Source organism: Sorex fumeus, unplaced genomic scaffold, assembly GCF_029834395.1.
Source record: "Sorex fumeus unplaced genomic scaffold, SorFum_2.1 ptg000019l, whole genome shotgun sequence".
Classification (NCBI taxonomy): Eukaryota; Metazoa; Chordata; class Mammalia; order Eulipotyphla; family Soricidae; genus Sorex; species Sorex fumeus.
Window position 1 is genome coordinate 307,501 of NW_026606076.1, and position 121,042 is coordinate 428,542.

Below are 121,042 nucleotides of genomic sequence, written 5' to 3' on the forward strand. Positions count from 1 at the left end.
CCTCTCCTTATGTCTTTTAAACAGTTTATTTTAAAGCAATGTCCTTTTTGTATAGATACAGGAAGACCGTTAATATTATGCTTTGTAACTTAGGATTTAATTGGCTTTGAATATTATTCACTCCCGGGCATCTGCTTTCTCGACTTAAGCCTCAGTTGCCCTTAGTTCCTAACACCCCAAAAGCAGGGTCCCGACGAGGGACTGAATGGACTCAGGGCAAGCGGTGAGCTACCCTGGCATCAAAATGGGCCAGGTCAAAGTGCCATGATTCTTAACTAAAAGGTAAGAGTTTGATCATAGACAAATGCTGTCATGATCCAAAAGTAACGACGAGACTAGGATCCTGCTAGGGGTGGGAAAGACTATCTGGCCTGAGCACTGTAGTCCGAGATTGAGATGGCCCTAGGAGAGCAATTCTATAAGTTTAAGGTATTTCTTACTGTATCCATACAAAATGATTTATATTATTATGTTATGCTTATATGCTTGTCGGACAAGGAGAGGAGAAACACACCCATGGGATTCCTCTCTAGGGTGGGTCTTCCTGCTGAGAGAGAGGACCTGTCCTAGAAGCGGCTTTCCCCGAGGGAAAGAATTCTACCCCTGTTGATTGTGACCACACCTATGTGTAATTGTTACCCCAACCCCTCATGCTTTGGGATTTAACTAAACTGTAAGAGTGGGCTGGACCAGGAGGATTACTCCATAACTTAGAGGCCAGCCGGGTATCCTAGAGGAAAGGGCAGTTCAGATAGAGAAGGGAGCACCAAATAAAGGATGTTTGGAGGATCCTCCCAGGAGGGGAGATGCATGTCGAAAGTAGACTATGGACTGAACATGTTTGCCACTCAATGCCCCTTTTGCAGACCACAACACCCAAAAGGAGAGAGAGAACACAGGGGATTGCCCTGCCACAGAGACAGGGGGGATGGGGGGATGGGGGTGGGAGGGATATTATCCATGGTGGTGGAAAATGGGCACTGGTGGAGGGATGGGTATCTGATCATTGTATAATTGAAACCAAAGCACAAAAAAATTGTAAATTTACAACTGTAAAAAAAAAAATAAAATAAAGGGAAAAAAAAAAAGAGTGGGCTGGGGGATCAGAATCGAGACTCCAGAGAAGGAGAAAGGGAATCAGTATCCAGATCCCAGAGCGAGAAGGCGGATGAAGGGGGGTCGAGAAGGAGAATGAAGTAGCCTGGGGGAGGAAGAAGCAGGAGGAGAATCAGAGGAGAATGGAGATGGGATTGGAATAAACTGCAACTAAGACCAACCAGCCTGGCCCTTGTTCCTTCCCTTGCCTGCCCATCGCCATCGACCTCCTTGGAGTGGGGAAACGGCCTGAGACCACCGAACGCAGGCGGCGGGAGAGATAGAGCCTCCGCTGCTGTTCTTTTTTGAGTTTACACACTCCAGGAGTAATTTCTTTCTTTCTTTCTTTCTTTCTTTCTTTCTTTCTTTCTTTCTTTCTGACATATCTTTAATGAGTTCTTTGTTGTATTCTAATTTTAAGGTACTTATTTTTCTTTTTAATTTTTATGAGTGAAACATCATGAGGTCCAGTTGTAGACTTACAAATTTTTGTGCTTGGGTTTCAGTTATACAATGATCGAGCACCCATCCCTCCACCAGTGCCCATTCTCCACCACCACGGATCCCAGTAGCCCTCCCACCCCCCAACCCCCTATCCCATCCTTGTGGCAGGGCATTCCCTTTTATTCTCTCTCTCCAGGAGTAATCCCTGAGTGCAGAGCCAGGAGTAACCCCTGAGCATCGCCGGGTGCAACCCAAAAAGCAAAAACAACAACAAAAAACAGAAACTAAAAAAAAATAAATAAAGGCAAAAACCAGAGGCAAGAGTGATGGTCCAGCAGGGAGGGCACTTTTCTTACACATGGCTGACCTGGGTTTGATCCCTTGTTCCCAAAGGGTCCCCCGAGCACCGCCAGAAGTAATTTCTGAGTGCAGAGCCAGGAGTCAGCCCTGAGCAATGCCGGGTGTGGCCGCAAAACAAAATAAAAATGGTTTGATAACCAGGTTTGGGCCAGAAATTCTCCACTGATGGAGAAAACTATTTTCCATCAGAAAATAGTTTTTTAAAAATTTTATTTTTAAAGAAAAGGGGCTGGAGTGATAGCAGCGGGGAGGGCATTTTCCTTGTACGCGGCTGATCCGGATTCGATTCCCAGCATCCCATTGGGTCAGCATCGCTTAGGAGTGATTCCTGAGCACAGTGCCAGGAGTAACCCCTGAACATTGCTGGGTGGGACCCAATAAACAAAGAAAAAACATTAAAGTTCCATCTATAATTATACAAAAGTTGCCATAGGTAGCATTTTGATATGTATCATGCATATAATATTAAGTATATAAAATTAAATAATCTAGGGATGACATGTGCACGTATAATGTACAATTCCATAGCTAACATGTATATAATACAGGTATGTTCCATCATGTAATCTCTCTTTTTTTTTTTTGCTTTTTGGGTCACACCCGGCGAAGCACAGGGGTTACTCCTGGCTCTGCACTGAGGAATTACTCCTGGCGGTGCTCAGGGGACCCTATGGGATGCTGGGAATCGAACCCGGGTCGGCCGTGTGCAAGGCAAACGCCCTACCCGCTGTGCTATCTCTCCAGCCCCATGTAATCTCTTTTATTGATTTACTGTTTTGGTTAGGGGGCCATACCCAGCGATGCTCAGGGCTCAGGGAACCCTACAGGGTGCTGGGGATCAAACACAGGTTGACTGCGTGTGAGGCCAGCACCCTCGCTCTGTTTTATCTCTCCAGCCACCCACTTTATATTTTTGGGGAGTCAAATTGCCCCTGGATGTGCTTGAAGGGACTATGGGGGGGCAGGGATGGAGCTGGGGTTCCTGTACTCTCAGCCTGTGTCCAGCTGTTTGAGCCTCTCGACACTGTCACTCACAGCTGCCACGCACACACCTGTGGACCCCGTGGGCAGGGATATAGCCCGGGAGCAGAGGAGGTTTATGCCACTGTTGTTTGCACAATAACGGAATCACCTTGACCACAGTTTCCCAGATTGACTCTCTGCCAATGAAGCAACGCCTGGCTGTATTGTTGGGTCTAGAATGACAATAGTTGGAAAGGCCAGGGAGGGAACTCAAGGCCAATACAATCCCTAGTGTGCAAGAGGCCCAGAGTGGGATCCCCCACTGCGGTTCCTAGAGCATTGCCAGATTTAACCAGGGAAGATGAAGGAGAAGGAGAAGGAGAAGATGGAAAAGAGGAGAAGGAGAAAGAAGAGTGATGGAGGAGAAGGAAGAGGTAGAAGAGGAAGAGGAAGAAGAAGAGGAAGAGAAAGAAGAGGAAGAGGAAGAAGAAGAAGAAGAAGAAGGAGGAGGAGGAGGAGAAGGAGAAGATGGAAAAGAGGAGGAGAAAGAAGAGGAGATGGAAGAGAAGAAGGAAGAGGTAGAGGAGGAGGGGGAGGAGAAGAAGAAGAGGAAGAAGAAGGAGGAGGAGGAGGAGGAGGAGTAGAAGGAGAAGAAGAAGGAGGGGAAGGAGAAGGAGAAGGAGAAGGAGAGGAAGAAGAAGGAGGAGGAGGAGAAGGAGAAGGAGGAGGAGTAGAAGGAGAAGAAGAAGGAAGGGAAGGAGAAGGAGAAGGAGAAGGAGGAGGAGGAGGAGAAGAAGATGGAAAAGAGGAGAAGGAGAAAGAAGAAATGGAGAAGGAAGAGGTAGAGGAGGAGGAAGAGAAGAAGAAGAAGAAGAAGAAGAAGAAGAAGAAGAAGAAGAAGAAGAAGAAGAAGGAGGAGGAGGAGGAGGAGGAGGAGTAGAAGAAGGAGAAAAAAGGAGAAAGAGAAGGAGAAAGAGAAGGAGAGGAGGAGGAGGAGGAGGAAGAGAAAGAAGAGGAAGAAGAGGAAGAGGAAGGAGAACCCTCAGCACCTCATAGAGTCCCCTGAGCCCAGCCAGGAGTGATACCTGAGCACAGAGCCAGGAGTCAACCCTGAGCACTACTGGATATGACCCCCAAACTAGAAACAAAACTGGTGATAATACATCGAAAGCAATCTTGATGTTCAAAAACAGGGTAATGGTTGAATACATCGAGCTGACTATTATTAATGGAACACTGTAAGAGGATTAAAAAAAAGGTGAGGGGCGCATGGAGGGATGGTACGGTGCGGATGGCGCCTGCCTTGCAAGCAGGTCACCTGGGTTCCATCCTTAGCACCCCAGAGGGTCCCCCAAGCCCTGCTGAGAGGGAATCCCTGAGTGCAGAGCCAGGAGTCAGCCCTGAGCACCGCCAGGTGTGACCCCAAAACAACAACAAAAGTCAATTGAAGGGCTGGAGGGATAGCACAGCGGGTAGGGCATTTGCCTTGCACGCGGCCGACCCGGGTTCGATTCCCAGCATCCCATATGGTCCCCTGAGCACCACCAGGAGTGATTCCTGAGTGCAGAGCCAGGAGTAACCCCTGTGCATCGCTGGGTGTGACCCCAAAAAACAAAAAAAAAAGCCAATTGAGGGGCCAGAGCGATAGTACAGCAAGAAGGATGCTTGCCTTGACGTGGTTGGACCGGGTTTCATCCCTGGCACCCCAGAGTTCCCAAGTCTCACCAGGACTGATCTCTCTCTACATGCAGAGCCAGGAGTCAATCCTGAGCACAACCCCAAGACAATAAAAAAGGAAAACAATGACAATTAAAGCAAAAGTCCGGAGTGTTAATCCAGCTGGGAAGATGCTTGCCTCGCACGTGGTTCAATCCCAGGCTCCCCGCGTGGCCCCCCGAACCCACCAGGAGGGATCCCTGAGCACAGAGCCAGGAGTCAGTCCTGAGCACTGTGAGGTGTGGTCCAATATCTAAGTCACTGTCACTGTCCTCCCGTTGTTCATCGATTTGCTTGAGCGGGTACCAGTAACGTCTCCATCGTGAGACTTGTTGTTACTGTGTTTGGCATATCGAAGACGTTACGGGGAGCTTGCCAGGCTCTGCCGTGCGGGCGAGATACTCTCGGTAGCTTGCCGGGCTCTCCGAGAGGGGCGGAGGAATCGAACTCAGGTCGGCCGTGTTGGCTGCGTGCGAGGCAAACGCCCTACCCGCTGTGCTATCGCTACATCTAAAAAAATATTTTTTTGAAATGACAATATCAAAGTGCCAAGAGGAACTGGGGAATAGAGCTCAGAATCTCTTACTTTGCATATGCCTACGCTTGAGTTCAATCCCTGGCACCATTTGCTCTGTATCCTCGGGGGGTGGGTGAGAGGGAGCCTCCGAGTCTCCCAAGCGTTGTTGTGTTTAAACATTGAACCATCTGGTCCAGAAGTGCCACACCCCCCACAGCCCTGACCTCTGCTTAGTGTATCATCATCCTCTTCCCCAGAAAACAGCACTAGAAGGAGAGACAAAAAGACAGTGACAGAGACAGAGGCAGAGAGACAGACACAGAGAGAAAAATGTTCCAGGGGTAAGTCCTGACATGGCATCTAACCCTGGTTCGACTCACATCTCCACTCTGGTTTGATACTCCCCCCCACCCATCCAATTATGCCTCTGAGCACTGATTGGAGAGCCCTGTCCTCACGAAATAGAAATAGACATCAGCTATCCTGTGCCACTTTAACCAGCCTTGTTTATTTTTGCTTTTTTTTTTTTTTTGCTTTATTTTGGGTCGACCCGAGTTCGATTCCTCCGCCCCTCTCGGAGAGCCCGGCAAGCTACCGAGAGTATTCGATATGCCAGACACAGTAACAACAAAGTCTCCAGTGGAGACGTTACTGGGCCCGCTCGAGCAAATCGACGATCAACGGGAGGGCCTTTACCTTTACCTTTACCTATTTTGGGTCACACCTGGTGATGCACAGGTGTTAATCCTGGCTCTGCATTCAGGAATTACTCCTAGCGGTGCTCAGGGGACCATATGGGATGCTGGGAATCGAACCCGGGTCGGCCGCATACAAGGCAAACACCCTCCCCACTGTGCTATCCACTCCAGCCTTTGGGGGTGCCCACCCAGAGATGCTCGGGGCTGACTTCTGGCTCTGGGCTCAGTGGTCACCTGACGCTAGGGGATGCCGGCAGGTGCTGGGCGCTGGCTCTGGTCCCACTTGAACCAGCTTCCAAGTATACAACCCCGCGGCACGGAGCACCCAGACAGTTGTGCAATGTCCCCCACTATTTCCAACTGGTGCTCCTCCCAGGCAGAGCTGTTCTCCTTACGCACCAACGCCCGACCGTCGCCCCCGCCAGCTCCCGCTCACCTCTGCTCTCCTTCCTGCTTCTGTTAGGGCTGGTGCTGAGTTGGTCATGGGGGGAGAGGGGTGGGAGCTGGGGCCCCGCGTTACAGCCTTCCTGGGTGCTCCCTGCCCTACAAACAGCGCCACCTGCTGGGAAAGACTTTCTACCCCGAGCGACATGTGGTCCTTGGTCAGAGAACTCTGGGCTGGGGCCCTAGCACAGAGGGAAGGGTGCTGACCTGCAAGGTAGCTGACCTGGGTTTGGTCCCTGGCATCCCATATAGGCCCCTGAGCCCACCGGGAGTGCTCCCTGAGCACCCCAGGGTGTGCCCGCCCCACAAAGCAGGGAACTCAATTCGGGGTGATTCCATTTCTGACCTATATGTCTAGACTGCCAACATCAAGGCAATGTCCCTCACTATTTTTTTTTGTTTGCTTTTTGGATTACACCCAGCGATGCTCAAGGGTTACTCCTGGTTCTGCACTCAGGAATCACTCCTGGTGATGCTTGGGGGACTATATGGGATGCTGGGAATTGAACCCGGGTCAGCCGCGTGCAAGGCAAACGCTCTACCCGCTGTACTATCACTTTGGCCCCTATTTCCAGAACTTTTTTTTTCTTTTTGGGTCACACCCGGCAATGCACAGGGGTTACTCCTGGCTCTGCGCTCAGGAATTACCCCTGGCGGTGCTCAGGGGACCATATGGGATGCTGGGAATCGAACCCGGGTTGGCCGCATGCAAGGCAAACGCCCTACCCACTGTGCTATTGCTCCAGCCCCTATTTCCAGAACTTTTAATCCTTCCAAGCAGAGCTTATTTTAGACATCAATACCTCTCCTCCGCCAGCTCCTGGTCACCTCTGTTCTTCCTGCTTTCGTAAACTTTCACAAACTTCCTGCTTTCACAGACTTGGGTTTTTTTCTGTTTTTTTTTCTGTTGTTTTGTTTTGTTTTGTTTTGTTTTGTTTTGGTCACACCCAGTGATACTCAGGAATTACTCTTGGCTCTGCATTCAGGAATCATTTTTGGCTCAGGGGACCCTATGGGATGCCAGGGATCGAACCCGGGTTAGCTGCGTGCAAGGCAAATGCCCTACCTACTCGCTGTACTATTGCTCTGGCCCTTTCTGGAGTCTAAAGAGTTTTTTTTTCCCGTTTGTGGCCACACCAGACAGTCCTCAAGGCTTTTTTTCTGAGTCAGCAGAGTGTAAAGAGAACACTTAACCCACTGTGCAGTCTCTGCAGCCCTACTAGACCTTCTTTGGTTTGTTTTGATTTGTGTCCTTTGGCTCTTTGAGCCACACCAGGGTGGAGGCAGTGCTTTGGGGTTACTCGTTATCTCAGTGCTTGGGGAACCGTGAAATGTTGGGATTCAAACCAGGAGCCCCTGCATGCAAAGCCTGGATTCCAGCCGAGTCAGAAATTACTAGAACATTATGGAAAGTCTTGACGCGGGTCTCTGTCCATCCTCCAGCTTTGTTTTCATTTGGGGCCACATCTGACAGTGCTCAGGGCTGACTCCTGGCTCTGCACTCAAGAATTACATCTGAGGGGCTGGAGCAATAGCACAGTGGGTAGGGCGTTTGCCTTGCACGCGGTCGACCCGGGTTCGATTCCCAGCATCCCATATGGTCCCCTGAGCACCGCCAGGAGTAAGTCCTGAGTGCAGAGCCAGGAGTAACCCCTGTGCATTGCCGGGTGTGACCCAAAAAGCAAAAAAAAAAAAAAACGAATTACATCTGGTGGTGCTCAGGGGACCCTATGGGGTGCCAAGGATCAAACTTGGATTGGCTGCGTGCAAGGTGAAAGCCCAGATGTACTATTGCTCACTGCATCTTGAACTTGATTTGCAATGAGGTCCCAACCTTTTAGAATCCATTTCAGGGGGGCTGGAGCGATAGCACAGCAGGTAGGGCATTTGCCTTGCACGTGACTGACCCGGGTTCAATTCCCAGCATCCCATACGGTCCCCCGAGCACCGCCAGGAGTAACTCCTGAGTGCAGAGCCAGGAGTAACCCCTGTGCATCGCTGGGTGTGACCCCCCCCCAAAAAAGAATCCATTTCATGCATGCGTGTCCACCTGTCCAAATTTATTCAAAGGCAACTGCTCTCTCAGAAATCTTTCTCTTTGGAATACCCACCCCTGCATTTCGTGACCTAGACTCACCCAATGCACCTGCACTATACAACTAGATTTAACCAGTGCACCTGCATTTAGGGACCTACCAAACTAATGGATTGCACTTAGGGACCTAGACCCAACTAATTTCTTTCACATAGAGACCCAGACTTAACTAACAGACTGCAGAAGCATTTCATTTTCTTCTGCTTAGCCAGGAGGACAGGGCTCGGGGAAGAAACCTGTAAACTAATAGGAGGACCTGGGAGAGAGCTCAAAGGGCTCAGGAACACAGGCTTTGCCAGCGGGGATCCTGGGTTCGATCCCCAGTACCACATGCTCCCTTAGCACCTCCAGGTGTGGCCCCCCCAAAACAAAATGAAGCAAAAATCATTAAAAAAAAATTCAGTGAGAATGTGGTTGAATAAATGAGGGTTCTTCTCTGCCCTGGAAGATGGACAAAAATCCGTTTGAGCAGGACAATTCCCTAAGGGCTTCTGATGAAAGAGTGAATTCCCTACAAGTCTATGTGTATTTCGTTTTGCTACCTTGGAGCTGTTGGCCAACCCGGGTTCGATTCCTCCGCCCCTCTCGGGGAACCTGGCAAGCTACCGAGAGTATCTCTCCCGCACGGCAAAGCCTGGCAAGCTCCCCGTGACGGATTTGGTATGCCAAAAGCAGTAACAACAAGTCTCACAATTTGTTGTGAGACGTTGCTGGTGCCCTCTTGAGCAAATCAATGAACAGTGGGAGGACAGCGCTACAGTGCTCCAACCTTGGAGTTGGGTGGCTGGGGGTCTTAGCAGGATTAGCTCACACATGCCTGGCGGTTGGTGACCACCAGGGGTCGCCACGTCCTGATTGTCGTGTTTGTGCATCTTTGCGTGGCGGTGCTGACCTTCACACCGAGGTTGCAGGACTTGTCCTCACCAGCAGGGGGCGGCACAGCCAGAAATCCCTTGCCCACTGGGCATCATAGAGTAGAGCGACCACTTGGGCCACAGAACATCCCAGATACACCTGGAAACTCCAGCAGCTTCCCGGGATTAAAGCCTGGACACCAGCTACTTGCAGTGCAGGTTCTCTGGGGCAAGAATTTCTCAAACATTTCACACTCGCAACCCCCTTTTCACTGGAGAGATGCAACCAGGGAGAACGCATTTTTTTTGTTGTTTTTGTTTGGGGACCACACCTGGCGATGTTCAAGGGTTACGCCTGGCTCTGTGCTCCTGGCACACTCCTGGCAGTGCCAGTAGACCACATTCCATGCCGGGGCTCGAACCTGGGTTTGCTGCGTGCAAGACAAGCGCCCTACCCGCTGTACTATCTCTCCAGCCCCCAGGCACAATTTTTGCAACCTCCAGATTCAGTGTCCTGTGACCCCCCGGGTGGAGAGGAGACCTTAAAGTCTAAGAAGCTGGCTTTAAGCCACGGCGCTATTCCCAAGGAGCCCTGATCCCATATTTATAAAGCCATGACCCCGCCCCTTCCACCCTCATCTTGCTCCTTTGGGTGTCTGACTTGAGGGTGTTGTACTTTTATTCGCCGGGGGGCATGGCAAGGAATCTGGCAGGAAATGCTGACAGAGAATCTGAAAGGGGGCCAAAGTTCGAGAAAACAAGAGAAAAACAAGGGAATTAATAGTTTCTGTCCCCTGACAACTTTGGAAATAGTAACTTCTCTCTAAACTGGTGCTCTCGGGAAGAGGGATCAATGCAACCCATTATGTGCACGACTTAACCACATTACAAAAGGGAAGCAGATGAAATCCTGAGCATTTAATTGACGCAGCCCCATGGGGCCCCGAATTCCAACGTTTCAGCAAGTCATTGACAGCTTTGAGGAGCGTGGATGTGGCGTAAGTCGCATTCTTGGTCACTGATGAAGCTCTTGGAATTCGGGGTGTTTTTCACACTTACATCTCCATAGGGACAAGACAAGGTTCAAGTTCACAAATGCTCCAAGCGGCAGGGCGGGACTCCTGCCCCAGCCTCCGCCCCCCAAGCTTCCAAACCGGGTCTACAGCGCCTCACCCCAGGCCAGGCAAATGGCATGAAGGCGTGAGTGCCCCTTAGTGGCGGGTTGAGTTAACTGCATCCTTTGGGGCGTCTAGATTCATCAAGAGATGCAAGCCTGCAGAGCTCACTCCCAACTTGTAGGCATCAAGGCCCTTCTCGGTAACGTTTTGTTTACTTTTCGAGGTGTTTTTTTGGGGGGCCACACCAGGATTTGCTCTGGGAATATTCCTGGCTCTCTGCTCAGAAGTGATTCCCCAGGGATTGAACAGGGATTGAACGGGGGTGGGTTCCATCAAGGCAAATGCCCAACTCTGAACTGGCTCCCAGACCTTAAGGTTCTTCTCAGCCCACGTCTTGTGAGCAGGAGACTTCCCCTCCTTTCCAGTGATTTTCTTCCTCGGCCGACACAGGTTCGATTCCCAGCACCCCATATGGTCCCCTGAGCACCGCCAGGAGCAATTCCTGAGTGCATGAGCCAGGAGTAACCCCTGGGCATCGCCGGGTGTGACCCAAAAAGCAAAAGAAAAAAAAAGACAAGTCTTCTAATTGCCTTGCTATAACACCAGCACCTCTTTCTTTCTTTTTTTTTCTTTCTTTCTTTCTTCTTTATTTTAATTTATTTCTTTCTTTTTTCTTCATTTCTTTCCTCTATTCCTTCTCCATTTCCATCTTTTCTTTTCTTCCTCATACCAGCCTCTTTTAATTTTTAGAGAAACACACCCAGACGTTCTTAGCAACTACTCCCAGCTCTGTGCTTGGAGAATCACAAAGTGCTGGGGATTGGACCCCAGTCTCCTGCATGACAGCTCTGAGTCAGTTGAATTATATCTCTGGCCTGCCTGCCTCCCTCCCTCCCTCCCTTCATTCCTTCCTTCTTTCCTTCCTTTGTCCCTCCCTCCTTCCCTCCCTTCTTTTTTTCCTTTCTTCCTCCCACCACACTGATGCCCAGGGTTTCTGTTTGGAGTCGGGGAACCTTCATATCCCCCTGAATATTAGCCTTAGCATATCAAGAACACGAAGGGTGGAGAGTTGAAGACACAGTGCCAAATATGAGGCACTTGCCTTGCACACAGTTCTACCTGGTTTCAATTCTCCAGCACTCCATGGGTTCCCCTGAACTCTGCCACGAGTGATCCCTGAGCACAGGTCCAGGAATAACCCCTGAGCACCATCAGGTGTCGCACAAGAAAACAAAACTAAATTAACAAATATAGAAGGTTTGGGGGAGGGTAGAGGCTGTTATCTTCAGAGGCGGAGCAGGGAACCCCAGGGGTGAAGCTGCTCTCTGTCCCCTCCCTAGCCCCTGGCTGACCTTGGCAGGGTGTGGGGGGGCTTCCTGGACCGTCCAGGACCAACCCCCGCCTCCCAGCCTCCTTCCAGGCATCCGGCCAAACTCCCCGCCCGAGCACTTAATCTTCCTTAGCGCAGCTGCTCCTGAGCTCAGACAAAGAGCCTCTGTCCCCAGCCCACCCCGGGAGCTGGCCCTGTGCACACCAGAAATCAGCCAGTCTCCCCACCCCCGCCCCCTTTCCCCATCCCCAGCCCTGCCCTGTGACCCCTGGGGTACAGTCTGCTTCCACAACTTTCTGTCTCTCCCCTCAGGCTGGCACCTGGGGCCACTTGGATGGTTTCCAAGCCTGCAGCGTCTAATCCTGTTTATACATGGGGTCTACACAGCAGATCCAGGAAGCGTGAGTGTGTGTGTGTGTGTGTGTGTGTGGAGGAGGGGATGGCAGAGGTGCAAGGAGTCCCCATAATAGGAAAACCCACAGGGAGGGATAACATGAAGGGACATGGTGAAAATGAAGAGACAGGGGTGACATAGTCAGATGGGGCCAGAGTCACAGTGCTAGAATTTAGGCACTGGGCACCCGCATAGGGCCCCCACCACCACCAGGGGCCGTTCTCAGCGCAGAGTGGGGAATGGTTCCCAAGTACCACCAGGGGTCGCTCCTGAGCACAAAGCCAGGCAACCCCCCCTTGCACCACCAGGGGTCGCTCCTGAGCAGAGAACCAGGTATACCCCCTGTGCACCACCAGGGGTCACTCCTGAGCACAGAGCAGGTATACCCACGTGCACCACCAGGGGTCGCTCCTGAGCAGAGAACCAGGTATACCCCCTGTGCACCACCAGGGGTCACTCCTGAGCAGAGCCAGGTATTCCCCCTGTGCACCACCAGGGGTCGCTCCTGAGCAGAGAACCAGGTATACCCCCTGTGCACCACCAGGGGTCGCTCCTGAGCAGAGAACCAGGTATACCCCCTGTGCACCACCAGGGGTCGCTCCTGAGCACAGAGCAGGTATACCCCCGTGCACCACCAGGGGTCGCTCCTGAGCACAGAGCCGGGTATACCCTCTGTGCACCACCAGGGGTCGCTCCTGAGCAGAGAACCAGGTATACCCACCTGTGCACCAACAGGGGTCGCTCCTGAGCATAGAGCCAGGAATAGCCCCCAGCCCTGCCAGGTGTACCCCATCCTCAAATAGAACCTAAAAAACCCTCGCAAGGTTGGGGTTGATGAAACAAAGTGTTGGAGCGTGTATTTTGCAGGTAGGAGGCCTCGAGTTAGACCCTGGTGCACCGAGCACGCCGCAAAGGTCTCTCCGACACAGGGTAACTCCTGAACACTGCTGGACGTGGACCCCAAAAATACAAAACCAGGGGCTGGAGCAATAGCACAGCGGGTAGGGCTTTTGCCTTGCACACGGCTGACCTGGGTTCGATTCCCAGCGTCCCATGTGGTCCCCCGAGCACCGCCAGGAGTGATTCCTGAGTGCATGGACCAGGATAACCCCTGTGTATCGCCAGGTGTGACCCCTCAAAAAAAGCAAAAAAAAAAATACAAAACCAGGGGTCGAGAAGGTATCTGGAGCCCCAAGTTTCAGCCCTGGCATTGCAGGAGAGAGTTCAAGCCCCAAAGACAACCCTATTAAAGGGGTGCATGGTGGGGGGGACCAAGGATAATAAGGGGGGGTGCATGGGAATGGTGCCTGACTGGGGACATGTAGCAGGGGGAGGAGGCAGAGGAGGGCGGGTGACAGGGTGACACAGCAGGATGGTCAGTGCCCAGGGGACCCCGTCTCAAAGTCTGAAAAGTCGTTGTGTCCAGTAGCAGATGTTCTTGGGAGAACCTCACTGCTCCATCTTCTCAAGTCCTCCCTTTTTTGGGGGTGGGGAGGTTCCCTAAGCAGTGCTCAGCACTCCCAGGGGGTCACTCTCAGTGAGACTCAGTTATGCTGGAGGATTCAATGTTGGGGTGTGGGTAGGCGATGATACCCCGGGGGGCATTTGTATTGGGGATCCAGTAACTGTCCTCCCGTTGTTCATCGATTTGCTCGAGTGGCCCGAGTAACGTCTCCATTGTGAGACTTGTTGTTTACTGTGTCTGGCATATCGAATACGTCACGGGGAGCTTGCCAGGCTCTGCCGTGTGGGCGAGATACTCTCAGTAGCTTGCCGGGCTCTCCGAGAGGGGCGGAGGAATCGAACCTGGGCCGACCGGGTCAGCCGCATACAAGGCAAACGCCCTAACCGCTGTGCTATCGCTCCAGCATTGGGGATCTTACTCTTTTTTTTTTAAATAACCTTATAAACCTTTTATAACTTTATAGTATTTTGTATTTTTTTTTCTTTTCGGGTCACACCCGACGATGCTTAGGGGTTCCTCCTGGCTCATGCACTCAAGAATTACTCCTGGTGGTGCTTGGGGGACCATATGGGATGCTGGGAATCGAACCCGGGTCGGTCGCATGCAAGGCAAAAGCCCTACCCGCTGTGCTATGGCTCCAGCCCCTCCCCACTCGGTTCTGAGTATACCAGCATGTGTCCCTGACCCAGAAACTGTTTCCCCTGACCCCACAACTCCTCCCTCTCCAGGAAAAGGTATGAGAAATGCATGTTTTGTTTTTTGGGATCACACCCAGCAGTGCTCAGGGGTTACTCCTGGCTCTGCACTTAGGAATTACCCCTGGCGGTGCTCAGGGGACCCTATGGGACGTTGGGAATCGAACCCGGGTCTGCCGCATGCAAGGCAAACGCCCTACCCGCTGTGCTATTGCTCTGGCCCCTGCAAATGCCTGTTTTTGAGTCCAGCAGAATTGGGGGGGGGGTCACCGGGGCCATATCTGGCGGGGATCGAACCCAGAGCCCCATGAGTCCTTTAGGTCAGCTCCTGCACCACTACCCCAGGCTTCGTGGGCGGAGACAGAGAGGGCGGGAACTGTGGCTAATGGGGTGGGGAGACCCCGGCACGTTTCGACCCCGGCATGTTTCCTATGAGCCTCTGACCGTCCTGCGTGGTGCTGGGATGGGGGAGGGGAAAGGCCATGCCGCCCACGGACGATGGAAGGCAACAGGGTGACTGTCCCCAGGGGCTTCTCTGGATGAGAACAACCCGTCCCCACCCCCACGCACAGACGAGGCAACTCTGAGACTCCCCATGCCCGGGCATGTTGTGGGTGCAGTTTGGCGGTCACCCGTGGAGGCGGCACTCCGGGCTGACTCCTGCCAGGGCTCAGGGACCCTCCGGGTGCCGGGGATGGGACCCAGGTTGGCGGCGTGCAAGGCAAGTTCCTTGCCTGCTAGACGATCGCCCTGGTCCCACTTTTTTTTTTCTTTTTGGGTCACACCCGGCGATGCTCAGGGTTACTCCTGGCTCTGCCCTCAGGAGTTACTCCTGGCGGTGCTCCAGGGACCATATGGGATGCTGGGGATCGAACCCGGGTCAGCCGCGTGCAACGCAAATGCCCTCCCCGCTGTACTATTGCTCCGGCCCCCTGGCCCCCCCTTTCTGGCCTTTTGAAATTTTCTTTATTTGGGTCCTCCCCAGCAGTGCTCAGGGATCACTCCTGGCAAGGCTCTGAGCACCCTATGGGATGTTGGGTATTGAACCCAGGTCAGCCACTTGCAAGGAGAGTGCCCTCCCCACGGTGCTCTCATCAGCCCTGATGCTCCTGTTTCTGGTTGGCCATGTGTATGTAGTCTGAGGGGTCCACACTGGGACAGTTAGTCTCTCTGCTGGGACTTTTATTGTGAGGGCCTGGGAGGGGACAGGCGGGCACTCTTGATGGTACTTAGTCAGGGTTCTCCAGGGCTGTACTTGGTGGTGCTTGGGGAGTCCCATCCCCTGCCCTATTCAAAAGAACTTTTCTTTGTTTTTCTTTTTGGGTCATGCTCAAGGGTTACTCAAGCGTTACTCCAGGCTTGTGCACTCAGGAATTATTTGTGCCGGTGCTTGAGGGACCATTTGTGATGCTGGGAATTGAACCCAGGTCGGCTGCGTGCAAGGCGAACGCCCTACCCACTGTGCTATCACTCCAGCCCCTTTTTATTTCTTTCGGAGTCATCAAGAGATGTGAGTGAAACTTTTAACTCCCAGCCAGGCATGCAAGCACCCAGTGAACATGAACTCATCATATCGATCAGTCACAGAGGCAAGAGCAATCAGTGCAAACAGCTTTGGGAAACCGATAAAATCAATGAACACTTTGGGGGTGAGGAGGCGCTGTTTGTACTGGGGCTTTGTAGAATGCATAGGAGCTTGCTGAGTGACTACACACACATCTTCCAGGACCGTCTAGGTGTGTGTGTGTGTGTGTGTGTGTGTGTGTGTGTGTGACAGAGAGAGAGAGAGAGAGAGAGAGAGAGAGAGAGAGAGAGATCCCCTCCTTTGAGGGCTAACAGGTGGTGTTAATTTTCCAAGGTGGACAACAGGGGTTAGGGTGGGATTCGGAACCTAGACATGTTCTCTGGGTCTGCAAACTCCAGAAGGTGGGTTGCAAATTCTGCAGACAAGCCCGGTCGCCAGGTAAGAGAATCCGCAGCTGCGGAGAGCCAGGCCCTTCTGGGTCCTGACCATCAGATGGAAAGTGTGAACTAGCCCCCAGCAAATGCATCTTTGCTCAAATATTTTGCCTGCGGGTTTGGAAGACCTCCGGGTCTTCGTTTAACGAGAAAAAAATAAAATCCAGACCAGACGCCAGAGGCCAGGTGTGCTTCCTGCGTCACCCCGGGAATTCTCTCTCCTAGTCCCAGGGATGGGGGTGGGGGTTGGGGGGCTGTCAAAGGGCCTCCCAGGTGAGCCCCGGGACCCTTCCCGCCCAGACTCTTCCAGAAGGGCCCAATTCAGGGGCGCCCTCGGGCTCCCTCCGCGGCTCCCGAGTGCAGGAGAGAAATCGCGCCCCCCAAGCGTCACCCCGCGCCTCGGCTCTGAGCTGGCCCCCCTCCGCCCACCGCTCCGCGCCCCTCGGAGCTTCCCCGGGAGCCCCAGGCCCTCCCCCAGCAGCGGCCCCTCCCCCAGCCCCCGAGCTCGAGGTGCGGGACGCGCCCTCCACCCCCCACCCCCGGGCTCCTCCCGCCCCCCAACTCCCCCCAGAGTGGCAGCTCTGGCCTGGGAAGGCGGCGGGGCTCGGCGACTCGGCGATCCCGCCCCGGGGGCCGCTCCGGGGGTCCCCTCCGACCCCCCACCCGCCCCCGCGGAGCCCCGCGCGCGGCCGCAGGCAGGTCGGTGAAAGGCGGGGCGCGCGGCGCGGGGTGGGCGCGGGGACTCGCGGGGAGGAGCGTGGGGGGAGGGGAGCCCTTTGTTTGCAGCCAGCAGCCCCGGGCCCAGCCCCCCGCCCGCTCCCGGGTCGGAGGGGGGACGCGGGGCGCCGCGCCCGGGCGGGAGGCGGGTCCCACGCGGGGCGCGCGCGGGTCACCCCGGGCCCCGCGCGCACAGGTGAGGGCGGACCCGCGAGCGTGGGGCGGCCCCGGGGGTGGGGGGTTGGGGGGCGCGCGTTCCCCCCGTCGCCCGGCCCACCCCACCCCACCCCAGCCCACCCCTCGCTCCCCGCCCCCCACCCCGCCCCGCGGCCGCCCGCGCCGAGCGCGCCAGCCCCAGCCCCGCTCATTCATTCGACAGATTCCCGGGCGCGGTGGGCCGGGCCGGAGACCACCCCCCGCCCCCACCTGGCCCCGAGACCACCCCCTTCCCCAACCCTCCACACCCCACCCCCGCGGTGGGCTCTGAGGACGCGCGCGCTCTTGCAACTGCCTGGAGCGCGCGCAGACGCGCCGCGGGGTGGGGGGATCCTTTGGAAGCGAATGGGGGGGTGGGGGTGTCACTCTCGAGCCGGGCTCGCTGACACCCCCCGCCCCGCCCGTCTGCAGGGAGGCGAGACTTTCCCTTCTCTGGAGAGCCTCGCCTGGCGCTGCTTGCTGCCTTCCCACGGCCCAGAGACGGTGCGCCGAGAGCCCGAGGGCGCACAGCATCCTGCTGCCCCCTCCCCACCCCCGCGGCTCTCGGGAGGGGCTTCTCTTCATTCTCGGTTCTCCGGTGCTGGAGAGAAGCAGCCATCCCCCGGGTGGTGTCTGTGGGGGTCACGCTTCCCCTATCCGCCGCCTCCCACCCCCCCAGGAAGGGCCTTGGCTTGCACACCTGAGCAATGGGCACGAAGGTCAGCCCCTCCCCACGCCCTGGCCCTGGCCCTATTCTGGGGAGTCCCCTTAACGCCTCCCCCATCTGTCTTCTGGTGTCCAGTGCCTGTGGGAGCCCTGGACCCTGCCTCAGTCTCCTCAGTGGCTTCCTTTGGGATGCGCCCAGCCAGCCTTGCGACCTTGTTGCCTAGCGACAGGACAGCGGGGAGGGCGGTTGCCTCGCACGACCCCCACCCCGGTTCCATCCTCTGCATCCCTCAGGCTCCCCGAAGTGATTCCTGAGCGCACAGCCAGGAGTCAGCCCTGAGCGCCGCAGGGTGTGGCCCAGAAATCAAATAATTCCAAGTTCTCTGATAGACTTGACATGCCGGAAGCCCTGGAGAGCGTTTCCAAGTACCAAATAATTTGGAAAATAAAGGGCGGGGCTGGAGTCTTGGGCAGGGGGTCGCGCTTGCCTTGCACGCAGTCAACTCGGGTTTGAAACCCAGCCCCGCAGGGGCTGTCCTGGAGCACCTCCAGGAATGATCCCTGAGCACCGAACCAGGAGTCAGCCCTGAGCACTGCCGGGTGTGTGGCCCTTAAACAAACAAATTGCGGGGGCCAGAGCGATAGGACAGCAGGGAGGGCACTTGCCTTGGACACGGCCAATCCAGATTCGATCCCTGGCACCCCATTGGGTCCCCCCAAGCCCCGCCAGGAGCAACTCCTGAGTGCAGAGCCAGGAATGAATCTTGGCATCATAGGAGGCGGCTCAAATCACCCCCACCCCCGCTGCCAATTAAAAATAAGGAACTTGAAACTGGGGGTGCAGAGCAGGAAGCCCTGAGTTCTGTTCCAGAACTTCTAGGGTGTGCCAAACACCAGTAAGACACCAATAAAATAGGGACACTCCATCACTCTTGACCTTCAAGCCAAAGTTCTGCCTCTGGTTCTTCGGCCCACTCTGCTTTCTTTTCTTTCTTTCTTTTTTTTTTTTTTGCCTTTTGGGTCACACCCGGCGATGAACAAGGGTTCCTCCTGGCTCTGCACTCGGGAATCACTCCCGGCAGTGCTCAGGGGACCATATGGGATGCTAGGAATCGAACCCGGGTCGGTTGTGTGCAAGGCAAACACCCTACCCGCTGTGCTATCGGTCCAGCCCCCTCCTGATTCACTCTTTTTTTTTTTTTTTTGCTTTTTGGATCACACTCAACGATGCACGGGGGTTACTCCTGGCTCATGCACTCAGGAATTACTCCTGGCGGTGCTCGGGGGACCCTATGGGATGCTGGGAATCGAACCCGGGTCGGCCGCGTGCAAGGCAAATGCCCTACCCGCTGTGCTGTCGCTCCAGCCACCCCCCCACTCTGCTTTCTACGGCCCCGGCTGACTAATTCCGTCTCTGTGCCATCTCACCTCCTCCAGGAAGCCCCCCCTGACGTCTCCTTGCTTCCCAGCCAACCCTGGCCTGATTCTCTGGAGAGCGTCTGCTGGAGTTCCCCGCCGTCCAAGGTCTTGCTTCTCAAAGGACAGTGCTTGGCGAGGACTGGTGGCCCCCACCCCTACCCCGCCATGGCCCGGGGTCCTCCGGCTCAGCTCCTGCTGGCCTGGATGGGCCTGGGGTGCATGGTGGGTGTGCAAGGACTCTGGGACGGGGCCCTGGAGCCTGCGGGTCCCGGACGTGTGCTCAGGCGTGGTGGTGGCCCAGGCCTCCTGCAGGGGTGCGTGGTACCCTGGGGTGTGAGCAGGGGTGTGAGCAGGGCCGGGGGGAAGGGGGTGGTCGTATCTCAGCAGTCCAGGGGATGCCCAGCCCGGCCCGGAGCTCACCAGCCCTGTTCCTGCCCCCAAGGCCCAACGTGTGTGGCTCACGGGTCCACCCCTACTGCTGTCCTGGCTGGAGGACGCGCCCAGGAGGGCACCAGTGCGTCGTGCGTGAGTGCTGCCACCTACAGGGCGCGGGAGGTGGTGCAGGCGGGGAGCGCGGGGCTCAGCCTTGAGGTGGGGGGTGGGGGGGCACTTAGGGGTGCGGGATACAGATGGACCCATCTGGGGATGAGGGGGTCGGGACCTCAGGCCCTGGTCCAACCTACTAACTCCATTTCCTTTGTCTTCCAAGCTGGCTGGTTCTGACTGGCCTTGGATGATCCAACTATGCCTCTGCGTGTGTGTGTGTGTGTGTGTGTGTGTGTGTGTGTGTATGTGTGTGTGTGTGTGTGTTTGGGCCACATCCAGCAGTGCTCAGGGGTAACTCCTGGCTTTGCACTCAGGAACGGCTCCTGGCGGGGCTCAGGAAACCCTATAGAATGCCGGGGAGGGGCTGGAGCCCATAGCACAGCGGGGAGGGCGTTCGCCTTGCACGCGGCCGACCCGGGTTCGATTCCCAGCATCCCATAGGGTCCCCTGAGCTACCGCCAGGAGTGATTCCTGAGTGCAGAGCCAGGAGGAACCCCTGTGCATTGCCAGGTGTGATCCCAAAATTTAAAAAAAAAATAGAATGCCGGGGATCGAATCGGGTCTGCCGTGTGTGTGCCAAGCAGGTGCCCTCCCCAAAGGTGTCTGATCTATCCTGTCTGTCTGTCTCTCCATCTGTTCCTCTGACTCAGTCTCTCTGCATTTCCCACTCTGCTCTCTCACTCCATTCTCTAGGGGAACCCTCACCCCCCCAACACACACACAGCCAACACCCCCCTAAAGGTATCTCCAGCTTCTACCCACCATGACGCGGCTCTGACCCAGAGACCCCCTTCTTCTGGGTGGGTGCCAACCGTCGAGTCGGGGCGGCCCCGGCATTGTCGGGGTTCCTGGCTCTGACAGTCACGCCCTGTGCCCATGCCAGCCGTCTGCAGACACGCCTGCGGCCCGGGTTTCTGCTCCCGCCCCAACCTCTGCGTCTGCGCCAGTGGGCAGCTGGCCCCCAGCTGCGGGCTGAGCCCAGGTGAGTGGCTGGAAGAGGTGAGGGGGGGCGAGAGGGGAAGGTTGGAGGTGACAGGGAGTCCAGGCTGGTTCTGCTGAGAAACCAGAAGCCTGGGACTGGAGAGGGAGAACAGCGGGGAGGGCGCTGGCCTTGCACGCGGCCGTCGGGGGTTCGATCCCCGGCATCCCATAGGCTCCCCTGAACCCCGCCGGGAGTCATTCCTGAGTGCAGAGCCAGGAATAACCCCTGAGCACTTTTTGGGTTTGACCCCCACACACACAACTGAAAATAACCGGGAGCTGAGGGGACTGTGTGTGGGCGTCTGGAGGTGTCCGCAGCCCATCGTGCTCCCTTCTCCCTCCTCCCTAGGGTTGGGGTGCAGGATGAGCTGCATGAACGGAGGCAGCTGCAGAGGAGACGCCTGCCTGTGCCCGAGGGGCTACACGGGCACCGCCTGTGGGCAGCGTGAGTACCCGACTCCTGGCGCCTCTGAACCAAGCATAGAAAGTGTGTGTGTGTGTGTGTGCGTGCGCGTGCGTCCACGTGCATGTGGGTGTGCATGCGTGTGCATGTGGGTTGCGCGTGCGTGCATGTGGGGCACACGTGAATGTGGGGTGTGAGCGCGCGTGCATGTGGGGGGTGTGTGCGTGTGCATGCATGTGGGGCACACGTGAATGTGGGGTGTGCGCGCGCGTGCATGTGGGGCGTGCGCGCGCATGTGGGGTGTGCGTGTGCGTGCGTGTGGGGTTTGCGCGCGCGTGCATGTGGGGTGCGCGCGCTTGCATGTGGGGTGTGCGCACGCGTGCATGTGGGGTGTGCATGCATGTGGGGGGTGCGTGCGTGCACGAGTTTGGGTGTGTGCATATGTGCGTGCGTGTTTGTACATATGCCTGTGTGCGTGTGCATGCGTGTGTATACATGTACGTACGCATGCATGTGTGTGCGTGTGTCTGGGAGGGGGTCTCTGCTGCCAGTCCCCCACCGAAGGGCTCAGCGTCTCCAGCTCGGGGATTAGAGCGATTCCTTCATCGCCCCGTCCCTGCCCACCTCTCTGCGTCTTGGCCAGAGTATGGGGTTTCTGGGACTCCAGCAGGGAGGAGGGCGTTAGCTTTGCACGCGGCTGACCCAGGGTTGATTCCTGGCACCACGTAGAATCCCCCGAGCACCGTGAGGAATGACTCCTGAGTGTCGAGCCGGGGATCCAAAAAAAAAAACCCCAAGGGGCTGGAGCGATAGCACAGCGGGGAGGGCGTTTGCCTTGCATGCGACCGACCCGAGTTCGATACCCAGCATCCCATATGGTCCCCTGAGCACTGCCATGGGTAACTCCTGAGTGTAGAGACAGGAGTAACCTCAGTGCATTGCCGGGTGTGACCCAAAAAGCAAAAAAAAAAAAAAAACAAACAAACAAAAACAAAATTGCTGGGGCCAGAATAATAGTCCAGTGTGGAGGTCGCTTGCCTTGCATGCAGCCAACCCAGGTTCAATCCTCGGCATCCCGTGGGATTTCCTGAGCACTGCCAGGAGTAATTCCTGAGTGCAGAGCCTGGAGTCAGCCCTGAGCATCTCTGGGTGTGGATTAAAATGGCTGGTGTCATCCCCCCCGCCCCAGTTCCCTCAATGGCTGGAGGGACCCCAGAGTCATCTTCTCTCTCTTCACAGCCGTGTGTGACCGTGGCTGCCACAACGGGGGTCGCTGCATCGGACCCGGCCTCTGTGCCTGTGTATATGGCTTCATGGGGCCACAGTGTGAGAGAGGTCAGGAGGCCCTGGGGGGGTGGGAATGGGTGCCAGGGGAGGGAAGGGAGCGGGGCACAGAGGGGCGGCCAGGCTCTCCCAGGTTCCCTTGCCTCCTTTCTGTTGCTGTGAAGGGCAGAAAAGCCAGCTGCGTCAGGGAAGGCATCAGGGAGGGCCTCCTGGAGGAAGGGGTAAGGGGAGGTTCATGAGCTGGATGACCACACACACACGACAAATGATCCCGGGTAGTAAAACCCCCAGACTGAGGTGGAGCTGAGTACTAAGGCAGGTTCTGTGGAGAATCGGGTCAGATTCTGGGAACCCCGCATTGACTTAGGAAGACGGTGCCATCTGGGGGTGCGCTGGGGTTTTAAGGGAGTCCCGCCTCCAACCAAGATCCAGTTCCTGGGGCAGTGGGGTTGTGGGGGGGACCCATCTTTGGCTTCTGCTTCCAGGAGGGGCTTCACTTGGCCCAGGGCCAAACCCTTGATTAGACCCAGCTGGAGCGTGGAACCCAGAAGTCTCTGATCAGACAGTCTCGATCAGGGTCTCGCATGACAGAGTGTGCGGCACTGGAAATGGGACGAGGGTGGGACCCCAGGTGTTCAGGGAACACACAGTGGATGGTCCCATGTGTCCGATCAGACAGTGGATGGCAGTGGGTGTGGGTATGGGGGCTGACTCGGTTACTCTGGGCTGAAGGAAGGGGGTGGGGGCGGGTGGTTCCAGAGTATTTGGAAAGATGCCGGGGCCCTCACTCAACGTCTCGGACACTTTCCAGGGTCACGTGTGTGCTCAGTCTGAGGCAAACTCCTCAGCTGGGCGTTTATGTCCATGGGTGGGTCCCCTGCTTTGGCCAGAAGAGATGGAGGGGCTGGGGCAGTGGGGAAGGGGAAGGGGAGGGGAAGGTCTTGTGATCTGCTCCCTTTGTGGACTTGGAGATCCTGACCTTTCTCTTGGAAGTGGGTTGGGGAATGGGTCGGAGGGAAAGGGTTTTGAAGGGTGAGTAGGAGTTCGTTGAGGTCGAGCAGGGAAATGGCATAAACATAAGACTTGTTGGCGGAGGAGGGTGGCTGAGAAAGGGAACAGGACGAGTCCCAAGCTGAGGCTGTGGGCAGGGACTTGTAGGAGATGCTAGTTTAGGGGCAGCCTTGGGGATCAGTTACCTTATGGACCTACCTCTGTTCCCCCCCCCCCCGACCCCCGCCCCAGACTACCGGACGGGACCCTGCTTTAGCCAGATGGGCCCCCAGGGCTGCCAGCACCAGCTGCCCGGCCTCATGTACACCAAAGCCCTCTGCTGTGCCACCGTGGGGCGCGCCTGGGGCCTGTCCTGCGAGCGGTGCCCCGCGCAACCGCACCCCTGCCGCCGGGGATTCATTCCCAACACCCACACGGGTGCCTGCCAGGGTGAGTGGGGCATGGGGGGAGGGGGTGGCCCGCCGCCGTGGCCCGCCCCCCACTGACGGGACCCTCGCGTCCAGCAGATGTGGATGAGTGTGCCGGGGTGCCCGGCCTCTGCTCGGGAGGCCGATGCATCAACACGGTGGGCAGTTACATGTGCTCCTGCCCGCCGGGGTTCGCCACCAGCCAGGACGGAACCCGCTGCCTGGGTGAGCTGGGGGACCCCCCGGGGGGTCGTGGAGGGGGGGCTAGGGGGTAAAGGGTGTGCAACTTGCGGTCCCGTGCAACCCTCTGCAACCCTCCCATTTGGGGGCTCTCTTGAACTTTTTTCTTTCTTTCTTTCTTTCTTTCTTTCTTTCTTTCTTTCTTTTTTTGGTTTTTGGGTCACACCTGGCGATGCTCAGGGGTTACTCCTGGCTTTGCACTCAGGAAATACTCCTGGCAGTGCTCAGGGGACCCTATGGGATGCTGGGAATCGAACCCGGGTCGGCCGCGTGCAAGGCAAACCCCCTACCCGCTGTGCTATTGCTCCAGCCCCCCCTTTTTTTTTGCTTTTTGGGTCACACCCGGCAATGCACAGCGGTTACTCCTGGCTTTGCACTCAGGAGTTACTCCTGGCGGTGCTCAGGGGACCATATGGGATGCTGGGAATCGAACCCGGGTCGGCTGCTTGCAAGGCAAACGCCCTACCCGCTGTGCTATCACTCCAGCCCCCTCTTTCTTTCTTTTGGGGTTTTTTTTTGTTTTAGGGTCCAAACCCCGGCTTAGCTCTGCGCTCACGGATCACTCCTAGTGATCTCTGACTCAGGGGACCACGTGGGGTGCCTGGGATCGAACCCGTGTCCACCGCATGCAAGGCAAACACCCACCCCTCCCCGCTGTCCTATGGCTCTGGCCCGGCTCTCGGGCTTTCGCCTTCTACCCATAAGCTTTTGTGCTCCCTGGCGCCGCTCTAGCACTCCGCCTCGATTCCCCTTTGGAAGGGTGGGCACTCTAGTCCCCTTGCCTGAACTCGATGTCCTCCTGGTCCACTCTGGACCTCTCTAGATCCTTCTTTCCCTTCCCCCAGGTTCAGTTGCCCCTGGGTTGTGGTTGCAGTGCGCACACACATCATTGCCTCACACTCCTTCCATGGAGCTCCCCGATGTACATTCTGGATGGAAGGGGTGAGGGAGGGGGAGGGATGGGCTCGCCCACCTGGGCACTGGGGTGTCCGGCTTGGGGTGCGGGTACATGAGGGTCTCGCATGACAGAGTGTGCAGCACTGGAAATGGGACGAGGGGGTCCCATGTGTTCAAAGAAGGTACTTCTGGCCACTCTACCATCTCAGGTCCCCCAAAGATTTTTTTGGGTGGGGTGAGGTTAGGGTCACACCCAGTGGTTCGCAGGGGCCATCCCTGGTGCTGTGCTCAAGAGTGACCCTTGGCGGTGCTCCCAGGGGCATATGCAGTGCCCTGGATTGACGCTGGGGCTGACCGCACTCTAGACAAGTGTCTTAAAATCATCTCTACACACACACACACACACACACACACACACACACACACACCTGCCCCAAAGGCTCATATTCTTCGGTGCTGGGGATGGAACTCAGACCAAACACATACAAGTCAGGCACTTTGCCACTGAGTCACGTCCCTGGGGTCCCCCAAAGATTTTAAATTTTTTTAAATTTTTTTTTAATTTTGGGTCACACCCGGCAATGCACAGGGGTTACTCCTGTCTCTGCACTCAGGAATTACCCCTGGTGGTGCTCAGGGGACCCTATGGGATGCTGGGAATCGAACCCAGGTCAGCCACGTGCAAGGCAAACGCCCTACCCGCTGTGCTATCGCTCCAGCCCCCCCTCAAAGATTTTTTTAAGATCACACACAAACACACACACACACACACACACACACACACCACCAACACCCTGTGTTTGAGAGAAGGAAATGGAAAGCCAGGCCAGGACGCTGTGAGCTGGTTCAACACATTCAGAGCATATCTGGAAGTGCTCTGAACAACCACCCCCCCTCCCGCATTTTGTTCCTGGGGAAACTGAGGCGCGGGGCAGCCAGGGGACCTGGCTTGCCAGAAGGGTAGGAGGACCTGGGATGAGAACCCGAGTCTGGAACTGGCCCTCCTCACCCCTCCCTCCCTCCCACCACCACACCACCTCCATGCAGACCACCGTTCGGGCCCCTGCTACTTGGCGCTGGTCAGGGGTCAGTGCATGGGAGCCACCACCGAGCACTACAGCCGCGGGGGCTGCTGCTGTGAGCGGGGCAGGTGCTGGGCGGCCGAATCCCGCCCTGAGTTGTGTCCTGCCGCAGGTTCTGGTGAGTGGCCTGGGCTGCCTCCCCTCCCACCCTCTAACCCTGCCCGCCCTGCCGTTGGGGCTCAGCCTCGAACCCTGCTTCCTCCCTCTCCCAGCCGAGTCCCTGAGACTGTGTGCCCAGGGGCCCCTCCCTGGCTTCGCACCCGGTGCTGCGGGTCCTGGCCTCAGGTCTCCACCGCAGGAATTGCCAGGCGCCGAGCGAGCGGTTCCTAGCCTGGGCCTGGATGGGACGCACGTAGGTGAGACGGGGGTTTGAGAGGAGAGTCCCCAAGGATTTTCGCCGGGGGTGAAAGTCTTGAGCTCATTCTTGGGGGCCCGGGGGGTACGGATGTTGGGGATGCCCAGGATCTGGGCTCTAAGTAGGGGGTTCTAACACCGGGGTACCAGCTCCGTGAATCTGACCTGTGATAGGGATCTGAACTCAGCACAGGGGTTTTATTATCATTTTTTTTTGGCTTTTTGGGTCTCATCCAGCGATGCTCAGGGGTTACTCCTGGCTCTGCACTCAGGAGTTACTCCTAGCGGTGCTCAGGGGACCCTATGGGATGCTGGGAATCGAACCCAGGTCGGCCGCGTGCAAGGCAAACGCCCTACCCGCTGTGCTGTCACTCCAGCCCCCAGTGTTTTTTTTCTTTTTTTGCTTTTTGGGTCACACCCGGCAATACACAGGGGTTACTTCTGGCTCTGCACTCAGGAGTTACTCCTGGCGGTGCTCAGGGGACCCTATGGGATGCTGGGAATCGAACCCGGGTCGGCCGCGTGCAAGGCAAATGCCTTCTCCACTGTGCTATCACTCTGCCCCCTATTATCATTATTTTTTTATTCTGGGGCCACACCTGGTGGGCTGACTCCTGGCTCTGTGCTCAGGGATCACTCCTGGTGGGGCTCCTGGGGACCCTGTGGGGTGGCAGGGACCAAAACCTACGTTGGCACACCCTGCCCACTATACCATCCGGCCCCCAGGGCAGGGGCTTAGAGCTGGGTTGGGGTGTGTGTGTGTGTGGAGGGTGGGAGGATGAGGGGAGTCTCACCCAGACTAAGCAGCTCAGAATTAGAAACAGATCCCAGGGGCTGGAGCGATAGCACAGTGGGTAGGGCGTTTGCCTTGCACGCGGCTGACCCGGGTTCGAATCCCAGCATCCCATAGGGTCCCCTGAGCACCGCCAGGGGTAATTCCTGAGCGCAGAGCCAGGAGGAACCCCTGGGCATCGCCGAGTGTGACCCAAAAAGAAAAAAAGAAAAGAAACAGATCCCGGAGTTGAAGCATGAGAACCTGCCGGGCCAAGAGCACTGGGACAGCAGGGAGGGCACACGGCTGACCCGGGTTCAATCCCCGGTGCCCCGTAGGGTCCCCAGAGCACTGCCAGGAGTGATCCTGGCTGCTGGAGGCGGAGGCGGCGGGTCCCAGCCTCAGAGAGGTGCTGAGAGAAGGGAGAGATAGGCAGGGGGTGCCACGCGGGCTACACGCAGGGCATCCGGGGCCAGTGCACAGGTGAGTTGGGGGAGGATGGGGTGGTCCACAGTGGGGCGGGGCAGGGAGGGCGCCCCCTGGCGGGCAGGTGTCAAGGGCCTCCGCTGATGCAGCGCGCGAGCACCCCCTACCGCCAGGAAGCCGCATGACACCCGCTGGTTCCTAACACAAGCTCACCAACGCCCCCCACCCAGCTCCACACAGTGCTGGGGTCCTAAGGGTCGCGGGTGCGGGAGTTGGAGCCTGCCTCTGGGGTCTGTCTGTGAGCCTCGTAGTACAGCAGGGAGGGCCTTTGTCCTGCCCATACCCAGCCCAGATTCCATCCCCGGCATCCCAGAGGGTCCCCCCCAAACCCGCTCGCAGGAATTCCTGAGCACAGAGCCAAGAGTCAGCCTTGAGCATCGCCCCCCTCCGGGAATAGTGCAGCGGAGAGCGCACCACCTTGCATAAGGCTGCCCCAGTTCGATCCCCGGCACCCCATATGTCTCTAGACGTGGAGGCCAGGCCCTGCACCCCCCTTCTCTCCGCAGACGTTGATGAATGCCGCATCTCCCCTGAGCTCTGCAGCCCGGGCGCCTGTCGCAACATCCCCGGGAGCTTTGAGTGCCAATGTCCACCCGGCTACGAGAGCAGCTTGGCACTGGAGAACCGCTGTGTGGGTGGGTGAACCCCACCAAGGTCGGGGAGGGGGCGTGGTGGAGAGCGGCAAAGGTCCTGCGGTAGGGGGTGTGAGAGGAGATTGCTGGGCACAGAGGCCGAAGCCCTGGGATGAACCAGGTCCGGGGGAAGCCTTGAACGTGGAGTGTTGGGGGGCTACAGATCTGCTCCCCACCTGTTGGCCTGGCACCTGGCCTTCCTGCTCAGTCCCTAGACATGCGGAGGGTGGGGGGCTTTCTCAGGCCTTGAGGGGCCCTGATTCACCTGAACTCAGCACTTTGGGTCATTGGGACCCCGAGACTCAGGATCTCCTGGCTTTGGGGGGATGTGAGGAAGGGGTGCTGGAGACATGGACTTTCCCTCAGCCCCCTTCCTCCGTCTCTCCTTCCCTCCTCTTTTCTCTCTCTCTCTCTCCCTCTTTCTTTTTCCCTCACTCTCTCTCCTGCCCTGAACAACCCCCTCCCTCCGCCCCCCCGGCACACACCCAGATGTGGATGAGTGTGCCCGAGACCCCCAGCTGTGCCGGGACGGCTCTTGCCTGAACACGGCGGGGAGTTTCTCCTGCCTGTGCCCTCCAGGACACTCGCTGCCGCCGGGGCGCTCTGCCTGTCAGGGTGAGTGGGAGAGGGAAAGGTCCGGGTGGGCACATGGGGGTGGGAGGCGCGTGATTGCGTTTGGCCTGGCAGCGCCCGAGGGCGCGTGCATCTGAGCACGTAGAGCGGAGGTAGGCACCCAGGTCTTGGGGTGTCCGTGTGCAGACGCGCTCTGCAGGGACGTGTGAACAGAAGGGGTGGGTGCACGTGCGTATGTATGCCCACGCGCGTGCCAGGGTGCACCCGTGAATGGGTGTGTGAGTGCATTAGGTGGCTGGTTGCGGCGCCCGTGAATGGGTGCACGCGGGCATGGGTGGGTGCGCCCGTGAATGGGTGGGTGCACTTGGAAACGGGTCTGCCGTGAATGGCTGTGCGCATGTGTGCGTGCGCCCGTGGATGGGTGCGCGCGCGCGCGCATGTGGGTGCGTGCGTCCTAGTGCATGCGGCTTCCCCCACCCCACGCGTGTTGGGACGGGCCACGCGGCAGATGCGGGCCCCGCCCTTCCCCCCCCCGCACCCTCACCCCTGCAGCCTTGTGCCCCCCTATTCCAGACCTGGACGAGTGCGCCGAGAACTCGGACCTGTGTCCCCAGGGCCACTGTGTCAACGTCGTTGGCACCTTTCACTGCGCGTGCCCCGCGGGCTTCCGGAGCACCCGCGACCGCCAGGGCTGCGTGGGTGAGATGGATCTAGGCCCCCCAAAGCCCCCTCAGAGCCCCGTCCCCCGCACCCCTGCCCTCATGCACCCACCCCCACACATCACCCTCCTCCTCCTGGGTCCCTCCGCGCTCCAGCCCTCCACCAGCCCCAGCTGGGCCTTGGGGGGTGGCCTCGGGAGAAGGGAGCCCCCTCCCCGCCTGCAGCCCGGCCCCCTCGCTGCTGTCTCTCGCCGCTAGACGTGGACGAGTGTGCGGAGACCCCCGGGATCTGCAATGGGGGTCAGTGTGCCAACTCGCCGGGCGCCCACCGCTGCCTGTGCTCAGCGGGGTTCAGGGCCATGCCAGACGCCAGATCCTGTGTGGGTGAGGATGAGGGGAACCCCTGGGGAGGATGGTGGGGCTGGGGTGAGTGTCTTTTGTGCCCCACCCAAAAGTGAAAAAAAGAAATCAGCCCACAGCAGCTGAACGTGCCATTTTCTTACTTCCTTTCTTGGATTTTTGGGGGGCGACTTTGGCGGACACCCAGCAGTGCTCAGAGCTGACTCCTGACTCTGTGCTCAGGGGTCACTCCTGGTGGGGCTCAGGGGGACCTTATGTGATGCCGGGGAATTAAAATGTATTGACAGGGACGAGAGAGATAGTAGAGGGGAGGGCACTTTCCTTGCACGGGGCCGACCTGGGTTCGATCCCCAGCACCCCATAGGGTCCCCCAACAATTACTAGGAGTAGTTCCTGAATGCAGAGCCAGAAGGAATCCCAGAGCTTCCACCACCCCTCCCCCCAAAAATAAAACAGACAAAAAGAAATAAGCTAATTGGGCAGCTTGCAAGACAAATGCCTTCAGCCCTGTCTTACCTTGGCCCCAAATCGGGGCTTACAACGGGTGTAGCCCAGGGCAGTGCCCATGGAGCAAGGGGTGTTGCCACAGAGCCCCGAATAAAAGTTGGCATTGCGGCTCCCCCAAAGAAAAGTTCTAGGAGCTGGAGTGATAGCACAGCGGGTAGGGCGTTTGCCTTGCACGCGGCCGACCTGGGTTCAATCCCCAGCATCCCATAGGGTCCCCCGAGCACCTCCAGGGGTAATTCCTGAGTGCAGAGCCAGGAAGAACCCCTGTGCATCACCAGGTGTGACCCAAAAAGCAAAAAAAAAAAAAAAAGACAAAAAGTTCTAGATTTGCACTCCTTGCACGTGGTCGATCCCAATTCAGACCGACCTCGGCACCTCATAGGGGCCTCCATGATTGATCCCAGAGCACGGAGCCGGCCAAGAGCCGGGAATTGGCTCTGAGCACCGTCAGGGGTGGCCCCAAATCCAAATAAACAAAGGCGGCAGGATCTCCCGAACCTTCTGGTTTAAATTACCCCAGAAGCAAACAAGACGTTGGCATGACGGACTTCTGCCAGCCCCTCACCCTCAGGAATGCCCTATTTCGGGGGGGCGGGGTGCAGGCCTGGTGAGGCCCGTCTGGAGCCAGCCAAGGCTGAATTCACAGCCCTCAGCTGCCAGCTTGAGGTTGGGTGGGGGGAAGCTGAGGGGAGCCCCACATTGTGAGCTGAACCCCCATAATTGCCTCCAGGGGGCCCATGCGAACACAAAGGGGTCCTTTGTCTGCCACTGCCCGCTGGGTTACAGCGTCAGGCACGGGTCTGCTGTGGGCTGCAGCGGTGTGCTTGAGGGTCCCCGGCACGGAGAGCTGGGGGGGGTGTTTCTGGGTCTCTGTCCCATCTTGGGGTTCGCGACAAGCACATACTTGTTGGGGATCCATGGAGACCCCCGGTTACTCGCAGCAGTATGCAAGCTTGGTGATTTTTCTTTTTTTTTCCTTCTTCTTTGTCTCCTTCTCTTTCTTCTTTTTTGGTGGGTCTCACACCTGGCAGTGCTCAGGGCTGACTCCTGGGTCCGAACTTAGGAATCACTCCTGGCAGCGCTTTGGGGGGGCCCCCTCTCTGGTGCCAGGGATCGAAATCGAGCCAGACATGTACAAAGCTAACATCCTCCCTGCTGGGCTATTGCTTGGCCCATTTAATGATGCTTCAGAGAGTTTTTGGTTTTTTTTTTGCTTTTTGGGTCACACCCGGCGATGCACAGGGGTTACTCCCGGCTCTGCGCTCAGGAGTTAGTCCTGGCGGTGCTCAGGGGACCCTATGGGATGCTGGGAATCGAACCCGGGTCGGCCGCGTGCAAGGCAAAAACGCCCTCCCCGCTGTGCTATCGCTCCAGCCCCTTCAGAGAGACTTTCTGTCTTTCTCTTCTTCCTTCCTTCCTTCCTTCCTTCCTTCCTTCCTTCCTTCCTTCCTCTCTCTCTTGCTTTCTTCCTCTATTTTTTTCTCTCTCTCTCTATCCCTTTTTTGGTGCCCCTCGGCAGTGCTCAGAGCTGCCTCCTGGCTCTGCACTCAGAGATCTCTGTCGCAGAGCCTGGGGGGACTTTTATAAGGGGCCGAGGATCGAACCTGCGTCAGCCACATGCAAGGCAAACGCTCTTCCTGCCATCCTACACCTCTGGCCCCAGCGTTGACTTACTTCTACTTAATAGTTGGGTGGGTCACACCAACCAGTGCTCAGGCGCCCCATAATTCGGGGGCTGAAACCTGGGGCTCCCGCCTGCACTGCGCCCTCTCAGCCGCTTTCGGGGCCTTCCACTCCCTCTTTACCTAGTTTGGTTTGGTTTGGGGCCACATTCAGCGGTGCTCAGAGGTTACTCCTGACTCTGTGCTCAAGAATCCTTCCTGGCAGTGCCTGGAGGACCCTCTGGGATGCTGGAGAGCAAACCTGGTCAGCCACGTACAAGGCAAACTCCCCGCTGCAACTCTTGCTCTGGCCCCACTTTTTTTTTCCCACTGTGGGGGTCTTCCCAAGCCATGCTCAGGAGGGCGGGGACTCCCCCCGTACCTATTAGCCAACAGGGCCATGGTTTCAATGCTTCACCCATTGACGTGTTGCTCGAGGGCTTGGCGGTGCTCCAGTGCCCCCAAGGTCACACCCAGCAGTGCTTACAGGCAGGGGGTCATGCCAGGCCAGGGAGAGAATTCAGGTCCCTATGCATGGAAGGCAAGTGGCCCTAACCACTGAACCATCTTTTTGGCCCCCGGCATAGTTGCTTGGAACACCGCTCCTGTTATTTCAGTCCGTTCCGGTGTGCTGCTGGGTTTCGTGTCTGTGGGGTTTGGGGGGTAGGGAGGGCATCTCCTCTTGGGCCCTGAGAGAGGCAAATGCTCGTTTCTGGGCCCTCTGGGGATCCTCACTCCTTCCAAGTTGCCCCCACGCTACCCCAGAAACCCAATTTCTGTTGCCTTGATGGGTTGGGGGCGGGCGGTTGCTGCCTCGTCACCTCTCTCTGGGCCCCGCCACTGTGGTCACTGAGTCCCCACCTTCCAGACGTGGATGAATGTGAGCGTGGAGGACCCCGCTGTGGCCCCCATGCATCCTGCCTCAATGTCCCCGGGAGCTTCCGCTGCCGCTGCCCGCCAGGCTGGAGGGGAGATGGTCACAAGTGCCACGGTGAGTGCTGGACACGGGCGGCTGCGGCGGGGGGTGGGGGTGGGTCCCTGTCCCCATGGGGGCTGGTTCGGGGTGATGTCGGGGGCTCGGCCGCCCCCACGGTTCTGGCTCTGCGCCCCCCACAGATCTGGACGAGTGTGCTGACCCCGTGCCCCGGTGCAGTCCGCATGCTCGATGCTTCAACACCCCTGGATCTTACCGCTGCGCCTGCCGGCCTGGCTTCCTGGGGAACGGCCTCTCCTGCCAAGGTGCGCCCCGTTGGGGAGGTGGCGCGGAGCTGGGGGCCAGGGGGTGCCTGTGGTGGCGTCTGTGGCCTTCCAGGTTCAAGGTGACCCTCTGCCGATCCCCTTCTGCCTGTCCGTGGGCTGAGCTGCCCGGCCCCCCTGCCCCATCCCCCGCCATTCCTCAGACACGCCTCCGCCCCTCCGCTTGGAACCGTGTGATTTAGTTTTTGGGTTTTGGGGGGTTTTGGAGATACACCCAGCTGTGCTCAGCGCCGACTCCTGGCTCGGTGCTCAGGGTTGACTCCTGGCTCTGTGCTCAGGGATGACTCCCAGCTCTGTGTTCAGGGTTGACTCCTGGCTCTGTGCTCAGGGTTGACTCCTGGCTCTGTGCTCAGGGTTGACTCCCGGCTCTGCGCTCAGGGATGACTCCCAGCTCTGTGTTCAGGGTTGACTCCTGGCTCTGTGCTCAGGGTTGACTCCTGGCTCTGTGCTCAGGGTTGACTCCCGGCTCTGCGTTCAGTGCTGACTCCCGGCTCTGTGCTCAGGGTTGATTCCTGGCTCTGTGCTCAGGGTTGACTCCTGGCTCTGCGCTCAGTGCTGACTCCCGGCTCTGTGCTCAGGGATGACTCCTGGCTCTGCGCTCAGGGATGACTCCCGGCTCTGTGCTCAGGGTTGACTCCTAACAGAACCTTTGGGTGCCCTGTTGAGTGCCTGCCAGCAATTGAACTTGAATCAGACACGTGCAAAGCAGTCTCCCCGCCCCTGTACTGTGTCTCCAGCCCCCCTTGGGAGGATTTTGGGGCCACACCCAGCAGTGCTCAAAGGACCCTATGGGGTGCCATGGATTGAACCTGGGTCGGCCCTGTGCAAGACCAGTGCACTCCCCACAGTGCTCTCACCCCTGACCCGGTGTCTGGGTTCTTAGCACTTCTTGCCTGTGACCCTGGGTGTCTGGGACGTTCTGGGGGTTCCACCTGCCCCCCCGTGGTCCTGACCCTCTGGCCCCAGCCCTCTGCCCCCCGGGGACCCTCAGACAGGGATGAATGTGCCGAGAACGCGGACATCTGCACCCACGGGCGGTGCCTTAACGTGCCCGGTGGCTTCCGCTGCGAGTGTGATCCGGGGTTTGAGCGCACGGAGGACCAGCGGGCCTGTCGGGGTGAGACGGGGCTTCACCCTCGGGTGGGCGGTGGAGAGCAGAGGCGGCAGTGGGTGGGCGTGGGGCTGACCTGGGGTTCTGCACCCCACAGAGGTGGACGAGTGTGCGCCCACATGTCCATCGACATGCGTACACATGTTCATGAACACACATGTCTGTGGACACACATGCACACATGCCCATGAATATACGTATGCACGTGGCACGAACACTTGTACACACGTCTGTGGACACATATCTGTGAACACGCGTGTGCACCCACGAACATACAAATGCCCATGCATGGACACACATCACACACGCACACTGACATGTGCAGTCCGTGCACATCTCTGAACACATCACACGTATGTGTATGCACACGTGTTGCAGACGCTTGCAAACATACACACATGCCCAGGAACCCACAAGCACAAAAAGAGACACACAGACACAGGCATGCTCACGGACACACCCTGACACTCGTATGCAGGCATGTCCACACATGCAGACACTCGAACACACGCGCCCTCACGGTCCCACACAGACGCTGAGTGGGGAGTTGCATAGTTTTCCAGGCAGTGCACGCGTGCATGCGGCCCACACAGCTGTCCCCTACACACAGAGATGCACGGTCAGTCACTCCCCGAGGCATGTGTGCACACACGCACGTGCACACACCCGTTTACACACTCACATACACACGCCCACCCCCACACACTCAAACCACACTCACAAAGACCCACACATTCACATACTCATACACACTCACCCTCACACCCACACACACTCACAAACACCCACACACTCACATACACACACTCACCCTCACATACACACACTCACACTCACAAACACCCACACACTCACATACACACTCACATACACACACACTCACACACCCACATACTCACACACACTCACACTCACACTCAAACCATGCTCACACAGACCCACACATTCAGATACTCATACACACACTCACTCTCACACTCACACACACTCACAAACACCCACACACTCACATACACACACACCCTCACACCCATACAAACTCTTACATACTCACATATTCACAAACACCCACACACTCACTCACACACTCACCCTCACATACACACACACTCACACCCACACACATTCATACACACTCACAAACACCCACACACTCACACACACTCACCCTCACACTCAAACCACACTCACAAAGACCCACACATTCACATACTCATACACACACTCACCCTCACACTCACACACTCACAAACACCCACACACTCACACACACTCACACTCACATACACACTCACACACCCACACACTCACATACACACACCCTCACACACTCATACACACTCACATACACACACACCCTCACACCCATACAAACTCTTACACACTCACATACTCACAAACACCCACACGCTCACATATACACACACCCTCACACCTATACAAACTCATACACACTCGCACACTCACACACACAAACACCCACACACTCACATACACACACTCACCCTCACATACACACACTCACACACCCACACACTCACATACACACACCCTCACACTCACACACACTCATACACACGCTCACACACTCAAACACCCACACACTCACCCTCACACCCACACACACTCATACACACACTCACAAACACCCATACACTCACATACACACACTCAAACTCACTCACCCCCATACACACACGCAGCCAATCACACACACACTCACATGTTCACACCCACACTCGCACCCGTGCCGACCCGCCGCCTGCTGACCATTGTCCATTTCTGCCCGTGCAGATGCCCGGCTGGGAACCTGTTTCCTGGACCTGCAGCCCCGAGGGGACGGGGACTGGTCCTGCGGCGCTGAGCTCGGGGCCGCTGTCCCCCGGGGGACCTGCTGCTGCTCCCTGGGCGGGGCCTGGGGCAGCCCCTGTGAGCCGTGCCCGATGGCCAACACCAGTGAGTCTGGGCGTTGGGGTGCGGGGTGGGGAGGGCACTGAGCCTGGGTCAGGCCAGCTGGAGCTGGGACCGAGGAGTCAGTGCTCCCGGGACTGGGGGAGTAAGCTCGCTGTCCACGGGTCTAAGAGGCAGGGGGCCGGCTCAGGAGAAAGCCATGGGGAGGAAAAGGTTCCCAGAGTGAAACATTTGAATGGTGTTTTGAAGGATGAATAGGAGTTTTCCAGGCAAAGCAAGGGAAGGGATGTCTGTCATGAGGGAACAGCGGGGACAAAGGCTTGAGACAGGTGGGGGCCGGAGCAATAGGACAGGCGGGAAGGCGTTTGCCTTGCACACAGCTGACCTGGGTTTGACCTCCGGCACCCCGTCGGGTCTCCTGAGCACCACCAGGAGTAATTCCTGAGTTCAGAGTCAGGAGTATTCCGTGAACACTGCTGAGTGTAGCACAAAAACAAGAACAAGAGGTTTGAGAAAGACTCCTGCCCACTTCCTTAGTGAGGTGTGTGTGTGTGTGTGTGTGTGTGTGTGTGTCTGGGTGGGGTTTTGAAGGATGAATAGGAGTTTTCCAGGTTGCGTTAAGGGGAATGATGAATGACAAAGGGGAACAGTGGGTGCAAACCCCAGGAGTGGTCCGCCTCTCCTGGCCCTATGAAGGCAAGGGTGCAAGGATATAGTGGTGGGAGAGGGAGACAGGACCCTCTTCTTGAGGACCCCTGAGCCCTGAGCCCCTCACGGTACCTGCCTCTCTTGCAGCTGAGCACCGGACCCTGTGTCCCGGCGGAATGGGCTTCCGGCCCCACCCTGTCACGTTCATTCTGGAAGGTGAGTCCCCCACGGAGCCCCTGATCGGTTCCCTGTCTCTGAGTTACACACACACACACACACACACACACACACACCTGGAAGCCGAGTGTCAGATCCCAAGTGTGCCTCTGGCTTATGATGAAGTTTTCCACACCACTCCCCGCCTTTATTTTTGTCTCTCTCTTTTTTTCACCCGCCTTTATTTTTGTCTCTCTCTTTTTTTTCACCTACTACTTTGTTAATCTAGCTCAGTGTTCCCCCAAAACAGGCCACAGCGACCCCAGGGAGCCCCTGGGACAATCCAGGAGGGTTGGGGGTGCCCTTGGGTTCCAGGGGTGGGGCTTTCTATCTCTTCTCTCTTTTTATTATTATTTTGGCTTTTTTATTGGGGGGGGTCACACCTGGCGATGCTCAGGGCTTCCTCCTGGATCTGCACTCAGGAATTACTCCTGGAGGTCTGGGAGACCTTATGGGATGCCGAAAATCGAACCCAAGTCAGCTGCATGCAAGGCAGACACCTTCCTCTTTGTACTATCACTTCTCTCTCTCTCTTTTTTTTTAATTTTTATTAGTGAGACACCATGAGGTACAGTTGTAGACTTACACATTTTGTGCTTGGGTTTCAATTATACAATGACCAAGTACCCATCCCTCCACCAGTGCCCATTTCCCACCACCACGGATCCCAGTATCCCTCCCACCCCCCATTCCCCCCCCATCCCACCCTGCCTCTGTGACAGGGCATTCCCCTCTGTTCTCTCTCTCCTTTTGGGTGTTGTGGTTCGCAAAAGAGTCAAGCCTGATTTTCAGGGAGAAATGTTGGATGATTTACTTTCCATCGATCACTTTGCATGTAAGGAAATGTTGCGTGGCCGCTTATGTGGCCGCGCGGTCTGGAAAAAATGTCCTGGTACCCACATGCCAGAGCCATGCTTGTAGAAGCTCATGGTCACTGGGGTTCCATCTGGAGAAGGCGGGACAGCAGCACCTACCCCATCTGGGACCTCCCGGTGATATCGGCTCTGTTTGGGACCTGGAGCATTCTCTGGGAGCTGTGGGGCCCTCCAGCCGGTTTTCTTCTTTGTTGCTGTGTGCTGTAAGATGGCGCTGGCGGGCGCGTTGTGGGCATGACTTCTGGAATCAGAAGTTGCCTGGGAGCCGGGCGGCCCCATTGCAGTTCGGAAAAAATGTCCTGGTACCCGCATGCCAGAGCCATGCTTGCAGAAGCTCATGGTCACCAGGGTTCCATCTGGAGAAGGCGACATCGCTTCTCTTAAAGAAAGATTTCCAAGAAGGAGCTGTGGGAGTTCTTTCTTTTTTTGGCTTTTGTTTGGGGGCCACACCTGGCAATACTCAGGGCTTCCTCCTGGCTCTGCACTCAGGAATGACTCCTAACGGTGCTCGGGGGTCCCTGTGGGATGCCGGGGATGCAACCTGGGTCAGCTGCATGCCAGGCAAATGCCCTCCCCACTGGCCTATCGTTCTGGCCTGACCCCTGGATTCATTGATCCATCCATAGCATCCTCCGATTCTTGGGGGCAATGAGAGTAGGGAAGGATTTCACCCTGAGGGTCTCTGTGATGGATGGAGGGATGGGAGATGGATTTGTAGTTTAAGGATGAAGGGAGAGTGTAACATTGACCCAGGAGAGTCCGGCTAGAGCTTCTGAGAGATCCTGGACGAACCCACAGAATATTCAGTGCTTGATGATGATGATAACTATTATTATTATTTTTTTTTTTTGGTTTTGGAGCCAACCTGGTGGTACTCAGGGCTGACTCCTGCCTCTGCACTCAGGGATCACTCCTGGCAGTGCTCAGAGTTGGGGAGGAGTCATGTGAGGTACTGGAGATCAACCCTGGATCACCTGCATGCCAGGCCACCACCCTCCCCACTGTCCTATTGTGCCAGCCCCTAGTGCTTGATTACTCTATTTTGGGGGGGACAGTCACATCCGGTGATGCTCAGGGGTTACTCCTGGTTCTGCACCCAGGAATTACTCCTGGCGGTGCTCGGGGGACCCTATGGGATGCTGGGAATCGAACCCGGGTCGGCCGCGTGCAAGGCAAACGCCCTACCCGCTGTGCTATCGCTCCAGCCCAGTGTTTGATTATTCTTACCCAGGCAGGACTTGGGGCTGAAGAGAGAGGACAGTGGGGAGGGCGTTTGCCCTGCATGCGACTGACCCGGGTCTGGCACCCCCATAGAGTGCCCAAGCCCACCAGGAGTGATCCCTGAGTGCAGAGCCAGGAGGGAGCCTGGGGGGGGTGACTCAAAAAAAAACAATAAAAAGAAAAACTGGCTTTTCCAGACCCCCCCCAACAAGAGCCCAGGGTGGGTGTGGGGGACCCCTGAGTCTTCTGTTTGCTTTGACTTTTCCTAATGCCTCCACTTCCTGGCAGACATTGACGAGTGCCAGGAGCTGCCGGAGCTGTGCCGAGGAGGTGACTGTGCCAACACCTTTGGCAGCTTCCGGTGCAAGTGCCCGCCCGGCTACCACCTTTCGGAGGACACGCGTGTTTGTGCGGGTGAGCACGGGCCCTCCCTCCCCTCTTCTCCTCCTCTGTTTTCTGGGCCTGAAATGCACCCAGGAACCAGTTTCCCTCCAGTCCCCTGCTCTGTGCTGCCGTCCCTCAACTCCCAGCCTGGTCAGACTCTAGCATCACCGTCCTCTGTGGCAGAGGTTCTGGGCTAAGAACGGGACACAGAAGGCACCCCACGTTTCCTTGCTTTACTTCTCATTTCTCTTCTTTTTTTTTCTTTTTGGGTCACACCCGGCGATGCTCAGGGGTTCCTCCTGGCCCTGCACTCAGGAATTACTCCTGGCGGTGCTCAGGGGATCCTATGGGATGCTGGGATTCGAACCTGGGTTGGCCGCGTGCAAGGCAAACGCCCTACCCGCTGTGCTATTACTCCAGCTCCTCTCGTTTCTCTTCTTTTCGGGGGTGAGCAGTGCTCAGGGCTGACTCCTGGCTCTGCGCTCAGGGATCACTCCACGCAGGAGCTCGGGGGACCCTATGGGGTGCCGGGGATCGAACCCGGGTCAGCTGCGTGCAGGGCAAACGTCTTCCCCGCTGTGCTATGGCTCCAACCTCTCACTCCGTGTCTCTTTGCCATTCTTACTATTCTCCTTTGCATACTGCAAGAATCTAACTCAGAGATCCTGTTTTCCCCATAGATGGGAGGTCAGAATTAGCTCTTTCCCACCCCCGAGCCCTGCTTCATTCCCTATCCTAGCTTTTTCTGTCACTGTGCATGTTTTGTTTTTGTCCTTGGGCCATCCCCCTGGGATGATGCTCAGAAGCTACTCCCAGTTCAGTGCTTAAGGACCATGCGATGCTGGGGATTGAACCCAGACCTCCCCCATGCAACGCCTGAACTCCCATCTTTTCCCTTTTTCCCTGATCTCTGTTTTAAGTCTTTGTTGGGGTGGGGGGGTGTGCGTGTCCGGCAGTGCTCCGGGCTAACTCATGACTCTGTGCTCAGGGATCATTCCTGGTGGGGTTTAGGGCACCATATTCAGTGCCAGGGACCGAACCCAGGTTGACTACTTGCAAGGCAAGTGTCCTGCCCGCTGTATTCTCTCTCCAGCCTCTACTTGGTTCTTCTGAAATGAATCATATTTCTCCATGGATGAGAAATCTTAGACATCATTTGTGATCAGTGTCTAACTCCCTCCCCGAATGCAGTTACACCAGATGGTCACTGCTATTTTGCTAGCATTTCTCTCGAATCAGGGATGGTCTGCATAGTCTTCTCTTTGGAGCAGGGGTTGTGTTGTCCTAAGTCATGTTTGGTCGAAGAGCACTGGACTCTTATTTCAGATATATTTCGGTTGGTTTGGGTTTGGGGACCGCATCCGGTAGTGCCCAGGACTGACTCCTGGCTCTGTGCTCAGGGCTGACGCCTGGCTCTGCGCTCAGGGATGACTCCTGGCGGTGCTCGAGGGACACTCTGGGGTTCCGGTAATTGAACTTTAGTGCTGAGGGACCTCCCTGCTGTGCTGTACCTTTTTTTTTTTTGCTTTTTGGGTCACACCTGGCGATGCACAGGGGTTACTCCTGGCTCTGCACTCAGGAGTTACTCCTGGCGGTGCTCAGGGGACCATATGGGATGCTGGGAATCGAACCTGGGTCGGCCGCGTGCAAGGCAAACGCCCTACCCGCTGTGCTGTCTCTCCAGCCCTGTGCTGTAGCTTTGACCTCGTTATTTCATAGGTTTTGTATCATCTATTCTACTTCTCTGTTTTGTTTTTTTTTTTACTTCCTTGGGTAGCGGATGGGGAATGTTGGCTTTGGATTTCTTTCTTTTCAGATTTTAATACTGTTAGATGCCTCTTGGGTTCAAATTCCTGCTTAGTTCTCCCTGGGAGTGTGCCGACACCAGTCTGGACCATTCACAATATTTAGGCAAGGGGCTATAGCCATAGTGCGGCAGAGAGGGGACTTTCCTTGCATGTGGCTGACCTGTGTTCGATCCCTAGCACCCCATAGGGTACCCTGAGCCCGTCAGGAGTGACACCTGAGCACAGAGCCAGGAGCGTGCCCTGAGTACTGCCGGATATAGACACCCCACAAAAAAGGGGTCTGCAAGCAAGTGGAAATTATTGACTGCTATTCCCTTCTGATAACCCTGGACACCTCCTATAGTCTGATCAGCATCCCAGATGATGTCCTTCTCTGGACGTCCCTGAATCTCTGCCCTGTTGCTGGACCCAAGATTCTGCCCCCCTCAGCCATCACATGGGGCCCTCCTTCTCTTCTCCTTAGACATCAACGAATGTCTCCACCTGGTGGGGATCTGCTGGCCAGGGACCTGCCAGAATGTCCAAGGCTCCTTCCACTGTATCTGCCCATCTGGCTTCCGGGAGCAGAGTGACCGCTGCCTCGGTGAGGCTCCCCCTCTCAGCTCAAGAGCCACCAAGGTGCTCTTCCCCCATCTGTAAAATGGGGATGTTGGCAGGTCCCATAGGAAGGTCGAGATGTATTTACACAGAGCCCATGGAAGCTCCAGGCACTATTGCGGATTTTTTTTTTCAGTTTTGCCTTTGGAGCTGGGGGTGCACGCCCAGGGAAGCTCAGGGGTTAGTCCTAGCTGTCTGTTCCACCCCTGGAAGTCTTGGGGAACCCAATGTGGTGCCAGAGATTTGAATCAAGTTTGTGATTGGTGCTTTAATTCCTGTATTACTTTTTCCAGCCGTCAGACACTATTGTTTATGGAGTGACCTATTTATTTTGCTTTGGGAGTTTGACCCCGCAGTGCTCAGGGGTTATTCCTGACTCAAGGATTACTGCTGGTGGAGCTTGGGTGACCTTATGAGATGCTGGGAATCAAACCCAGGTCGACTGCATGCAAGACAGGTGCCCTCCCTGCTGTCTTATCACTCCAGAAAACTCCTTTTGGTACAGTTGGTACAGTTTTTTTTTTGGGGGGGGGGGGGCAAATAGCCTTAGTCTGTGTCTAACCTGCACCAGCCTGGTATGATCTCTGTGCTGTTCCCTCTGGGGGATTGTAGGTTAAGTCCAGTCTCAGAGAATGTTATTCACATTTAATCTCCAAGGATAAACGTGGCTTGACCGGGCCCCCTACTCTGCAGATCACCTTCTACAAAAGATCCCTCTCATATTCAGCCTCTGGGGTCCCAGGGGCCCCTACCCTTCCCCTTCCTGATGGCCCAGGCCATCGTCCTCCAGCTTGTGGGGTTCTTGCTTGCACCCCTATGCAACTTGTATTCCTGCCCCTACAGACATTGATGAGTGCTCAGAAGAGCCCAGTCCTTGTCTCTTTGGAACCTGCACCAACAGCCGGGGCAGTTTCCAGTGTCTCTGTCCACCGGGCTTTGTCCTCTCTGATAACGGACGTCATTGTTTGGGTGAGTCTGAGCACAAGAGGCTTGAAGGAAGAGCTGGAAGATGGGGCAAGAACAAGCTACACTACCTCCCCCCCCCAGGAAAAGAGGGGTGGAGTTGCCTTGGACCAACCAACTTCTTGACCAGACAAGTTCCTTCTGCAGAGAGCTAGCCTGGTCCTCTGTGGGCCAGTCTGCACCCTTGGGCTCCGGTTGCCTTCACATGGTCCCAGTTGCTGTATGTGCGCTGACTTCCAGCAGCGTGGGGGGCAGGCTTCATCCATCTGGACTAGCCTTACCCAGTCTGATCCAGCCCTTTCTCATATCTGGTCCAGGAGGGCAGAGGGTGAAGAAAATCAATCAATATTGATCTTTGGGGGCTGGAGCAATAGCACCGCAGGTAGGGCGTTTGCCTTGCATGCAGCAACATGGCCGACACAGGTTCGATTCCCAGCATCCCATATGGTCCCCCGAGCACCGCCAGGAGCAATTCCTGAGTGCATGAGCCAGGAGTAACCCCTGAGCATCACTGGGTGTGACCCAAAAAGCAAAATATATATATATATATATATTGATCTTTGGCGAGCTGGTAGGGAGTCAACCCCCACCACCTGCCCGTAAGGAGGCGGCTGAGGATGGGATTCTGTGAAAATAATTTGGAGTTTGAGGTCTGGGGTCCTGGAGTTCTCTGAAATGAACCTCCTTGTCACTATGGCAAGGGCAAGGGGATTTTTCTTTTTCTTTCTCTCTTTTTTTTTTTTATGAGATCACGGAAGGACATAAATCTTGCCAAGGGAATTCTACCCCTAGGGTTCTCTGGCTGAGTTTGACCCTTTGCTGTGGCACAGGGAACACCCCTGATGCATTGTGTGGACGGGAGAGGGAAGATATTATTCATAGATGCAGCAAAAGTCCGAGGGTCAAACCTCATTGGCCCAGGATGAGTCACATGCCCTTCCTAACGGCCAATCAACATGGTCAGAGACCAAGCGTATTCTGATTGGCTGCTAGCAAGATCCAGGCCATCCGATTGGTCAGAAACAAAGCCAAGGCAGCTCGCGCCACACCCCTTCCGGCATTCTCTCCTGGGCGGAGTTTTTGCTTCACCCGTGTCTGATTGGCTGCTGGGAGGGCCCAGGGCATTCGATTGGTCAGAAATGGAGCCAAAGCGGCTGACGCCCCGCCCCTTCCGGCCTTTTTCTCCTGGGCACCGCCTCATAGACACGAGGTTGAGTTTCTGCTTCGCCCGATTCGAGGCTGGCAAGTGCTTGGCGCCCCGAGCTTTGAACACCACCAAGGCTGGGTGCTGCTGCAGCAAGAGGCCAGGCGAGGGCTGGAACGACCCCTGCGAGCTGTGTCCTCAGGAGGGCAGTGGTGAGTGCCCCCCTCTGCCCTTAGAGCCCCCCCATGTTCTTGCCCCAATCTTCACCACGTTCTGGGGGGAGTGGGGGTCTGGGACCACCTTAGGCTTGATCCCTAAGACTGAGCACCCACCCTTTTCGCCTCCGAGTCCAGCTGCCTTTCAAGAGCTCTGCCCCTTTGGCCATGGGGTGGTCCCAGGCCCAGATGACTCTCAAGAAGGTGAGCACCCCCCCTCTCCGCGGACCCCCATTTTCCTCCCATCCAAGGTTCCCATCTGGGCACTGCCCAGTTTTGGGACCCTCAAGGCTTCCTCAGTGCCCGGGCGAGGATGGGCGCCGGCCTCTCGGGCAAGGAGAGATCACGATCACGACCATCCTGTTATTCGTCGATTGCCTCGAGCAGGCCCCAGTAACGTCTCCTTTGTCCTAGCCCTGAGAATTTTTTTTAAAAAAGTGCCATATTCAAGACTCTTTCAGGGTTAGGAGAATGAGACCCATCATTGTTACTGGTGTTTGGCATATTGGGTACGGCCACGGGGAGTTTGCCAGACTCTGCCGTGAGGGCAGGTGACATTCGGTAGCAAGGAGAGGAGGAAGAGACTTGGGAGCCACGAGTGACGGGTGCCCTGCGTGACACCCCCACCCCCCGTGCCCTGCTGCTCCCAGACGTGAACGAGTGTGTGGAGAAGCCTGACCTCTGCAGCGGCGGCCTCTGCATCAACACTGATGGCTCCTTCCGCTGCGAATGTCCCCCCGGCTCCCACCTGGACGTGACGGGCTTCAACTGCGTGGGTGAGCGATCAGGAGTTGGGGACATGGGGTGGGGGCGGGCAGGGCAGACCCCCACCGAGGCTGGGTCCTGGCCTCGCTCCCTGCCCGCTCGTCCCTTGTCTCCCTTCACTTCCGACACAGTGCTCTTGCCTTCAAGCACACAACATCGCCTCCTGCATGCACACCTTCATCTGCTCACTCAGGCACTCACTCATTCCCGAGTGGGCCAATTCACTCATTCATTTGCCTGCACACGCGTCCCATTTCCATATTTGCACATGTGCATTGATTTCATTCACGTGCCTACACACACTCATTCAATTCACTCATTTGCTCGTTCATTCTCTCACGCGTTTTCTCCTAGTTACTGGTTTTTTTTGGGGGGGTGCGGAAAGGAGCTTTTTTGGGTCACTCCCAGCGAGACTTCGGGGTTACTCTGTGACTCAGGAATCGCTCCTGGTGGTGCTCGAGGGACCCTATGGGATGCTGGAGATCGAACCTGGGTCAGCTGCGTGCAAAGCAAAGGCCCTCCCCCGCTGGACTGTGCTTCTGTTTATTCTTTTATTTACACGTTCGTGTATTCATTTGTTTGTATTCATTTGCACACATGTATTCACTGTCATTTCTCCATTCCCTTGCTCATTGATTTTCGCATGCCTGCACTCACATAATTACTTGTTCAGCTACACACATTCCTGTACTCCTTTTTTTTGTGCATTTTCATGCTCGTCGATTGATTCATTGGCCCACTGACCTGCCATTGATTCATTTCACACACTCTTTCGCTTTCATTCATTCACTCCTTTCCTCACGCATTTTTTCTCGTGCATGCATTCAACCGGGAACTCCTAAATATTCCTTTCTTTTCCACTTTTCTATACACATTATTAGTCATTGACTGCTGGCTTTTTCAGCAACTCATCCACTTTTTCACTCATTCACCTACTCAGACTTGCATTCTCAGACTTTTTTTTGGGGGGGGTGAAGGGGGCGCCCACACCTGGCTATGCTCCAGGGTTACTCCTGGTTCTGGCTCTGCACTCAGGCATCACTCCTGGTGGTGCTCGGGGGACCCTATGGGATGCCGGGGATTGAACCTGGGTTGGCCACGTGCCAGGCCAACTCCCTCCCCTCGGTGCTATCACTCCGGCCATTGCCTTCCCAGACTGGCGGACTCTCATGGATTCCTTCAGTGGCACATCCACACTCTCACTGGTTCATTCACTGATCGGTTAACTCGTCCTTTTTGGTGTTGGCCATTGGCGACTTCCCTCCTCCTCCATGCCTTCATGGGCTGGAGCGGTAGTACAGTGGATAGGGCTTTTGCCTTGCATGCGGCCGACCTGGGTTCGATTCCTCCATCCCTCTCGGAGAGCCCGGCAAGCTACCGAGAGCATCCCACAGTGGCAAGCTCCCTGTGGCGTATTCTATATGCCAAAAACAGTAACAAGTCTCACAATGGAGACGTTACTGGTGCCCGCTCAAGCAAATCGATGAACAACGGGAGGACAGTGCTACAGTGCATACCTTCACGGGCTTGCTCATACACCTTCATTCACTCCTCTGGAACCCTGTTCCCTCATTTGCTCCGTCTCTCCCGCCTTCCCTTCTTCCCGTCCCCCTTCTCACGCCCACACCTGTCCCCCTCTCCTGCATCCTGCCCAGAAGGCCCTGTGGGGTCGGGTGCCATCCGCACACAGATCACTAGGACACGGCTGCGGCCGGGGGTGGGGGTGGGGAGGAGGGGGGTCTCTGCAGGCGCTCAACAGCCCCTCACCCCCACCCAGACACAGACGAGTGCTCCGTCGGGCAGCCCTGCGGGGAAGGGACCTGCACGAACGTCGTGGGAGGCTTCGAGTGTGCCTGCGCTGATGGCTTTGAGCCGGGACCCCTGATGACGTGCGAGGGTACAAACCTGCCTGCCACCCCCTCGCACATGGCAACAGGGGGTGCCCCAGGCTGACTCCATGGCCTCCGCAGACATCGACGAGTGTTCTCGAAACCCGCTGCTCTGCGCCTTCCGCTGCATCAACACGGAGGGGTCCTACGTGTGCATCTGCCCGGCAGGGTACTCCCTGCGGGAGGACGGCGCCATGTGCCGAGGTGGGGACCGCGCGGGCTCCGGCGAGCATGACCCCTGGCTCAGGGTGGGCAGGAAGAGTGAGGGGGCGCTTGCTGGGCTGAGGGTGCCAGTGCGGGGCGCTGACCCAGCTGCTGCTGCTTTCATGAATGTTGCTGGCAGGAAAACGGGGTGTTGGCCTCTCTTGCCGGGACCCAAGGCTCAAAGACGAGTGTGGGTGCAGATGCCCCTGCAGAAGTGCCCGGACAGTGTTTTGTGGTGTTTGCTTCATTTGTTTTGATTGTGGGGTCCCACCCAGTGGTGCTCAGGGATGTCTCCTGGTGGGGCGGGGATCGGGGAGATGCTTGGGATTGAACCCGGGTCGCCTGCATACAAGACAAGGGTGCTCCCTGCTGTGCTGTCGCTCAGACCCCAAGAACAGAAAAGCCCCACCACTGCCGCCACCACAAGGAATTTTCTGACCCCGGAGTCCCCAGCCCATCCCCCCAGTAAGAGGGTGCAAGCGATGATCCCTATAGCTGCCACTTGTTAGTTTGGTTTCGTGTTTTGTTTTTGCTTTTTGGGCCTCACCCAGTGATGCTCAGGGGTTACTCCTGGCTCTGCACTCAGGAATTACTCCTGGCGTTGCTCGGGGGACCGTATGGGATGCTGAGAATCGAACCCGGGTCAGCCTCGTGCAAGGCAAACGCCCTCCCCACTGTAGTATGTCTCTGGCCTCAAGGCTGCCCCTTGTTCCCCAGCAGCAACCGTGCTGCAGTGACAGACACCCCTCCCGGGAAATGGGGTGTTTGGGGCCACCCTTGACGTTTTGGGACACCTCAGCGGGGCCGGGAGGGTTGGCCCTGTGCGAGGCCATCCAGGGCCCACTGCCCCTGGCCAACTGCCCTGCCCTTGACCTACCCCGGCCATCTTTCCTCCCCTGCCCCCTCATCCATCATGCATCCCTTACCCTTTGACCTTTGACCCACCCCGACCATCCAATCCCCCCATCCCCTGACCCACCGCGACCATGCAATCCCCCCAAACTCTGACTCACCCCTTCCCCTAACTGCAACGCCCCCAACCCCTGATCATCCATCCCCACCCTTCGACCCAATGGCCGCCCTTTTCTGCCCCCTCCCACCCCCTTGACCTGCCCCTACCCCTATCACGGCCCCACCTACCGCCCCCCTCCCCATCCTGGTCTGCGCACTGCCACGCCCTACCCATCTTGGCCCCGCCCATCCCTCCTGGCCCCACCCTCTTATGGCCCCGCCTACTCCTCCACCGCCCCTCCGTGGCCCCGCCTACCGTCCCGCCTTCCCCATCCTGGTCTGCTCACTGCCACGCCCTCCTCGTCCTGGCTCCGCCCATTCCTCCTGGCTCCACTCTCTTCTGGCCCCGCCTACTTTCCCCACTCCTCCGTGGCCCCGCCTACCGTCCCACTCTTCCCATTCTGGTCTCACTGCCACGCCTTCCTCGTTCTGGCTCCGCCCATCCCTCCTGGCTCCACCCTCTCGTGACCCCGCCTACTTCCACCCGCCCCTTTGTGGCACCGCCCACCGTCCCACCCTCCCTATCCTGGTCTGCTCACTGCCACGCCCTCCTCGTCCTGGCTCCACCCATCCCTCCTGGCTCCACTCTCTTCTGGCCCCGCCTACTTCCCCCGCCCCTCCGTGGCCCCGCCTACCGACCCTCCCTCCCCATCCTGGTCTGCTCACTGCCATGCCCTCCTCGTCCTGGCTCCGCCCATTCCTCCTGGCTCCACCCTCTTATGGCCCCGCCTACTCCCCCGTCCCTCCGTGGCCCCGCCTACCGTCCCGCCCTCCGCATCCTGGTCCGCTCACTGCCACGCCCTCCTCGTCCTGGATCCGCCCATCCCTCCTGGCTCCACCCTCTTATGGCCCCGCCTACTCCCCCATCCCTCCGTGGCCCCGCCTACCGTCCCACCCTCCCCATCCTGGTCCGCTCACTGCCACGCCCTCCTCGTTCTGGCTCCGCCCATCCCTCCTGGCTCCACTCTCTTCTGGCCCCGCCTACTTCCCCCGCCCCTCCGTGGCCCCGCCTACCGACCTCCCTCCCCATCCTGGTCCGCTCACTGCCACGCCCTCCTCGTTCTGGCTCCGCCCATCCCTCCTGGCTCCACTCTCTTCTGGCCCCGCCTACTTCCCCCGCCCCTCCGTGGCCCCGCCTACCGACCTCCCTCCCCATCCTGATCTGCTCACTGCCACGCCCTCCTCGTCCTGGCTCCGCCCATCCCTCCTGGCTCCACTCTCGTGGCCCCGCCTACCGCCCCGCCCTCTTTTCGTGGCCCCGCCCCCATCCCTCTTGCAGACGTGGACGAGTGCGCTGCGGGGCAGCAGGACTGTCACGCCCGGGGCATGCTTTGCAAGAATCTCATCGGCACCTTCACCTGCGTCTGTCCCCCGGGCCTGCGACCCCAGCCCGGTGCTGGGGAAGGCTGCACAGGTAACTGCGGCTTCCGAGTGCAGGGGTGTCCCCCTAGCCCCCCCACGGAGGGCAGAAGAGGTCGCAGGCCACGGGGAGCCGGCCCTGGAGGCGGCCCTGGACGGGCGACGCCCTCCAGGCGGTCGGGGAGGCCGACGCGGGCGTCTCGGGCCTCCCCCTTCCTCCCCGGCCGGCCTGCCTGCAACCTCCTGCCTCAGATGAGGATGAATGTGGCGCCGAGCCCCGCCCCTGCGCCCATGGCCACTGCATCAACACGGTGGGCAGCTTCCGCTGCCACTGCGACCCCGGCTTCCGGCCCAGTCCTGCCCTCAACAGGTGCCACGGTGAGTGCAACCGGGCCCGCACCCCCACGCCTGGCGGGGGGTGCTCAGCCCATGGACCTTCACCCACTGGCTCTGCTCAGTCGAGTGCTGTTCCCGTTGGGAAACTTCTGGGAATCTGCAGAGCCACCCAGCAAGGAAGACTTGGGGGCAGGCGAGGTGGTGCAGTGGGTAGCGCACCCGCCTTGCATGCAACCAACCCCAGATTCCATCTCGGGCGCCACGTCAGGTCCCCTGAGCACAGAGGCAGGGGTAGCTGCTGAGCACTGCGGGGTGTGACTTCAATGACCCCCCGCCAAAAGAGAAAGACTTGGGGTCGGGGGGACCAGTAAGACAGGGGGAGCCCTTGCCTGGCGTGCAGACCCACGCGGCTCGACCCCCCCCCCCCCCAGCATCCCACATGGTCCCCTGAGCACTGCCAGGAGTAATTCCTGAGCCAGAGCCAGGAGGAGCCCCTGAGCATCGCCTGGCCTGGCCCTCAAACAAAACAAAAGCTTGGAAGAAGGCGCCGTGTGCTGTCGCCCAGGTGCCTGGGAGCACGTGCCGAGGCGCCCACCCCGCGAGGCGCTGGGGGGGGCCCTGTACCTGCCCCCCCACGTGCCCCCGTTCTCCGCAGATTTCCGGCAGGGCCCCTGCTTCTCCGAGGTGCTGCCAGCGGCGTGCCAGTCCGGGTGGAGCGGCGGGGAGCCGGTCACCCACGCCGAGTGCTGCTGTGGGGGAGGCCGGGGCTGGGGGCCCCGCTGCGAGCTCTGTCCCCTGCCGGGCACCCCCGCCCACAGGACGCTGTGCCCCCACGGCCCGGGCTACACGGCCGAGGGCCGAGGTGCGTGTGTGCATGCGTGCGTGCGTGTGTCCTCCCTGCCCGCGCGTGTGTGGGGTTGTGCGAGGGGCGGGAGCCTGGAGGGTGGAGGCTTGTGCCTGGCTGGAGTGAATTCTTGGGCTGGGTGCAGTGCACAGATCTGGTGGGTGCAGTGCATGAGTCCGGTGGGTGCAGTGCGCGGATCCAGTGGGCGCAGTGCATGAATCTAGTGGGCGCAGTGTGTGGATCTAGTGGGCGCAGTGTGTGGATCCAGGGGGTGGGAGCTAGCCTGGGTGCCGTGTGTCCTGTGTCTGTGTCTGGGTGTCACGCAAGTCTTGTGCTCTGTGCACATGCATGAGTATGAGGCGGTGTGTTTGTGTTATGTGTGTCTGCGGGTGTGACTGTACTGTGAGTGTATGTGTGAACATGTACGTGAGTCAGTGTGCATGTTTCTGTGTATATGTGTGTGTACATGTGAGTTTGTGAGTGTGTATGCATGTGAGGTCATATATGAGTGTGAGTGTGTGTGTATATTGAGGGTGTTTATGTGTGAGTTCGTGTGGATGTATGTGTGTGTATACATATGTGTATGTGAGTGTATGAGTGTGTGTATGTGTGTGTGTGTGTGTGTGTGTGATCTGGGGGAGGCCAGGGCCCGGGAGGGGGGCGTGCAGGGGGTCCCAGGGTGCCGGCAGTGCTGTCCACAGCGCTCGAGTGTCCCTGAGCCCCGTGCCCTGCAGTGCGGAGGACCCAGGTGGCAGGGGACCTGGGGCTTGTCCCGGGGGCCAGCGGGCAGGGACCCGGAATCCCCCCGGCCCCCACTAGCTGAGCCCTGTGCTTCCAGATGTGGACGAGTGTCGCATGCTGGCGTCCCTGTGTCCCCACGGCGAGTGCGTCAACAGCCTGGGCTCCTTCCACTGCCGCTGTCAGGCCGGCTTCACCGCCGATGCCTCCGCCACCACCTGCCTGGGTGAGCCTCGCCCCCACAACTCCCAGACCCCTCCATCCCCCTCCATCCCCTTCCCATAAGGAAAATGACAAGCAGTTGGGGGGGACGGCTCCAAGGGCACCGTGGGGGAGACCTGGGGTCCATCCCAGTCCTGCCCTGAGCACTGCCAAGTGCATCGCCCCCCCGGCACCACTGGGGGTGACCCACAAACCTAAGCAAAGAGATAAACAAGGGGCCAGGGGTGTATCCACGCCCAGTGAGTGTGAGGGCCGAGCGTTCTCCCTGGCACCAGCGTCACCACTAGCACCTGTGCAGCCGTGGCAGAAAGTGCCAACTGGAATTCCGCAGAGCATCGGGGCTCTGTCCCCGCCACCCCCGCTCGGGCCACTTCCTGTTCCTCTGCACGTCCTAAAATGTCCTGTTATGTGGTGTCGCAGGTATATCCACTGAAGACAGGGCTTGGCAAACTCCGGCCCCTTGCTTGTGGTTTGTTGATAAAGTTTTATTGGCACCTGGGAATGGCCACGGGGGCTCCTGACCCCTTTGTGGCTGCATTCCTGCTACCAGGGGAGAGTTGAGTCTTTGGAACTGGGCCCGCATGACCCACCAAAAATCAAACATTTTCTCTGACGTGTGTATGTGTGTGTGTGTGGGGGGGAGTGGTCATATCTGGTGGTGCTCAGGACCACTCAGTGCCAGGCAACCCACCTGCAAAGCGTGCGTGCCAGGGGCTGGAGCAATAGCACAGCAGGTAGGGCGTTTGCCTTGCACGCGGCTGACCCGGGTTCAATTCCCAGCATCCCATATGGCCCCCTGAGCACCGCCAGGAGTAATTCCTGAGTGCATGAGCCGGGAGTGACCCCTGTGCATCGCCGGGTGTGACCCAAAAAGCAAAAAAAAAAAAAAAATAAAAATAAAAAGCATGCGTGCCAGCCTCTTAACCTATCTCCCACCCCCCTCGATGGCATTTTCCAGAGAAAAGAGAAAAAGGGGAATGTGCCAATTCCTGATATGCCGCAGTTTTATGTGTGTGTGTGTGTGTGTGTGTGTGTTTTGGGTCACCCCCAGAGGTGTGTGATGCCCGGGATGGAACCCAGGCTGACGCCCTCTCACTGCTGTCCCATATCACGTTGGGCCCCCAGGACACAGAGCCTTGGTGGAGCCCCTCCAACACGGTCCGCCTGACTCTCCTTGTGCCCTCCAGACGTGGACGAGTGTAGCCAGACCCCCAAGCCATGCGCTTTCTTCTGCCACAACACCGAGGGCAGCTTCCTGTGTGCCTGTCCCCGGGGCTACCTGCCGGAGGAGGGAGGCAGACGCTGCGGAGGTGACATCCCCCCTCCATCGGGCCCCCTCGGGCTTCCTTGCGTACTCTGGGGGTACCAGCTCGAGGGGCACCCCCCCCGCCCCGCACCAAGCCCCGGTCCCCGGTGCCGCCCTGAGCACCCTGGGGACATCTGTGCGCAGACATCGACGAATGTTCTTCCCGGCGTCACAACTGCCAGTTTTTCTGTGCCAACACCATCGGGGCCTTTGTCTGTCGCTGTCCCCCGGGCTTCACCCAGCACCGCCAGGCCTGCTTTGGTGAGCCCCCCAGTTGCACTGCCGGGTGGGTGACAGAAGTAGCCGCCAGCCCGTCCCGTGCGTGCTGGACCTAGGGGACACCGCGGGTTCCACGTGCGCGTGCGTCCTGGTGGCATCTGGAACATCAGGGTCCCTAGTTCTCCTTGGGGACCCAGGGGGGCCCACCCAGCCGCCCGCCCATGCACGGTGGGGTGTCTGGCCTGACCCCCACCCTCTGTCCCCTGCAGACAGTGACGAGTGTCTGAACCAACCGGGTCCCTGCGGGCCACATGCGCGCTGCCGCAACACCCCGGGCAGCTTCAGCTGCGAGTGCCCGAAGGGCTTCACCCTGGACGGATCAGGCCGTGGCTGCCAAGGTAGCGTCGCGCTTTGGGGGGTCTCAACCCAGTGGGAACGATTGCCGGGGCCCGGAGGGGCACCCTGTGTTTGTGTCACTGTGTCTGACATGATGTGCCGCCCTCCCTTTTTTCTCTCGCAGACGTGGATGAGTGCGACGGGCCCCACGGCTGCCGGCACGGCTGTCAGAACGAGCCCGGGGGCTACCGCTGCCACTGCCCCCCAGGCTTCACTGAGCACGCTCAATGGAGCCAGTGTGTGGGTGAGTGGGGGTCGGCGGGGAGCCCAGAGCCCCGTCTGATCCGGGTGGCGGTGGGGATTGTGAGGAGCACGGCCGCCCACGGGTGCCAGGGGCCGGCCTGTGTAGCACTGAGCTCCCTCACTGCTGGGGAGTGGGGAGGGTGTGCCCAGGGGTGGGGTGGGGTGGGGGGATCGTCCCTGGGGGACCTGGAGAAGGGATCCAAGATCGACCTGTAGTGGCTGCAAGCCTGCTGTGATTGATCATGTCTGTAGTCACCGGGACGACAACAAGGGATGCCCTGCGAGAGGGCTGTGGTTGGTGATGACTGACATCAGCGACGTCTCCAGGGGCCGGGGGGGCCAGTGCAGTGGCTGGTGGTGTTGTCGTGGCTGGAATAAATACTGTGGGCCAGTGAGGTCTGTGGCGGCTGGGAAGAGTGCCGTGATTGGTCGGTGACATCTGGGACCCCTGCTGTGAGCGATGACATCTCTAGTGGCTGGGATGAGTGCCGTGGTTGGTGATGTCTTTGGTGGCAGGGCCACTACTGCAGTGGCTGGGACAAAAGCGGTGGTTGCTGGTATCAGTGGTGATTGGGATGAGTGATATAATTGATCGGTGAGGTCTGCAATGAATGTTGTAATTGATTGGTGATGTCTACGGTGGCTGGAATGAGTGCCGTATTCACTGATGATGTCTGTGATCGGTGCTGTAATGGGTGATGTCTGTGGTGGCTGGGGTGAGTGCTGTAATTGGTGGGTCACGTCTGTGATGAGTGTCATAATTGATAATGTCACTGTTCTCCCGTTGTTCATCGATTTGCTCGAGCGGGCCCAGTAACGTCTCCATTGGAGACTTTGTTGTTACTGTGTCTGGCATATCGAATACGTCGCGGGGAGCTTGCCAGGCTTTGCCGTGTGGGCGAGATACTCTCGGTATGCTTGCCGGGCTCTCCGAGAAGGCCGGAGGAATCGAACCCGGCTTGGCCGGGCTGGCTGAGTGCAAGGCAAACGCCCTACCGCTATGCTATGGCTCCAGCCCAATGTCTATAACGGGTGCTCTAATCGGGGTCTGTGGTGGGGCTGTGATTGATTGGTGATGTCTGACGGTGCTGTAGTTGATTGGTAATGTCTGTGGTGGTGACTGGTGATTTTTTTGGTGGTGCTGTGGTTGATTGGTGATGTCTGATGGTGCTGTGGTTGATTGGTGATGTCTGTGATGGTGCAGTGATCGATTGGTGATACCTCTAATGTGTGCTGTTAATTGGTGATGTCTGTGGTTGCTGGGTCCAGTGCTGTTGATTGGTGATGTCTGCCATGGGCAGAGTTAGGCCATGGTTGTGGGAAGGTGCTTCTGTCTCACGGCCATGGCTGTAGCAGAAAGCCCTAAACTTGTGCCTCACCCTGACCAGCACATGCTTCTCTGCTGCCCCAGGGCCCCCTCATCTTTGGTCTCATCCCCTCTCCTGCCACCACCCTGGCAGAACCCACCCCCCCCCCCATCCCCTTCCCTCAGTGTCCACCTTCCCTGTCCTGCGCACCACTGCTTGACCCTCCTGGCCACTCCCTTCAGGCCTGGTCTCTGTGACCTGGCTGTCCCCACGCACCTGCCACCTCAGGGGTCAGCCTTCACTCCACTTCCCACTATGCCCTCGGGGCCTCTTCCGACCCATTTCCTCCAGCCATGAGCTGCCTGGCCCCGGCCCTACATCAGATCCTGAGGCTGCCACAAGTGAGTCAGGAACCCATTCCTGGCTGTGCCCTCAAGCGTCCTGCCTAGTAGCAGGGACTGGGATCCGCTGGACCAGTAGCTCCCGGCTCGTGGCCCTGTCACTCCCACCTTGCAACCGGGGGCACTTTGTAACTTGGAGACGGTTCTGCTGCCATCTGGGGGCGGGGGGAGGGCGGGATAGCGGCCAGCCTGGGCTGTGCCTGGTATGCCCTTGGCTGTGATGTGTGGCCTGAACTAGTCGCCCTCATCATCCGCCTCACCACCAGAAGGTGCAGAATCTACTTCTAGATCAGCTCAAAAGGGACAATAGTCCAGCGGGGAGGGCGCTGGCCTTGCACGTGGCCAACTCAGCTTCGATCTTTGGCAACCCAGAAGGTCCCCTGAGCAGCACCAGGAGTGATCCCCGAATGCAACAGAGCCAGGAGTCAGCCCTGAGCATCCCCTCCAAAACATATTTAGAGATCCAAACCAATTTCTATATATGGACCTCCGACAGTTTTAAGAAACTGATCCCAGGGGCTGTGGCCATAGCACAGTGGGTCGGGCGTTTGCCTTGCACGCGGCCGACCCGGGTTCGATTCCCAGCATCCCATAGGGTCCCCCGAGCACCGCCAGGAGTCATTCCTGAGTGCAAAGCCAGGAGGAACCCCTGTGCATCGCCAGGTGTGACAAGGGAAGGGAGGGAGGGAGAAAGAGAGGAAGGAAGGAAGGAAGGAAGGAAGGAAGGAAGGAAGGAAGGAAGGAAGGAAGGAAGGGAAATAAAGAAATTGATCCCAGAGTGCCCATGATTGGGGCTTGGTGCTGACCACCCCACCAGGGGCTCCTAAGGCGGAGACAGACTAGCCAAGTGGGGCTCCAGCCTCCGGGGCCCCCACCCCCCCACCCCCTCCCACGCCCTCTCTTGTCCCCCTTGCGTGTCCCTCCCGCCCCCAGATGAGAACGAGTGTGCCCTGTCCCCCGAGGCCTGCGGCAGCGCCGTCTGTCACAACACGCTGGGCAGCTTCCGCTGTGTCTGCCCCTCGGGCTTCGACTTCGACCAGGCGCTGGCCAGCTGCCGGGACGTGGACGAGTGCGCGTCGCCGGGGGTCCCCTGCAGCTACGGCTGTGCCAACGCGCCAGGTGGCTTCCTGTGTGGCTGCCCCCCAGGCTTCTTCCGGGCTGGGCAAGGGTGAGTGAGGCCAACCCCGACCCCTCTTCAAAAAAAAAAAACATTCCCAGCTTGCAGCCACGTGGGCACAGGGAAGCGACCCCCGGGGACCAGAGAAAGGGGCGCCTGAGTGGACCCAGCTGTGGCCGGCCAGTTGCACAGCACCCCCTGGCGGCCGTCACGCGCACTGCCTCCGCGGTCCGGCAGCAGCAAAGCGCCCACTGCCTGCCTCCCGGGAATGGGTTCTGGCAAGGCTCGCACCCCGGGGTGCACGTGGCTTTGCCTATGCAGACCCCCCTCTGCAGGGGCACGCAGGAAAGTAGCCCCCAAGTGCACCCACGTGTCACCTCGGTGCCAGGGCTCACTCATAAGTGAGCTGAGACGCGCGTGCCCGGGGACACCTGTGCCCGCTAACATCACTGTCGGCCCCTGGGGTGTCAGGGGAGCCCCCACCCGGGGCCTGAAGTCCTGCCCCTTCTCTGCTTCCTCATCCAGGCACTGCGTCTCCAGCCCAGCCTTCAGCCCGGGCCCCCAGGACCCCCCAGAAGAAGGGGACCAGCAACCCCCAGAAGCCTGCTACGAATGCAGAATCAATGGGCCCCCCACTCTGGACCGGGCCCGGCGCAGCGCGCCTGGTGGGGACCATCAGGTGCTGCAAGGAGGCGTGGAAGTGGGGGATCGAGGGGTGAGAGATGGGCCGGGGGACAGTAGTTAAGGTAGAAAGGCCACACACACCCCAACTTGCCCTGTGGTTTTTTTTTTTTTTTGCTTTTTGGGTCACACCTGGCGATGCTCAGGGGTCACTCCTGGCTCATGCACTCAGGAATTTCTCCTGGCGGTGTTCAGGGGACCATATGGGATGCTGGGAATCGAACCTGTGTTGGCCATGTTGGCTGTGTGCAAGGCAAACGCCCTACCCGCTGTGCTATCGCTCCAGCCCCTTTCTTTCTTTTTAATGAGGATTTGGGGTCACACCCAGCAGTGCTCAGAGCTTAGTCCCTGTTCTGTGCTCAGAATTACCCCTGGTTGGGATTCGGGGAAATACATGAGGTGTCAGGAATCAAACCCAGGTTACCTGCATGCAAAGCAAGTGCCCTTCCCACCATGCTGTCGTTCCAGCCCTGTGTTAACCCATTGTTATTTTCTGTCAGAGTCCCAAGGGCAGAACCCTGTGGCCGCCCAGTGTGGGGTTAGCGCTTGTCCTGGAATTGGGCTTGGGCAGGGCTTGGGCAGAGAACCAGGTGCCTGACTCTGCCTGCAATACACACAGTCAGCCAGCAGGGGTCAGTCAAAGCACGTGCCTGAAGAGTGTCCATCAGACTGCAGGGACAGCACCCTCCCACCCACCCCCAAGGCACACATGCACACGTATACATGTGCACACACAAACAATACACAAGATACACACATGCACACAAACATACAACACATTGACATACACAGACACACAAACACATAAGCACCCATACACAAAATTCACAAAAGCACACAAATACACATAGACGCGAACACACACACATATAGATACACACATACACCTACAGTAGACACACACAAACACATATACAAACACACACGTACACACATGCATGCACACAGCCTCCAGCAGCATGTTGTCTGAGCTGAGGGGTGACAGTACACATGATCACCCCTGGGCTGGCTCGTGGGCCCTGGGAGACCCCCGGCCCCAGCTCACTTGGGCTCTGCTGGCTGCCAGGGCCCAGAGGGGCTTGGAGGCACCCAGAGAAAAGGGGTTTATCACCCCCACACAGTGGAATTCCCAGCACCGAGCTACCGGAAGTTCCTCAGACCCAGGAACCCAAAGGCTGTCAGCCGCCCTGTGGATCGTCTGGCTCCAGCCTTCGCCGGAACCACCTGGAAGGATCCTGAGCACCCCAGGCAGGGCTTGAGGCCTCCCACTATACAGACCCCCGACCCAGCCCTGCTTTGCAGCAGGGTACCAGAATCTGCCTTTTGACCACTGTCCATCATGGCACCTGGCCTTGTGGTCTCATGGCTGCATCTCTGAAGACGGGCTGGAGCAGCTCAGGCTTTTGGGTACAGGAGCCTCAGTTTCCAACCCAGACCCCTCCCCCCGGGGCCCCTGAGCACTGCTGGGAACAGCCCAGATACAAAGATGGAACAGAGGGGCTGGAGCATTAGCACAGCAGGTAGGACATTTGCCTTTCACACAGCCGACCTGGGTTCGATTCCCAGCATCCCATATGGTCCCCTGAGCACTGCCAGGAGTAACTCCTGAGTGCATGAGCCAGGAGGAACCCCTGTGCATCACCGGGTGTGACCCAAAAAGAAATTAAAAAAATAATTAAAAAGATGGAACAGAGCTGACAGGACAGTGCGGAGGGCGTTTCCCCAGCACACAACCGACCCGAGCTCCAACCCAGCAACCCATACATTCCCCCAAGCCCCACCAGGAGTGATCTCTGAGCACAGAGCCAGGAGTCAGCCCTGAGCACTGCCGGGTGTGGCCCCAAAATTTCAGGAAACAGGGCTGAAGAGTCAGCAGGATTAGGCACTTCGGTTCCCGGCAACACTCTGAGCCCTGCCAGGAGTGCTCCCTGAGCACAGAGCCAGGAGTAAGTCTTGAGCACTGCTGGGTGTGGCCACCAAAAAATCACCAGTGAACACAGGCGTGAGGATCAGGGATTTCTCCCCCACCCGCACCCCCGTGGGAAAAGAGCTCCTCTGCCTTTTTCTTTTTTTTTTTCCCCCTTTTTGCTATACCTAGAGGTGCTCAGGGCTCACTCCTGGCAGCAGTTCCCTAGGGATCGAACCCAGGTTGGCCAAATGCAAGGCAGATGTCCGCCCCAGTGCTCTGGCCACCCCCTTTTTTTTTTGCTTTTTGGGTCACACCCGGCGATGCTCAGGGGTTACTCCTGGTTCATGCACTCAGGAGTTACTCCTGGCGGTGCTCAGGGGACCATATGGGATGCTGGGAATCGAACCCGGGTGGGCCGCGTGCAAAGCAAACGCCCTACCCGCTGTGCTATCGCTCCAGCCCCTGCTCTGGCCCCCGTTTTTCTTGGGGGAGGCGGGTGTTTGTTTTGGAAGGAGCCCATCTGCAGTGGAGAAGCGCAGGGAGCTGGCTCAGCAGGCCACAGCATCGACTGTGGGGTGAGGGAGCCCCGAGTTCGATCCCCGACACAGTCCCGAGTGCCACCAGGCACGACCCAGCAAACACCAGCAAGAGAGAGAGGATGGCCAGATGTTCCCGCCGGCTCCCTGCCGTCGCGCTGACCCCGGTCTCCGTCCCCAGGTGAGCCTGGCCAGCCTGGACTCCACGGCCCCTCTGACTCTAAGCCTGGATGTCTCTCGCCTGGGCCCGGCCCGCCACATCCTGGACCTGCGGCCTGCACTGGCCGGCCCGGGGGCCTGGGGCCGCTACGTCATCGTTGGGGGCACCGGCCACCACCTCTTCCGCCTGCGCTGCCGCCGGGGCCTCAGTACCCTCCTCCTGCGCCGGAAGCCGGGGCCCGGCACCTACCAGCTGGACGTGGCCAGCATGGCCAGGCCTGAGAGTCCCCGGCCGGACATGCGACCGGGACCCCGGGCTGGGCCCCTGAGGCTAAGGTTGTTGTTCCAGGTACTGTAGTGGGGGACCCCCCACACCTCCGGCCCCCACTCGCCCGCCTCCCCGAGTCCCTTCCTCCAGCTTCTCAGCCCGACTCTCTTCCAAGGGAGTTTGGGGGAGCAGGGACTTGGTCGTCCTACACAGCAGGGAGCAGCCCCAAGCCGTGACCTCAACGGCACCTCACGCCTCTCTCTCACACACACACATACGTACACACAAACACACAGACACCCTCCACACACACCCATACATGCACACACATACACACCTGTACACACATACATCCACACAAATACACGTAAACACCCACACACACATGCATACACACACATACACACAAATACACCCATAACACAAATACATACACCCAAATACACACACACAGATACACATAAACACCCACACACACTCATACACACATACACACAAATACATATATACACATAAACACCCCCACACACACAAATACACACATAGTCATACACACATACATATACACAAATACACATAAACACCCACACACATGCATACATACACATACACACAAACACACACACCCATACACACATACATACACACAAATACACATAAACACCCACACACACTCATACACACAAATACATATATACACATAAACACCCCCACACACAAATACACACACAGCCATACACACATACATATACACAAATACACATAAACACACACTCATACATGCACCTACACACAAATACACACACACAGATACACATTAACACCCACTCACACACAAATACACATAAACACCCACACACACACGCATACATACATATACACACAAATACACATATACACATAAACACCCCCCGTATATACACAAATACACATAAACAGCATACACACATACACACAAATATACATACAAATCCATACGCGCATACCCACATACACATACACACACTTACACACATATTACATACACATGTACACATCCCTACACATCCACACACATGGATATACACACATCCATGCACACATATGTACGCGTATCCGCATTCACACACATACAAATACATCCCCGTGTACATACGCCCATATACACACATACACACACGCACACACACACACACACTCCCTGCCACCGTCTCCAGAGGCAGGAAGTTCTCAGCCCGGGGTGCACCAATCAATGGATCTCCAAGTGCACAAGGCAGCCCGACGTGCAGGAAGCAGGAAACGCTCCCCTCCAGCCTCCAGCCTTCTCTCCCCCCCGGGGGAACCCCATTATCACATTTCCTGGAAGAGATAAGCGCGCGCCTCGCACCCCGCGCCCTCCCTGAACACCGGGGTCCATCAAGGACGGACGAAATCGGGACCCACCTCGGGCTTCCGCATCCCGGCATGGCTGCGTCCCCGGGAGCCAGCAGGACACTGGGAAGCGGTGGCTGGGGGAGGAAGAGGCTCGTGGGGGCGCCCCAGGACCTCAAGCAGCGTTGGGGACACCCCAGTCGCATTCGTGTCCCACCCTGGGATGGCGGGAGCCGGCAGACATCGCAGTGATGCAACAATAAAGTTATTCGGGGTTAATGCCGGCAAGTCCGTGGAGAGGAGGGGGCAGGGGTGGCTTTAGGGAGCTGGGTCTCAGTTCAGGGTGGGGGTGAGGAACCAGCCAGGGAGAGTTGGATGAAGACCCCCACCTACACCCGACCAGGATGCCCGGGCTGTGGAGGGGGGCACCCCAGGATTCCCCGCAGCTCTGGTCTCCGGTCCCTGTTCCCTGTTTCTTTTTGGCTTTTGGGCCACAGCTAGCAGTGCTCAGGGCTCACTCCAGGCAGTGCTCGGGGGATGCTCTGGTGTGCCGGGGATCGAACCCGGTCGACCGCATGCAAGGCAAGTGTCCTCGCTCCTGGACTATCACTCCAGCCCCTTCAGGAGTGGATTGTTCAGCATCACCAGCATGGGTGAGCCCTTGGATATTTTTTTTTTCTTTTTGGGTCACACCCGGCGATGCTCAGGGGTTATTCTTGGCTCATGCACTCAGGAATTACTCCTGGCAGTGCTCGGGGGACCACATGGGATGCTGGGAATCGAACCTGGGTTGGCCATGTTGGCTGCATGCAAGGCAAACGCCCTACCCGCTGTACTATCGCTCCAGCCCTGAGCCCTTGGGTTTGATATCCCACCCAGGAGGTCAGGAGGGAGATTTCAGAGCCACCAACTGTGGGGCCAGAAAGACAGTCTGGGGGTCAGGGTGCGGCTGGCCGACTCGGGTTCGATCCCTGGCGCCACCGAGGGTCCCCCAGGCACTGCCAGGAGTGAGCCCCTGAGCACCACGGGGTGTGGCCTCCCCTCCGAAGTCCCCAACTAGGACACACAGGGTTACATTCCCACCCAGCCCTGCTCACCCGTTTCCTCCGCTATGGGAGCTGCGAGCACCCCAAGATTGCAGCACCCCGGGTTCAGACACATCCGAAGGGGGAATCTGATTTATTTCAAAGCAGTAGAGAGGGAAGGACTGGCCGAAGAATCAAGGACACAAAAGTTCCCTGGAGCAGGTGTGACCTGGCAGGTGGGCATGTCCAGAAGTTGCAGGGGCGGAGGCCTGTCCCCCTGGGCCATGGCCAGTGCCCACCTGGCAGTGAAGGAGTTTAAGGTTAGAGCAGCCCCTGCCAACCCTCACCCTTTCCGTGACTGCAGGGGTGAGGGAGGAGGAGCGTGAGAGCAGGCAGGAGGGCTCCGGCTGGGGGGTGTCTGCGGGTCTGGTGGTGTGCAGGGCAGCCTCCTTTGGCAGCCGCTCCTGAGAGACCCGAGATCAGGTCGCCCTGGAGGGATTGCTGAGACCAGAAATGGGCGACAGCCTCAGGCCTCTGGGCCGCCGTCGACTTGCTGAAGTCCCAAGGTGGCAGGGATGGGATCAGGACAGCAGACAGGAACCTAGGATGGAAGGTTCACGGTAAGGCCCGCAGGTAAGCCTCCTGCCTCCGGTGCTCGCCCCGAGCCCTCCTCTTACCTTGACTGCCTGGGGGACCCTTAGACTGAAGCCTGAGATTCAGCTTCCCCGGCCCCGTCAGAGGACCTGTGCAAGAGAAAGCGATCCTTTTCGGGCGCCTGGATCCAGCCGTGCCTGAAGCCCCTTTTGTGGTTACTTAAACCAATGAGTTTGCTGTTGACTTTTTTTTTTTTTTTTTTTTTTTTTGCATTTTGGGTCACACCTGGAGATGCACACGGCTTACTCCTGACTGCACTCAGGAGTTACTTCTGGTGAGGATCGGGGACCGTTTGGGATGCTGAGTATCTAAACTGGGTCAGCTCTGTGCAAGGCAAACGCCCTACCTGCTATGCTATCGCTCCAGCGCCCCACCCCCCCGTTGACATTTTTCAAGTCTCCTGACCATGACTCACTGTCACTGTCCTCCCGTTGTTTATTGATTTGCTCGAGCAGGCCCAGTAACGTCTCCACTTTGAGACTTGTTGTTACTGTGTTTGGCATATCGAATACGTCACGGGGACCTTGCCAGGCTTTGCCGTGCAGGCGAGATCCTCTCGGTAGCTTGCCTGGCTCTCAGAGAGGGGCAGAGGAATCGAACCCGGCTCAGCCGGGCTGGCTGCGCGCAAGGCAAACGCCCTACCGCTGTGCTATCGCTCCAGCCCAACCGTGACTGTATATTCCTTAAAAAGAGGGAGTCCAGTGGCTGGAGAGGTAGTCCAGCAGGGAGGGAGGATGCCTTGCCGGAGGCTGACCGGGTTTTCTCCCGGGCCCCCCAGATGATCCCTGGGAACTGCTAGGAGTGGCCCTTGAGCGCAGAGCCAGGAGTAAGTCCTAAACACCGACAGGTGTGGCCCCCCCAAAAAATTTGGGGGGATGGGTTCATACCTGGTGCTGCTCAGGACTTACTCCTGGCTCTGTACTTGTGCTCAGGGCTCACTCTTGGTGGGACTCAGGTTACTCCCGGCTCTGTGCTCAGAGATCACTCCTGGTGGGACGCAGGGGTCCCTTTGGAGTGCTGGGCCTTGAACCCGGGTCAGCCACATATGCAAGGCAAGTGCTTTCCATGCTGTACTAGTGCTCCAGCCCATTATATATTTTTTAAATTTAATTAATTATTTATTTAGTTTTGCTTTTTGGGTCACACCCGGCGATGCTCAGGGGTTACTTACGCCTGGCTTTGTACTCAGGAATCACCCCAGCGGTGCTCAGGGGACCATATGGGATGCTGGGAATCGAACCCAGGTTGGCCACGTGCAAGGCAAACGTCCTACCCGCTGTGCTATCACTCCAGCCCCTATATATTTTTTTTCAAATAAAAAGGAGGGGTTGGGGCTGGAGCGATAGCACAGCGGGGCGGGTAGGGCGTTTGCCTTGCACGTGGCTGACCTGGGTTCGATTCCCAGCATCCCATAGGGTCCCCTGAGCACTGCCAGGAGTGATTCCTGAGTGCATGAGCCAGGAGGAACCCCTGAGCATCGCCGGGTGTGACTCAAAAAGCAAAAAAAATAATAATAATAATTAAAAAAATAAAAATAAATAAATAAAAAGGGGGGTTCACACATCTCTCACCCACTACTGGCCCAAAAGGAATATGGGAGAGGGGGATGTCCACATTGCTGAAGTGTGACCCTCCCCGCTGTGGGGGGCAGAGAAGCTCGTGCGGGGTCAGGCTCCCCGTTACCTTGCTTTTTTTTACGCCGTTTCTCCAAGAGCTTGATGGCCCTGTGCACCTTCTTGTCCCGGGGGTGGCCGCACAGAATCCTCCCGGGTAGAAACAATCTGGCAGGCGGGCGGGGGCGAGAGGGGCGCCAGGGTGAGAGAGGGCGGGGTGGGCGCGCTCAGACTCCCCGCACCCACCAAGACCCCCCATGGTGCCCACACTCACATCACGGCGGGCAGGTTGCAGCCGCCGCTGACCTGCTGACAGTGGTAGTTCTTGACACGCTTTAACTGGGACCAGGGTACATGGCGGTGGTAAGCCAGGCAGCAGTCCTCAAAGGCCCCTGCAGACAGCGCCACATGCACTCGGGGGGCTGGGGCACCCCCCCATACCACGCAGGCCTCCCAGCAGAGACCCGGGGACAGCCGGGCAGGGGCTGGGAGGGGCCTCAGGTGCCCTCCGGGAAACGGCGAGGGGACAGGGATGAAGAGAGCCCAGGGCAGAGAGGCACGGAGGGCTGGGGTCACTCCCCTGAGGGCGCCCAGCTCCCAGGGTCACCCCACTCCTGCTCCTGCCTGGCTCTTTGCCATCGGGGGTTAGTCCAGGTACCTCTTTTCTCGGGGGTGGGGTGGGAAGGGGCACCTCCCCGAACTGAGAGGTGGAACAAATCACTGCAATAGTAGTTCAGGGCGGGGCTGGAGCAATAGCACAGCAGGGAGGGCATTTGCTTTGCATGTGGCCAACCTGGGTTCGATTCCCAGCATCCCATATGGTCCCCTAAGCACTGCCAGGGGTGATTCCTGAGTGCATGAGCCAGGAGTAACCCCTGAGCATCGCCGGGTGTGACCCAAAAAGCAAAAAAAAAAAATTGTTTCGGGCCGGAGTTGAGCCACCTAGCTGGGTCGGTGGGGGATCGCCAGGGGTGGCCCCAGATTCTCCGTATTCTGTTTGCTTTCCTGGGGACCAGAGCAATACGCTAGGACCGTCGGGAGGGCGCTGGCCTGGCATGCGGCTGACCCGGGTTCAATCCCTGGCACCCCAGAGGGTTCCCTGAGTCTCGCCAGGAGTGATCCCCTGGGCGCAGAGCCAGGAGTCAGCCCTGAGCATCACCAGGTGTGGCCCCCCAAATAAAGAGGGGTTCCCATCTGGCAAACAAGTGAACAGTACCCGGCGTGGCCGAGGGACTTGAAGGTCCCCGTCTGTCCTGCGAGAGTCAGAGTAGTGATTGTTGCGGGGGGCAGGTGGGATCTGTGGGGACAGAAGGGCTACCAGAGCCTTTGAGGAGCTCTGAAATGCTCCTTCTCCAGTGCTCATCTGAGTCTGAGCCCTGCCGGCAGCGGTGCGGGGCAGGGGCGGGAGGAGCACCCCAGCGCTCACATTTCCTGCTCCCCAAACCTTGACCCCAGAGGACACTGGGGCACTGGAATTCTGGTACCTGCATCCCAGATGCAAATCCTGGAAGTGATGGCCCCCCCGGGGTCAAAGGGCCCCAGGGATAGTGATAGTGAGAAAATGGGAGCAGCCACGTCCCTCCCCAGGCAGGGCAAAGGCTAAAACTTTGGGGAGCATGCAGGGCGGGCCTCGTACTGGGTCTCTGCGTCCCCTAACCTGCCCAGCTGCCAGGGCTCCCCGGCAGGCTGTGCGTGACCAGAATTGACTGTGGGACTCCCCTCATCCACGGGGGGTCACAAGGAAGAGACATCTCCCGTTGGTTTACGACGTTATTACAGGCAGGGAGTCCCCGCCTCCTGCTTTCAGCAAGGGGGGATTGCAGAGGGATCAGATGCTGATGGGGAAACTGAGGCTCCAGCCTACAAGGCAACTCTCCTTTCTGGGGAGGTGGGGCAGGCAGCCCAAGATGGGGGAACTCCCTATCGTTCTCAGGGATTCTTTTTTTTTTTTTTTTTTTTTTTGCTTTTTGGGTCACACCCGGCAATGCACAGGGCTCTGCGCTCAGGAATGGCTCCTGGCGGTGCTCAGGGGACCATATGGGATGCTGGGAATCGAACCCGGGTCGGCCGCATGCCAGGCAAACGCCCTACCCGCTGTGCTATCTCTCCAGCCCCGCACACGGACACTCTGGGGAACAGCCCCCAAAGTTTCCGCAGCCCTGGGCGTAGTCCCCCAGAAAGGTGGTGGCAGGCTCTGAAGGCTGCCTGGAGGAGGGGTCCAGGCAGGGGGAAGGGCGGGGAGCAGGGAGGAGCTCGGACCCGGGCAGTACCTTGAGCCTGGACGGCAGGGACCCAGACGTCCAGGAAGCAAAGCAGCAGGATGACGAGGAGCCGTGCGTTCATGGTCCAGCCGGGGGGTCCTGTTCAGGGGCTCTGAGGGTGATGAGGGTCCGGCAGAGGCGGTGTGCAGACCCCCCGGCTCCCAGAGGCACCAGATGGGGCCCGAAGCCGACTGGAGGGTCCCCGGAGAGAACTTGGGCTGGACTCGCCACAGCTCAGGGGTCTCCTGGAGTTTTTCCCAGCGCTGGTGACAGCCCAGAGGCTACCTGTGTCCTTTATAGCAGCTGCCCCGCCCGGCCCCTCCTGCCCCCCTCCGAACCCTCCTCCCTCCCTCTCCACCTCCTTTCACTCTTCCTTCTTTTTTTTTTTCTTCCTCCCCCTGGGGTGTTGAGCCACCTTGCTGGTGTTCAGGGCTCTCTGGACTCTGCACTCAGGTATCACTCGTGTTCATCTAGGGGACACTTTTGGGGTGCCAGAAATTGAACCTAGGTCAGGCGTGGCCCCAAAACAAACAAAAAAAAACCCCGATCCTTGCCCGAGTGATAACAGATGATTCAGGCTTTCACCTAGCACCCAACTGACTGTTTGCAGTGGGTAGGGGAGATTTGCAAAGCACTGCATGGCCTAATCCAGAGAGGGGGTATGTGTGTGTGTGTGTGGGGGGGGGGGAGGGGGGTCCTAACTATATGACATTCCCCAAACCACTATAAATTTCTCTTCCCTAGGACCCAGCAATTCACTTCTGAGAATATACCCCAAGGGTTCCAAAGCACAATGCAGAAAAGATCTCTGTTCACCTCTGCAGACCTCTGTTTCACTGTGCTCATCCCAGCATGAACCACAGTAGCCTAAATCTTTGAAAAAAAAAAACCCAAGGGATTAGATAAAGAAGCCTTGGTAAGGGCCAAAGAGATAGGACAGCAGGGAGGGCACTGGCCTTGAAGGCAGCAGATCCTGGTTCAATCCCTGGCACCCCATAGGGTCCTCCAAGCTCCGCCGGGAATAATTCCTGAGTGCGGAGCCAGGAGTAACCTCTGAGTAACGCCAGCTGTGACCCCAAAGCAGAATTTTAAGAAGCCTTGATGGATATACTCAGTGGAATACTACTCAGCCGTGAACAAGGATGGAGTCGTGAAGTTTGGTCGGATCTGCAGGGTATCATGCTGGGTGAAATGGGTCCTTTTGTTCCTCCCTATGCCGGATATGAATGTAGTAGAGGAATAATCTCCCAAAGATTTAAGTGGGAGGGGCTGGAGCGATAGTACAGCGGGGAGGGTGTTTGCCTTGCATGCGGCCGACCCGAGTTCAATTCCCAGCATCCCATATGGTCCCCTGAGCACCACCAGGAGTCATTCCTGAGTGCAGAGCCAGGAGTGACCCCTGAGCATTGCCGGGTGTGACCCAAAAAGAAAAAAAAAGATTTAAGTGGGAAATCTGCAACAGGGGAGACGAGGGAGTGGGGGAATGATGGCTCCGGACCAGGACCAGAGCTGAGAGGAGGGAAAGTGACATGCGTGAGACCCTCTCAGAACGTTATTGCAAGGGCTGGCGCTATAGTACAGTGAGGTGTATGCCTTGCGGGCAGCTGACCCAGGTTCAGTCCCTGACCATCCCATGGATCCCCCAAGCATGGCCAGGAGCATAGCTGGGTGTGACCCAAAAAAGACCAAAAAAATAATAAAAAAAAAAACCTTTATTGCAAACCACAGAGCCTTAAAAGGGAAAATAAGCAAGGAAAGAAAAGTGCATTCCAGGGATCAGAGCGATAGTAGGGTGTTTGCCTTGCAAGTGGCCAACCTGGGTTCAATCCCTGGCATCCCATATGGTCCCCTGAGCACCACCAGGGGTAATTCCTGAGTGCAGAGCCAGGAGGAACCCCTGAGCATCGCTGGGTGTGACCAAAAAAAAAAGCAAAAAAAAAAAGTGCATTTCATAAAGACAGGTTGGCGACGCAGAAGGAAAACTGGGATCACCAGTGGACAGAAGTGGACACCGGTGAAGGAATGGGTGTTGAAACATTGCACTTCTGGAACTCAACCATAAAGGTAAAGGTAAAGGCTGCCTTTTAATGAATAATTAAATAATTAAATATTAATTAATATTAATTAAGTATAAATATTGATATTAATTAAATAATGAATGATTAAATAATTAAATGCCTTTTAATGAATAATTAAAATTATTTTCAGGTGCCACACCGGCTATGCTCAGGGGTTATCCCTGGGGCGCTGTATGTAGGATGCTGGGCATCGAACCCAGGTCTTTTGCATGCTAGGCAAATACCCTCCCCGCGTACTGTCTTTCAGGAGGGGGGCGGGCGGCTTGGCCAATACCTGGGAATACCTGAGACTTGGAAGACGGGAAGGAGCTGATGCTGAAGATCAGGGCACACCAGCTTGCAAAGACGGGATTTGCCAGGATCCAGGCTTGGGGACCACCTGACGGAAGGGAGGGCTCTCAGGGCAAGAGAGAGAAAGGAGGGAAGGTCCAGGTAGCAAGCACCAGGCCAGGACAGCAGGGAGGACATTTGCCTTGCAAAGTGGCTGACCTGGGTTTGATCTCCGGCATCCCATAGGGTCCCCAGAGCACCGCCAGGAGTAATTTCCTGTGTACGGAGCCCTGAGCCCTGAGCCGGGTATGACCCAAAGCAACACTCCCCCCCCCCCAAAAAAAAAAAAAGTAGCAAGTACCTCCCAAACTCTTAGGAGAATATCTGCCCTTTCCAGCCCCCATCACCAACTCCCTGAAGTCGTAAAACGAACCAGTCTTTGAAGTGCAAATGACCCACGGGGACCAAATGGGGTGGTTTGGGAATGGGAACAAGGAGGTGGGTTTTGTTGCTTTTAATTCCTACGGAATAAAGAAATCGGGTCTCTCTCTCCCCTTCCAAATGCTAGAATTCATCCAAGGGGGCCTTAGAGACGCAGGGGAAAACTCCCTAACCTTTAAGTTCCTGAAAGAGAAAGTATTAGGCCCCCCGGACAGTCAATGCCTCTGGCCACGTGACCGTCACCTCGAGGCCACCGGTAGTCTAAACAATTGAATCCACGTGCCTCAAGTCCTCTCAAAGAAGGTAGAAAGAAGATATAAAAGGGGGCTGGAGCGATAGCACAGCGAGTAGGGCGTTTGCCTTGCACGCGGCTGACCCGGGTTCGATTCCCAGCATCTCATGTGGTCCCCTGAGCACCGCCAGGAGTAATTCCTGAGTGCAGAGCCAGGAGTAACCCCTGTGCATTGCCGGCTGTGACCCAAAAAGCCAAAAAATAATAATAAAAAAAAAGATATAAACAGGGGCTGGAGTGATAGCACAGCAGGTAGGGCGTTTGCCTTCGCGGCTGACCCGGGTTCGATTCCCAGCATCTCATGTGGTCCCCTGAGCACTGCCAGGAGTAATTCCTGAGTGCAGAGCCAGGAGGAACCCCTGAGCATCACCGGCTGTAACCCAAAAAGCAAAAAAAAAAAAAAAAAAAAAAAAAAAAAGAAGATATAAACAGAACTAGGGGCCTCCCTCCTTCTACATGGGGGTTACTCCTGGCCCTTTGGTGGGGTGGGGGTTACGCAGTCTGTTGAATTTGCTTTTATTTGTTTTTTTTGGGGGGGTGACACCTGGCAGAGCTCACGGCTAATTCTTGGGTCTGCGCTCTGGGATCACTCTTGGCGGGCTGGTGGGGTGGGGTGGAGATTGAACACCGGTCAATCGGTCAATCTGCGTGTCAGCTGCATGCAAGGCGAGCACCCTACTCTCGGTCCCATCTCTCCGAGACCGTTTTATTTAGTTAGTATTTGGGGGAGGTTGGGTCCAAAACCCCCACCAGGCTCAGGGGTTCCTCCTGGTTCTGCACTTAGGAATTCCTACTGGAGGTGCTCAGGGGACCCTAATGGGATGCCGGGGTGGGGTTGCTGGTTGCAAAGCAAACGCCCTCCCCCACCCTCCCCGCTGGACTGTGTCTCTCCGGACCCTGTTTTATTTTCTTAGAGCTCCCCCCCTCCCCCCACCCCGCTTTGAGGACTGGAACTCGGAGCGGGAGGGCGGGGCTTAGCCCGGGGGTGGGTCTTGCGGCCTGAGCGAGGTTGGGGCGGGCGTGGCTAGAGAGGGCGTGGCTATAGGGGGCGTGGCTATATGGGCGTGGCTTTTAGGGGGCGTGGCTTTTAAGGGGGCGTGGCTTTACTGGGTTTGAAGCGGGGCGTGGTCAACAAGCCCCGCCCCCGCCGCTGTGGCTCGCTCCGCCCCCGGGGCTCTGCCCAGTGCCTGGACCGGACAGGACGGGACGCGGCTCCGCTTGGTTGCGGGCGTGGGGACGCGGCTTGGCGGCCTCGGGCAGGAAGGCAGGCTCCCCGCTCCGGCTCACTGCCCCTGTGGAATCCGTGGGGGCAGCGGCCACCCACCCGGTGCGACCCCCCCCAAACTGGGCTGCAGGTGGGGCGGGGCGCGAGGCTCCAGGACGCTGCGCACACCCGGCTGGAGTCCGGCTGGGGGTCTCCCTGGGGGTCCCTCCAGCGGTGCGATGGGGGTAGTGAGCAGCAGGAGGGCCAGATCTCCAGGGCACCCCCGCGGCCCGCCGGTGGGAATGTGGGGAACGGGGTGTGGGTCGCCTCCTCTGGGTGCCGGGCCCCCAGCTTTGCCGGTCTTGCTGGCGCGGGTTGTTTCAGTCTTTATGGTCACTGTTGTTGGTTTTTTTTTTTTTTTTTTGGCTTTTTGGGTCATACCTGGCGATGCTCATGGGTTACTCCTGGCTCATGCACTCAGGAATTACTCCTGGCGGTGCTCGGGGGACCATATGGGATGCTGGGAATCGAACCCGGGTCGGCTGCGTTCAAGGAAAACGCCCTACCCGCTGTGCTATTGCTCCAGCCTCTGTTTCAGTCTTTAGGGGTGCCTGACAACACCCCCTCCCGCCCGCGCCCCAGCACCTGCAGCCAGAGAGGGGCCGGCCGGGGCCTGGGTTCCTAGTGGGTGCCCAGAGATGTCCAGTCGGGTATCCCCCACCACGGAATGGGGGAGGCAAAGGCTCTGTCTCCCCTTTGGACTGAGTTCTGCTGGTAGCACCCAACTCCCTCCCCTTTCGGGGTCCTGGACCCCCAGGTGCTCACCGGATGACCAAAGTAAATGCACTTCCCTTTTTCTTTTCTGAGTCTTTTATTTATTTATTTATTTTTTAGGAGGGGGCACAGCTGACTACTCTCAGGGCTTAGTCCTAGCTCAGAGCTCAGAGGTCACTCAGATTTAGCTCCTGGAAAGTTCAAGGGGAGCATATGCAATGCTGGGCGTTGACACCCCACGCACGCCCCCCCCCCGCCCCATGGTGTGCAAGGCAAGTGCCTTACCCCTTGTACTCTGGTCCCGGCCCCTATAAACCCATTTTTCCGAAACAGAGAAGCCAGTCATTGCTAAGAGGAGAGGGGAGGGCCAGAAAAAAACCAAGATTTTTTTTTTTTTTGCTTTTTGGGTCACACCGGGCGATGCACAGGGGTTCCTCCTGGCTCTGCACTCAGGAGTTACTCCTGGCGCGGTGCTCAGGGAACCCTATGGGATGCTGGGAATCGAACCTGGGTCAGCCGCGTACAAGGCAAACGCCCTACCAGCTGTGCTATTGCTCCAGCCCCTCTTTTCCTTTTTTGTTTGGTAGTCACCACACCCGTTGAGGCTCAGGGCTGACTGCTGGCTCTGGGTTCAGGAGTGACCTGTGGCTGTGCTGGGAACCATCTACAGCGGTGAGTCAGGCGACTACTTGAACCCGACGTCCCACCTTGTCTACTTGAACCCGACGTCCCACCTTGTCCCTTTCCTTTTCGTTCTTTTTTCTCTCTCCCTCCCTTTTGCTGGGGGGTGGGGTGGAGGGCGGGACAAGGCAGAAGTCACACCTGGCAGTGCTCAGAGGTTCCTCCTGGCTCTGCACTCAGGAATCACTCCTGGCAGTGCAGTGCTCGGGGACCCTATGGGATGTCAGGGATCGAACCCGGCTCAGCTGCGTGCAAGGCAAACACCCGACCCACTGCCTGCTGTCCAATTGCTCCAGCCCCATCTCCTCTGTTTTCTTCTTTTTCCTTATCTTTCTCCCTCCCCCATGCCCCTCTCTTTGTTGCTGTTTGTTTATCACAGGTGAGGGGGGTGGACACACATACCCGGAAGTCTTAGGTGCTCCCTGTGGTGCTCCAGGCACCATTTAATGCCAGGGATCAATCGTGGACTTCCTGCCCTTCCAAGCCTGAGCTCCAGCCCAGTGCACCATCTCCTCCCCCTCCCACGTCCTGAGTATCACAGGGGTGGGGTCATCAGGGAACCCAGACAGTAGAATCGTGGGACAGTGCTCAGCACCTCTCTGCGGCATCAAATTCATGGTCAGGGCTGGAGCGATAGCACAGCGGGTAGGGCGTTTGCCTTGCACGCGACCAACCCAGGTTCGATGTCCAGCATCCCATAGGGTCCCCTGAGCACCGTCAGGAGTAATTCCTGAGTGCAGAGCCAGGAGGAACCCCTGAGCATCACTGGGTCTGATCCAAATAGCAAAAAACAAACAAACAAACAAAAAAACCCTCATGGCCTCCCTCCTGCTGGCCAGGCCAGTGTTTGAAGTCTCCAGATCACACCCCTGTCATTGGCTCTTTGACTTTTAGTTCTTCAACACTTTTTGTTTTATTTTATATTTATTTCTTTATGCATTTTGGGCCCCACCCAGTGGTGCTCAGGGTTTACTCCTGGCTCTGTGCTCAGGCATCACTCCTGGAGGGGCTTGGGAAACTCTATGGGATGCTGGAGCTCGAACCCAGGTCATTCTCCTGCAAAGCAAGAGCTCTCCCTGCTGTATTACCACAGATGGGCTTACTCTTGCAAAAGTAAACTTTGAGCACTGTCAGATGTGTAACCCTCCAAAAAAAATGTGCACAGAAAATTTTCTGAAGAAAAGATGGAGAATTTCATGCCTACAGGATGAAGGGCATTTACTTGCAGGCAGCTGAGCTGGGTGTAGCCCCAAACCAAAACAACAACAAAAAAGCACCCAAAAGCCAGTCTGAGAGAAGCAATGTTCCACCCCCATATCGCTAAGAAATCTGGTGGATTGTGGGGGGAGGCTCACGCCAGGCCCCAGGTGCATTGGCTGCCAGGTCTAATACTCCCACGGTGCCTGGCCACCTGCCTCCTGCTCTGGTCCAGATGTACTGTGGTTGCCAGGCAACCGGGAGGGTGGGAGGAAAGGAGTATCCCAGGATGCTTTGCAAACTGCTGGCCTGGTTTTCTTTTTCTTTCTTTCCTTTTTTTGACGGGAGGCGAGGGGGGTCATACCTGGCGTGCTCAAGGGTTACTCCTGGCTCATACTCCTGGCAGGACTCAGGGGACCATCTAGGACCCTGGGGATCAAATCTGGGTTGGCCACTTGCAAGGCAAATACCCTCCCTGTTGTACTATTGCTCCAACCTGGCTTCCGGGGCTTCTAGGGTTTATGGATGGTCCTGGGGGGCCCTCTTGCTGTGTTCCCCGTGTGGCTGGGCCCATCACCTGGGGGGAGGCTGGCCTGTCGGGGAGCCCCTGGGCTAGTCACAGGTTATGAACCCTGGCCAAGGGGCCGGAGCGATAATACAGAGGGGTGTTTGTCTTGCAGGTGGCCAACCTGGGTTCGATCCCCGGCACCTGAGCACCACCAACAATGACTCCTGAATGCAGAGCCAGGAGTAAGCCCTGAGCATCGCTGGGTGTGACCCAAAACAAGAACAAATTATCCCAGCTGAGGTACTCAGGCTGCAAGTACCGCTTGGGTTTGTGATTTTCCTGACCCTACTGGATACTTAGCAGAAGGGGGGTGCTTCTGGCATGTGAAGCCCCCCTCCATGGCCTCCGATCCCCTTGATGCTGGAAGGGGGAGTGAGGGAGTCTTGTCTAGCCAGTGCTAATCACGGGAGTGGAGGGGTGATGCTATCATGGAGTCCTTACTCCTGGCTATGTGCTCAGGGATCAGGCGTGGTAGTGCTCGGGGGACCCTATGGAGGCCGGAGATTGAAGCCGGATTTTCTGCAAGCAAGACAGGCACCCTCCACTGCCCCGTGCGTGGATCCTTTTAGGAGCAGGGTAAGGCATGTGCAGAGGGGTCCTACAGATCAACTTCGCCAGCCTCAGGCAGCCTCAGTTGCTCTCTCCACAGCAACTGGTTCCAGGCGCTCTGAGGTTTGTGGACTCTGGGTTCTCTTCTGCTGAAGTGTCTGTTTCTGATCTTTGCTCCCTGGGGCCTTTATCGCGTTGCTGGGACTTGCAATCAGCTGATGACCACGGGACTGCTGCCCAGGGGCGCTCTCGCTCGGAGCCCTGAGCTCGACCTGCGTGGGCGCTGGAGGTGCAGAGTGATGAGAGGCGCGCTCGCGCAGAGACCTTTCATCTGGGGCGCTTAGGCGGCTTGGAGGCTTTGGTGATACCCAGAATTAGGGAGTTGCCAGGGCAGGGCAGAGCACTGTTATGGGCACACCCGGCCTGGCCTTGGCATGTGGGGGGCAGCGGTGAGGCACCTGGAAGTTAGACTTTGGTATATGTGTCTGGACAAAGAGCAAAGATGGGGGCGGGGCGGGGAGGGGGACACGGGTCACAGCACCCAGACTGCCAGTGATTGGCTAAATCAGTGCATGGGGCAATCACTCTCCTTTGTCAAGCAAAAGAGAAACTACCTGACGGTTTCTCTCCTTTTCTCCAGTTCAGTGTGAGTCTGACCGTTTGACCCGGTCCTCCCACTCCTTGGCCTTCATCCACTATAAATGTTTTTTTTTCTTTTTCTTTTTGAGTCATACCCAGCAATGCTCAGGGGTTCCTCCTGGCTCTGCACTCAGGAATAATTACTCCTGGCGTTGCTTCAGGGACCACATGGGATGCTGGGGATCAAACCACCAGCGTGTAAAGGCAAATGCCCTCCCCACTAGACCATCGCTCTGCCCACACGTCTTCCTCTACTCTGGAGGCAGGAGAACAGAGGCCTGAGACGTAACACAAAGGGTGAAGAAGACCCTGGCATTGCCAGTGACTGATGCCAAGTTTGATAATTCTGTGCAGTCCCCTCGATCACCGCCAGGGGGCACTCCTGCGCAGAGGGCAGCAAACCTTCCTTGAAAAATGTGTGGACCCAGAGCCACCGGGTCAGTACAGTAAGGGCAGACATGGGTTCGATCCCCGGCATCCCAGATGGTCCCCTGAGCACCACCAGGAGTGATTCCTGGGTGCATAAGCCAGGAGTAACCCCTGTGCAGCGCCGGGTGTGACTCAAAAAAGGAAAGAAAAAAAAAGCAAGTGTGAGTGAGGACGAGGGTTCGAGGGCTCAGCTTGACATCACGGCCACAGCCAGCTGCCCGGCTTGGGGTGAGGCGGGCCCCAGATATGCAGGCGATACCCCGGGAGCTAAGGAGCCCTCCTTTGCTCCTGCCAGGCAGAAGCAAAGCTGGGAGGGAGGTTGAGGCGTCGGATTCAGAAAGATCTTTCTGGAGAGAGAAAAGTGGCCGAGCTTATTTGGGCTGGTGCCCCGTTCTCTGGAGTGGGGGTGTCTGCAGAGCTGAGAATATGGGAGTCCAGTTTTGGGGTGTGTGTGGGGGTGCTGGGCCAGGCGTGCCTGGGTGTGCCAGTGGGTGGTACCACCTGCCTTTTGGAGAGAAGCCGCTGTTGGTCTGGGGTGAGTGAAGCCAACTTGGCAGCCCCGGGAGAGTGGGGGGATCTGGTGCTTCCAGGTCGTGCTGGGAAAGGGTACAGATTAAAAAAAAAAACATGGCTGGGGGGCTGGAGAGATAGCACAGCAGGTAGGGCGTGTGCCTTGCACGCGGCCGACCCGGGTTCGATTCCCAGCATCCCATATGGTCCCCTGAGCACCGCCAGGAGTAACTCCTGAGTGCAGAGCTAGGAGTGACCCCTGTGCATCGCTGGGTGTGACCCCCCCCCAAAAAAAAGTAAAAAAACACGGCCGACACCAGGCCTTGTCCTCCAATTCAGAGTTTTAGTTTCAGTCTTTTTTTAATTGGCCACACCTACCAGTGCTCAGGGCTGACTCCTGGCTCTGTGCTCAAGGATCACTCCTGGCGGGGCTCAGGGTGCTGGGAATTCAACCCGGGTAGGCCACGTGGAAGATAACGCCCTCCCTGCTGTCCTATGACCCCACCCCTGGGTTAATTCTTTGGACCCATGGGTACACCCAAGGCCACCTCAGCAGTATTTGGGCCTCTGGGGCGGCACCCGGCCATGCTTGGGGGACCATGTGGTTTTAGGGATCAAACCAGAGTCCGGTGTGTTCAAGGCTGAACCTTGGTCCCAAACCCCAGGCAGTCTCAGGCTTTAAATGCGCACCATTTTTACAACACGTGTTTGCTTTTTTAAATTTTTTTTTTATTGAATCACCGGAAGATACAGTTACAGATTTACAAACTTGAGATTATGTTTCAGTCATACAGTGATCAAGTACCCCTCCCTCCCTCCACCAGTGCCCATTCTCCACCATCAATGTTCTCAGTATCCCTCTGGCCATCACCACCCCCGTTCCCCCCACCTCTGTGGCAGACACATTCCCTTTTACTCTCTCTCTCCTTTTATTTTTCTTTTTAGGGTCATACCCAGTGATGCACAGGGGTTACTCCTGGCTCTGAACTCAAGAATTACTCCTGGCGGTGCTCGGGAGACCATATGGGATGCTGGGAATCGAACCTGTGTCGGCCGTGTTGGCTGCGTGCAAGGCAAACGCCCTACCCGCCGTGCTATCGCTCCAGCCCACTCAGGGATCATTTTTGTCCCCCACCCTATCAGCCGGAGGCCTTGCCGGCTGTACTAATGCCCTGAACATTGCATTTTCTTTTTTTCTTTTTTTTTGCTTTTTGGGTCACAGTTGGCGATGCACAGGGGTCATTCCTGGCTCTGTACCCAGGAATTCCTCCTGGCGGTGCTCGGGGGACCATATGGGATGCTGGGAATCGAACCCGGGTCGGCCGCGTGCAAGGCAAACGCCCTACCCGCTGTGCTATCGCTCCAGCCCCATCTCTCTCTCTCTCCTTTTGGGTGTTATGGTTCGCAAGATGGGTACTAAGTGGCCCTCATGTTCAGTCCATAGTCTACTTTCAGCACACATCTCCCATCCTGAGCGAGCCCTCCAAGCATCGTTTACTTGGGCATGCCATTGTTTTACACACATCTTTGACTTGAGGATTTAGCCTTTTAATTTGATTCATATAGCACTGTCCTCCCGTTGTTCGTCGAGTTGCTCGAGCGGGCGGGCCCAGTAACGTCTCCGTTGTGAGACTTTGTTGTTACTGCGTTTGGCATCTCGAATACGTCACGGGGAGCTTGCCAGGCTTTGCCGTGCGGGCGAGATCCTCTCGGTAGCTTGCCGGGCTCTCCGAGAGGGGCGGAGGAATCGAACTCGGGCCGGCCATGTTGGCTGCGTGCAAGGCGAACGCCCTACCGCTGTGCTATTGCTCCAGCCCTGATTCATATAGTGTTAACATTTTCAATTACCATTCCTCCATCCAGATCCTCCAAATTCCAGTAGGGCGGGGGGTCACACCCACCAACTGGCCCCCTGGCGCCGTGTAATCCCATCAACGGCCAAGACCCAGAGACTATAAAACCCAGCTCCCGGAAGCGCGCAGCCGCATTTGCGGCCGCATGACATCTTATTATCTCATTCCTACTTTGGAGAAACTGGCAGGCTACCGAATGTAACCTGCCCACACGGCAGAGTCTGGCAAACTCCCCGTGGCGTCCCCAATATGCCAAATACCAGTAACAATGATGGGTCTCATTCTCCTAACTTTGAAAGAGCCTTGAAGATGGCACTTTTTAAAAAAAATCTCAGGGCAAGGACGAAGGAGACGTTACTGGGGCCTGCTCGAGGCAATGGACGAATAACAGGATGGTCGTGATTCGTGATTACCATTCCAAAATCATGTCTACTGGATTTTATTTTTTATTTTTGGCTCTGTGCTCGGGGATCACTCCTGGCAGTGCCCGGGGGGACCCTGTGGGATGACGAGGCTGGAAACTGGGTCCGTCGCGTGCAAGGCCAACACCCGCCCCGCTGTCCTATTGTTCCAGCCCCCGAAACCACTTTGGAAAGTGATTTTATTGCGTCTCTTTGTTGTTGGCGACTGACCACTGTTCATCCACGTGCCTGGCTGGGGGGAGCTCACACATTATTCATGGGCGGGAGCGCATCACACACCCAGCTGGGATGCCCGCACACACCTGGCTACATCATGGCTGGACAGGACCTGCGGTGCTGGGCATCTTACAGGGCGGAGCCACCAGGGCCATGCCCTGCACACACACGGCGGCCCTGCGGCTTGGGTTCTTGGCCAGACACTCGGAAGGGCGGAAGCTCGATGCCATGGGGCACTTCCGGCGGGCTGGCCCTCCCCTGTGCTCTGACTCCTAAACTGTCACTCACCTAAGAAGGAATGTACTTGCCTCCGAACCAAAAAAAAAAAAAAAAAAAGCAAAGTTTCCTGGTTTGCTAGGCGACAGGGCTGGCGTCTTGGTTGGGACCTGGACACGGATTGGACCGGATGCCAGCGCTCCTGGGGGCTTGTTCGGGCCTGCCTGGCTCCTGATCTTTTCTTTTCTTTTCTTTTTTTTTTTTCCGGTTTGGGGCCACACCTGGTGGTGCTCAGGGCTGACTCCTGGGTCTGCACCCCTGAAGAACTAATCATTTTGCTTGTTTTTGTTCTTTTTTGGGGGGTGGGGGCCGCACCCAGCAATGCTCAGGGGTCACTCCTGGCTCTGCACTCAGGACTCACTCCTGGAGGGCTCTGGGGGCCTTCTGGGGTACCGGAGATCAAACCTGGGTCAGCTGCAGAAAAGCGAGCGACCCCCCCCCAAGTCTGTCTTCCCTCAGTACCCCTGTAATTTTTTTGCCACACCCAACAGTACTCAGGATTTATTCCTGGCTCTGCCCTCAGGGATTACTCTTGGCAGTGCTCAGGGGACCCTGTGGAATGCCAGGGACCGAACCGGGGTCAGCCGCATGCAAGAAAAATGCCCTCCCTGCAGAACTATCATCCTGAAAACTCCCCTCCCCCCGCCCCTCATCTTTTCTGAATCTGTTACTTTGTGGGGGAGCTGATTTACCTAATTTTTTTTTGGGTGGGGGTCACACCCGGCAATGCACAGGGGTTACTCCTGGCTCTGCACTCAGGAATCACCCCTGGCAGTGCTCAGGGGACCAAATGGGATGCTGGGAATCGAACCCGGGTTGGCCGCGTGCAAGGCAAACGCCCTACCCCCTGTGCTATTGCTCCAGCCCCCCTAATTTTTTTTTTAATCTTAAAAATATGGGGTGGGACAGAGAGAGAACAGCAGATAAGGTACTTACCTTATCACAGTTACTACCGGAGGGTCAGAGGACTGACAACAGCCACCCAGACAGGCAATCAAGGGGGCCTTCCTGCAGGAGACGCCAGGTGAAGCTCCAGGGAAGATGGACCACCTCGGGGGTCCGTGGTCCCTTTCCCTATCATCAAAGCTGGTCCCGACCTCCCTGACACTTGCTTCAGTAATCACATACCACCCGGATAATCCGTGATAATCCCTCAAATCCAGATCCTTAACTTGGTATTTTTTTTTCCTCTTTAGGCCACACCCCGCAGTGCTCAGGCATCACACACCTAGCGGGGCTGAAGGGAACCGTGATGGGGATGCCGGAAATTCAAGCCAGGTCCTGTTCCTCTGGCCTGTGAGTGATTTATTACATGCTTGAGCTGGAGGGAACCGGAATGAGGTGGGCCCTGGGATAGTGTTGCCAGAAAGTTGCTGTCCTGAAATCCCATAATTGGCAACATCGTAAATCTTGGGGCCTCCGAGAAAAAAAAATTACATAAGCAGAGTGAGCTCATGCTTTGTAGAAGGTGGCTCGGGTTTGAGGTCAGGACCGGAGTGGTCTTTTGAGCACCACCAGGCGTGACCACCGAGCAGGGGACAGGCCGTGAACGCTGCTGGACGTGGCCCCCAAAGAAAATGGAAACAAAATGGTCTGGAGTCAGAGTAATAGGACAGAGAGGAGGGCCCTTGCCTTGCACAAAGCCAACTGGTTTGTCTGATCCTGTGCAGACCACTGGGTCCCCTGAGCCCCACCAGGAGTGACTGCTGAATGCAGAGTCAGGAGTAACCCCTGAGCATTGCCGGGTGTCGCCCCCCCCCCCAAAAAAAAAGAACAAAAACAAGCAAAATGATTAATTCTTCAGGGCAGGAACTAGAGAGGTAGTACAGGGGTTAAAACATGCGTCTCACTGGGGCTGGAGCAACGGCACAGCAGGCAGGGCGTTTGCCTTGCACGTGTCCGACCCGGGTTCGATTCCCAGCACCGCCAGGAGTAATTCCTGAGTGCAGAGCCAGGAGGAACCCCTGAGCGTTGCTGGTGTGATCCAAAAAGCCCCTCCCGTTGATGTTGATTTGCTCGAGCGGGCCCAGTAACGTCTCCATTGGAGACTTGGTTGTTACTGTGTCTGGCATATCGAATACTCTCGGTAGCTTGCCGGGCTCTCCGAGAGGGGCGGAGGAATCGAACTCGGGTTGGCCATGTTGGCTGCGTGCAAGGCAAACGCCCTACCCGCTGTGCTATCGCTCCAGCCCTGTGCTATCGCTCCAGCCCAAAAAGCAAAGTGTCTCGGGGCTGGAGCAATAGTACAGCGGGCAGGGAGTTTGCCTTGCACGCAGCCGACCTGGGTTCGATTCCCAGCATCCCATATGGTCCCCTGAGCACAGCCAGGGGGAATTCCTGAGTGCAAAGCCAGGAGTAACCCCTGTGCATCTCCAGTGTGACCTAAAAAGCAAAAACAAACAAAAACCAAAAAAAACCAACCAAACAAAGGTCTTGCACGTGGCTGACCCCAGTTCAATCTCAGGCAATACAGGACTTACAGGGTCCTCTGGGTCACGCCAGAGAGGACACATATACCCCTACCCATCAAGCAAGACAAAACAAAACCAAACAAACAAAAAAAAGTAGACAGTGCTGGGGTACTTACCTTGCAGGTGGCCAACCAGACTTGATCTTTGGTATTGCCAAATGGTCCCGAGTCCCACCAAGAGTGATCCCTGAGAACTGAGCCAAGAGTAAGCCCTGAGCACAGCTAGGTTGGCCCCAAAAGTGAAGGAAAAAGAACACACCAACCCCCAAAACCTCTGGGAGTTGGGGTGGGGGCAGGGAGTCCAATGAAAAAGTACTATCAGGGGCTGGAGGGATAGCACAGCGGGGAGGGCGTCTGCCTTGCACGCAGCTGACCCAGGTTCGATTCCCAGCATCCCATAGGGTCCCCCGAGCACCGCCAGGAGTAATTCCTGAGTGCATGAGCCAGGTGTAACCCCTATGCATCGCCAGGTGTGACCCAAAAAGCAAAAAAAAAAAAAAAAAGTACTATCAGGTATTGTTGATGACTTTTCAGTATCAATAGTGCAAACCACAATGCCCAAAACGGGGGGAGGGAGAGAGAGGGAGGGAGAGGGAGAGAGAGAGAGAGAGAGAGAGAGAGAGAAGAAAAGGCAGATGGGAGGTGGGGGATAATGGGAGGGAACCTGGGGACCACTAGTACTGGGAAACGTATACTGGTGGAAGGATGGGCGTTGGAATACTGTATGACTGAAATCCAATCATGAACACCGTTGTAAAGGTCTATCTCACAGTGATTCAATTAAAAAGTTAAAAAAAAAAAAAACAGTATCATCAGGGCCGGGGTGATTATACAGCAGGTACAGCATTTGCAATCCATAGGGTCCCCTGAGCACTGCCAGGTGTAATTCCTGAGTCCCGAGCAAGAATAACCCCTGAGCATCACCGGGTGTGACCTCCAAAAGCCAAAAAAAAAAAAAAAAATTAATACAAATAAATAAGAAAAGAAACACCACCCCGCATCTTGTGACTCCTCTCCCGCGCCTGTAACTGGAGGGCTAAAAGCGATCTCAGTTATGTGTGTGTGTTTGCATTTCTGAACTCCCTGGAATTTCTTACCAGGAAGGCGGGCACTGAGAGGGTGCCAGGTTTCAGGAGGCTGCAAGGGAGGCACGGCCTGCGGCTTACTCAAACTCCTACGGGGCCACACAGGGCCGTCCCGGCGGGGGCTTTTGTCTGCGCAAGTCCTAGATCGTGGCTGGCACCAAAAAAAAAAAAAAAAAAAAAAAAAAAAAAAAAAAATCCCATTTATTTGCCTGTTCTGGGGCAAACGCCGCGGCGGCTCAGGAGGGATCGCCGCTGGCAGAGCTCGGGGGACCCTCGCTGGGGATCGAACCCGGAGGCCGAACGCCGTTCAGGGAAGGGCCTCGAGCCGCTGCACCAGCTCCCGGCCCCGCCAGATCAATGAATGAGGGAATGAATGAGAACGAATGAATGAATGAATGAATGAATGGATGGATGGATTCGAGGCTGGGCCTCGGGGCACCGCTGAGCCGCTCTGGTCACGGCCCTAGCAAGCGTGTCCTTTTCACCGCGACGGGGAGGGAAACGGAGGCCGGGCGGGCCCGCGCCCCGCCCCTCGGAGGGGCTGGGATTCGAACCCGGGCCCCCGGGTCCCGCTGACCCTTCTCCCTACCTTGCAAGCCGGCAGCGCCGCCGGCACGGACGGGCACGGGCCGCACCGCACGGCCGGCGCGCTCGGCGGGCGACGCGGCTCTCCTGGGCGCCCGGCCTCGCTCCGGGCCCGCGGGCCAGGCCAGGCCAGGCCAGGCCAGGCCAGGCCAGGCCCCGGCCAGGCCCCGGCCAGGCCCCGGCCAGTCCCCTCCGCCGCGTCCCCCGCCGGCCGCCCGCCCGGCCGTTCGCAGGCGGCGCCGGCCGGAAGTCCCGCCCCCGCCGCGCGCCCCGAATCGCGGGCGACAGGCGCGCCGGCCAATCAGCGGCGCCGCGCCGCGGGCGCCGGCCAATGGGCGCGCGCGCCGGGGGGGGCGTGTCCGGGCCGCGGGCCGGAGCGGGTCGTGCGCGCTGAGGAGGAGCCGCCGCCGCCGCCGCCGCCGCCGCCGCCGTCGCCGTCGCCGCCGCCGCCGCCGCCGCCGCTACCGAGGCCGAGCGGAGCCGTTAGTCCCGCGCCGCCGCCGCCGCCGCCGCCGCCGCCCGCCCCGGAGCAGCCCCGGGCCTGCCCGCGCGCGTCCAGGTGAGGCGGCCGAGCCCTCGGCGGCGGCCTAGGCCGCGGCAGGCCTGGGCTCGCCTGAGCCGGGCCGCGGGCGCTCGCGGGCCTGCAACCGGCCGAGGCCCAGGCCGAGCGGGGACGCGCGCGGGGCCGCGGGCACGAGCGCGGGCCGGGCGGGGACGCGCGCGCGGGGGCGCGGGCCGAGCGGGGACGCGCGCGCGGGGGCGCGGGCGGGGGGCCGCGGGGGGGGTGCGCGAGGGGCGCCCGGGGGCGCGCAGAGGTCACGGCCCGCGGCGGGGGTCGGGGTCCCCCTCCCCCCCGGGAAGCCCCCCACGGATCCTTTTGTGGCGGCGCAACGAGGTCCCCGGGAGAAGTGTGTGCGCGCGCGCGCGCGTGTGTGTGTGTGTGTGTGTGCACGCGCGTGGGGATGGGGGCGGCCCCGAAGGGAGCCGAGAGCGCCGAATCTGCATCCGGGTGGGAATCCGAGACTTATCGATGATGATGATGATGATGATGATTTTTTTTTAAATTTTTTTTTTAGGGGGGGCAGAGCCCGTTTGGACAAAGCTTGTCGCCTGTAAAGTGGGGGGGGGGAAAGGAGGGGCGCGTAAGGCATGTTGGATGGCCCCCCGAATGTGTGCCTTCACACACACACACATGCACGCCCACCCAAAAAAAAAAAAGGGACCAAGTTTGAACAATGGGGGTCGATGTGCGCTTCCGTTTCTGTGCCCCCCCCCAACAAAAAGTGGGTTCTTGGCCCCTCCTGGGTGCCAACTAGAAGGGGGGAGGGTTTGCATCGATGCTGACCTCTTTCCCGCCCCCGCCCATTAGAGGGCACGGTCCCGGGTGGGCTAGGGGGGGCGCCGCTGCAGAACTGGCGGGGGACTGTGTTCACGGGCCAGCCAGGTGGAATCAGAAGTTGTGGGGACGTGGAGGGTACTGGTGAAGGTCTTCTCTGCGACGTTTGGGGCGCGATGGGTCGTGATTTTTTGGGGGGGTTGCTGCGATCACCACCGCCCCGTCCCTTGTAGCATACTGACTTGTGCCCTGAGGCCTCCACTTCTTGCAGGGGCTCCCGTGTCGTTCCCACTCCCTGCGGCCCCACTTGGACCCCAACTCCCAGTTGCGAGGCTCAGAAACTTCTGAGGATGCTGGAAGTGGTGCTTGAGAATGGGGCGTCCAAGGCTGAAACGGGAACCCCCCCCCCCCCCATCAATGGCAGCCTCAGTTTTGATGCTGAGTTGCTAAGTCCTTCCCCCCCACCCCGGGTGGCCCATTGCATGTGCCAGGGCTCACGTGCACCATGCCAGGAAAACGGTCGCCCGTGTTTTCGGATTTTGTTGGCAGCATAACTTCCTTCACCCACAATCTCCAGCCCGGGAGCTCCTTGCGCCTCAGGTCATTCCCATTGTTCCGGCAGCAGCTCAGTGCGACTGACGGGTGTCATGGTCAAGGGGCCGGCCGGGCTGGTCGGCGCGCCAAGGGGGTCCCGAGAGCGGTTCTCTGTCCACTTGTCACCGAGCATCTTGGGGTGGGGTTCTTGGCTGCTGTCCCTTGTAAAATTCTGCAACCTCGGGGGGGGGGGGGTCCCGGAAGAGACCCCCTTTAGAGGGACCCCTCTCGAGGCGGAAAGTGATGTGTGCTGGGGACAGTCGCTTTGCCGGGCTCCTGAGGTCACGGGGCCGGCGTGGAAGAAGGGAGGAGAGCAGAGCGCGTCTTCCTCCCGCCCGCCCGCCCGCCTCTGCCCTATTTTCACATTTCCAGCTGGGGTTGTGCTGACGGCGTGCACAGCTGAACGTGGAGCTCCTGCTTCCCCGTCTCCGGCCAGGGAACCTCCTGAGGTGACTTGAGAGCTGCAGTTTGGAAACGGGAGGGCACCCTCCGGCCCTCCCTTCCTGAATTCACCCCAAACCCGGACCCGCTCGGCCTGTCGCCCCCGCTGCGTGGAACCCCGTTGTCGTCGTCCCTGTGCTCGGGGACCTGGCTGCGAGTTCATGCACCATTTGGAACCTTCCCTGACCGTGACCAGGCTTCCTCCACCAGCGTCCACCGGTCCCCCCTCTGCGCCCCCCATCCCGGCCGGAATCGAATTCAAGGCGGACAGGAGCCAGGCGTGCCCTTGCAGCCGCCCGCCCCTAGGTGGCGGTGGCGGAGCAGCCGAGACCCACCGGAGACCGTGGGTCGGAGGAAGGGAAGGGAGCCCCACTCCCCTCCCGGACCCGGACCCGACTTCTCCGTCTCCACCGCAGCCTGTCCCAGCCGGGCTCGGGAGGGCTCGGGGAGGCCCTGGTGGTGGTGCTGGCCGTGCAGAAAAAGTTTGAGCTCAACCCTGCCACACCTGGGGCTTGGGGGGGGGGGGGGGGGGGTGGTACGTTGGCTGATGTGGAAGCACAGAAAAAAGGAAGCTAGCGTCCAAGCCTGGGTGGGTGAAGGCAGTCTCAGCGGGCTGCCTGGAGGTGACGATGTGGGAAGGAAGAAGTTAGTGAGGGGCAGGCTTTGCAGGCCGCAGTCACAGCATGGGGTGGGGGTGGGGGGCCTTATTTCTAGAGAGGACTCGTCGGGTCAGTGTTTGGGGTGCAAGGAAGGTGAAATGATTGTGACAGGGAGTACTCGACTGCTGGTGTGCAGAGAGCTGGGGAGGAGGGGGCTGCCTGCCGAGGCCAGGCGGCGCAGGGCTGCTGGTCGCACCGGCCTTAGCCCCGGAGTTTAAGGGCTGAGCTCTGCACAAACGCGCGAGAGTTGGGAGAAGTACAGCCAGGTGAGCCACCCTCTTAGGAGGTGACCCGTTTTCTGTGTGGGGATCTAACCCAAGCAAGGCCTCGAGGCTGGAGAGGCGGTTCAGTGGGTTGAGCACTGCTCTGCGTGCAGGAGGCCTGGGTTTGATCCCCGGCACCAGGCGGGACCCCAGAGCACAAAGTAAAGAGTTGCCTCTGAGCACCACCCTCTGCCCACGTGAAGGGATGAAATGGTGGGTCGGGACAGGGTAGAGAGGAGAGACTGTTGGTGGCAGCTGGCGTGTGGGCCACCTGCAGTCCGGACGGGGGCTGGTGATGAGAGGGGTGTGTGTGTGTGTGTGTGTGTGTGTGTGTGGGTGGGTGGGTGTGGGTGCAGTCAGCCGGAGGAGATCACCAGGAGGGCCCGAGGCCCGGTGGCCCTGTGTGGCCAGGCAGAAGGTCACGGAGGTGAATCGGCAGCTCTAGCGAGGAAAGGACACCGGGGTGAGCCCGGGGACAGTCCTGGGCCGTGAAGTGGGGTACTGAGCGGTGGCGTTTCCAGCGGGGGCGGGGAGGTGACTTTGGGTGAGCTGGGCAGGAGGCTTCGTGGGACCAGGAGGCTGGGCACTGGCCTGGCTCCATGGGCCAGGCCCGGAACTGCGGCCCAGGCTGCACCTGGCAGAGGATTAGCACCGGGGACGGGAGCGCGTGGGGCTTCCGACGGTACTCGGTCCCGCCCCCCGGGCAGGCTTCGGGGGACAGTCTAGGGCTAGCCAGGGGCCAGGCGGGTGTCACCGTGAAGAGACACGGGGAGGAAACGGCAGGCAGGAGGGTGACCCGGAGAGGGTTACGGAGTGGGCTCAGAGACGCCAAAGCTGGAAGGAATCTGGGGTGGGGGGCGGGTGAGGACTTGAAGGATGGGAGGGACCAAGACCCCCAGGATGAGGGCCAAGACCTCTGGGAGGCATCGTGGCCATTCATGGGGCAGAACTGGGTGTCTGCTTAGGTTTGGGGGGCCAGATGTGTGCCTGCCGCCTGGAGGGGGACTTCAGGAGGAGAGGGGGTTGACGCCAACCACACACCCAGTCACCTCTACTCTGCTAGTGGAGTGGGGTGAGGGGCGGGACTGGAGTAACGTCACTTCCGGTGGCCAGACCTAAGGCCTGCAGATCCATGGGACTGATAAGTGACTTTGTGGGAAGCACCACAGTGTGTGCCACGGTCACCACCTACCCTGTGTCTTTCCTCAACCCGGGACCATGACAGATGGCATCAAGACTTTGGGGGTGTTTCCCATCTCCCAGGGAGGAGGAGCCTCCCTTACTGCACCTGGAGGCCCATGGACAAGTGGGTGGGTCACTCCCAGGGCAGGTGCTAGGGCCCCCCGCTCCCCGTTCAGTAGACGAGCCACCCAGCCTCCGGGTGGGAGGTCTTAGACGCGGGGCAGCAGAGTGAGTGGGCTTGTGGCCCCCCACGGGGCTTTCACTGTGAGTCCTGGGGGCTTTGCATCTTAGAGTCCGGCGGCCTGGAGCAGCCGGGGAGAGGCTGGGGTTCTGGGCAGCCCAAGCTGCTTGGCCGGCGGCTGTGGAGCAGCTGGGACGGGGCCGCAGGGCCCCTCTGTGGGCTGGGGGCCCCGCCAAGTGGCTGTAATTGGGTCAGCCAGCGCCTTCGGTTCTTTCTGGCACCGGAGCATTTCCTGGGTGACCTTCTAGTCCCAGGACTTACCTTGAAGAACTCCAGATTGGGGCCAGAGAAATAGCTCCTCCGGCTGGCGCATGGGCTTTGCACGCGGGGTTGGGTTGGGGTCCTGGGACCAAATCGTCCCTGCTGGAGTGTGGCCCCTTAGGAATGACCCCGCAATGCAACGATTCAATTAACAGAGTCTATACATTTGGAGCCGGCCGTGCTCATGGCCATCCCAGGTTCGATCCCAGCACCACGTGACACCCCCTCCTTCCCACCCCCCCACCCCCCACAGCCTGGCCAGGATCGACCCCTGAGTACAGAGCCTGAGTCAGCCCTGAAACAGCTTTGTGTGGCCCAGAAAAGGACAAGAATCTCACGCCTGGGAATAACTTGAGTTACATCTCCTGATGTGCAAGATGGCCGGCGTGAGCCTGTGGCCACCTGGGGTTGGGGCAGCATCACTTGTGGACTTTGCCCAGGTGTCACAAGGCCTGCCACACTCTGGCTCCGTCCCAAGCATCCCACCGTGATTCGCTCTGCCGTCATTTGTACCCGTGTCGGGGTTATTCGAGTTGGCACGATGGCACTGAAGACCCCTCCGCCCTCACTCGTGTAGGACCGTTCCGGTCACTCGACTTGGCTCAGAATCCAGAGAAATCGCTCTGCTCTGCCCCATGTGTCCCTCGCGCACACGCTGTTGACTTAGAAATGGGGGCCGGGGCTTGGTCCTTGGTCCTTATAGACAATCCCGGAAAAGGAAGGTCCCAGCTGTCCTCAGCAGCCACCAGCATAGTCCCCAAGGGTCTCTCTTTCCCAAAGCAGAAGAAACTCACCAAAACTCCAATTCACAAGGGAGCCAAGACCCAACACCTGTTCCCATCTCCTGGCCTGTGTGGCAGCCTGAGCCTCTGGCTGTCACCTGTGTCCCCAAGTCTCTTGGGTAGGAGTAGTCCGGGTCCGACTGTGAGAATGGAGGCTGGCGGCCTCTGTGTGCGGGCACTGAGTGCCCCATGGCCCTCGTGGTCTTTTTGGTGGGAGAGGGGCCGCATGTAGCTCTATGCGCGGACTCCTGGCTCTGTGCTGGCAGTGCTCAGGAAACCATCTGGGGTGCTTGGGCTAGAACCCAGTTCAGCCACGTGTGAGGCAGGGGCCTACCCGCTCTGGCCCCAGGCCCGGATGGTCTCTTGAGCTTCTTGATTTCGGGTGGTTTTGCTTGGTTTGTAGGGGCCGCACCCAGTGGTGCTCAGGGCTTCTCCTGGTGCTTGGGGGTACCACGCGGGGCCAACCCAGCCTCCTGTATTCAGGATTTGTGCTCAGGTGATTGATGGACACGTGAGGTTTGGGGGAAAGCAGGGGAGAGGCGGGGGGGCTCCCTTGGCAGGTCCCCGCCTCCTCCTTGGCCAACCTGGGGCCGGTCCCTGCCAGTCATTAACAGCTTGTTCACTCCCCAGGAGCAAGTAAAGTGACCTCTGAGCCCCTGGGGGGTGGGGAGGGGGGTGGCATCATGGATGGGAAAGCAGGAAGGAGGTGCCTGGTGAACGCAGGGGCCCACGGGCCGTCCCTCCTGAGAGACCCACCAAAGCTGGCCAGACGGGGCAGCTAGCGAAAGCCGAGCTGAGCAGAGCAGGGTTGGGAAAGACCAGGAAGGGACCCTGACGCCCGAAAACTTGGCTTCCCGAGTCGGGGTCTCGCTGCTGAACCAGTTCAAACTTAGGGACAGTGTGGGTTGAGGGAGGGGCAGACCTGACCTGGGGTCAAATCCTGATCTCCCGCAGGCAAAGCATGTGTTTCAGTCCTTTGAATCCTACAAATTTAGCGTTTGGGTTTTTTGTTTGATTTTGATTCCGGCTTTGGAGCACCGAGGAGTGCTCAGGAATCGCCCTAAAGAGGTAGACACAGTCCTCCCGTTGTTCATCGATTTGCTCGAGCGGGCCCAGTAACGTCTCCATCATGAGACTTGTTGTTACTGTGTTTGGCATATCGAATGTGTCACGGATAGCCCTGAAGAGGATGCAGGGATTAAACCTGGGTCAGTATTGTGCAAGGCAAACGCCTGGCCCCCTGTATTATCTCTCTGTCCCTCTCGTTTTGTTTTTTTTTTGTTTTGGGGCCACACCTGGTGGTGCTCAAGGGTTACTCCTGGCTCTGCACTGAGGAATCACTCCTGGTGGTGCTCAGGGGAACATATTGGACGTTAGGGACAGAAACCAGGTCGGCTGTGTGCAAGGCAAGTGCCCTACCTGCTGGACTATCTCTCCGGCCCCCATTTTTAAAGTTTCCTGGTGTCACTTGCACTGGTGGTAGGGCCCTTGAGGTCCCGGGGCTCACGCCCAGGCCCTCCCACGTGCAGGGTCCGCTGTCTCTTTGGCCCTGAAATTTCGGTCTTCATTCAGTTCTTCTAGCGTTGACAAATTCACAAGTCACAGAGTCACCACTGAAGATCCCAGAAAGTTCCATCACAAGAAATAGCACTAAGCACTCGCGCCCTCTCGGTTCTCTTACCCGTCAGTGCTGTCATGTATGAACCACGGAGCCTGAGACTCGCTTGCCCTCTTGGCCAAACATGCAGTAACTGCTCACTTAATGATGCCAGTGGTTGGTGGGAACTGCAGCTTTCTGGAAGATGGTGTAAGGGAACCCATTTTACCAGCATATTTCCAAGCACCCCCACCCCCACCGCCCAAATCTCCCCACTTGAAAATACAGACGCTTTTGCTTCTTCTCAACCCGACCGGAAGGTGTTTAGTAGTTGCCTGCCCTGCTGATGAATTCCCTTACTCTGTGGCATAGCAGTTGGGAGCTCAGGGGGTAAGAGGGGAATCAACCCAAAGCAGGACCCCCTTCCGTCGCAGGTCACACTCCCACCCTCCCTCATTCCCAACTGGGTAAGTGCCATTGCGCTGGGATACTCCCCTGCGTATCTTTGAAGTGAGGGAAGAAACCGGGGTCTTGGGAGAGGTGGGGAGAATGACCCCGTGGTGCTGAGTGAAGCAGTATAATGCCAGGGCCTGCTTTTGTGAGTCACGTAGGTTACAGGAACAGCAGTGCCTTTTTCCTTGCTGAGTAGTATTCCAGTCCTCGCCGTTTTGTGGTGTATACATTGACAGCCGAGAGGACATTTGGGCTGTTCCTGTTTGGGATGATGAGAAATTCAGAGACGATAAGTATCCGTATGGGTTGTTTGTTGGAATCCTCTTCCTGCGGCGCCCAGAGGCTCTGGTCAACTCAGTTCTTGAGGGTCATTCCCAGCAGTGCCCAGGGATCCATGTGGAGCCAGGAATGGGAGCCGGGTCTTGTGCGTGCAAGGCCAGCACCTTCCCCCCTCGTGCTCTCTCTCTCTCTCTCTCTCTCTCTCTCTCTGGGTCTTTGAAATAAAGATCAGCTTTCATTCCTCTGGTGGCCAGACGAGGCAGAGTGACTCCTGGGCCACGTGGCTAAGTGTGTCGAACTGCACATGACTGCTGTCGGTTTTCTTCAGTGCCCTGTCAAGGTTTTGCGGTTCCACCTGGGTGCATGAAAGTTACCTAGTTTCTCCATGTCCTCTCCAAATTGGGTAGGGGTACATCAGTGGGGAGGGGGTTGGGCGGGGAGGGGGAGGGGTTGGGTTGATACCCCGTTGCTCATCCATTTACTGGAGCGGGCGCCAGTAGCGTCTCCATTCATCCCTGTTGCGTGCTAGCGTAGCCCAGTGGCATCTGCTCGTTCTAGGAACGTGCATTTCCCTCATAAAGTAGCAAATAATTATCTTTTCACCTTTTTATCTGCCGGCCATGTACCATCTTTTGTTGTTGTTTTTTTTGTGTGTGGGTCTCCCCCCCCCCCCAGTTTTGGGGCCACACCCGGTGGTGCTCGGGGGTAACTCCTGGCTCTCTGCTCAGGAATTAATTATTCCTGGTAGTGCTCGGGGGACCGAACGGGATGCAGGGGATCAAGCCCGGGTTGGCTCCATGCAAGGCCAGCGCCCTCCCCACCGCGCCGCGGGGTCTCGTTTGGGCCTCACCCAGCTTTGCTAAGAGGCTCCTCCCAGTTCTGTGTTCCGGGATCGCGCCTGGTGGTGCTCGGAGGACCCCTGTGGTGCCAGGGTTTGAACCTGGCCATATGCAGGCCAGTCCCTGAAGGGCTCCCTCGTTCCCGATTCCTGTCCGGGAATCTGTGAACGTTTCCTTCCTGTCTGCGTTTATTTTAACTTCCCAGAGCCGGTCTTCTGTTGCTGGGGCGGGGCCGTGGGTGGGGACACTCTTTGTTTGGGAAGGGGGGAGTCACTTCTTTCGTCACTCCCGGCTCTCTCTCCCCTTTGGCCTTGCGGGTGGCTGGCGGCGGCGACCAGGAGGCGCTCGCAGAAGGTCACGCCCCTCTGATCGCGCCCGCCAGGCCCAGCCCTGCTCAGATAGCCTTGGCCGCGGCCTGCGCACACCAGCACGCTGCTTCCGTCGGGAGAGCCAGCTGGGACATACGTTGAGCCTGGGAGGTGGTAGGCGCCCTGTCACAGCCGCTTCACTGTCACTAGTGCAGAGGCGGCCGGGGACCGTGCGGGGAGATGTGTCGGGCGCCAGGCGGCTTTATTCCTAGGCAGAGACAGCAGGCCACGCACGGTGTCCTGACCCTTCTCTAGGAAGTGATGTTTGTCTGTTTTCAGCTTTGGGGGCCATTCCCGGCAGTGCTCCGGGTTTACCCCTGGCTCTGCACTCGGGGATCACTCCTGGTGGTGCTCAGGGGACCCTATGGGATGCCGGGGATTGAACTCAGGTCGGGTCGGCGGTGTGCCAGGCAGACGCCCTTTCTGCTGTCCTGTCGCTCTGGCCCTGAAGGTGGTTGTTTTTTTTTTTTTTTTTTTTTTTTTTCCCCAAGGAGGCAGAGGCTGTCTCATTGTGGGTGATGGGGGGTTGGGGTTGTTGTCATTCCTGTCTGTTCTGTTGTCCAGGGAAGCAGAAGAGAGATAGGGCCTCAGAGAAAGGGTGAGAAGAGGAGGAAGGAGAGAAGAAAGCTCAGAGTCAGAGCAAAGTTCAGTGCACACACGCCAATGTGTGTTGCTGATAATGTACTTGTGAAGTGTCCTAACCGCACAGTTAGGTGATGGACCGAGTCGGGGACGCCTCCTCCTTCCAGCCCATCCATGCTGGTGTTCTGACACTCCTTTTGGGCCTGGGGGCACACTTAGCAGTGCTCGGGGCTTGCTTCTACTTCTGCCAGTAGAGTCACTCCTGGCACGGCTCTGGGGACCTTTGGGGGTGCCGAGGATCAAACCCAGGTCGGCTGCATGCAAGGCAAACTTTTCTTGTTAATATTTTTTTCTTCTGTTGAATAATCGTGAGGACGTTACAAGGCATTGTTGTTCATGATTGCATTTCAGTCTTGTGATGCTCCAACCCCGGTCTCTCCACCAGTGTCATTTTCCAGCCTCAGTTTCCCCAGTGTCCCTCCTATCCCTTCAGACCACCCCCCCGCCCCAATTTTCAAGGGAAACTCTTTACCTGCTGAACTATCTCTCTGGCCCCTCGTCCAGTACTTTGTGCTGAAAAGTGGTACTTATTTAACTCTCATCCTTCGGTTCACCCTTAAGTTAGTTCTAACAGCCAAGGGATGCTCCTTGCAAGTCTTGCCACGTGTGCCTGCGATTCCTTCCGTAGTTTAGGCTGGAGTAGAGCCCACCTGGGATACAGCTCACCAGGAGAGCCCTTCTCCTCCGTGTGTGGACCCCCAGCTTCCGTCCCTGACTCTGCAAGAGCCAAAAAAAAAAAGGATGTTTCTGCAGAGTCCTGGCATGGGGCCAAGAAGATGGCTCTGGAGGCTCGGGGGCATGGCCCCACACAATTCCCTGAGCTTTCCAAGGACAGGTGTGGCCCCCCAGACCACACATGCACGCACGCGCACACACACACACACACACAAAGTTTTGGGGTAGGGGCTGGGGTGTAGCTTAAGTGACAGCATCCTCACGTGTGCAGGGTCCGGGCATCTCAGGGAGGAGGCCCCTGATTCCAGACGACCAGAGGAGTCTCTCTGCCCACAGGCATTGCCAAGTCCTTCCCCCGAAACAGTTGTTCTGTGTCGTGTTCATTTCCGTGATTAGGAGGATTCTTGCTCCTTTTCACAGCCGTTTCATTGCTTTATTTCCCCCCTCCTTCATCTGATGGTCAAAAAGGAACATTGGTTTTGTTGTTGTCGTGTGTTGCTGTGGTTTCGTCTGAGGCTGTACCTGGCAATGCGCAGGGCTGACTCCTGGCTCTGCGCTCAGGGATCACTCCAGGCAGGACTCAGGGGACCCTCTGGGGTGCCAGGTCCGAACACAGACTGGCCCTCCCCAGCTTCCGTCTTCCTTGTTCTTACCCCGCTTGAGCCCCTTTCTTGCGCTTTGGGGCCGGGTGAGTTGTCAGCATCTGTGAGCCACGGCTCACATCCCTTTTCCGCTCCTGCACGGGAAGTGCTGGGCTGTGTTCTCTTACTGTTGTCAGTGTCCCCAGCTTCCTCCACCTCAGAAATAGTCACGGGGCCTGGACACCTCTTGGCTGGGGTGGAGGTGCTGTCCAGTGCACCACATCCCTGTCTTCGCCATGACCTGCCATAGTGTGTGGACACACACAGGTGTCCTGGCGTTGCCCAGTGTCCCCAGAGGCTGCACCTCATGTCCTGCATGAGAAGGGGCCGTCCGAGCCCTGCCCCGGGCGTCTGTGCCTCCGCCCTGGCTCCTGCTGCCCTGGTCGTGGTGTCTTTTGCCACCTGGAAGTTTTTCGTGTCTGACGTCCTCATCATCTTTGATGGCTTGGAGGCGGGAGAGACGACTCCTCCGGCTTCGCGTGCATGAGGCCCAGGCTCGATCCCCAGCACCACAGGACCCCCTGAGTACAGAGACCCGGCGAAACCCCCGAGCACGGAGCCAGGAGTAACCTCCGAGCACTGCCGGGTGCGGCCCAAAAAAACAAACCTTCAGTGACGTGCGCAGCTGACCTACTTAATTGTTCTCCTGCTATTGGGCGGGCAGGAGAGAACGTTTTCCAGAAAGGAAGAAGAGAGAAACGCCGTTTCCGCGTCGGAAATAATCTGAGACGAGTTTGAGACTAGAACGGGAGCAGAGGCATGACGGGCCCCCCAGGAAAGACGCCGTACCTCGTTTCCGCGTGGCAGGCATGGCAGTTGGTGCCGGCAGGGTTTTGTGTAATTCCCGACTCTGGGTGGATGAGGAGTCCCGGGCCCGGGGGGGTGGGGGGGCAGCAGAAACTTTCAGTGAGGTGGGGCAAGCCCCCAGAGGGCTCGCCTGCGTTTGGAGGCAGTGCTGAGAGGAGACCGGGGGGAACTTTCCTTGTGCACCCCCCGGCCTCCCTGGAATATGATGGAAAAAATCTCTGCAAGCAGCTGCAGGCTGGAGACCCCCGGCCACCGGCTGGGCCTGGGCTGGGCCGGACTGGGTTGTCCCAGCACACGCCAGATGCGTCCGTGTGGAGACGAGCCAGAGACCAGCAGAAGTCTCAGGCCCTCTCCCCAGAGACCACCCGCCGCACTTCTTACAGAAGCCCTCCTAGGTGCTGGGTACTGGGTTTTGACACCCGAGTGTCAAAATGACAGAACTGCCAGGTGTGGTTCCAGAACAAAGCAGTTCTTCAATCAGATGAGAAACGTGGACTTTATCTGGAGGGCGGGGATTTGGGCCACACACGGCTGTGCTCTGGGGTCACTTCCGGCTGTCCGGGCCACCACACGCGGTGCCAGGGAGCGCACCGGGGTGGGCTGCGTGCAAAACACGTGCCTTGACCCCTGTACTACTTGGTCTGGCCCCGTATCTCGTTTGGTTCGGGTGTCGCACCTGCTATGCGCGGGGGTCACTCCTGGCTCCGCCCTCAGGGGCCACTCCTGGTGGGGCTCAGGGAGCCGTGCGGGGTGCGGAGCGCCAACAGCCAGGCAGTTGCGTGCAAGGCAAGTGCCCGCCCCGCCGTCCTACGTTGGTCCCCGGACCGTTGCATCTTTGGTCCCCACCCCCCTGGTGCTGGGCTGGGTCCCTCGTGGCCCGGAGTGGCTGCATCCCTGCGAAGGCCCAGTCTTGGCGTTCGGTCTCCTTCCTGTGTCACACCCGTGGCCATGGACAAATGGATCCATCGCTGAAGCCCCACCCCACCCCACCCCCACCCCCACGCTCCAGGCTCAGCTTTCCCGGAACCCCATCCCGCGGCACTGGACAGTGCGCGCCTCGCCGTCTCTTTCGTTTTGCTTGGCAACCTGCAGCGCCGGTCAGCGTGGCGGCCTCGCTCCGTCCTCCCTCGCCCCGAACAAGCAGCCCATTGTGCGGCCAGCCCGGGGCCTCGTGTCTCCATGCGCCTCCCGACGGGCCGCGTGGTGGCTTCCCGCTTGGGGCGGCCCTGGCCAGAGCTGCGGGAAGCCCCGTCCCGGGGCCATCTGTCCCCTCGAAGGTGGCCCGTGGGCGCGTGGGCGCGGCCTCCCGCTCCCCACCGGCTCCCGCTGGCTCTGGCTTCCTGGGCGCTGACTGGGTCCTCTCCTCCCGCTCGGCAGATTTCGGAAGAATACAATGTCTAATGGTTATGAGGACCACATGGCCGAAGACTGCAGGGATGACATCGGGAGAACGAATCTGATCGTCAACTACCTCCCTCAGAACATGACGCAGGACGAGCTGCGGAGTCTCTTCAGCAGCATCGGGGAAGTGGAGTCCGCCAAGCTGATTCGGGACAAAGTCGCAGGTAACGGCCCCCGGCCGGTGTCTCTGCCACGCGGGGAGCTTGGGGCGCCGGGGGCCAGGCCCGCTCTCTCTGCCCCTGCGCCGGCGGGGGTGGGTCCCCCCAAGGAGGGACCGGTCGGCAAGGCGGAGAACGTGTGCGAAAGGAGACTCGGGGAGGGAGGGGAGGGCCGAGGAGGAGTCAGCAGACGTGGGGCCCCTCGGAGAATTAGGTGGGACCCCAGACGGGCTGCCGCCCCGCCCCCCCCCCCCCGCCCCACGGACTGGCCCACTCCCCTCTCGAGCAGGTCAGTAGCGCAGAGTGGGGGCACTACGGGGAACCCTGCCCCGAACCCTGCTCCCCACTTTCTTCATTGTGGCCTTTGAACCTGGAGGCCCCCGTGCAGAGAGGAGATCAAGGCACCCGCCTCGTAAGGGTCCCCCATCCCCGCTCCCCACCCTGCCCACGGCTGCGGAGGGCCCCGGGCCAGGGAAGCCCCTCCAGGCGCAGTGCTCTCCCTGGCTTGGGTTGGGGCACCCTAGTGGTGGGGGAGGGGCTCCCTCCTTTGCTTCCTCCCCAGGGAGAAGCCCCCCCCCCAGTCTCCCTCTGCCCCACCGTGGGGTGCTGAGGAGTAAAGGGACTTCCCGGCATGGTGCCGGCTACGACCCTGGGCTTTGGCACATGTGAGCCCCTCCACCGAAAACCAAAAGCCAGACAGTATTTTTCGGAAGGAAATCGAAGCGCCCGGTCAAGTTCACCGGAAACCGGGCGCTGTGTGCAACCCCCGTGGGCACTGCTCTGTGTGATGCCACTCCTCCAGTCTGCCCTGGTGCGGAGACAGATGGGCCAGAGGGCACAGCTAGGGTTCAGAGAAAATTTAGGACCCTTCTGACCCACGGGGTCTCTGCTGGGCCGGGGCCATGGCACGGTGGGGAGGGCACTTGCCTCGCGTGCAGGAGCCCCGGATTCGATCCCCGACATTCCACAGAGTCCCCCCCGGCCCGCCAGGAGTGATCCCCACGCGCAGAGCCAGGAGTCAGTGCCCTGAGCGCTGCCAGCTGTCACCCCGGAACTAAAGCTTTCGAAGGGGCCAGAGAGACTAGCACAGCGGGCCGGGCGTTTGCCAGGCACGTGGCTGAGCCAGGTTCAATTTCTTGGCGTCCCACACGGTTCCCCTGAGCACCACCAGGAGGAATTCCTGAATGCAAAGCCAGGAGTCACCCCTGAGCATCACCAGGTGTGACCCAGAAAGCGACGGGGGGAGGAAAGAGAGAGCGGTGCCTTGCATGTGGCCCGGCCGATTCAGTCCCCACGCCACGTGGTCCCGTGGGCACCTCCTGGTGCAGCCCTGGAGCGCCCCAGCACCGCAGGGGCGGGGGGTGGCAGCTGCTTCCTGTCCTCCCGAATTGACCAGGACCTCCAGGAGACATCTCCTGAGCACCGCCGCCTGGGAACACTCTCTCCCCTCAGTAGATGTGTGTTTCCGGAGTAGGACCTTGAGTCGATACCTCGACTGGAAGAGTGTTAGAATGTCCCAGAAGCCACTACCTCCCTGTCCTAGGGATCCGTCCTACGTTGGAGTCCTTGTTCAGAGGGGATTTGCAATTCTTCCCAACGGGCGGGTCTTGCCGTCCTCCCTGTGGCTCTGGGGGGCCAGGGGGTCTCAGCCCCGTTGGTGCCAGCACCGCAGCCTCCAGTCTGACCTAGGCCAGTGCTCGCCTGTTAGCTGCGGGCCGGCCAGAGAGAACCCAGTTTGCCAAGTGGCAGAGGTGTAACCTGGCCGTGATTTCAGCTTCGAGGGAAACTTGGCTTATCTAGGGGCCAGGTTGGCAGAGTATGAGAGGGATCCAGGGTTGGGGGCGGGGGGCGCCCAGTCCTTCCCAGTGCTTCTGGCGCGTGCCCAGAGCATTGCAGAAAGCCTGCTGCCGTGGGCTCCCTTCTCTCACTCTGGATTCCCATCCGTGCTGGGCTCAGAACCGTCTTGTCCAGTAGAATGGTAAGATTCTCCAGCCCAGGGCCCCGCCAGCCGTGTCCTGGCGCTCACCGCGGGCGGTATTAGTGGGCGGATGGCTTGAGGGTGCGGGGGTGGGTGGGCGGACGGACATATGGGTGCCTGGTCCGAAGGGCAGATGGACGGACGGATGGAGTTGGGTGGAGCTAGAGTTTGCGCAAGGGGATATTTCCTTCACTGGACAGAGATGTGCTGAGCCCCGCCGCCCGGGTCCAGCAGCGTGAGAGGCAGAAGGGAGGAGCGAGGCGCGGGGTCGGGACACTTCCTGCAGGGTGTGCAGTCACCGTCTGCCCCGTCACACTCGCCTTCAAGTGCTCCCCATCCTAGGGCCGGGCCCTCGCCGGTGTCGGGGGTCGGCCTCCCGCTCCTGGACCAGCTCTCGTGCTGGCCCCTTGCCCAGCGTTTGTCTGGTCAGGAGAAAAGCCCCAGGCCCGCGGCGGGGCCCCCAACACCGACAGCCAGCCCCCCTCCTCTTGCCCCTAGTGTGGATCAGACTCGTAGCAAACTCGCTGCGTGAAACCAGCAGGAGGGAAAGTTTGGGGGAGGCCCCGGGCCCCTCCCGGCATGCTGTGGGTCGTGCCAGCACTGCTCTGGAAACCTCCAGGCCCGCTTCCTGCAGCGCCCTGCAGAGTCTGAGTTTCCCGGTGTGGCCCCCCACCCCCCACCCCCACCAGTGGCTTTTGAGCGTGTGACCTCCCCGACCCAGCCCGCACACGCCCACAGCCGGAAGCAGTTCTGTGGGCTCCCCGCATGTGGGCGCACGCCGGACCCGGGGGGGAGGGGGGAGGGGAGCCCCCCAGTGGGCCCGACTCCTTGCCTGGCTCCCCAGCCCGGTCCCAGGGGAAGGAGGGGGCAACGGACGCCGGGTGGCGCCAAAGTCCCGCCTCCCAAACCTCCCAGCGTGGGAGGATCCCCAGGGTTGGGGACTGTGGTCGGCGAGTAACCTTCTCGGATGGCAAGAGTAACAAAGTCAGAGGATGGTTACAGAAAGGTACAAGTTTGCCAGCGAGGCTCGCAGGAGCTGGAGAATCGGTCTCCGGGGGTTGGGGCCAGGGCCTGTTCCGGGCCTCCCCGGCCTCTGCCCTGTCCTCTGCTCGGCCACGCCGCCCCTCCCCCGGCTCCCCTTCCCCGCCACCCTGGTCACTTGACCTGCCGTCCACGTGTCTCCCACGCAGGACACAGCTTGGGCTATGGCTTTGTCAACTACGTGACCGCGAAGGACGCGGAGAGGGCCATCAACACGCTCAACGGCCTGCGGCTCCAGTCCAAGACCATCAAGGTACCCAGTGCTGTGGCCCCCCGGGGCCGCGTCGCGGGAAGCGGGGAGTGATCCCCGCTCCCCTCGGGGGCCCCGTGAGAGCCCCGGGCTTTCTCGCCCCTGCCCAAACCCCCGAAAGCGCCTCTGTCTTGGCAGGTGTCCTACGCGCGCCCCAGCTCAGAGGTCATCAAAGACGCCAATTTGTACATCAGCGGCCTCCCGCGGACCATGACCCAGAAGGACGTCGAGGACATGTTCTCGCGCTTCGGCCGCATCATCAACTCACGGGTGCTGGTGGACCAGACCACAGGTAGGGCGGCGGGCGAGCCTCCAGACCACGGCCGCCGCGGGAAGAACCAGACGGCGGCCTTTGTTCTAGAAGGCCGGCCCGGCCAGGCGTGCTCTGGTGAGGCCAGTGTTTCGGGGTGGCGGCCCCCAGGCGGCACCGGCGAGGCCAGAGCCGGGGGCCCCTCTGGCTGTTGCCCCACAACTCCCGGGTGCCTTGTGGCTGCGCTGCCCCCCCCCCCGCTATGCCCCGCCCTGAGTTCAAGGTCAGTGGGCGCCCGCCTCCCCCACCCCACCCCCAGGTCCTTTCAGCTCAGACCTGCTCTGTGGCAGAGGTTGGCGTTAAGCAGTGAGGGAACATGTAGCGGAACCCTGCCTGTCCCCGCGCGGGCCCCTGGGTGGGCAGAAGCGGGAGTTGGGGGGGCCTCCACCTGCCCTGCTGGCCTTAGGGCCTGGGGTCAGGACAGCCCCGGTGGGCCCCGTGTGGAGAGCAGTAAGGCTGGGGGGCCCGGCTTCGCGGAGGAAGCCCTGGGAAGCCGGTGGGGGTCTCTGTGGCTGGGTCGTGTGTTCTTCAGCCCGTGTGCTCCCGTGTGGTTGGCAGGCGATGGTGGGTGCCCCGGGCACCATAGAGCCGGTGGGAGGGCGCGGCCCCTCCGGGGCTCGTGAGCTCCACGACGTGTCCCTGAGGCCACATGCCTAGGAATGGGCGGCTTGGAGGCTCCCAGCCCACGGAGGGGAAGTGGAGACCCCCACTGTAGCCCCAGACCAGGCTTTACGGCCGACTCCCATCCGCCGGCTGTGCTTTGGGCCAGAGGGGCGGGGGGCCCCATCGACTTTGTGTGACCCCCCCCCCCCCCGCTCTACACCAGGTTAGTTTTCTGTGCTCCCCAGAGTTCTAGCTGTTCCCTGCTTCTGGGCAGGCTGCCCGATGACTGTGGGGTCTCCTCTCCACCGGCCCCCCCGCCCCCAGCCTTCCGACCCTCCTTTTGCAGAGCCCAGACAGGCTGCTGGTTGGGGCCGCCGAGGCCGAGCAGCCTGGCGGTGGGATTTGCCTCCCAGAAAGCCCGCAAAGCTGGTGTCTTCCGGACCCTTGGGCGTCCCAGGGCCACTCCCCGGGTCAGCCACCACTGAGCTCCTGTGGCCTCTGGGCCCCTTCACTACTGCAGGGAATGAGCCCGGGGTGGCCCTGGGGAGCGGAAGGGTGGACCCCTTCAGGGCACCAGAACCCTCCGAAGCCTGGGGGAGGAGGACTCTCAGCAGATCAGAAACCTCCCCCTGCGGCCGTCGTCGCCTGCTTTACCCCCGAGTGTGGGCTCAGCCGGGCCTGGCGGTAGAACTTGGGGCCTCCCTCACAGCCATTTGCTTGCCCCTGACCTGAGTTTCTGGCTGACTCAGTCCCCAGGTTCGGCCTGTCACCAGGCTCTGCTCCGGCATCTAAGTAAGCCCCCTGGGAGCACCGGCAGCAGATGCAGAGTCATCGGGGACAGTTGGACCCCACGTGGGCCAGGGCCCGTGTCCCCCAACGTCCCTCAGCACCCGCACCCTGGCCTAGGTTCCTTCCAGTCCCCGCACCCCCCGCGTGGTGGCTGTCATGGGCAGGGCCCCCGTGTCCACGTATGCTTGTGTCTTGTCCGGGACTCAGTCCCGGGGCCTGAGGTCACTTGTTTCTGGGGTGTCCAGCAATGCTGGCCAAGTCCGCACGTTGGGGTGTTTTTTTCCGAAACCCTCAGAGAGTCAAGCGAGCCCTGGCTCGAGAACATTCCTGCCCCGTGTGGACTGCTCAAGTCGCTGTCCAGCGCCAAGGGTGAATATGGATGGAACCTCATGGCTTCCATTCTTGGGGGGGGGGTAGGGTGGACCCCGCCTGCCTCTGGCCTCCCAGGGTGCTGTGCTGGGGGCCCCCAGAGTAGGAGTTTCCCCAGGAAACCTTGATGGTCTGTCCAGCGTGGGGGGGGGGGGGGGGACGGTAAAGAAGGAATCCTTGTCTGGGGCCCAAGGAGGGTGGTACCAGAGCCTCAGTGTTCCTCTAGAGGCCCCGTGTCGCAGGCCTGCTGCAGGGACCCACCTGGGCTGCAGAGGATAAGGTCGGGCCAGGGCTGACTGAAAGGGGCCCTGTTCACTTGGGGGCCCCGGTCCCCAGCTGTGCGCCTGCAGGCATTGGCACTGACTGGCTTTCTTGGAGACCTGCCTCCCCACCAGGGCCATGTCCCTAGGGTCCCCAGACCTCCACTCTGACCTCTCGTGGCCTTTGACCTTCACGCTTGGTCCCTCCCACTCCCCTATCCTCTGCACACCCCCCAGCCCTAGTTCCTCCTTAAGGGGTATGGCTTCATCGTCTTCCCAGACTTGGAATGTTGGGTGCCAGGCTGGAGTTGGGGTGCCTGGCCCCATCACTGCCAGCGGTGGAGCCTGGGCTGGCCACAGGGGCTATGGAGGTGGCGAGGGACGGTGCCCTCCTGGGGCGGTTGGGGTCCAGGGGTGCCCCTGGCCCTTCCCAGGCAGGGAAGGTACCGAGTATGGAGTGGTCCCGAGACAGGACCCCTGAGCCTGTGAGGGCCCGAGGGTGGCGTCGGCACCATCGTGGGGGCGTTGGCCGTGCTGGGAGAGGGCAAGTCACTGCATTTGGTCGCCATGGGCCATCCCGGGGCCTTCGAGTGGAGTGGCCCCAGGTGAGGGAGCCTGGGGGCCGCTGTGGTCCCAGTCTCAGTGCCTGTGTCCATGGAGGGTCCCTTGGGGCTCCTTACTCCTCGTAGGGCCGATAGTTGGAGGTGGGCGTCAGGGACTTTTCCTCAGACCCGACTCCTAGCCCCCTTCTCACCAGCTCCTCAGTCCATCCTAGCACCCTGTGTACTGGACATGAGCTAGTGAGGGTCAGTTCACTGCTGGCCTCGCACACCTTCTGCGTGGGTTCTACCCCTGGCACCCCTAGGGTCCCCCGCGCCCACCAGAGTGATCCCCGAGCACAGAGGCAGAAGTCAGCCCTTGACACCACTGGGCTGGCCCCAGAACGAAAGAAAATTAAATCTGAGAAGCAGCAGGGGTTCTTTTGGGCGACAGCCTGGGGTGTCTCGCGCCCTTTGGTCCTGAGGCTGCCGCTCAGAACCTTTCGCCCCTTTCCCGGCGAGGTCTGGTTTCGCCGCCTGGAGGGGGGCGGGGGAACGGCCCCGCGCCAGACCGCCCGCCCAGCGCGCCCACTGACTTGCGTTTTGCTTTGCAGCTTGACAGAACACCGCGCCGCCCATTTCTCCCCCTAACTCCGTCTCTGTTGGTTTGTTAACAAGGTTTGTCCAGAGGGGTTGCGTTTATCCGGTTTGACAAACGGTCGGAAGCAGAAGAGGCAATTACCAGTTTCAATGGTCATAAACCCCCAGGTTCCTCCGAGCCCATCACAGTGAAGTTCGCCGCCAACCCCAACCAGAACAAGAACGTGGCGCTGCTCTCCCAGCTGTACCACTCGCCCGCTAGGAGGTTCGGAGGCCCCGTCCACCACCAGGCACAGAGATTCAGGTGGGTCGGGAGGGAGGGAGGCGCCTCGTCCCCCCCCCCCCCCGGGGGGTCCCGGGTGACCCGGTATCTCGGTGACAGCTCGTACCTTTCCTGGTGGTGGCTTCAAGTGGGATCAGAAACCCGGGCCGGCTTCCGGGAGGCAGGGGTACTTCGCCTGCAGAACGAGCACCCCAGTCACTGACAGCGCAGGGGAGGGGGCAGAGAACCAAGTGAGCATGAGGTGAAAAACTCTGGTTCTTGAGCACAGCGGGGAGGGCGTTTGCCTTGCACGCAGCCCGACCCGGGTTCGATTCCCAGCATCCCATAGGGTCCCCCGAGCACCGCCAGGAGTAACTCCTGAGTGCAGAGCCAGGAGGAACCCCTGAGCATCACCGGGTGTGACCCAAAAAGCAAAAAAAAAGAAACAAAAAACTGGTTCTTGGGCTGGAGCAAGAGCACAGCGGGGAGGGCGTTTGCCTTGCACGCGGCCGACCCGGGTTCGATCCCCGGCACCCCATAGGCTCTCCCAAGCCCGACCAGCAGTGATCCCTGAGCACCGTCGGGGTGGTCAGGAAACCATAAAAAAGAAACCTGGTCCTCTGGCTGAGTAGCCAGAGGCAGGGCAGTGGACTCCTTCCAGAACTTTTGAGGGGCCTTCAGTAGCCTCAGCTCGAGGCGGGCCTGGACCCCCAAGGCGACCCCCTGTGCTTTCCAAGACAGATGCTTTTCCTGCCTCACGTTCCATCCCAGGCGTGCTGAGCCTGGCCAGGCCCTTGCCAGGCCCTTGCGGATGAGGGTGGCAGTTCTTCCCGGGAGGGCGGGAGCGCCTGCTGCCGTTGGTTCCCTATTGTCAGCATCCATCCAGGGTGCCTTGAGGGAGTTCTCGAGGCTTCCTCAGACTCCCCAGCTAGGAGCGGGCGGCTTCTCATCCCCAGGCCAGGGGCCGGGGTAGCATGTCTGGGCCAAAAGAAGGGGGTCTTTGGGGCTGGAGCAATAGGAAGTGGGGAATCTGGGTTCGATCCCCGTGCACAGAGCCAGGAGTCAGCCCTGATCGTAGCCAGTTGTAACCCAAAACCCAAAGGATAAGAAAGAAGTGTGTGGGGGGGGGGGACTGGAGCAGGGAGGGTGTTTGCCTTGCACGTGGCCAACCCGGGCTCGACCCCCAGCATCCCGTGTGGGTTCCCTGAGCACTGCCGGGAGTAATTCCTGAGCGCAGAGCCAGGAGAAACCCCTGAGCATCACCAAGTCTGACCCAAAAAGCAAAAAAAAAAAAAAAAAAAAAAGGGGGGGGGTGCTGAAGCCAGGTTTACAGGCCAGGGTACAGTGTGGGCAGCTGAGAATGACTCCCAGGACTCTGGCAAACCAAGGCGGGTCCGCAGAGGAGGAAGAGAAAAGAAAAGGGAGGCGCCCCCAGGAAGCAGGCTAGGTAGAAAGAAGGCCCGGACGAGGAGGGGTGTCAGGAGCGCCCCCTGCGTAGACAGCTGGTCCCCTCTGATCTGTGGTCAGGGATGTCAGGGCTGATGGAGCAGGGGCGCCGCCCCCCGCCCCCCGGCCCTCCCGGAAAACCAGCCCAGCCTCAAGTCGTCTCCCCATTCCAAGGACCCAGGGGTTTCCAGGAGGCGCTCGCCAAGCCCCCCCGAGCCGTCTGTCCCTGCCCACTAATGCCTGGGGTCTGTTTCCGGACCTGCCGCTGGGTTCCCCCAACCCAGCACAAAAGGGGCTCCCCAGTCTGTAGGAGAGATGCTGTGGAGGGGCCCCGGCAGACACCCGCTTTCCCGAGGCTGGCTTGTTTTAGGAACAGAAGCTCGGGGGACCCCTTATCGGCCGCCGACGCTTGTAGGAACTCAGAAACTGGTAGAACAGTCGTCATCCACCCTTGCCCCTCCATGGCCCTCTTCTGGCCTCCTCTCCTTTCTGGGACCCCCCTGTCCTACCATTGGGCACCTACTGAAGCAGTTTTTACCTGGCGCCCCCGGGATTTACCTGGGGGGGTCCCACGGGGGGCCTGTGAGGGAGAAACGCTGACCTGAGGGGCCACACGGCGCCAGTTACCCCAAATCCTTACCCCCAGGCCTTGAGGGAAGACCCTTGGGTGTCCCGAGATGGGATGTAAAGAGCGAGGTGAGCTCGCAGCTGCCGGCCCTTCCTCCGGCCCTGACCCTTCTGGAAGGTTCTGAGCCCGAGCTGCTCTCCCCGCGCCCCCTGCAGGTTCTTGCACTGGGGTGGGCCTTGGCGGGGAGCGGGGGGGGGCACTCGGGGTTGGAGGGGAAGGCGCGGCGGGAAACCTGGAGGACGGCGAGGTTTAGGCCCCCACCCACACCTGGAGCCACCCCCAGGCTGAGGAACGAGCTGGCACGAGGCGGGAAGGTGGGCGGCTGACTGACGGGCACCGGGCGGGGGTGCCCGGCACCCCCTGCCTGCACGGGCCTCTCTGCGCCTCCCCCGCCCCTCCTCCCCCGTCAGTGATGCCTCGCGGGGCTCGAGCAGGAGCTTCTCGAGGGAAGCCTGGCCGTGGTCGAGGGGGGCGGCCTCGCCCTGCCCTGGGCCCCGACGCGACCCCGCGCGCTCCGTTTGCCGCAGGTTCTCCCCCATGGGCGTGGACCACATGAGCGGACTCTCCGGGGTCAACGTCCCGGGCAACGCCTCCTCGGGCTGGTGCATCTTCATCTACAACCTGGGCCAGGACGCCGACGAGGGCATCCTCTGGCAGATGTTCGGCCCCTTCGGCGCAGTGACCAACGTGAAGGTCATCCGCGACTTCAACACCAACAAGTGCAAAGGGTTCGGCTTTGTGACCATGACAAACTATGAAGAAGCGGCCATGGCCATAGCGAGCCTGAACGGGTACCGCCTGGGGGACAAGATCTTGCAGGTCTCCTTCAAGACCAACAAGTCCCACAAATAACGCGCTCACGCTTTTTGTTTTTGTTTTTGTTTTCGTTCTGTTCGTTTGTTCGTTCGTTCGTTCGTTTTTTTTTTTTTTTTGTACGGAATAGATAATTAAGAGTGAAGAAGTCGAAAACTTTTTTTCGTTAGTGTACAACTCATTTTGCGCCAATTTTCATTTTCACCAAGTGTTTTGTCTTAGTCGAAAATGAGACGTGAAAAGAAAAAAAAAAAAGGTTTTTATACTCTGGGATGCACCGACATGTTCAAATGTTTGAAACCCCCCTCCCCCCTCCCTCCCGGCCCCCCCCCCCCCGACTCCCGCCTTAGACCAAGTTTAAGTTTCTTAAGTTATTTCCTTGAAACTCTCTATTGAACCGAAGCCCAAGTTGACCGCAGTGACTGACTAACCCGTCCCTGGGCGAGGGGCCCGGCAGCAGCCCCCCGGGACTTCTCAGCGGCGACCACGTGTCTCGTTCGCTGCCCCCTCGAGCTGGCACCCCCAGACCCACCACCCGACCCGAGAGCACTGTAGCCGGCTTCCACCCTTAGCAGTCCAGGGGGCGGCTGAGAAGAGCAGCGGGGACGGGGCTCCCCACTGCTCGCCCCCTCCCTGCTCCCCGAGCAGCAGAGTCTTGGCCGGACGGAAACCGGCCCTCCAGGCCCGTCCAGCTGCCAACGCCCGGCCCCCGCCACCCCCAGCCTTGCTCACTCAGCCCCGGCCACCCGGGCCACCACCAGGCCAGGCCTTTGGGGGGCAGAGGCGGAGGGGGGCGGCGGCGGGCGTCAGCCCAGGTGCCCATGGAACTGACCAAAGAGTTTCCGGGAAACTCCAGAATCTTCCAGAGGCGGCTCTAGGCTCCTCTGCCCGCCCCGTTTTCCAGGCACGCCTTGCATGTGGTGCCCTTCCTGCCCTCCTTCCTTCCTTCCTTCCTTCCCAGCCCACCCCCGAAGGACCCCGACACTGTCCGCCCTCAATTCTCCTGCGTCTGAGCGCGCTGTTGCAGGGTCACGGAACTGGGCCCGCAGCCCCGCGCCAGCATCTGGTCGTATTTCACGCATCCCGTCTCGCGCCAGACCTTTTTCTATTTTAGTCAGACTTTTGTTTTTGAAATGTGGCTTTCGTATGAACACTCGGCAGAAAAAGTTACTTCTTCTTACCAGTTATCTATTAACACCCACAGAAAAGGAAAAAAAAAAAACCAAAAAAAAACAAAAAACAAAAACCGAGGGGGAGAAAGAAAAAAAAAAAAGACCCACAAGTAACCTTTGATTTGTAGTTTTAAAGATTAACCCTCTTCAAAAGTTCTCTTCCAAACTGCCTTGCCATTTGGGGTTGTTCTGTTCTGTTAATTTTCTTTTGCTTTTTTTTGTGTTTTTTGTTTGTTTTTACTTTTGCATTTAAGACCATTAAATTTGATTTCGTTTTGCTCGAGTTTTGTTTTGTTTTGGTTTTGTTTTTACCTTTTCTTTCTTTTTGGCTAGGGCAGGTCCAGAGGCGCCAGCGTGCGTGCGGGAGAGCGTTGGTCAGGTCTTAGGGAGGCCGAGTCTGGTCTGGCGGACCCTGCGGCCACAGAGCTGGGACTTCAGGGTCTTTGGGGGTGGGGGGGGCGGGCGGGGGCGGCACAGGAGACGCCTCGGGAATGAGCTCCGGTTTTGCTAACTCACTTGCCGGCAGGGAAACCAAAGTCAGACCAGCTCAGGAGCCGGACTTGGTGTCTTAGGCCAGAGATGTGGAACGAGGGCTGTAATTTGGGGTCGCCGTTGCGGAGCGGGGCGCGTCTGTCTGTTCCGGGTGTCTGTGTTGAGGCGGCAGGAGACTCCTCCAGGCAGCTTCGGCCACTGTCTGGAACCCTCTGAGATTGCCTGACCCCTTCGGTCCCCAACCCTTTCACCCCTTCCCACCCCCTCCCCCAGGCCCCAGCCTGGAAGGCCCCTCGCAGCTCATCGTTCCTGGGGTACCCACAGAATTGTGTCTCTCCAGGAAACCCCACAGCCTCTGGGGTGCTCCGAGGAGGCCCTGTGAGCCCACTAGCTAGTTCCGGGTTCCCCACTTCTAAGCCGCCTCCTGGTCCCCCCCACTTTGCGAGTCGTTTGGCCTTTGTGAAAGCAGGGAAGGACTTGGCTTCCCGAAAAGCAACACACCCCCTTTCAAAGTCAGGGTGCCCCACACCTGGCCACCTGCTGCCCTCCACCCCCATCTGATCCTCTCTGCTCTGGGCTGCTTTGCTAGCGGGAAAGTGTGTGTGTGTGCGTGTGCGTGTGCGTGTGTGCGCGCGCATGCTTGCGTGTGTGCGTGTGTTTTAAGTCCCCGTCCAAGAGGAACTGGTTTTCTTCCTTGGGCTTTTCCGTGGAGGAAATCCTATTTGTATTCACGCGAAACCAGTTCTCGCCTTTTCTTGGGGGCTCTGGCCAAGAACCCAACCGAGGCCGTGTTCCACGACGGGCCGCGTGGTTTGGTGCAGCAATACCAAAGAGGTTCCAGTGACTTTGCCTTGGGCCTATGTGACTTCCTGTCCCTGGCGTGTGGCTGCGTTGCTGCTCCTGGTCCTTTGGAATCCCCCCTCCACCACCCCCCCCCCCGTGCCCCCTTCCTGGGACCCCCCCCCCCCCGGACCCCTCCAGCAATCCAAGATACTGCTCTACTGAGCCTCCAGCCACATGCTTCGTGACCACGGCATCTGCCACTCTTAGTGGGACGGCCACCAGCCAGGCTTCGGTGGCTGCTCGCAGGTGGTTCCGGGTGCGAGGGCAAGGGGTTCCACCCTGTTGGTTCCCCAGAGGACCCTCCCCTGGAACCTTTAGTATTTAGACCAGTGGGGTGGGAGGGTCCCGTGGACTGAGCCAGCAGCGGGACCCTCTGACAGTCATTGGCAATAACTTCAATCCAGTACCCAGCTGATTTGTCTCGAAGAAGTCCCCAAGACATCTTCGAGGCGTGTCTAAGGTCCCCCCCAGACCAGTGGCCACCCGCACTGGCTGGGTCCGGGATGGCCTCAGCTTGCTCTTCCGTTTCATGCCCAAGGCAGCTTCATTCCAGTTCTGGGGGCGTTGGGGGCAGGACAGAAGTGTCAAGGACCTTTGTGGTCACTAACTGCAGCCTCGCCCCCCCCCCTCCCCAGGACCCCAGGCGTCTGAGGTCACATGAGCCCCCTCCCCCAGGAAGCCTTGCCTCCCAGGCCTACCACCCAGTGGCTGGCCAGGGAGGTTTCCAGGGGTGGGGGAAAAGCCGTAGACCCCCAAAGCCCGTGTCCCCCCCATGCCAACCCTTACTTTCGCCTCTGACTCCTGATCGTCCACCAACCCATAGCTATTCGGGATCTAGCTGGCGGGAAACGGGGGGCCAGGCGGAGGGGAGGTCCCCAAAGCCAGTCCGACTGGAACTTGTGGGTTATGACCAGGACCGGGAGGCGCCTGGGACCATGATCATCCCTCTCAAGGGGGCTAGACTTTCTTCCAGAGGAAGAGAAGGGGCGTCCGCAGGTGGGGGTCGTGGGGGGCCGCTTTCCCATGTGCTGTTATGTTTACAGTGACTTGCTCTGGAGATGGGGGGGGGGTCCGCTGTACCCGTTGATTTCCCCGTGTTGTACAGTAGCTGGGTAGCGCTTTTTGTACCGAAATTAGTGTGTTTTAAGTTATTGATTTGTTTTCTATGAAATAATTTATTTTTCAGGTACCATTTCTTTCTTTCTTTTTTTTTTTCTTCTTTTTCCTTTTTAACTTTGTTTTTACTGACCCTTGGGTTTGCTTCCAATAAAGAATGGCACTTGATGTCCAAAAGTCAAAAAGTCAAACGAATCCCATTGTGTTCTTTGGACGCTGATGTGACTTAGCTCCAGTGACGGTGGTTCTTCTTTATTATTTTCAGGGAAAAACAAACAACAAAAAAAACGAAAGGACAAAGCCTTTCTCGGTTTCCCCCTGCCCTGTTTGCCTTTGGATCTTGTGAATATCAATGTTCTTTAGTGCTTTTTTCTTTTTTTTGGGGGGGGGGAGATACGGGGGGGGAGGGATAAAACAGACCTAGATTTTGATAAATCCAGAAGATTTCAGATTAATAAAGCAACTTTGAAAGAAGACCATTTTTCAAATCGTTCGTGAAGTGTGAATATTTTTTGTCAATGGCTTTCTCAGCGAGAATGAACCTTTTGCACCATTTTCAAACGTTTTTATAGAGATGCCAAACTGATATATTTACATGTAATGGAAAACATGGAAAAAAAAAAGTTTTATTAAACAATTGTTCCTAGCTGTGTAGCTATCTTAATTCAGTCTCCAAAGCTGTGCAGGTGTATATCGGGGGTTCTGGAGTGAGCCGGTGTTGGGGGGGAGGGGCGTGGGGGGAGGAGGACTGGGCGGGTTGAGGATTCCCAACCACCCTGTGACCACCCCAAACTGCAAGAAAACGCCCGCCAACCTCCCTCTGCCTTCTGCCTGCTCCTCCCTTGCCCCATGCACCCCCTGGGTAGCCTGGACCCCTAGTGCAGGGAGCCATCTCACGCCCCCACCCCCAAAGCCATGCTCCCAAGACTCCTGTCTCGGCCTTGTCTCTTGACCCAAGCCAGGGGTCCTGGCCATGATTCCACTCCGCCCACGCCCACTGCGCCCGTCCTTGTCACTCTTGGGGACTACTCCCTGCTCTGTGCTCAGGGCTGACTCCTAGCTCAGTGCTTTGGCAGAGCTGATGGGAGGAAGGTGGGGGTGGGTATAGCCGGTGCGGGGGATGGAACTGGGATCGACCGCAGGCTCCGCAAACGCCTTCAGCCCTGTGCTGGAATTTGGGTGTGCAAGGCTCTCCGAGCCTCAGTTTCTCTCTCTCTCTCTCTCTCACACACACACACACACACACACACATACACACGCATCACGGGCTGCATCCTGTGGAGTCCACGTGAAAAGGGAGACATTTCCCCCAAAGTAAGGTTGGTATCCACGCCCATCCCTGTTACACCTCCCCAGGGGCATGGCTACGTACACCCTACCCCAGCCTAGGTCCTTGGGGTGTCCCTGCACTCTGCTCACCACGTGCTCCCCCAGCTCCAGAAGGTGGGGGAGCCACATCAGAGTCAGCCCCATCTTCTAGAGGGGCAGGCAAGGCTGGCACCCCTGGAGAAAAAGGAAAAAGGAAAATGCAACTCCCTCCCATAGAAGGTGGACCCCGCGGAGTGAGGAGAACCGTCTGCTTGGGGGGCAGGGGGAGGTCCCTGGGTCACCCGTTCCCCCAGAAACAGTTGACTCAGGTTGACCAGCTGATTCGACTCCAGTGGATGGGGTGGGAGGAGCTGCTCTCTAAGGGTCCTGCAAGTGAGTGCCCCTTCTGTGTTCTGGGGAGTGCCCCGGGCAGGGGCTGGAGCCATAGCACAGCGGGTAGGGCATTTGCCTTGCACAGGGCCGACCAAGGTTCGATTCCCAGCATCCCATATGGTCCCCTGAACACTGCCACGGGTAATTCCTGAGTGCAGAGCCAGGAGTAACCCCTGTGCATCGCCAGGTGTGACCCAAAAAGCAAAAATAAATAAATTAATTTAAAAAAGAAAACAGTGACAGGGGCTGGAGCAATAGCACAGCGGGTAGGGCGTTTGCCTTGCACAGGGCCAACCAAGGTTCGATTCCCAGCATCCCATATGGTCCCCTGAGCACCGCCAGGAGTAACTCCTGAGTGCAGAGCCAGGAGTAACCCCTGTGCATCGCCAGGTGTGACCCAAAAAGCAAAACAAACAAACAAAAAAAACAATAAAGAAAACCAGTGACGGGCTGGAGAGATAGCACAGCGGGTAGGACATTTACCTTGCATGCAGCCAACCCGGGTTCAATTCCTAGCATCCCATATGGTCCCTCGAGCACTGCCAGGAGTAATTCCTGAGTGCATGAGCCAGGAGTAACCCTGTGCATCACCAGGTATGACCCAAAAAGCAAAAATAAATTAATTGAAAAAAGAAAGATAAAACCAGTGACAGGGGCTGGAGCGATAGCACAGCGGGTAGGGCGTTTGCCTTGCACGCGGCCAACCCGGGTTCGATTCCCAGCATCCCATATGGTCCCCCGGGCACCGCCAGGAGTAACCCCTGTGCATCATCGGGTGTGACCCAAAAAGGGGAAAAAAAAAACAGTGCCTCGCTGATCCACTGCCCCTCACCTTGGAGCTGGGAGCCCCAGTGCCAGATGGGGGCGCTCTTCCCCCTCCCACAAACCTCAGGGTAGGCTCTGGGTATCTCATGGCCCCTAGCCCTGGTGCTGGCTTCAACGCCTCTTCTCGCCTTTGGGTTTGGGGTTTCTTGAGTCTCAATAGGCCTGGGGGGTGGCTTCTTGGCAGAGCCCTCACCTGGCAGATATGGGGAACCAGAATTCTCAGTAGGTTCTTAGATATCGGGTCTCCCACAGGGAAAGCCACACTCCACCACTACCTTAAGCCCACTGGGTTTTTTTTTAGTTTGATTTGGGGGCCACACCCAGCAGTGCTCAGGGTTTACTCCTGGCCCTGTGCTCAGGGATTCTCTCCTGGCAGTGCTCAAGGGACCTCATGGGATGTTGCGAATCGAACCCAGGTCGGCTGTGTGCAAAGCAAATGCCCTCCCTGCTGTACTACAGCTCCAGCCCCTTGGTTGGTTGGGTTTTTGGTTGTTTTGGGGGTTTTCTTTTGTTTTTTGTTTTTTTGGGTTGTTTTTTTTTTTTTTTTTTTTTGCTTTTTGGGTCACACCCAGCCGATACTCAGGGGTTCCTCCTGGCTCTGCACTCAGGAGTTACTCCTGGCGGTGCTCAGGGGACCATATGGGATGCTGGGAATCGAACCCGGGTCGGCCACATGCAAGGCAAACGCCCTCCCCACTGTGCTATCTCTCCAGCCCCTGTTTTTTTGTGTTTTTTTTTCTTTTTTTTTTTAGGAGAAAGAGATTTTTCCATTTTCAGGTTTTTAATCTCAAGACATTCTGCTTACGTGCCTGCAGAAAAAAAAATGTAAATGTCAGTGTCGAGGAAGTTATTTTTAAACTCTCCATCCAGATGCAGTAAATGTGTTAAGAGTAGAAACGCCTGTCCAGCCCCCCCACCACCACCACCAACCTTTCTTCTTGTCTCTTTGGTGCCTTTTAATTGCATTCCCTCCGATGCAGCCCCTGCCCCAACATACAAAGTTCTGATTCTAGCCTAAAAATTCCAGCCAGCCCAGCTCCCTGCAGCCAAAGTCGCAAGCCTCTAAGCCCGCCTACAACAACTCTCCATACTGGACAAACTGAACCCGAAGAGTGGGGTGGGCTAGGGCGAGCCCACCCTGGGCAGGAGAAAACACTTGGAGCCCTTTTCTCGGAACCCAGCCCCCCCCCCGAGATTCCTGAGACATGTAACTGTGTCAGCCGAGCCTCTGTGGAGAGCCTGCCTCCCAGACTCCCTCTTGTATGTAATGTATTTCTGTATGTATTTGTAAAGGTGATAGAGGTCTCAGGGGAGTGGGAGCGTGGCCGCCACTCTGATGTCTGCTGTCCCCACTCGGGCCCCTTGCGTTGTAGCAGAATCAGCCCCTTCCCTCTCGCCTTTGGCCTTCCACAGAGTCCTTTGCCCGCAGGCTGCCCAGGCAGAGTCTGGAAGGACTGGTCAGGGGAGTGGGGGGTAGGAGCCAGGTACCAATGAAGAATCACGACTTATGTCACCTTCCTTGTAACCATTATTTGCATTTTCCTCCCTGTGTAATTCCTTTATCCCTCTCTTTTGGAGAAACTGGTCCTTTTTTCATTTGATCGAATCTTGATCTGGGAATAGCAGAGATCTTTGTCCCAACACAACCGGCATCTGTTTGTCTTCATAGGTAGCAGGGACTTCCACACCTGGTCTTGTCCCGAGACTTGCCTTCCTCTGGAGCTGGAGCGATAGCACAGGCGGGGAGGGCGTTTGCCTTGCACGCGGCCGACCTGGGTTCGATTCCCAGCATCCCATATGGTCCCTCAAGCACTGCCAGGGATAATTCCTGAGTGCAGAGCCAGGAGTAACCCCTGTGCATCGTCAGGTGTGACCCAAAAAAAGAAGAAAAAATTCCAGATCAGAGACAGAGCAAGGAGATACTGGCCTTGCACGCGGCCGACCCGGGTTCGATTCCCAGCATCCCATATGGTCCCCCAAGCACCGCCAGGAGTAATTCCTGAGTGCAGAGCCAGGAATAAACCCTGCACATCGCCAGATGTGATCCCCCCCACCCCCGCAATCCCAGAATCAGAGCCAGATAGTCCAGCGGGTTGGGCACTGGCCTTGCACACAGCTGACCCGGGTTCCCATATGGTCCCATGAGCCCTGCCGGAAGTGATTCCTGAGCTCAGAGCCAGGAATAAGCCTGAGAACTTCCTGGTGTGCACCCCCTCCAAAAAAAAAAAAAAAAAAAGAAAGGGGAAAAGGCCCCTTTTTTTGTCATTAATGAAACTTTTATTTTTATTTATTTATTTATTTATGATTAGTGAGACATCTTATTATTAGTGAGACATCTTATTATGACATCTTATTATCTCATTCCTACTTTGGACAACCTGGCAGGCTACCGAATGTCGCCTGCCCACACGGCAGAGTCTGGCAAACTCCCCGTGGCGTCCCCAATATGCCAAATACCAGTAACAATGATGGGTCTCATTCTCCTAAAGAGCCTTGAATATAATCTCAGGGCTAGGATGAAGGAGACGTTACTGGGGCCTGCTCGAGGCAATCGACGAATAACAGGATGATTTGTGATTTTGTGATTGTGATTAGTGAGACACTATGAGGTACAGTTGTAGACTTACAGATTTTTGTGCTTGGGTTTCAGTTATGCAATGATTAAGTACCCATCCCTCCACCAGTGCCCATTCTCCACCACCACTAATCCCAGTATCCCTCCCACCCCCCCACCCCCCCATCCCACCCTGCCTCTGTGGCAGGGCATTCCCTTTTTTTTTTATTTTCTTTTTGGGTCACACTTGGCTATGCACAGGGGTTCCTCCTGGCTCTGCACTCAGGAGTTACTCCTGGCGGTGCTCAGGGGACCATATGGGCTGCTGGGAATCAAACCCGGGTTGGCCCCGTGCACCTTGCCCTACCCGCTGTGCTATCTCTCCAGCCCAGGGCATTCCCTTTTGTTCTCTCTCTCATTTTGGGTGCTGAGATTTGCAAAAGAGGCATTGAGTGGCAGTCATGTCCGGTCTAGAGTCTACTCTCAGCACGCATCTCCCATCCTGGGAAGACCCTCCCAATACCCTTTATTTGGTGCTCCCTTCTCTATCTGAGCTGCCTCTTCCCCTTGCGTGTGCGGCTAAAGGCCCCTCTTTAAACATGCATGGGGGCCCAATTCCCATTTCCTCTTTGGGTTTTCTTTTTTTTAGCTTTTTGAGTCATATCCAGCGATGCACAGGGTTTACTCCTGGCTCTGTGCTCAGGAATTACCCCTGGCGGTGCTCGGGGGACCATATGGGATGCTGGGAATTGAACCCGGGTCTGCCGCGTGCAAGGCAAACGTCCTACCCGCTGTGCTATTGCTCCAGCCCCCCATTTCCTCTTTGGACCACTCATTTCTGCCCAGCTGAGAGACCCCTTCCCAGACTGGCCACCAGCTCTTCCTGAGTATCCCCGACTCCCAGCAAAGTAGCACATGTGGGGTTCCTTGAATGGCCCCCACCCAGGTCCATTCCCCCTTAGGGAGTTTCAGGGTGGAGACCGAGTAAGCCAGGGGTGCTACACGAATCTAGAAGGATCGCTGCTGAATTTAATCCCAAAGAGGCGACGTTATTCGTGGGTCCCCTTGTCCAGAGAGTATTCAGAATTTCGGGTAAACAAGATGTGGTAGAAATGGAGGGTGAGGGACGTGGAGAGACAGCACAGGAGGGAGGCTCTGGTTTTGCAGGTGGGCAACCCCAGTTCGATTCCTGGCACTACTTAGGGTCCCCCCAGTCCCGTCAAGGCTTACTCCTGAGCACTGTCGGGTTCCCCCCCAAACATACAATAGAATATTCCATCTTGAAAAGTAGGGACACTTGGGGCTGGAGCGATAGCACAGCGGGTAGGGCGTTTGCCTTGCACGTGGCCAACCCAGGTTCGATTCCCAGCATCCCATATGGTCCCCCGGGCACCGCTAGGGGTGATTCCTGAGTGCATGAGCCAGGAGTAACCCCTGTGCATTGCCGGGTGTGACCCAAAAACCAAAAAAAAGAAAAGTGGAAACACTGATCCCCCCTCCCAAGCGGGCAGATCAGGGGGCCGGGAATATCAGGAATGTGAGCCAGACACAACATGACACATTTCTGGGGGATCCCCCCTCCTAAAAGAGACCCTGAAGAGGGACAGGAAGTTGCTGGGGACTGGGGGAGGGGAGGAGTGAAAGGGTGTCCCCAATTTGTGGAGAGAGGAGGAGAAAGTTCTGGCGACAGATGGTGGAGGTTGTACATCGCAAACGTAAATGCCACCGGATTGTTGGCTCCAAAAAACCGTGTCTTTCCTGTTCCTTGAATTTCACCTCGATTTAAAAATGAGCTTGGGCAAAAAAAAAAAAAAGAGGGGGGGCCTGGAGCAATAGCACAGCGGGTAGGGCGTTTGCCTTGCACGCGGCAGACCCGGGTTCAATCCCCAGCATCCCATATGGTCCCCTGAGCACTGCCAGGGGTGATTTCTAAGTGCAGAGCCAGGAGGAACCCCTGAGCATCACCAGGTGTGACCCAAAAGGCAAAAAAAAAAAAAAAGGCTTGGGGACTGGAGGGGGCGGGGCTAGCCCAAGTCAGCCCAGCCCTTGCACTGCACGCATGCGTACAAGACTCTGAGTGGACCCATCAGCATCACATCCCTTGCTCAGCCTCAGCTGTCAGTCAGGCCAGTGTTGCAGGGAGTCCGGAAAGTGATATTCAGCATTCCTAGTTCCCTTGAGTGTGCGCGTGCGCGCACACACACACACACACACACACACACACACACACACACACACACACAGGCCCAGCTCCCACCCAGCTTCTGCTGCCCACAGGCCTCTGCCATCTGTCTGCCTTCTGCTTCTCTGGATTTCTGCTTCCTCTTCTCCCCGCCGCCCCTCCCCTCTTCCTCTCTCCTCAACAACCGAAGAGTCGCTGCTGGTCTCTACGATAAATGCGCTTTCTCCGTTCTAAGATGCAATCCAGAGGGGCGCAGAGAGATGGCTCCCAGGGTTGGAGTGCAGGCTTGACAGGCTGCAGCCCCGAGTTGGATCCACAGGTATGGCAGGGGGTGGTGGCTCCCCAGCACTGTGTGGCCCTACCCCCTCAAAAAAGTAATAACTAGGAGGGCCGAAGAGATAGTACAGTGGGCAGGTCTCTTGACTTGCATGCGACTGACCCAGGTTTGATCCCTGGCATCCCGTATGGTTCCCATCCTATATGGTTACAATCACGATCACCACGATCACGACGATCACGACCATCCTGTTGATCGTCGGTTGCCTCAAGCAGGCCCCAGTAACGTCTCCTTTGTCCTAGCCTTGAGATTTTTTTTAAAAGGGCCTTATTCAAGGCTCTTTCAGGGATAGGAGAATGAGAGCCTTCATTGTTACTGGTGTTTGGCATATTGGGTACGCCACGGGAGTTTGCCAGACTCTGCCGTGTGGGCAGGTTACGTTCGGTAGCCTGCCAGTTTGTCCAAAGTAAGAATGAGATAATAAGATGTCGCGCGGCCACAAATGCGGCCGCGCGCTTGCTTCCGGGAGCTGGGTTTTATAGTCTCTGGGGTCTTGGCCGTTGATGGGATTACACGGCACCAGAGGGCCAGTTGGTGGGTGTGACCCCTGCCTACTGGAATTTGGAGGATCTGGGTGGAGGATGCTCAGCCCCGATCCGAGCAGGCTTGGAGATCTCAGCCCCAGGACCCGCATGCCTTTGTTCCTCTGCCGGTACCTTCATGCCTGTGGAGAGTGGTCTCAGCATGGTGGTGGCTGGTCCTGGAGGTCTTCGGCTGCCGGAGCCCTGGTCGGGGTGGGGAGGGAAACTCAACCCGCTCCCCTCCAAGGGGCCCCCGGCAAGGACAGCCAGGCACGGGGACAGGAGACTCTGGTTACAATGCCAGGAGTAATTCCTGAGTACAGAGTCAGGAGTTATCCCTAAGCATCGCCTGGTATTACCCTAAAAAAATTAAATTAAATAAAGAAATGGAGACTTTCCCCCTGCTACTTGATCACTTGACTTTCTGTCAATCATCGATTTGCTTGAGCGGGCACCAGTAACGTCTCCATTTGTCCCTGTCGCGTGCTAGTGTAGCCTAATGGCATCTGTTTGTTCTAGGAACATGAAGAGCCTCAAACCGATCGTTCAGGGTCTTGATGAAGAAGTCTGACCATCTGGTAGGTGGGCGGCCACATGGTCTTTTGATGTCCCATGGAATCCAGTCGGTAATGGCTCTAGTCCAGTGGTCATCTCCAAATCTCATTATGTGTCCAGCCCATCTGATTTTCGACGCCTTGGCAAATGAGACAGCGTCCCTGATTCTTGATCGTCGACGGATGTCAGAATTCCGGATTCTTTCTCTCATTTGAGTGAAACGTGATATTCCAAGCATAGCTCTTTCAATTCCTCTTTGGGAGACCTGAATAGCGTTCTCATCCTGTTTGCGTAGGGCCCAGGTCTCTGAGGCATATGTCAATGCAGGAAGAACAGTGGAATCAAAGAGATGTGCCCGGAGCCGGAGGTTCTTCGTCCTCTTAGCTATTTCTTCGACGTTCTTGAAGGCGTTCCAAGCTGCTCTCTTCCTCCTGCGCAGCTCGGGTGCCAGGTCATTTGTCATGTTGACCTCTCGACCTAGGTACACATAGCTGTTGCATTCGGAGATGGTCGTTCCATTGAGAGCGAATGGAGCATCAGGAACAGGAACGAGGCTATTTCTCATAAACAGTGTCTTCGTGAGATTCAGCTGTAGTCCGACCTTTCCACACTCACGGTCAAAGTCGGCCAGCATTTGTGCCGCTTGGCTAATGTTTGGTGTTATTTCCCTGCTACAATTCTGTCAATCTGCAACCACTTACATCGTTTGCTCATCTTGGAGTACAGACATTTTCTTTTTAAAATTTTATTTATATTTATTTGTTTAGCTTTTTGGATCATATCCAGTGATGCTCAGGGGTTACTTCTGGCTCTGCACTCAAGAATTACTCGTGGCAGCGGTACACAGGGGACTATTTAGGATGCCAGGGATTGCACCCAAGTTGGCTGTGTGCAAAATCTGTACACGACCCTTTATTTTATTTATTTATTTATTTATTTGCTTTTTGGGTCACACCCGGCAATGCTCAGGGGTTACACCTGGCTCTGCGCTCAGAAATCACCCCTGGCGGTGCTCAGGGGACCATATGGGATGCTGGGAATCGAACCCAGGTCAGCCACGTGCAAGGCAAAGCCCTACCCACTGTGCTATTGCTCCAGCCCCAACAACCCCTCATTTTAAAATTTCTTGACATTTTTGTTTTGGGGCCACACCTGGCAATGCTCAAGGGTTACTCCTGGTTCTGCATTCAGGAATTACTTCTGGCGGTACTCAGGGAACTCTATCGGATGGCGGAGATCGAACCCGGGTCAGCTGTGTTCAAGGCCAGTGCCCCGTCCCTCTGGTAGTCCATTCTTGAGTTCTTATCACAGCCGTTATCCGTGACATCCTGGCTTTCCTGGCGCCCGTCTTCCCAAGGGATCCAGGGATCCAGCGGTGCTCTGGGTCTGGAATTCATCACAAAAGCTGTCTGAGCATAATTCCTGACTTGGATCTTGCGTCGCAAAGTCCATGAGGGCCTTTGAGCCGGCTTCGGCTCCAGGTCGTGTTTATTTTCCCAGGATACATTATCAGTGTTGCCCTCTTCCTCTGCAAGC

At 58.0% G+C, this 121,042-nt stretch overlaps 2 protein-coding genes across 3 annotated transcripts; both read left to right on the forward strand.

Moving 5' to 3' along the window:
* Positions 1 to 19,309: 19,309 nt before the first annotated feature.
* On the forward strand, positions 19,310 to 60,349 carry FBN3 (fibrillin 3). The gene is made up of 38 exons (XM_056113239.1): positions 19,310 to 19,458; positions 19,587 to 19,669; positions 20,574 to 20,672; positions 21,021 to 21,116; positions 22,314 to 22,409; positions 23,601 to 23,798; positions 23,876 to 24,001; positions 25,961 to 26,113; positions 26,208 to 26,351; positions 28,114 to 28,242; positions 28,729 to 28,854; positions 29,386 to 29,511; positions 29,730 to 29,851; positions 31,045 to 31,156; positions 32,868 to 32,990; positions 33,116 to 33,238; positions 34,248 to 34,373; positions 36,162 to 36,323; positions 37,074 to 37,142; positions 39,527 to 39,652; positions 41,894 to 42,013; positions 42,871 to 42,996; positions 44,194 to 44,346; positions 44,488 to 44,553; positions 45,000 to 45,125; positions 46,892 to 47,011; positions 47,085 to 47,207; positions 49,498 to 49,632; positions 49,830 to 49,955; positions 50,569 to 50,775; positions 51,596 to 51,721; positions 52,905 to 53,027; positions 53,168 to 53,284; positions 53,512 to 53,640; positions 53,763 to 53,882; positions 56,523 to 56,757; positions 57,232 to 57,385; positions 60,014 to 60,349. The coding sequence occupies exons 1-38, from the start codon at positions 19,310 to 19,312 to the stop codon at positions 60,347 to 60,349; spliced, it is 5,130 nt and encodes a 1,709-aa protein (XP_055969214.1).
* Positions 60,350 to 84,145: 23,796 nt separating this feature from the next.
* On the forward strand, positions 84,146 to 107,541 carry ELAVL1 (ELAV like RNA binding protein 1). Of its 2 annotated transcripts, none has more exons than XM_056113191.1 (6): positions 84,146 to 84,260; positions 97,139 to 97,326; positions 100,489 to 100,592; positions 100,728 to 100,881; positions 104,228 to 104,363; positions 106,923 to 107,541. In XM_056113191.1, exons 2-6 carry the CDS (start codon positions 97,155 to 97,157, stop codon positions 107,245 to 107,247), a joined length of 891 nt encoding a protein of 296 aa, XP_055969166.1. In that variant the 5' UTR covers positions 84,146 to 84,260; positions 97,139 to 97,154; the 3' UTR covers positions 107,248 to 107,541. The 2 variants fall into 2 exon arrangements, with proteins under 2 accessions (XP_055969166.1, XP_055969165.1); XM_056113190.1 differs by having other exon boundaries at positions 104,138 to 104,363; positions 106,923 to 107,540.
* The last annotated feature ends 13,501 nt before the right edge of the window (positions 107,542 to 121,042 follow it).

What these genes read in the sequence shown, in the direction of transcription:
- FBN3 (XM_056113239.1), top strand. Translation starts at nt 19,310, where the DNA reads ATGGCCCGGGGTCCTCCGGCTCAGCTCCTGCTGGCCTGGATGGGCCTG. An exon ending in GGGGCCACAGTGTGAGAGAG is followed by an intron (nt 22,410 to 23,600) that starts GTCAGGAGGCCC and finishes CCCCCGCCCCAG; the next exon opens with ACTACCGGACGGGACCCTGC. An exon ending in GGGGCGCTCTGCCTGTCAGG is followed by an intron (nt 28,855 to 29,385) that starts GTGAGTGGGAGA and finishes CCCCTATTCCAG; the next exon opens with ACCTGGACGAGTGCGCCGAG.
- ELAVL1 (XM_056113190.1), top strand. Translation starts at nt 97,155, where the DNA reads ATGTCTAATGGTTATGAGGACCACATGGCCGAAGACTGCAGGGATGAC. An exon ending in GATTCGGGACAAAGTCGCAG is followed by an intron (nt 97,327 to 100,488) that starts GTAACGGCCCCC and finishes TCTCCCACGCAG; the next exon opens with GACACAGCTTGGGCTATGGC. An exon ending in GCTGGTGGACCAGACCACAG is followed by an intron (nt 100,882 to 104,137) that starts GTAGGGCGGCGG and finishes TTTGTTAACAAG; the next exon opens with GTTTGTCCAGAGGGGTTGCG.